General features: G+C 44.1%; 2 protein-coding genes, 1 long non-coding RNA gene and 1 pseudogene across 5 annotated transcripts; 3 read left to right on the top strand and 1 right to left on the bottom strand.

The window, feature by feature from the left end:
• The first annotated feature begins 29,975 nt into the window (after positions 1-29,975).
• On the top strand, positions 29,976-40,346 carry LOC131383200 (sperm acrosome-associated protein 7-like). The gene is made up of 3 exons (XM_058437061.1): positions 29,976-30,106; positions 32,867-32,956; positions 40,126-40,346. Exons 1-3 carry the CDS (start codon positions 30,013-30,015, stop codon positions 40,206-40,208), a joined length of 267 nt encoding a protein of 88 aa, XP_058293044.1. The 5' UTR covers positions 29,976-30,012; the 3' UTR covers positions 40,209-40,346.
• An 11,619-nt stretch (positions 40,347-51,965) lies between these two features.
• ANKRD10 (ankyrin repeat domain 10) lies at positions 51,966-88,585 on the top strand. 2 transcript variants are annotated; one of them, XM_032151333.2, is made up of 6 exons: positions 51,966-52,367; positions 56,343-56,495; positions 60,702-60,793; positions 73,764-73,999; positions 83,237-83,477; positions 86,924-87,079. In XM_032151333.2, exons 1-6 carry the CDS (start codon positions 52,158-52,160, stop codon positions 86,937-86,939), a joined length of 948 nt encoding a protein of 315 aa, XP_032007224.1. In that variant the 5' UTR covers positions 51,966-52,157; the 3' UTR covers positions 86,940-87,079. The 2 variants fall into 2 exon arrangements, with proteins under 2 accessions (XP_032007224.1, XP_032007223.1); XM_032151332.2 differs by having other exon boundaries at positions 51,970-52,367; positions 83,237-83,332; positions 86,924-88,585.
• An 8,387-nt stretch (positions 88,586-96,972) lies between these two features.
• Positions 96,973-97,748, top strand: LOC116467531 (putative uncharacterized protein encoded by LINC00346; annotated as a pseudogene).
• A 9,444-nt stretch (positions 97,749-107,192) lies between these two features.
• On the bottom strand, positions 107,193-138,554 carry LOC131383184 (uncharacterized). Of its 2 annotated transcripts, none has more exons than XR_009213002.1 (3): positions 138,430-138,554; positions 137,826-138,091; positions 107,193-107,225 (listed from the first exon to the last, which is right to left on the bottom strand). It is a non-coding gene; the product is annotated as an uncharacterized LOC131383184 (long non-coding RNA). The 2 variants fall into 2 exon arrangements; XR_009213001.1 differs by lacking the exon at positions 107,193-107,225 and adding an exon at positions 132,759-133,050.
• Positions 138,555-144,179: the final 5,625 nt, after the last annotated feature.

The following is a 144,179-nucleotide window of genomic DNA, read 5'->3' as shown; positions in this document are numbered from 1 at the left end:
CCACTTGACTTTTCTGGAAGTTAGAATCCACAATCAGCTGCCAAGTAAGATGATTGTGGTCTCAGTAGAACTGCTTAACGAATAATGTAGACATACTCTTCCAGGGAGAGGGCTGGACAAGCCCCTTTTTGAGCTCCTTCCCAATTCCGTGACTTCTGATAGAAGAATCAGGCACCGGGCACAGAGTGGCCCGGGCACTGAGTCCAGCCACCTGTTCCTGCTCCCACCGTCTGTGCTGAGCCCGAGCCCGGAGGATCTCACAGTTAAACCAGCTCAGCTTTCCGGGCAGTTGATTTCAGGGAAATCTTTAAATAGCAGCAGCTGTTGCTTTCTGAAGGAAGTTTCTGGGAACGTGTCTATTTAGTTCAAGTAATATTTTGGAATTTTGCTTAAAAATACTCTATTTTCAGAAATATTGGACACTAATGTCATAAATCAGTTTAGTCACATATTAGGAATTATTATTACTACTTTAATACATATGGAGAAACTAAGTGCACACATGGACAGTGGCCAGGGCAGACATAAAAACAGAGCTTGGACACACAGCCTGCAGCTGCTGCCCCGGAAGCCAGCTCCGGGTGGAGACACAAAGCCCAGCCTGGGCAGCCGCCTAATGCAGGTCAAACTTGCAGGAAGTCAGATTGCAAACAATAATTCTGTAACAATCGGACCGATGGTCCAGACTTGATTAATAATTTCCCTAATTTTTGTTCCGACTTCCAACTCAGGAGCAAGAATAGAGAGCCAAACACGCTGCCTCACCTGTCACACGGCATGCCTCATTCAGCCACCGCCTGCAGCGTCCTCAGGCCAACAGCCACCTTCAGGGCGTGCCTGCAGGAGCCTCCCCTTGTCTTCATCATAAATCTCTCCCACTCCCCTGCCTGCCTTCCAGCACCTCTCAAACTCTTGAGACGGCAGCTGATGCCCTCACTACAGCAAGCTCCGAATGATAGGCTCTGCTTTTCTCATCTGAGTGGTCTCCGTTTACTTCCACAATGTTTAAATATATTTTCATGCACATTATCACGCCTGATTCCACACACCCCTGCAAGAAGGGTACAGCAGGCATTCCTTGTGTTTCTGAAGGCTCGAAACTTCCAGTTACTCAGCTAAAGCTACGGTGAAAGAGAAAAATGATCCAATGACACTTGCTGAGGAGGGAAAGCAGAATTTACTCAAGGGGCAGTGGCCGCAGGTTCAGGGACTGCTGCCGTGGGTCTCGCAGTGGAGGGAGATGAGCTCAGCTCTGATGACAGCACAAACACTTGGAATTTGTAGCTAAGGAGTAGGGTGGGGTCAGTGGATGGAAAATGAGTAAGCGGAAATCTCAGGGCCGTGGGGGATCGTGGCCAAACCCACCTAGCAGGATTCCTGGGGAAGGCAGGCGGGATGCTTGGATGTCACCTGGGGACAATGGAGAGTGACTGAGAAGGGAAGATGACCCTGCATATTGTAGGGAAAGGTGGGAAACAAGCACCATGGGACAAGTCCATCAAAATGTAGTGGCCCTCGCTGAGATTTTACACATTTCAAAGCTTTTATTTTCAGATTCAGATATCATAAAATCAGGCAAATACAAAGCTTTTTCCAATTTTTGTCCTTCATGATGATCCTAAATATTCTGAAACAGATCTCAGAGGGTCTACGAGGCCAAAATTGATGTTGCAATAATATTGAGATTTCATTTATGTTAACATGAAACGTGTTTATTATTGCTGCTTTCCAGTGAAACAATACATATTTTTAAAAGTTCTAAACCTCAGTGTTGAATGGAATAAATATGGCTATGACCTACATAAACAGAAGCTGAGGTCTTTGTTAAGTTCTAAGAGTGTTAAAGGTGCCCAGAGATCAAAAAGGTAAAACCACCATTTGAGGACAAAACTACCTTTCTCCTCACCAAAACCACAGGCATGCCTGGATGCGTCTCCCTGCTGTTGCTGCTATGAGTGTGTTCACCTATATTTCAGAATAGAAACCTGGGGGCTAGGGTGGTGCTATCTTGACTGGGCCGCAAGCTACCCCCTATTTAGTCAAATGTTACTCTGGGTATGTCCGTGAAGGTGTTTCCGGTTGAGACTAACATTTGAATCTGTGGACTGGGCAAAGCACGTGGCCCTCCACAATGCAGGTGGCCTCACCCAACCAGTTCAGGCCTGAATGGGACAAAAAAGGCTGCCCCCTGCCCATGCCACGTAAGAGGGAACTCCTTTCCCTCACCACCTTGGGCTGAACATCGGTCTTGTCCTGCCATTGGACTCAAACTGAAACCTCGGCCGTTTCGGGGTCTCAAGCCTGACAGCTTGGCCTGGAACTCATACCGCAGGAGGGGCTCTCCTGGGTCTGCAGGTTGTCGACTGCAGACCTTGGGCTCACCAGCCTCCATGATCATGGGAGCCAATTCCCTATACGAAATCTCTCTCTAGATGTGAATATCCTGGGAGTTCTATTTCACTGCCCGTCATACGTGAACACATTAGCAGCCTAGCAATGTCTTCATACTGCTTTCTACAAGCCAGACACATCCCTTTCCAATGTGGCAAAAATGAACGTGTTTATTAGCATGACCCAAAGATATTGCCTCTATCTAGCATATAAAAATAAGCAAAAGTATAGAAACTTAAAATTATGCTCAGTAATCAGGGTTTCAATATTCTATCTTACTTAGAAATCATCCAGGTATTCACAAATTATACCTTAATTAATTCAGTTTGAAATCACTCTAAGATCTTAGGTTATCTAAAGATCTTGAAAGCTATTTTCAAGCTGACAGTGCGACATAACAGCCATTGAAGAAAACAGCTCATCAGAATAAAGATTCCATTTACTTAAAAACTCACCTTTTTTTATAATCTTATATATTACAAGGGAGCAATATTAGCTTATTTGATCAGTAAACCTGTTTTAGTTTAGGAAGAATAAACCCAAGTAGTTAGATGTTCTACTTAACATTGATAAATCAGGGAGAGCTGTTTTAAAACTAGATTTTAGACCGGATTGAATTAGTCTTATTTACCAAAGGTTTGCCTATTTTTTAAACTTGAATTCTTAGAACATTTCTGAATTAGATTTTGTACACACACACACACACACACACACACACACACCACATTTAAAGCATGCTTTCATTAATGAAGTTCAATTTCCTTATTTTCTTGAAGTTTTAGAAATTTTCACTTTATATAAGTTCTTATTTATTTCTGTAAGCCAATCAGACAGAGCTCCTTAAACTTAAGATATTTTATAATTTAACTTATCAATACTGTGATAGGAAAATAAATCTTTTTTTTTTTTTTTTTTTTTTTTTGTGACTGAGTTTCGCTCTTGTTGCCCAGGCTGGAGTGCAATGGTGTGATCTCGGCTCACCACAAACTCCACCCCCCAGGTTCCAGCGATTCTCCTGCCTCAGCCTCCCAAGTAGCTGGGATTACAAGCATGCACCACCACACCCAGCTAATTTTGTATTTTTAGTAGAGACGGGGTTTCTCCATGTTGGTCAGGCTAGTCTCAAACTCCCAACCTCAGGTGATCCGCCCGCGTCAGCCTCCCAAAGTGCTGGGATTACAGTCATGAGCAACTGTGCCCGGCCAGAAAATAAATCTTGGAACCCCAAAATCACTAAGCCAAAGGGAAAAGACAAGCTGGGAGCTGCAAACTGGCCTCCCATTCTATTCCTGAATAAGATAGGTACCAAGATAAAAAAAAGCTACATACCTCCCTCACAATTTGCCCACAAGGAAATTCCTTGTGGGTGAAGGGCACACAGAAATCAGTCATCCCTCTGCTCACGTGAAACAAATGCATATCTGATTGCTTCCTTTGCCCTCTTGTTTCACTAAGCCAGACTAAGGCATAAATGACTATTCCTATAAATTGTGCATTCAGTTAAATGTTAATCAGAAACTCAAAAGAATGCAATCATTTGTCTCTTAACTACCTATGACCTGGATGCTCCCTCCCCACATTGAGTTGTCCCGCCTTTCCAGACCAAACCAACGTACACCTTACGTATATTAATTGATGTCTTATGTCTCCCTAAAATGTATAAAACCAAGCTGTGCCCCCAACCACCTTGGGCAAATGTCATCAAGACCTCCTGAGGCTGTGTCACGGGCATATCCTTAACCTTGGCAAAATACACTTTCTAAGTTGATTGAGAACTGTCTCAGATACCTCTCGGTTTACAATTTGGCAACCACAAAGGGACTCTGAGTGGAAGTGCCCCTGACCTTTGACAAATCTCCTACTGTGCTTGGTTCATTAGCATGACTCAAAGATATAGCCTCTATCTAGCATATAAAAATAAGCAAAAGTATATAAACTTAAAATTATGCCCAGTAATCAGTGTTTCAATATTCTATCTTACTTAGAAATCATCTAGGTGTCCACAAATTATATCAATTAACTCAATTTGAGCTATCTCATAAAGCTATCTTTATGGCTCAAACTAACAGGACAATTTGCTGAGGCCTGGGAGTTCCCCTCTATCCAGAGAATCCCTGATCTCCCAATATTTGGCTGTGATCTAAAGTTTATTTTGCTGTACAAGCATCCAGAGATAAGAAAACATTTACACACTCCCACAAGAGGTAAAGACTGCTTTGAATTGTGCACAAATAATCATAAGACATATAGTGCTCAGATGTTCAGACACAGAGATGTTACAAAGAAGAATTCAAAGTTTTATAGTCATGTAAGGAATGACTCTAGTCATATTTATACAGTTGTTTGTGACTATAAATGACTACCGCATTTCAGGTCCTACAACGAATACAGAAATGAATTTATAAATAGATGCAAACTGGTCACTATCCACAGGGCAATAATTAATTGCATCCTACTGGACACAATTTGCATTCTAGGCACAAGATCATTTGCATTTCTATTCATTTTCTACAACTTCTGGAGTTCTAAATTTCCCTCTTAACACTGCTTTAGCTGTGTCCCAGAGATTCTGGTGCATTGTCTCTTTGTTCTCATTGGTTTCAAAGAACTTCTTGATTTCTGCCTGAATTTCATTATTTACCCAAGAGCAGGTTGTTCAATTTCCATGTAGTTGTGTGGTTTTGAGAGAGCTTCTTAACCCTGAGTTCTAACTTGATTGCACTGTGGTCCGAGAGACTGTTTGTTATGATCTCAGTTCCTTTGCATTTGTTGAGGAGTGTTTTACTTCCAATTATGTGGTTGATTTTAGAGTAAGTGCCATGTGACACTAGGGGAATGTATATTCTGTTGTTTTGAAGTGGAGAGTTCTGTAGCTATCTATTAGGTCCACTTGATCCAGAGCTGAGTTCAAGTCTTAAATATCCTTGTTAATTTTCTGTCTCATTGATCTGTCTAATATTGACAGTGGGGTGTTAAAATCTACCACTATTATTGAGTGGGAGTCTAAGTCTCTTTGTAGGTCTCTAAGAATTTGTTTTATGAATTTGGGTGCTCCTGTATGGGGTGCATATATATTTAGTTAGCTCTTCTTGTTGAATTGATCCCTTTACCATTATGTAATGCTCTTCTTTGTCTGTTTTGATCTTTGTTTGTTTAAAGTCTGTTTTGTCAGAGACTAGAACTGCAGCCCCTGCTTTTTTTCTGCTTTGCATTTGCTTGGTAAATTTTCTTCTATCCATTTATTTTGAGCCTTTGTGTATCTTTGAATGTGAGATGGGTCCCTTCAATACAACACACTGATGGGTCTTGACTCTTTATGCAATTTGCCAATCTGCATCTTTTAATTGGAGCATTTAGCCTGTTTATATTTAAGGTTAATATTGTTACGTGTGAATTTGATCCTTTCATCATGATGCTAGCTGGTTATTTTGCACACTAGTTGATGCTGTTTCTTCATAGTATCATTGGTCTTTATATTTTTGTGTGTTCTGGAGTGGCTGGTACCAGTTTTTCCCTTCCGTATTTAGTGCTTCCTTCAGGAACTCTTGCGAGGCAGCCCTGCTGGTGGCAAATTTCCTCAGCATTTGCCTGTCTGAAAAGGATTTTCTTTCTCTTTTGCTTATGAAGCTTAGTTTGGCCAGATATGAAATTCTGGGTTGAAAATTCTTTTCTTTAAGAATTCTGAATATTGGCCCCCACTCTCTTCTGCTTGTAGGGTTTCTGCGGAAAGATCCGCTGTTAGTCCAATGGGCTTCCCTTTGTAGGTGACCTGGCCTTTCTCTATGGCTGCCCTTAACATTTTTTCCTTCATTTCGAACTTGGAGAATCTGATGATTGTGTGTCACAGAGTATCTTAGTGGGGTTTTCTGTATTTCCTGAATTTGAATGTTGGCCTGTTTTGCTAGGGTGGAGAAGTTCTCCTGGATAGTATCCTGAAGTGTGTTTTCCAACCTGGTTCCATTCTCCTCATCTCTTTCAGGTACTCCAGTCAGTCATAGGTTCGGTCTTTTTACGTAGTCCCATAGTTCTCAGAAGTTTTGTTTGTTCCTTTTTATTCTTTTTTCCGTCTCTGATATTCTTTCTTCTTCTTGATTGGTTTGGCTATTGATACTAGTGTATGCTCCACAAAGTTCTCAAGCTGCGGTTTTCATCTCCGTCAGGTAATTTATGTTCCTCTCTAAACTGGTTATTCTAGTTAACGGCTCCTCCAACATTTTATCAAGGTTCTTAGCTTTTTTGCACTGGGTTAGAACATGCTTCTTTACCTCAGTGAAGTTTGTTATTACTCACCTTCTGAAGCCTACTTCTGTCAACTTGCCCATCTCATCCTCCATCCAGTTCTGCACCCTTGCTGGAGAGCTGTTGCAATCATTTGGAGGAGAAAAGGCACTCTGGCTTTTTGGGTTTTCAGTATTTTTTTCATTGATTCTTTCTCATCTTCATGAGTTTGTCTCGTTTCAATCTTTAAGGCTGCTGACCCTTGGATAAGGTTTTTTGGGGACTTTTTTTGTTGATGCTATTGTTACTTTGTGTTTGTTTGTTTTTCTTTCAATAGTCAGGACCCTTTTCTGTAGGGATGTTGCAGTTTGCTGAGGGTTCACTTCAGGCCCTATTCATCTGGTTCACTCCTGCACCTGGAGATATCACTCGAAGAGGCTGGAAAACAGCAAAGATGGGTGCCTGCTCCTTCTTCTGGGATCTCTGACCTCGAGGGGCACCGATCTGATGCCAGTAGGAATGCTCCTGTGTATAGCATGTCTGACAACCCCTGTTGGGGGCAGAGGGTCTCACCAAGTTGAGTGGCACAGGAAACAGTACTTGTTTAATGAGCCACTTTGGCTGTCCCTTGGTGGAGGGGGTGTGCTGTGCTGGGGGGAACCCACATGTCTGGGCTGCCCAGATTCCTCAGAGCTAGCAGAAGGAAAGACTAAGTCTGCTGGTTCGCAGAGACTACAACCACCCCTGCCCCTAGGGAATCAGACCCAGGGAGATCAGAGTTCTGTCCCTGAGCCCTTGGCTAGAGTTGGAGTTCCTGCAGGGAGGCCCTGCAGCTGCAGTGTTGGCTGCCACCCTTCCCCCAGGGAGCTCAGACATCTTAGACAGCAGGCAGCCACAGCAGTGGGGATGGCCGCCCCTCCTCCCAGGTGGGAGGGAAGTGAGTTTGTCTGCAAAAGGCACCATGAGAGATCCTGGTGGTAATGGAAATGTCCTTCGTCTTGACTCTATTGATGTCCGTGTCCTGTAATATTGTACTGTAGTTTGGCAAAATGTTGTCATGGATAAAACTGGATAAAGAATACACGGAATCTCTCTGTATTTTTCCTTATAGCTTCATGTGACTCTACGATGGTCTCAAAATTTAAAAATCTAACTAAAAGAAACTCCCAAAAAAGATTAAATCATAGCTCTTACTTTCACTTTTAAGCACATTCCCTAGATTTTAATAAGCTATTGTTAACACAGTTAGATTACACCTCTATTTACAGCAAGAAGGAAAGACTAATATAGAATTGTCAAGAATGTTATTGGCCATTTCATAATGTATACATATTTCAATACATCATGTTGTACACTATAAATATATACAATTTTTATTTATAATTTACAATACATTTTAAAATCTAAAAAATGAAAACAATGTTTTTGTCATAAGACATTCCTACTAATATAGTAAGTTTCCTTTTTACAACAGAGAAGAAAGAGAACCTGTCTTGGTCCATTTTGTGTTGTTATAACAGAATACCACAGACTAGATACTTTATAAAGAACAGAAAATTGTTTCTTAAAGTTCTGGAGGCTCGGATGTCCACGATTAAGGTGCTGGCATCTTGTGAGAACCTTCTTGCTGTGTCATCCCATAGTGGAAGTTGCAAGGGCAAGAGAGTGCTTGAGAGAGCATAAGAGGAGCCAAACTCACTTCTATAACACATTCAGCCTCTCAGTAACTAACCCACTCACTCCATAAGACATTAGAGTCCTCAGATCTAATCACCTCTTATTGGGCCTCACCTCTCAACACTGTTGCATTGGGGATTAATTTTCCAACACATGAACTTTGGGGGATACATTCAAACCACAGCAGAACTTATTTTAAAAGAAAATGTAACTGATTCTAAAAGTCAAATACATGGCCTCTGGTAATTAAAGTGGATGGAGTTTTAGACACTAAGATGGAGGCTTACTAAAATGTATATAAGAATTTTATATATAATTTTCCAATAAAACTTGGCATTTGTAATATATTTAGACTTGAATACTGTAATGATTTTACTCTCCAACTGCTTATATATTTATTGTTATTCTACCTTCAAAATAAGCTCTGCTAATAAAAGAACTACATCTTCACAGAATAAGGCAGGGAGGTAGCCTGTCATTCTAGGGACAAAGGATACATTTTATGTTAAAAAGCAAATTTCTCTGCCCCACGATTGACCAGAGCGTGCCCCTCACTAGGAAGGGGCCGGGGCCTGTCCCTGGGATTGGCTCGCATCTCCCAGACTCAGGTGGCCCAGGGGACTCCCAGGCTTCAGTTTCTGAGATGGAGGCAGGGAGGGGAGGGTGGTGGCCCCAGGGCCCTGCTCCTGGGCCCACAGGAAACCGGACTGAGGACCCTGAGCGGCTCTGGCTGGCACCTCAGAGCAGAGCAGGGATGGGGGAGTGGTGGTGGCCTCAGAGCCAGAAGACCCCAGGACCAGAGCAAGCGCCTGCGGGAGGAGGCTTGCAGGCCCGGGTGTGTGGCCTGTGCCGTTGGGGTTAGGGCCAGAAGCCACCATGGAGAAAGAGAGGTGCCTTAAAAACAGGCCACAGCCTGCACAGGAAAAGAGACGGGGCGGGGGTGGCCCGGCAGCCCTGGAAGCCTCCAGCCAGGCCTGGTCCTCCTCTCCGAGAGCCTGTGCTGCAGGTGCAGGGGGCTGGACTGCGGGCGGCCCCCATCTCCAGCAGGCGGGCTCTGCTGCCTCCCGCTGTGGAAGCCAGAAGGAAGGGCACCTGCACTCCTGCCCCTGGGTCTACTGGAGACCGGCCTGGGGTCCTACAAACCACCCGCACCTCTATCTGTGCAGCAGGGCCCCTGCAGACTCGGCCTCGTTTTCTGGGTGAAGACGCGGCACCTCCTGGCCGGGCGCGCCCACCCCTGAGAGGAGCTCTCCTTTATGCACAACCCCAGTGTGGAGCCCCCAAGTCATCCTTGCTTGACTGATGCTGGGTTTTGGGGCCCTGGCTCCATAAGGGGCCTGACTGTGCATCCACAATGAAGGGGAGTGGGTCTCACGCAGCTCCTCAGAGGCCTCACCCCATCCCAGCTCCAACCCTCCAGACCCACAGGCATGCCCCAGGGCCGCACCTCCCGGAAGCCCTCCATAGCCCACAAATCTGACCTAAGTCCTGGTGACTCCTACACTCCAATGGAGTCGTAATCCCTAAAATTGAGGGGGGCCTTTGCTAGGGTGGTTTCTACCGAGGATTAATCCCTGGAACAACTCTCTGAATAAAATAAAATAAAAGCTGGCTGCATGGTCAATCACCTTGGTAAACCTTTCTTGGAGATACACCATACGCCATAATTTCTAGGAAAACTTGCAGTGGAGAAACCTGCTTCAAATTTCTGATTTTATGAACTTTAAAACTAAAATTAAATTAAGTTTTTATCCTAAGAATTTCTGGCCTTTGCCATGAATTCATTTCTGCATGGCCAGGATTCCTGATGGCCCCTTTAGTTTTAAAGGGAATCCACACCTAAAGGAGTCAGAGGCGGATTCAGATAACTAAAGCACCGCTCCTGAGACCTGAGTGGTGGCATTGCCTTTGCTTCTGCACCAAAAGTCACACAAAATCTAATTTCTTGGTTTCTAATTATGATTAAATAATTCATATGCTGTACTACATTACATCAAATCCTGTCAATCCCCACCCCCCTGGCAAATGAACTGTCACTTAATAGACTATTCAAAAAACAGCCAATGCTCTGAAAGATAATTGCTTTCAATTTTCTAAGTTTTCACTTATACAGCATAATAAAGGCAAACTTATATGACCTGACTTTTTACAGACACCGTTCTCCCTAACATCTGGTCAATAGTATATAAATATTTACAAGGAAAAATTAGTCAAAGAAAAAAGAAATCTTCATTATCCAAATCGATTTCTTTATAATGCTCATCAAAATTTTAAAAATAAAATACTTTGTTAACTTTCTAGTCATTCCTGTTGCCACACTGCTTCAGCTGGTGGCGTCAAGAAATTTAAGTTTAAGGATGTTTTTGTTCCACAACACTCCTACTCCTGCTCTGTACTATTTTAGAAGTTATCTAGAATAGTAAATTAAATATGTGAGTGTAAACCTTGAAAAGAGAGAGAAAAGAATAGATATATGTAAGATACAAAAATTTTCATACTTTACAACCTTGAATACCAAGATAATAAAATGCTCTCTATATTTTCTATGTATTTCAGTTTAATCTAATAATATTGCAAAAAAAAGTTTCTGAAGAGGATGCTAAATAACAGCAATGACATTATCACTTTATAAATATACCCTTGCCATAGTCCAGCCTGAAGCTAAGAAACCGAAGACTCATCAGAGCTGGTCGTCAGTAACACCAAAAACTGCTGCAGGATACCCTAAAAAGAAGCAAAAGGAGTAAAACATTGTTTCAGGAAAGAACGACCCCAAGGCCGGGCGCAGTGGCTCACGCCTGTAATCCCAGCACTTTGGGAGGCCGAGGTGGGCGGATCACGAGGTCAGGAGATCGAGACCATCCTGGCTAACACGGTGAAACGCCGTCTCTACTAAAAATATAAAAAATTAGCCGGGCGTGGTGGCGGGCGCCTGTAGTCTCAGCTACTCCAGAGGCTGAGGCAGGAGAATGCCGTGAATCCAGGAGGCGGAGCTTGCAGTGAGCCGAGATAGCGCCACGGCAGTCGGGCCTGGGCGAAAGAGCTAGACTCTGTCTCAAAACAAACAAACAAACAAACAAAAAAAACAAAGAACGACCCACAAATGTATTCCCTCCACCCTTAATCCCCTTTGGGTTGGGTTTGTCTTTCCAGATCAACAGGTCCTTAGTAAACGCCCACTACGGCGGGAGTCCAGGGAGCGAGAGCTGCTGGGACCACGGAGTGCACACGGCCAGTGCACCGGCATTAGGAATGGGCACCCTTTTACAAGGACAAATTAGCGATGAATACATTTTATTTGAAAGCAACTAACCAATAGGTGTTCTCACTTTGTTCTTAAGTTCCACAAGAATAAGTAAAACAGCAACGTAACAGGTGTTAGAACATTCTATTCTTTTTATTTTGAATGCAAAACTCAGTGCCACACATTTCATTCTTTCACATGACTAATGAAAGAGTATTTAGTCCTAGAGCCCTCACTGGAAAACAAATTGAGAACATTGGACGGGTCTACATTCCCAGCCATGACCTTAAGGTTCAACGCTGTTGGGTGTGAGGCTGCAGCTGCCTTCCTGATGGGTGGTGGCATCACTGCCATCACCTCCTTATGTGGGGTCACAGACCACATGTTCAAATGCCTGATGCAGAAAAATAATATTAAGTGGAATGGAATAATCTTTAATACTTCAATTTTAAAATAATGCAGATTACAAAGGACTCCATATTTACTTTGCACAATGTGATCTTATTAAAAATGTCGTAAGCACAGTAAAAAGAAAGGTTTATGTAAAAATATCAACAGAGGTTATCTGTGACATGCTCAATGCTTTCCTCAATAGATATTCAAAAATTTCTAAAATGCACAAATATCATAAAATTGGGGAGGGAAGTTTTTTTTAGGCGCCAATAACCATCACCCTTAATCATGGCACCATTAAGTCTTTTTTAAAAAAATTAACATCATTTTCCTAGTAGTAAAACGAGCAAGCCAAGATCAGCCAACTAAAAGAGATCCTTTTTTTTTTTTTTTTTTTTCACAGAAGACTACTTCTAATGGTGAATATTTAAGGAAACATTAAGACCAGGCTCAATTATATAGACATTGCAATCAAAACAATGATCACGTGGATTAAAATGTTCATAAAATGGAGTCCAAATCTTAAATTTTCAGGGTACTAACTGTTACACTCAGGAGTCTGTCTACTCAGGTCTCTCCTTAACAATTTCGTTAGCTGCAACTTCATAAAATATTTGAGAATCACTCTTCTAGAATCACTAATATTCACTAGCCTCACTCTTTGCATGATCTTTAACAGCAAATCAGTCTTCCCAAGTTGAGATTATTAACTCAGTGATTTTAGGAATAACAGGGCCTTGTGCTCTGAATGAATCTAGAAGTCTATCTGTTTCCTTCACATTTAACCTTAAAGTTGTATTAAAGCATCACTCAAAAGTAGCCTTTCATTTTCTTGGCCTCATAATCAATTCTCTGTAATTATTTAACATTGCCTTTGTGGTATGAGAGTGGGAAAAGCACACTTAACATAAAATGAATGGCTGGCACCATTATGTTACTCTACACTTAAATTACTACCTGGAAATCTGGAACCATAACATGAGATCACAACAACCACCACCTTTAGCTACACAGTGCATCATCCTACAGAACTTTATTAAAATTACAAAAATGTCCATCTTCCCCATGTGCATCCTAGAAAACAGCACAAGACATAAAATTCTCATCAAATTTATCAAAATTTGGTTTGTCATATAAGCAATTAACACCCTACCTGTCTTTACAGCAGGCCAACAGCTTATGGGGTGAGTTGCAGGGTGCCACAGACTTTGTCTTCCCCATTGTTTCCCCAAGCACAATTCAGAGCATTGCTCTCTTCTCTTGGCTCATGTAAATCTGAAAATTTTTATTCCAGTGCTGTCCCAAAAAAGACAATGCTTAAGAGTCCATCTCCAGGATTAAGATCCATGTATTAGTCTGTTCTCACACAGCTATAAAGAACTACTGAGACTGGGTAATTCATGAAGAAAAGAGGTTTAACTGACCCACAGTTCCACAGGCTTAACAGGAAGCATGGCTGGGAGGCCTCAGGAATCTTACAATCATGGCAAAAGGTGAAGGGGACGTAGTTAGTAAATATTATTTCATTTCACTTAATCGAAAGCACCTCTTTACATGGTGGCAGGAGAGAGAGACAGACAGCAAATGGGGATGTGCCACACACAATCTGATGGTTAAACATCAGATCTGGTGTGAACTCACTCACTATCATGAGAACAGCAGGGGGGAAATTCGCCCCCATGATCCAATCACCTCCCACTATGTCCTTCCCCCAGCATTGGGAATTACAATTCAACATGAGATTTGAGTGGGGACACAGAGCCAAACCATATCAATCCATTAAGACAGAAACCACCAAAAGAGAGAGGCAGTGAATGAGAGGGAGAATGTGTGTCTTCATTATCATTTTCCTTTAGCCTAAAATGATTTAAGCGCCAGGGACACAGAGAACCTGACTCTGGGAAGTGCAAAGTGGGGATGTGGCAAAGGAAACCCTCTCGTGCTTGGACAACAAGACAGGCATTTAGAAAACTGTGGCAGCAAAGATCTTTCTCCAATTGTGCCAAGGACAGACACTGATCGTGTCCAGACTTGGTTTTATGAGAACATGCACTATAAGAACAAATCTTCAATGATAATACTGGCTCCTAGCTATAATCAAGCAAATATCTATACATGTCTATAGATGTACATTTTTACAGAATAGACTTTACTGAAATGTTCTTAGGAAACAGGACTTGAATAGATGAATGCATTTCTTCAATAATATGTTTAAGCACCTTTCAATGTCAAGTTCCTGAGTTGAGTGCCAGAGGGAACACAAATTTACCTACCACAGAACCTGCTCTCAGGGAGCTCACTGGAAGACATGGTAAATGAATGAATGAATGCAGTAAGATGAAGGAGATGATGAATTATGTGTGTCAGCCTGAAATAATAGAAATGATCAGAATCCAGTTTAAAAAGCTTATTCAGGTGAAAAGCTGGGAATGACCATCTGGAAGACAAAGACACCAGAGAAATGGGGTCAGCACTTTGAACTTAAAAATTGTTTTGCTTTTATATATAATGTCATCTGAAGAATCATGAGGTTCATAAATTTGGAAAGGAGAGCTTTATTTCTCATGAAGGGTTGCTGCCTGTAGACTGGGAAGCATAGCCTCTTTCAGAAGCTGAAAGCAGGCACTTCAAGGGAGGGAAGGATATGACAGGAACTTACGTTGAACAGATTGGTTAGGTATACATATTCTACAGGTTATAAGAGGACCTCTGAATATTTTACAAAGGGGAGGCATAGGCATGTGTAGTAGAGTAACATAAAAGTAACATGTATCCCACGTTTACTTTGGGGTGGAGACTTATCATTTAAATGTATTATAATTAGATCCTATACATCAAAAGGTAAAGCAGATGACCTGAAGGCCCTCATTGTGCAGTCTCTTTAAACTGATCAGAACCACTCCATGGTTGGTGGTCTCTTATCAGGAAGAATTTCGATCAGTTGCTGTCCACCAAACCGGGGTAGTGTCAGGTGATTGGTTGAAATCAGCAGTCAAGTAAGTCTTTCAAGAGGGCTGGTTTTTGTTTAAACCTTAGGAAAAGAAAGTCCAATGGCATTTAGCAAAGGAGGGTCTATCATGAGGCCCATCTGACATCCTATACTGTCATGGCTGAGGGCTATTTTTTTTAAAGGTTTCTCAAGGGTCCTCTTGGCTAAGATGGGTTCTGTTTAGTCACATGGGGGGCTTAGGATTTTATTTTTTATTTCTCATTAGGCAGAAAACATAGAAGTTTAGTAGGATTATAACATTTTCTATGCAAGGCTGGTTTATTAGTTGCAAAAATTTAATTAGTGCAGTTTGCTTTTTTCTCCATGTGACACGTTTTCTTTCCTTTACAGCTAGTTTTTGTTTCCAATTTAAAAGTGTATATTTAACATTTTATTTTAGGCAACGTGATAGCCAAAGTCTTTGTGTGAGAAAGGTAAGAAGGATGTTAATCTATAACAAAGATCAGTAGTGAAGAGGGAAGGGGTCTTTCTTGTCACTCTTGAGTCATTTGCAGCATTTTACAAAACACTGTAGGTAAGGAAGAAGGCTAATCTATAATCAGAGAAATAAAGATTACAGCTGCCTACGTTACAGCTGCCTGTTTGCATGACTCAGATCCCATAATCACATTTCCTTAAGGCTCAAAATATTTCAAAGTTTCAGTAGTTTAGATTTTGAATTACTTATTTTCACATGTGAAGCTAAAGTCTTACAGAAATTCAGAGAAGGAAGCTATGATATTATGAAATACATATATTTGGTCTTTGCCAGTTTTCCTGGCATACAACTCCTAAAACCCTTGGAAACTTCAAAGTGCTGTCTTTTTGTTTGCTGATGTTTATTGATAGCTTCAGGGTATGGTTGGCCACCAGAAAGACAACGGCATAATTAGAGGGCTAGGACTTTCAGTCCCACCTCCTAATCTCCAGGGAGGGGAAGAAGCTGGAGATTATGTTGATCATCAATGGCCAATGGTTTAATCAATCATGCCTACATAATGAAGCTGCCATAAAAACTCAAGAGGGCAGGGTTCAGAGAGCTTCCGGATGGTTGAGCCTGGGGAGGCTCCTGGAGCGTGATGCCCACGGAGGGCGTGGAAGCTCTGTGCCCTCCCCGATACCTCACTCTGCATCTCATTATCTGTATCCTTGATGGATGTATCCTTGTAATATCCTTTACAATAAACTGGTAAACACAAGTTGGTATTCCCCTGAGTTCTGTGTGCCACTCCAACAAATTGAACCCAAAGAGGGTCCTGGGATCCCCAATTTATAGCCAGTCAGTCAGAAGTTTCAGAGCCTGGACTTGCCACTGGTGTCTGAGGCAGGCTGTCTTGGGGACTGAGCCTCAACCTGTGGGATCTGAGGTTCACCTCCAAGTAGATAGAGTTAGAACTGAATTAGAGGGCACCCAGCTGGTGTCCACTGCTTGCTATGTGAAGAAACCAACCCCACCACATTAGGTCACAGAAGTCTTCTGCATTGATGGCTGCTGAGGTGTGAGAGGAGAGGAAGAACAGGGTTTGAGAGATTTTCCTAAACAGCTGAACACGTGGAGGTGCCTAGAGGGTGGCACACCCCTCTCCCATGCCCTGTCCTGTGCACCTCTTCATCTGTAGTCTTTGTAACATCCTTTGTAATAAACTAGCAAATATAAGAGATTTCCTGAGTTCTATGAGCGTCTCCGGCAAATTAATTAACCCAAAGAGGAAGCCATGGGATCCCTGATTTATAGCTGGTCAGTCAGAAGACAGGTGAAAAACCTGGGGTTTGCGATTGTTAACGGAAGTGGATGCAGTCTTGTGGGATTGAGCCTTCACTCCGTGGGGTCTGACACTATCTCCGGTAGACTCAGCACTGACTGGGCTGGAGGACTCCCAGCTGGCATCTGCTGCGGAACAGATTGATTGCTTGGTATATGGGGGGAAAACGCACACATTTGGCCATAGAAGTCTTCTGTGTTGATTGTGGGGTGAGAGCAGAGGAAAAGCAGTCTGTTTTTTCCCCTGCACAAGCCTAAGTCCAAATGGGAACAGTCACTTATTCACTGAACAAATTCTTAGCACCTATCATGAGCCAAGCATTGATCTAGGTACTGAGGATACAGCAGTGAACAATTCAGAAACAGCCACTATCCCCCTGGGCACTGTTCCAGTGGGGAGATAGATAAGCCCATAAACAAATGAAGATGAAATTGGATGCATTTGGCACTCCTGGGCAATGAAAAAAAGCAAAGGCAAGCTAGAGATAATACAAACGAAAATGGTGTGTGGAGGGAGGCCATTTTAGATTGGGGGATTCACCTAGAAAGACTGTGAAGAGTATATGTGTGTTTATGTGTCTGTGTGTATATGTATGTATATGTATGTGTGTGTATGGGTATTATACATGTGGGTGTGTATATACGAGTGTGTGTATATATAAGTATGTGCACACATGCACACAGGGCATGTTAATATCAAGGTCTTATGTTTGATTGCTGTAAATAAAGGCTAGATGGTATCAATTATGTGCTGCCAATCTCCTTTATAAGTAGGCATATGAATACATGTCAAAATTTTGATGACCATAGGGAAGAGATTTCTCCATTTATTTTCAATTGCCATGTCTAATCTTTGGAGAACAATTCAAATTATTAAATCATTAATTGACCTTTTCAAAAATGTTTACTTCCTAACTTTATAGTCACTTTCAAATTTTAAAGAAGTAAACTAATAAATGCTTTGAGGAATAAGCAAAACTGTTGTAATGAGGTTATCGCCACTTTAGCATATAATTAAAGGATTTCTGTTAGAAGGCAAAACATTTTTAAACTCAGAATGAATAATCCAAAAGATTATCCTACCACAATCTTTGCTCCGTAATTTGCCACTGAACAGATTAGACGAATTGCATATATGCTTTTTATCTGCTCTTCATTTAAACAGAAGAGCTAGTTTTACAGGCAACACACAAATGTATCTTGACAGTTGGAATGCAGCCATATTTTTATCCGTATGAACGATAAGAAAATGTAAACCATTAGAACCTCAGATTATTCAGGCATCTTCAGAGGTTACGAAAGCATTGCTTCATCTAAGGGCAGGGCAACACACAGTCACTCCAGCAGCAAACACGAAGAGCTTGGTATGCTTTAGAATGTAATTAACCTGTGAGAAATACAGAGGGAAAAGCCAAAGTCAGAATATAATTGCAATATGCTTTTATTATATTGATGCATTTTCCATTCAAGTTTCTTTTTCATCATTATGTCAAACACAGAAAGAATTGAGAAAAAAGTTAAATATAATTATATAATAATTTCTCATTAACTGTTGGACAAATGCCAATGATTCCTTGCAAAAAGCAGAAATGAAGAGGGTACTTTTCTTAGGAAGGGAATTAATTTCTAAGAATCAGATCCATTAATACAGACCATAAAAAATTCCAACTTCAATTTGCCAATCATGCAGGCAGCTACCAGGAGATTTCTCCAAAGAGAAAATAAAATGGCAACTGGACCAGGGGAATGGGTGAGTTGGTCAGATACTCTGTATAACAAAGGATAATTTACAAGATAAACTTACAAATTATAATATTCTAAGATGTATGGTATAAAAATGCCAAGGCAGTAAGATATTTTATATGGTAAACATTTAAATTTTTTAAATTCTTAGCAAAACAATAAAAGAAATAAAATAGCAAGAGTGGCCAGGCTCGGTGGCTCACACCTGTAATCCCGGCACTTTGGGAGGCTGTGGCGGGTGGATCACGAGGTCAGGAGTTCCAGACCAGCCTGGCCAACATGGTGAAACCTCATCTCTACTAAAAATACAAAAATTAGCTGGGCGTGGTGGCACACACCTGTAGTCTCAGCTACTCGGGAGGTTGAGGCAAGAAAATTGCTTGAACATGGGAGGCGGAGGTTGCAGTGAGCCGAGATCGCGCCACTGCACTCCAGCCTGGGTGACAGAGCAAGACTCCATCTCAAAATAGATAAATAAATAATAAACTGGTGAGAGTGCTGAATGAATCCACAGAGATATTCCAAAAAGCAGTAATTGCATTATTTATATTTCACTGACCTTCAAATTCAAGGAGGTCGATTTTTGAGGGTATTAGAGCGTTTAAGTAAACATTAGAAACAAATGTGAACATTTTCTAACTTGAAAACAGGAGTGCTTAATTCTACCTTTCCCCGACTTTTTTTGCACCTGTTTGAAGCACTGATCCTTTCTTGCTCTGATAAGTTTATCTTAAAATCTCACCACCCTCCTATTTACCTAACACTGAATCAACTTGATCTGTTTGCTTCAGTCAGTTCGTAGGGGTCAGAAACAATGTTAGCTACAAAAAGGCATAAAGATGTGACTTCTGTAGTTAGTTTGGTAATGCATGAGAGAAAATGTGGTTTTCTTACATAATACTGCCTTTCCTTCCAAAAGTAATTAGAAACTTTCCTCCAGATTTTGAAAGTACTTTCCAAATTAATAATTTAGAATCCTGCTGAATTCATATAGCCCTCTATTTTTGCCTGTCTTTGCATTTCAACATAAATACAAAGGTAGGGAATAAAAAGATACATATTTTCTCACCCTTTGCTAGGTTTATGCCTGAGGCTCCTGTAAGACAGATTAAGAAGAAGAAGGCATAAAATTGTATTTAATATAATTTGTATGTGACATGGGCGTCTTCAGAAATAAAGACCCAAAGAAAGGGGAAACATGTTTTTATGCTAGGCTTGATGACGAGTGGACAGTCTCGGGGAAGTATGGCTGGACAAAGGGAGCGTGATCTAACGGCAGTAACCTGGGAGGCATGGGGTGGCCTAGTAAGGCCGGTGTGTTCAGATTCTTCTCTGTGTCTCTGTGTCTTCAGAGATAAGCATGTTTCTTTTCTTTGGGTATAGAGTGTGTACTTCTCAAATGAAGGTCTCATGACCTGCTTCAGGGTAGAAGGGCAGAGGAAGATGAGAGAGACCTTCCTGCTTCTGCTGTTTTCTCAAATGTCAAAGTGCCATGCTTTGGGTTATTGTGTCCTGAACTCCTTTATGAGACACAAATAAAATATATACATAAAATAAAAGTCGGATATCATTCTCTGCACTATTGCACTAACAGTTCATATCTTTTTTATATCAAAAAGAAAAATCACAGATGCTAGACTGAGGCAGCTTTTAATGACACCACACCAGAAATAGCAAAGCCCAGATGCCATCTGAAAGTTTCCCTTTCATGTGGAGGTTGAAAATCAGCCAAGCCCAGTGGCAGCTGGGCAGGGAGGCAGCGCAGTGCTCAGCCATGGTTGGTATTCAAAGAGCTTCCAAGAAGGATGACAGGAGAAAGCCTTCACAAGTGGAATGAGCTCTGATGGGCCGTCAACAGAGAGACCGAGAAGTCCTGAGACTGGCAGGAGCCCAATGCAAGGAAGTCCCTGAGGAACAGCTCTGGACAGAGACAGCCAAGAGGGAGACGCACCCCTTCCAATGGATCCAGCGGGCATTCACCAGCTCCCCGGCAGGAGGAAGTAGAGGTCGAGGTGAATTCAGGCTTCAAGTCACTACAGAAAGTGCAGCTCTCACACCAGCGCCATACCCAGCCCATGCATCTCTTGTGTTTGCAAAAACCCAGGTCAAAGAAAAGCCCCGAGTCCTGTTCCAACTTGGGTTTCCTTTAACCAGGGCCCATGGACAGAGAGTGCAGCAGGGGGCAGGAAGGTGGGGTTGGGAGGGGGTCTGTGAATTTGGGATAAAAAATAATCTCATGTTTATGTTCAGTAATTTTTATTTGAAATTTAGCTCTTCCTTTAATTATAAATGCAACTAACAAACCATGGTACCCATATCTTTGTCACCAACAGAAACCATATATTTCACATGTTAAGCTGTTGCAGGTGTTTTGAAATAGCCACTAATCCTTATTTAATGTGTTAATAAAATAAGCCCACATATTACCACAGCACTAATTTGATATTAAGTTTGGAAATGCTGGATAGAGCAAAGTTAAGTGGAGTTCTTTCTAAGGGAATTTCTTGGAGCCTGCACTACTGCACAGAGGAGTGTGAGTGTGGAGGGGAGATGAGTGTGTAGAGCTGGTGTGGAAGGAGGTAGCACTCTGAACTCAGCCCCCTCTCATCACCTCAATTTTAGAACAAACTTTGCAGGTCCCCATGTGACCCTGGGGGTTGCTGCAGAGAATCAGAGGTTGGGTAGGCCATGGTCTTCAAGTTTCACTGCACAGCAAACATACCATGGGACTCTGAGAATCCTCATGCCTACATCAGTCCACATTAAAACTCCTGCAAGGCCCCCAAGAGCATCCAAACAGACATGCAGTGTGAGAGCCGCAGGGCTCTACTTAAACATAGTGACTCCGTGGTGAACAGGAGTGCTTAAATCTAGCAGAGAGAGAGAAGCAAGACTCAGAAAAGGATCCTGGAAGTTGAATCTCATGGTCAGACCAATGACTTGGTCTAAGAGGCCCTCCTGACCTGCAGAAACTTCATGTTTTATTTTTGAGTAAAGGAAGTAGCATTTCTTTAGATAGATGTTCAATAAAATTATCTTAGTCCACTCCTGCTGCTATAACAGAATGCCACAGACTGGGTAATTTAGAAAGAACAGAAATTTATTTTGAACAGTTCTGGAGGCTGGGAAGTTCAAGGTCAAGGTTTTGGCAGATTCAGTGTCTGGTGAGGACTGCTCTCTGCTTCCAACTTGTTTTCCTGTTGCTGCATCCTCACCTGGCAGAAGAGGTGAAAGCAGCAAACAGCTCCCTCACACATCTTTTGTAAGGTCACTAATTCCATTCTTAAGCACTCCATGCTCATGACTTAATCACCTCCTAAAGACCCCACCTCTTAATACTACCTGATATGTTTTTGCTGTGTCCCTACCCAAATCTTGCCTTGGATTTCAGCTCCCATAATCCCCACATGTCACGGGAGGGACCGGGTGGGAGGTAATTCAATCATAGGGGTGAATTTTTCCCATGCTGTTCTTGTGATAGTGAATAAGTCTCATGAGATCTGATGGTTTTATAAAGGGCAGTTCCCCTCCACACACTCGCTTGCCTGCCACCATGTAAGATGTGCCTTTGCTCCTCCTTTACATTCCACAATGATTGTGAGGCCTCCCCAGCAACGTGGAACTGTGAGTCCACTAAACCTCTTTTTCTTTATAAATTACCCAGTCTTGGGTATTTCCTCACAGCAGTATGAAAATGAGTTAATACACTACCCCACTGGAAATTAAGTTCCAACACATGAATTTTGTAGAGACAGATTCAGACCTAACGTTTCTATCAAGTTAATGGTTACCAACCACACAAATTGCTATTTAAAATGGATTGTACACTTGAGGAAATAAGATATTTCAATCCAAGATACCACCCACATTAGCCATATTGAGGAACAACTAACCTACATAGGAACTGAAAGGATAAAATTCTCAAGTTTTAATTATGTAAAGATCAAACATAACAATTATCTTTAACTACTAACTTCCTATGGTAAATACATTATTTTGAGTAAATTGAGGAAAAACTTCACTAAAATTAATCAAGACTAAATAAAAGCTTAGAAATGTAGAGCCTATCAGAAACTCAAACAGCAGAGAATTGCAAATAAATAAGAGAAAGGCTATAGACATTTTAGGCACAGAAGATATTCAAATTTTATCCAATGTTCTTTTTAGATTAATGCAACAATGGACAACATACTGAACACTTCCTATTTGTTTGACTCAATCCTCACACATACACAAAATCCTATGAGATAAGCACTACCATATGCGCATCTGGAAGATGTGGAAGGGAAGGCCCAGGGAGGTGAAGGTATTTGTCCAGGATTCAGGAACTAAAGCCAAGAGTCAGACTCAAATCATCTGACTTCAGAACCCAAGCTCTAAACAGCTACCTCACAGAGATAAAGCAGTCAGATGAGTTATAACAAGATAAACTGGTAGGTGATATAAACCCACTGGCATTGCAATACTAAACATAGCAGGCCCACAGCAGTGAACACAACATGCTTTATGTCAGGAAAGATTAATTTTAACTCTATCAATCATGATGCATTTTTGAAAAATCCCACAATTGAAACTAGCGAGGCAAACAATAGCAGTTGAAGTAAAAGGTGTCACTTGAGCAAAAGACATTACCAAATAAAATGATGAGCGATCTTGAACTTCCCAAAGCTCTACCTAAACTCACATCGTAAGTGTCAGGATCAGTAATTGTAGAACCTTGAGAGAGAGAGAGAGAGGAGAGGAGAGAGAGAGAGGAGAGGAGGAAGAGAGAGAATGCTAATGTAGGAATATTTCGGGAATGTAAGTGAAGAGTATTTAGAAAATCTTTGTACAATTTTCGCAACCTTTGTGAAAGTCTGAAATTATCCAAATAAGCATTTTAACTAATAAAGTTATGACTTTACAGATGAAGCAAGATTAAGATATTTAAATGAGAATTTGAAGTGCTTATCTTAAATATATTGAATAGATATGAACATTTATATCGTGGTTTATCTTTAAATGACTGAAACCTGCAAGTTTGTCTTACGTTTTCACATGTTTAAACAATGCGTTATAAGAGTTCAAATGATCATAATAAGAGTGTGCACAACACCAACACATGACCCAGACATCATCGAAGAAGAAGGCTACATGGGTGTGCTGTTTTCAGGACAAGTGGAAGACTGCACACAGCTGGGTTAAGGTGATCAATACAGCAGAGCACACTGCACAGCATGCAGAAAAGAATGTGGGACTGGGCGTGGTGGAGGGGAAAGGGATGGGAACAGACCTATGGAGACCACACCTCACAAGTCTAGGACGAGACCAGAAGCATTTGGACATCAATCAAGATTTTGACACCGATGCTCAGCCAATAATAGTAGCCTCTGAGCGCTCATGGCATACTCCTCAGAGGAGCATGCAAGGTTGTTTCATTCCCCAATTGCTCCACGGAAGTGAGTAAAGTTCTATTTCCCGATTCAGAGTTGCAGCTCATGTGTCTTGCGGCAAACAACAAGGGAAATTGTCATACAGAGGTGTATGCTACACAGAGATACAGTGTGCATTGTAGGGTTGGAAAACATTTCCTCCACCCTCTTTTGCTCAGTGGCTGGAGTCTGAACAAAACTGACAAAAGTCAATTAACAGGAGAAAAGGCATAAAAATCGTATTAATATTTTTAATTCTGTGTGCACAAGGGCTTCACAAAAAAAAGAAGTAAAAAAAAAAAAAGAAGCAGTTAGACTTAGATTACATACCATTTTAACAAAAGGCAATAAATTTTAAAGAAGTGACTAGACAAAGGAGAGGGGTTTTGGCTTCTAGGGGTGATAACTTGTGGGAAAGTGACTAGCAAATATATCAGGGAACTACTGAAACTAAGGGTTATTTTAGTAAGGTCTTTTTATACTGACTCATCTTGGTGCTGGCTCTCCATCTGTGGTGATAAGGGTAGCTCTCTTCATCCCGGTTCAGGAGAGGGAAAAATTCATGTCATTTTCACAAAGACAAGTTTATGCATTGCTTTTAGGCACAAAAGAAAGGGTAGAGAATTTTTCCTGCATCTGTTGATTCTCAATTGCCTTCAGCTCAAAACAATCTTTATGCCAAAGAGGGTTTTTTTTTGGAGTGGCAGGTTCTGGACCCCTCAGCACCTTCCACTCGTGCCTGAAACTCCAGGTTCTTTATCCCTAAATGATTGCATTGGCCTGTTTTTGGCATGAGTTTGATTTTGGAATAAAATTAGTTCTTAGCTCCTCACTAAAGTGAAATTGTATGGCTCTTCCTCCCCATTTGCTTAATAGTTTCTTCACCACAAAGCTTCAGTTCAATGACCATGTCAGCCACCTTCAAGAGCTGAAATTAGATGTACCTAGTAAAAATCAATAGAAACAAAATCAAAAGTAAAAGGCCAGTGTCTTAGTCTGTTTTTGCTGCTATAATAGAACTATAGACTAGGTAATTTATAAAGAAGAGAGATTTGTTTGTCTCGGGGTCCTGTAGGCTGGAAGGTACAAGACTGTGGGGCTACAGCTGGTGAGGGCCTTCTTGCTACACCCTAACATGGCAGAAGGCATCACACGGAGAGGCAGGGTGCAAGACAGAGAGAGAAACGGGGCTCAATTCCCGAGATAACAAGCTTCCTCCTATGATAATGGCATTAACTTATTCATGAAGGCAGTGCCCTCATGACCTAATTAACTCTTAAAGGTCCCATCTCTTACTACCATCACAATGACAATTAAACTTTAACAAGAGTTTTGGAGAGGACATTCAAACCATAGCAGCCAGATTATTTTTTCAGACCTCTTTGTGTAAGACAAGTTTGCACTGAAATCCTGGACTACCTGGAGACTCCAGAACAGCTCTGCATTTCAGTCTCAGGTATACGAAGGCAATGAAGCAAATTTTATAAGCAGAGATCAATGATGAGACCTATTAAAATGGAGTCATTTGGTCTATTCACTCCAAGAGCTACTGGATTTTCAAAAATAGAAAATTCCGAATTGGTTGTTAAACGTTCAATTTCAAATTGAAAAAAAATTCTGCATTTGCAATTATGTCTCAGTTACCTCTCATTGCCTCCAGTTATCATATTAATTCATTTCAATGTGATTTTAATGCATTACGTTCTCAGTTAGCCAGTAAGATGTGTAAGGAAGAATTGGGTAACATAAGTAATGTTTCTCGAAAGATATTGGATGTCTTGTATCTAGCTCTGATGATTGTTCTTAGTACTTAATTAGTACTTAATTCTCTTGAAGCTGTTCTTTTTTTCTTTTTAAATTTTAAGCTGCATCACAATATGTTTTGTGTATTCGGTTTTGTCAAAACTATTTGTTAACATTTTTATTGAATTTCTTATTTTTATTTAACAAGAAGGGGCCAATACAAAACAAAGCCCAGAAAAATCAAATTGAGTTCAGTTAACACACCAGTACTGATTTGTCTGGGCAAGTCATGGCTTTCTTAAAGAGCTCTGCAACTTCATGTAACTTGTTTTAAAACTGAGTGTATGAGTCCATTTTCATGCTACTGATAAAGACATACCAGAGCTGGGTAATTTATACAGAAAAAGAGGTTTAATGGACTCATAGTTCCACGTGGCTGGGGAGGCCTCACAATCATGGTGGAAGGCAAGGAGCAGCAAGTCCTGTCTTACATGGCTGGTGACAGGCAAAGAGAGAGAGCTCATGCAGGGAAACGCCCCTTTGTAAAACCATTAGATCTCATGAGACTTATTCACTACCACAAGAACAGCATGGGAAAGACCTGCCTCCATGATTCAATTACCTCCCACTGAGTCCCTCCCACAACACGTGAGAATTCAATATGAGATTTTGGTGGGGACACAGCCAAACCGTATCACTGAGCTTCTAAACTTATTAACTGTTGAGAATAAAAGGGAGATGTCAAAGGCTTTTATTTTATTGCATATAGAAATTTAAAATCAATCTGATTTCCTGTAACAGCAACATAGTAACCTGATCTCAGAAAACATATTCTATGAGAAGACAAGGAAAATAAATGAATGAACAAAGGAATGAAGTATGTATGAGTGTATGAATGTTTAGATGGACACAGAAAGCTTTTAGGAGATTTTCTTACTCAGGCAAATCTTCCACTGTTGGCTGGGCGCGGTGGCTCACGCTTGTAATCCCAGCACTTTGGGAGGCCAAAGCGGGCGGATCACGAGGTCAGGAGATTGAGACCACGGTGAAACCCCGTCTCTACTAAAAATACAAAAAATTAGCCAGGCGTGGTGGCGGGCGCCTGTAGTCCCAGCTACTCGGAGAGGCTGAGGCAGGAGAATGGCGTGAACCTGGGAGGCGGAGCTTGCAGTGAGCCGAGATCGCGCCACTGCACTCTAGCCTGGGCGACAGAGCGAGACTCCGTCTCAAAAACAAACAAACAAAAAATCTTCCACTGTTGCTTCCCCAGAATAGAAAGCATTCCCTATTTTGCTCTCTTCATTTTTGTCGCCAACACTTAGAATTACTAGTAGAGAGATCTCTGACCATTGAGGTCAAGGTTGATGAGTCCAAGAAGATGTCATGCACTGAAGTGGCCTTGGTCTAGTCAACAGCAGGTCTTCCTAGACACCATTTGTGGATTCTCCCTAGGCAGGAAGGACCATTGGCCACAACCCAACTGTGGCCCTCCATGATGGATCTAGGTCCTTCTGTCTTTTAAAACAGCAACATAATGTCTCTAGGATTAATCTGAAAAGCACTAGAACTTTGTGATTCTGACACAGTTAATCACTCCCAGTATCTCTATTCAATATTTTCTAAAGATAAAAGTTAAAAAAAGACAATTATACAGATTACAGAGACTAGAGTAAGAAAAGCTTGGAGAAAAAAGAGAAACTTAGAGTGCCAACAACAATGTAACATAAACAGACCAGCAAATAATAATGCAATTTCCCAGCTAATAGGATTGCTTAACAGCTGAATACATTCACATGCCTGATTAAACAGTAACAACATACACTTATAAAGAAAGATTGTAAGTTGTAATATGTCTTTTCAAGAAGCAGCATATTAACCACTGTTTATACTTCTCTAATTACATTCCTTTAAGTTTTTCATTTAGGAAACAGTTTACATTTTAATAGCCAGCATCACTTCTGTTTTTAAAACAATTGGTCACATTTATATTGCCAAATTAAGGATATACAGGATATTTTCATAAGAAAAAAACAAGAGCAAATGTGCTTTGAAAATGATCTGTAACTGAGGAGTCTGGTTACATAAAGATGAACGGTCTAATGATCTCATCTCTTCCCAGTGGTTTGAAACCCTCTATTTTTTCTTATCACATTTTTCAGGAGCAGAAATTTGTTCTATGAACTTAGAAATTCAAAAAATGTGACATTATTACAGCACCTTCTTTGTTCCATCCTCTTTCCCCAACTCCATTTCTTTAGGCCATAGAAAATGAGGCAGCCTACACAACCCAGTCCTCAAACTCTTGCTTAGAATAGGGTACGGGAATGTGAGGAGAAAACAAATATGACTTAAAGACGATTGGAAGGGGACCAAATAGTCATTCACTGTTTATCGTAATAACGTCTGAGAGACATGCCCAAATACAAGCAAAGTGAAAAGAAATACACGGAATAGCACAAACTTATTAAAACAACAGCAATCAAAGAAAAAGAATACCAGGCAAAAGGCCAACCAAAACAACAACACAGAGGAAACACAATGCAAAAGACAGAGGAAAGTCCTCTCAATTCTTCATGGGATGGAAAAACTGACACATTACAAAAAAGCCCAAAGATGAACAAAACACAATAGAATTGATATAGAGGGGCATAATTAAATTGAGGATCTAACAATATTACAATAGAGATAATAGAAACAAGAAATAATATAGGTATTTCTAGAAATTAAATGACTTGCATGGACAAAAACAAGATGAATAGAAGTGAAAAAGACAAAGGAGTAACATTAGTCAGTGAAAAGCTATTAGACATTGAAGACAGACAAAGAAAGTCCAATATAAGAAAAATCAGTGTCCCTGAGTCAAGAACCAGATACCTGAGGGTACACGCAAAGATTAAGATAAGAGAAGTTCTTGAAACTAAAAGTTTAAATTTGCATATCAAACATAACTTTTTTTCTGTGAAACTTAATGGGGAATAAAAACATCAAGATAAATCCTAATTATGCTATTGAACTTCAAGATAAGGAAATAATACTTCACGTGTTCAAACAGCAAAGTAAATCTCACACAGCAGAGAATGGTAATCACATTGGCCTCAGACTTCTCCACAGCAACATTCAGTATTTCTCTAAAATTTATAAGGAGGTATATGGAAACTTCTTGCTCAATTTTTCTGTTAACCTAAAACTACTCCAAAAAATAAAATATTATTTTTAAGAAATTCTGAGGAAAAGACAGCCTGAGCCAAGCGTATCATTCCCAATCATTTCGTTGTTAGAATATAAACTCAACAGACCTGAATCCTCAAGCATCAGTGAAGTCACAGATTATAATATCCATGAGCTCATTTTAAGGTAAATGAAAATGTAATAATAAAACATAAAGCCCAGCTAATTGAAATTGAATCAAACAAGAATTTCAAGGTGAAAAATAATGTTTAAAGTGGGAAAGTCTTTTCATACCCCCATATCAGCAATAAAAAAATAGAGTCAAAGAGCCCTGGTGGTCAAGCCATCCTTAGGGTCCTGATCTGGTCTCAGGAGGCACTGTTGTACGTTCAGGACCACTTCTTTGTCCTTCTCTACCACGGAGCTGAGATTTGAGGGCTGTTCACCCGGGACCCCACTCCTGGCCCAGTCTAAACCAGGTGCCCTGCTCTGAGTCCTGGACATAGGAGTCAGTCCAGGGGTGAGATAGGATCCAGCGGAGTCAACCAGAGTGACTCCTTTGGGCTTTTGTCACTGCGCTGATGGAGAAAGCTCTAGAAAGCCTAGGAAATCGAGCTGGGAGGATGATAACATGGAAATGCAGCCATGTTCTCCTCTTGTGATGAAAGTCTCACTGCCAGGGAGAGATTGGGGCAGATGCTGAGAAAGAAGTTTTGGGGGAAAGGATGCTGAAACCTGGGTCATCTGTCTCCTATTCTTCACCACCCTGGAGCTTTGAGGGTGGGAGAGAGTGGAAGCAGACATGGGGCCACAGGCCTCTGTTCTTCAAGGCTCTGTTCCTCAAGGGGCCTTTAAGAGGTGATTAGACCGTCTGGATCTGTCGGTTCTGGCACTTGCTCTGTAACTCAATGACCTCTCCAGCATCCTTCAAATACGCCTCTTTCCATGGGAGCAGATTTTGTTGGCTTTTGGCTACTGGCACTTAGAGTTCTAATTAGTATCTACCCCTTCAGTCCTCAGAGTCCTCAGGATAGAGGAAGTCACCATAAAAAGCAATGGGAGAGAGGATTTCTGTTACCTCAAGACTCCCACCAAACTCCTCCCTCCTACCCAGTCATAGACTGGATAGAAACTCTGCTCACCCCAGGCAAGATGTCAGCAGCTCCCTTCCTGGTCATGATGTCACAGGTCCTGACATTCCACACTGTCCTGGAGACCAAGGCCGGGAAGCTTAAGACTTTTATAAGGTCTTTCTCCCTCAGCTGGAGGAAGCATGGCAGTGAGCCAAGGAGACGGGACCCTCTGCTTTGTCCTCTTGCTGTGCTGCTGGCAAGAAGTGAAGACCTGGCCAATAAGAATGAATTCAGGTAGAGTCCCAAGTAGATGGTTGGGCAAACAGAAAACCATGGGTCTGAATCAGGCAGGTGATAGTCTCTTCTCCCATGAGTCCTTCTCTGCTGTGGTTTGAATGTGTCCCCTCAAAAATTCAGGTATTGAAACTGATAGTGATAACATTAAGAGGTGGGACCTTTAAGAGGTGATTGGTCAAAAGGGTGCTCCCTCATAAATGGGATTAAGGCCCTTATGAAAGAGGCTTTGTGCAGCATTTGGCTCTCTTGCCTTTCACCATGTGAGGACACAGGGTTCCTCCTCTCCAGAGGACTCAGCAACAAGGCGCCATCATGGATGCTTAGAGCAGCCTTTGCAAGACACCAAACAAGCCACTGGCTTGATCTTGGACTTCCCAGCCTCCAGAAGGATGTGAAATAAATTTACGTCCTTTTTAATTTACCCAGTCTCGGGTATTTTGTTATAGCAGAACAAATAGACGAAGACACCATCCTTCCCTATCTCCCTGAATTTTTTACCATTGGACATTTATTCCTTGGGCAATGGAGGAATCTAAGAAGTTTTTCTGTATTTGAAGCCCTTTATAATTTCAGAAATCCACACATACATTATATATTTTAACTTTTTGTTACTTTATGGAACTGTTCTAACTTGCAGGAAGTCAAGGAAGAATACCATGAACACCCACATATTCATCCTTCAGTTTCAATAATTGTGCACGTTTTTCCATCTTGCTTTTTCTACACACACACACACACACACACGCTTTTGTCATTACCAGGAATAATTCAGCACTGCCCCACGTGTCTTATCACTTCATGTAAAATGTTTTCTTGCTAACCGATTAAAGCACTGTTTTTAATGTATCCACAATGACATAATCACACTAACAAAATTAACAAAAATCCTTATAGCAGCTAATACCCAGTCCATATTTTAATTTCTCCCCCATCTCTGTCCCTTTGCAGACATACAAAGTCCCTACACAACCATAAACTCTGAGAACTGCATCACACATGGCCTGGGGCCCCCAGTGGATCCCCTGATGTAGTTGGGGTGAGATTTCCCTCATAAGAGGTTTATTCAACATTTCTCTCTGGTCTGGCAGTACGCATTTTCCTTCTGAATTCTCTTTAGCGCCTATTTTTATCAGTTTTTCTTTTTCAGTGGAAGAGAAAATGGGGATTACTGTAAGACGAGGGAGACAGGGAGTTAAGTGAAAAATACACATTTCAGAAGACACAGCAGCCTGCTTGGCTACCTGATCTGCTCGGTTATTTCCTTGACTTTCAAAAGAAAGAAAGGCTTTTCTGGTGTCTGGGAACATGGACAATAGCTATTTCTTCTGGCAACTGAAGATTATTCAATACTTGAGTGGTCAGCTCCTCGCGAACAAGGCCTTAACCTTTACTATTAATGAGACCTCGTCCAGTCCAAATTTTCCCAAACATATGGGACACTCCAAAGGCATACCTGGAATCTGTATAGATGGTTCCTTCCTGGTTCTGTTACTTTAAGGCTTGGCTGAGTGCAAACAGCTCACACGTTTGAGCAGACCAACTGTTGGGCAATTTTCCTGATTCCTCAAGCTCGTGCCTCATGATCAAGGATGGTGTCCACAGTGCCAGGCACCTCGTCCACTCCCAGGGCAAGAGGCGGGGGTGCAGGCCTGGACACTGGTTCCCCTTTTATCAGGAGGAGCAAACTCCTCACAGAGCTGGTAGACTCCTCCTACCTTACAGGGCTGTAGCCCACCCGGCCGCAGGGGGCCTCACTGGGGGCGCACATTGCCAAAACCCAGCTCTGTGAGCGAGGAAGAGGGAGAGCACAGCTGCTGGGCGAGACACTGAGAGCCCAGGACGAAGCATTTTTCTCGGGGGTATTGGTGGCATCTTCATTTCCAGTGGCATTTTCAGCCTCTTCCCCTTTACCCTCGAATTCCGCATGAGCTGGTCCTGGGGTGACCAGATGCCCGCTTTGCCTAGGGCTGAGGAGCTCCTCATTGAGGGACTTTCCGGGCTGAACCCAGAGGGCCCCAGCAAACCAGGACCCACTGCCCAGCCCAGCGCTGCAGCCTGGCCTGGTGACTGTGCTGCAGAGACAGCGGTGACTCTCAGTTGCCGCAGCAGCTGGCCATGGCCCAGGATCCATGCCGAGCGCCTTCTGCATACACTGCTTTACTGGACCCTCAGGAAAGCCCACAGGCAAATACACACCCCCGTTTTACAGACAGGAAACCGAAGCTCAGGGCCAGGAGGACGCTTGTCCAAGGTCACATTCTGGTGGGAGCAGAGCTCGTGTGTTTTTTCTGGGTCTGGCAGACACGAAGCTCAGGGCTCTCATGGTAAAAGCTCCCTAGGAGGACCCATAGGGACGTAAAAGAAGAAAATGAGGCTGCGTTGACACAGAGATCAGGAGCGACGCTCACTCACACACGGAGGGCAGCTTTGGGAGAGCCTCAGAGATGGGACAGAGGGACCCAGGGCAGGAAGGAGACTTAGGACCACGTGTGGGCCAAGCATCCAGCCTTGTACCTTTGGGGGACAATGTTCAGTGTCCAAAACGTCCAAATGGTCTCAGTTTTTCTTAAATTATTGAGGGAGGCAGCGGCCTGCCCACCCAGAGAAGGTTCTTTCGAAAGTCAAGTCCCACATCCCCTGGGTTCCTGGAGTTCCTGTTTCCCATTCACTGTGTGTGCAGATGGCCTTAGGGGACAGGAGCACAAGGGCCAGCCCTGCGGGGCGGACTCTAACATGTTCTTGTGTGCTTCTCCCAAGATGAAATTCTAGTCCAGGAGATTTTGGATCTGAATAAAACAACACTGACCAAAATGCCAAGTACAGCATCAACATTATCAACAACAATACGTAAGGAAAAAAGCAAGCACACCCCTTTCTAACCCTCTCATTGCCCTTATTCCTGGAGGTCTGTGGTATGGAATACATGACCCTATTATTTGAGCATTAAGACCAGCTACTTCTGGGGCAAGGGCACATGGAGATGTGAATATGGCGTCTAAAACCATTTCTACAGCTTCCCGAGACAGAGGAAGTCAACCCTAGACTGGCGGGGATGATTCCCTTTACTCTGGGATCTCTGGAGTGCACGTTCAGGCACGTTCTCGCCCTTGGGAGCCACTGCAGGAACGCAGGGCACAAGAACACGAGAACCCTGCACCAACCAGCACTTTACAGTTCCTCCCACACATGCCCACACTCTCCCTTCACGCTCACCTACGGCTTCTGAGAGAGCAGGGCAGTTATCATTACCCCATTTGACAGAAGGTAAAACCAAGGTCTAGCAAATGACTTGCCCAAGGCCACACAGTGAGGCATGAACCAACACAAAGAACGGCCGTCCCCAAGTGCAGCTTCACATGGTCAAAGGCACATGCAAGGAAATAGAACAGCACATTCAGAACCAAGCCAGAGTACTGAATCAACAGTTGCCAAGGAGAGAACTGGGAATCAGAAATCCCCACACAGTGCATGAAAATGTATTCAGCAGCAGGAAAGTTCAGCACTCTCTTGAAATCTTGCATCCAGAATGTAAATTCCAGTTCCTAGGATTGGTTCACCAGCCATCTGCCAAGGTCTACACTGTTGGTTCAAGGGAGTCAGAGGACACCTGACTCTGTTTACACCTTCACTTGCCAACGCACATTTCCAAATAGAGCTTGCAAATCGTATTAGCATCCCATCCCTACATTTTAAAATAAAGCATGGGCCAAAAATGTTTATACATGTGCAATGAAGAAAACTTTTCCCCATTTTTTCCATGTTCTTAATCAAAGAAGTCCATATTAAAGAGGATTATGACAACAGCACTTCTCAGAAACATCAGAAAAAGCTACCCTCTTCTGGGAATACAGGCAGAGTTTCCTTTGATGGTAATTTCAGCCTTGCAATTACCCCTGCCCAAGTCCAGCTGTAACGGAAGAGGCAGGAGGCAGGCAGACGCAGGCAAAAACATCTCCTTTGTGGAGGATAAACCCTTGGTGGGAGAACGTGCCTGCTGCCCCCAGTTGGGCAGATCTCCCGGTCTCTGTCAGGACTGAGGGACCCCCAGCACCCCCCACCCCCTGCTGTGGGGCCAACCCTGGAAAAACCACAGCCCAGAGAAGCACAGCAGAAATGTCTCATGGGCAGAGAGATGTCAAGACAGGGAGGCAGGTGCTGCCACAATGCCTGGCCCCCTCTCCCAAAGCTTCAGCTCTGTCACTTCTCCTCCCTGGGGCAGGCACAGAGAAAGCCAGAGTGCCCCTGGAGGGTTCCCTCAGGAGTAAGGAAAAGCCTCCCTCTGACAGATGAGTGTGCTGTGAAAAATACAAGTGTGCAAAGGCTCAGAGGGTGAGGCACTTAGAATCCACAAGGTGGGAAAGCTCTCCTCTTTACCCTAGAGATTCAAATCCAGAAAGGACACCTGCCCAGAACACATGTGCAGGATGTCTGTGGTATACCCCACCCTCAGGACCAGGTCACAGCTCCCGAGCCTAATCATGCTCCAGGCACTAGGGAGGAGAGCTTATTAAATACACATCCCTGGGTCAAGCATCTCTGTTGGGGCCCAGGAATCTGCATCTGAACCCATTCCCCAAACAGTCCCCCAGTAAGCCAGCCTCTGGAGCCGGGAAGGATTGAACTGGAGATTTTCCGGGCTTACGCAAGAGTAAGATTCTATTTAAACCTAACATTCCTAATATCTCAGAATTTTTCCCACTCATTGGCTTGTGCAAATTGCCTGATGGTTATGGGTTAAATATCACCTGGCATCTTCTTGGCAGTGGGCCCCGTGGCAGGCAAGGTCTACAGGAGGGACCTCAGGATGCAGCTCTGTGCGTCAGACCCATGAACGCACTGAAGGAATGAGAGGAAATAAGAACAGACTGAGGCCCTGAGGCCGAGGCTGAGATGGAGGCAAGGGGGAAGGTCTGAGTCTGGGGAAGCGGTGGGGGAAGAGGGGACAGCATAAGGCACTCCTGGCTGTCAGAGAAGCCACAGAGAAAGAGCCCTCCAGGGCCCCAGGGCCACAGCCACCCTCTGAGGGCATGGCGGGCATGACGGCAGCCCAGGAAGTCAGCCCACACCGTCCTGAGCCTCCACCATGTCGTTGCTGCCTCCTCTGCTCAGCCCTAGAGGCCACTTCAAGGCCTCCAGGTGGAGCCTCCCTCCCTACACAACTCCTGAGCTCGGGAAGCACCAGACTCCTTTGGGCCCCAAAAGCCACACTCTAGTGTAAATGAATCAATTTAATTGAATTGTTTTGCTCCTAACCACCAAGCCAAGACCAGCTGCATTAGGGACTGAGAGAAAAGAAAGGTAAGTGATGAGTTTGGGGTAATGGGGAGGGCCAGTCTAGAAGAGGACGTGAGGACACACAGAGGCTAACATGACAGCCTGGTAGACTGGGGAGAGGGAAGGCATGGTGCCTAGAGATGCCAAGCAAAGGGAGGGCAGGGGAGATTGGAGAGGAGCGTCCCCACGTAGGATCTGCGGTGGGAACAGATACTCGGTGACATGGTGTATCAGTCTGTTCTCACGCTGCTATAAGGACATACCCAAGACTGGGTAATTTATAAAAGAAAGAGGCTCAACTGACTCACAGTTCTACAGGGCTGGGGAGGCCTCAGGAAACTTACAATCATGGCAGAAGGGGAAGCAAACACATCCTTCTTCGCATGATTGCAGGAAGGAGAAGTGCTGAGCAAAAGGGGCAGAAGCCCGTTATAAAACCGTCAGATCTCATGAGAACTCACTCACTCTCACGAGAACAGCAGCATGGGGGTAACCGCCCCTGTGATTCAACTGCCTCCCACTGGGTCCCTCCCATGACATGTGGGGATTATGGGAACTACAATTCAAGATGAGGTTTAGGTGGGGACACAGCCAAACTGTATCACATGGCATCTCAGAAAGCCACCAGTCTGCAATAGCTGCTCAGTGGGCAACTGATAGCACATTTAAGACGTTAAGTGGCTCTATGAATATTCAGACTTTTTGTTTGTCCAAATATTTGGTTGAGGTGGGCTCCCCTACCTTCACAGTCACCAGGGGACAAGCAGCCTGAGGGCCCTGGGCAGGAACAAGGCTGGTGGTGTCACTTACCCCTCTTACATATGGGGACACATGGCAGCGGCCTCACATCCTTAGGCCCAGGCCCACCAAGCTGGGGGCGGCCTTCCCAGGAGCACCCATAATAGCTTCCCATCAGAGCACTTCCCGTGGGGACAGTGCAGCAGGTGGGACCACAGGAGCTGCTGTTTGCATGGTCAGAACGGCCCAGTGCTCACCACTCCCTATGGCCTGTCCAGCCCCTGGAAGCCTCTCTGGGCGGTGTTCCAGGCTCCCTGAAGGGTCAGGCCGCCAGGCCGGTGTCCACTTTGCTTCTCTCCACCCTCGATTCGAGGAATGCCCCAGTTATGCAGGAGTAAATGCAAATCCCAATGCTCCCGGCATCACAGGCAGGGCGTTTCCTTGGCCGGGCCGCCCCTTCCAGAATCCCACTCCTCCTCTTCAAACAGACGCACCTGACAAACACCGGGCATGAGGCCTGGCTCCCAGCAGTGGGTTTTGTATCTATTTATTCCACAGGTAGGGCCATCCCAAGGATCCTGGTCCTCATTGTTTAGGGCCAGCCCGAGCTCCACTGCTGACTGCTCCCAAGAGAGACAGTGCAGGCTCTGCAGAACCGGCCCTGGGCCCCACACCCTGCAGTTATGAGGCAGAGAGGTTTCAAAGTGGGGCTCAAAGGAATGAAAAACTCTTAGTTGTCACAGCAGGGAAAACCCTGTGGACACTGACCCCCTCCACCCCCCCTCTGGGCTAGCTTCCTTACACAACGGAAAACCTGCAGACACTCACCGGCTCTGCTCCTGGGGCTAGGCTAGCTTCCTTACACAACAGAAAATCTGCAGACATGACGACGAGGGAAGACGGAACCTATCATGTGATTTCTCCTTGTTCTGATGCTTGCTCTTTTTTGGCATAATCTTTTATATTTGGCTTCTTAATGATATCAATCATATTCTAATGGACGTTCCAAGAATGCTCTCAGAAGATAAAGGAAAAGCGGCACACAGGAGTGACTTCACTTGCTGGTGAAGAGACAGAGGGTGGTAGGTCTACACTCTCAGATCCAACCAATTCTCTCGGCATCTGTCGGAGCTGATGGGGCGTGGAATGAGGTTTACGGTGGCTCTCTGGGACTGGGCAGGGTCGAAGCTAATGGCCTGGGGTCTAGAGCCCCGTGGCCTGGCTGGGAGGAAAAACGAGCTTAGAGTTAAGTCATCATTTTTTGTCAAATCTTCATCATTGCCCTTAATTTTTCCCACTGAAGAGGAGAGAGAAACAATGTGTGAGATCGACAGCCTTGCAGCTCTGGAAAAGGTCACTGACACTCTTCCAAGAGCTTTAGGTAAACAGAACGTGAGACCCTGCTGATGACAGATAAGTGCCAGAATGGTTGCTGCTGGGGGATTTCTTTTCCCACTCAGCGGACACGTGTGTCTCTGAGCAGCTCCAGGAAGAGCAAGTGAGCCCAGCCCCCAAGTGGACCCGCCTGAGCTCCACAGGAGCCCCGTCCAGACATTCACCTGTCCCAACAAGTCCAAATTCAAGGAGTCGCGGCCCACGTCAATGAGAGCACGCTCTCTCTTCTCAGCCCAGGAATAATCAGGACTCACAAGGCTGCCACCACCCACCTACTCAAGGGTCTCAACCACGCGATGACAGGAGCCTGCTCCCCCATGACAGGCCCAGGAAGGGCCCCCACACCCCTGCCAGGAGGCCCCCCACCCTCTCGTGGGGTGGGGTCCCCCAGTCCAGCCCTTCTTCACTCCCTGTTCACACAGCTCCACCACTGTCTGCCTGCTAAGAGTTGGCCATGCAGATCCTGTGGCTTCTGCCCCTGGCCCCAGGCTTCTCCTCGGAGCTTTCCAGAACACCTGGGAGCCAGTCCTGGGTGAGGCTGACAGCCCTCTTGTCCTCCCGGTATCCCTGAGTCACATGGCAGCCCAATGTGCCCAGACCCTCCCCCCATACCCTGCAGCACTTGCCCGTCCACGCAGCCTGAGACCCCCCATCTGGAGCGCGTCACACCACGAATCCTGAGTTGCTGTCTGTGAACACCAAAGACTTTGGCAAATGAGCCATTGCTGAGCCACATGGCTGGCTTTTCATAGCCTGAGCACAGAGCCAGACGTTGAGACCCTGTCGCCTTCACTCACCTCCACTGGTGCTTCCCAAGCACCCACCACGTGCCAGGCACTGTCCTAGGCCCTGGGGTTTCTCACATAAAACAGACAGCCCTGCCTGGGAGCTCACCCGCTAGAGGATGGTTAGGTGGGCCTCCCTGTCCCCTCTTAAGGCATTGGGGTTCTGACTTTCCCATCCAGCCTGTCTGCTGCTGCTCCCAGCCCCTCACTGTCCACAAGCGTGGGAAGCCGGCCAGCTCGTCCTTTGTTAAAATGCCGATGAGGACGGTCCCGGGAAGCGTCTCTGGAGACCTCCCTGCTGCACGAGTTGTCATCGAGCACAGGCCAGGAGCTTCTCTGAAGGGGGGCCCCCAGCCCGCCATGTTCAGACTTTGCCAGGCCAATGTAAGTCCCAGGACCATGAAACCCCAGGCCACAAGGTCTGCTCATGCCCCCAGCAGCAGGGACCAGGCCAACACACGCAGTGTAGAAAGGGCAGTGAGCGGTCGTTCAAGCTACGGCCAATTTCTCAGACTGTGCCGCTGTCCAGGACAACCTCTGCTGCTTTAGATACAATTTCATGATTGACCTTGTCAAGGTTCCATTTCCCTGGGATCTGACTGTTCTGCAGGGAGAATCACAAATTCTCCTATAACACAGACAGCAAAAGACAGGGGCCTCTGCACTGATGAAGCTCCCGTACGTCATCAGCACCTCTAGTTGTGGCCGTCGGCAACAGAAGCCCCGGAGGTGACAGTGGGGACTTCCAGAGCCCTGGCAATACTGGACAGTGAAGAACCAGGAGTCCCCAACCTCCTGGTACTGACATCCCAGGAATGAGATCCACAGCCGGCCACCGTGAGGGGAAGAGGAGGAGGAGGACCAGCCCAGCTCCACCAAGCTTGGAGTTGTCGATGGGTTTTGAGGGAGAACGCGGGGGAAATGACACTGGACATGGTGGCCCCGCAGGGAGAGCCAAAGGCAGCCTGACGCAGCCAGCGACCCCTCCGTCCTCCTGCCTCGGACACATCCGCGGGGCTCTCCCCTCCCTCCACAACTGAGGGCTCGGTTCCTCCTGTCCCCTGGTGTCTCCCCAATCCTGCCGGTGCCCATCTCCCCTCACACTGCACACTGCCAGGCTCATCTGAGCCCCCACCCCCGTGCCCATGCCAGCCTGGCCCTCTCTGGGCCTCTCGAATCCTAGCACACCCTGAGCACCCCCAGGGGCCATCCCAGCACCTCCCACTCAGACGACCAACTGGCCTTATTCCATTCGAGGTGCCTTTCCCTGTCTCTCCTTCCAGTCACCCAGCATCTTCCTGGGAAACTGAAAGCAAGAATTCTGCTCCCTGAGCCCCATACCCACCCATGGAGCCAGAGGATCAGGCTCTGCTGGGGACTGCTTGGGGCTGGAGCACAGGCTTGGAGCCAGTCTGACCTGGGTTCCAATCCCAACTTGGCCCCTATGAGCTGTGTGACCGTGGGAAGACCTTGGGCAAATGACCACACATCCTAAGCCTCCGTTTCTTCATCTTCAAAGTGGGATAATCACAGCACCTGTCCTGGGTGTTGAGGAGATGGAAGGGCTGAGTGTAGGGCCCGGCACACAGGAGCGCTTGGTACTCACCCCCTGCACCTGGGGAAGGCCACCCTGTGCAGCCCTAAGAAGGCATCTGTGTGGGGCGTGGACACTCAAAGGAGGGGAGTCTAATGCCACCAGCCACACCCGCCGGCCTCACAGCCCGTGCTCGCTGGTGGAGTGAGCCATGGTGCGTCTGAAACATAGGCTCTAAGAACAGTTAATGAAACACCCAGTTTCTCAAGAAACTCTCTTCTTTCCAACAGGAGTTCATCTAAAGCAGAAGAGAAAGCTGCATGAAAGTGTACTGAGAGCCAGTTACCACAGGGGGATGCCACGCCCAGGCTAGGACTAGGGCCGCGGGCAGAGCCTGCACTCACTACTCACTCCCACCCTTGGGAGCGGAAACCAAATTATGGAACATTCTGTATAAAGGAAAATCCTTATTCTAAGGATGACAAATAAAATAAACATATTTAAATATTAAGTTAGAGGCAACATGGTTTTTTTCCTTAATAAAAAGAGATGAAAACCTAATTGACTCTGAAAAATACCAGCATTCAAAGCTTGCTATTGTCTAATAGCATAAGCTTCAAAGAAACATAACCTCAGAGCCTGCGTATTTGTCAGCGTTCTCCAGGGAAACTAATAGGATGTGCGTGTGTGTGTGTACATGTGTGTGGATGTGTGCGTGAGTGTATGTGTGGTGTGTGTGTGCATGTGTATTTATGTGTGTGAATATATGCGTGTGTGTGTGTATATGTGCGTGTGTGAGAGATATTTATAACATGGAATTGGCTCATGTGATTATGGAGGCTGACAAGTCCCAAGACCTGCAGAGTCTACAAGCTGGAGACTCAGGAAGAGCTGATGTTTCAGTCCCAGGCTTAAGGCAGGAAATAGCCCGTGTCCCAGCTGCAGGCAGGCAGGAGGAGCTCCGCGTATTCAGGACATAGCCAGCCTCTGTCCTGTTCAGGCTTTCAGAGTTGGAGGACACCCACCACCCACCTAGGGAGGCCCATCTGCTACACTCAAGCTACACACTCAAATGCTAATCTCTCCCAAAACACCCTTACAGACACACCCAGGAGAATGTTTGACTGAATCTCTCAGGATATCACAGGCACCCTGTGGCCCAGTCAAGTTGACACATAAGATTCACCATCACAGCCCGTGATGGATTATGTCTAAGAACAGAGTCCAGGAAAGTCCGCCCTCTCACCCTTTCCTACTGCAGCCCATTGCAAAACACACAAACACGGGTGCAGAATATGTGTGCACACAGAGAACGCCACTGCCTCCTGGTGCTCAGCAAGGGCTCTTGGCACTTTTGTGGCGTGGAGATGGAACAGCATTACCAAAGTGTCTGGGTTGAGTGTCACAGAAAGTCAGGTTCATATTCTGCCTCTGTGTAGTCAGGCTACTCACGACCAGGGGCCAAACTCGAAGGTTGTTAACAGTATTTTGAATGTCAGCCCTGAAGGAAACCAAAGTCTCTGCAGAGGAAAACGAAACAAAACAAAACAAAACAAAAACAAAATGCTTTCCAATCCCCAGGAAATGACTCACCTTCAAGAAATTTTCAATGCATTGAAATTCCAGTTTATCAAAAGGGAACAAGCTATGGTGAAGAGAGAATGGAAGGTTCTTGGGGAGCTGGCAAAGACTTGCACAGATAAACCCTGTCATCAGTATTTCACCTGCAAAGGACTCGACTCACCAACATTCTCTGGGAAACAAGAACCTTTCTTTCAGCAACTGTCAGTTTGTTGCAAGTTTTTGTATGCAAACTGGTTCTGGCTGTACACAAGCTGTACCTACCTCTGTTCAACACATTGATATGATCAGGCTGGGGGGCGTTATATTCATTAAAGTGTGTGATTTTTCCCATTTCTCCAGAAAGGCAGGAGAAGTTCATGATCATATCTTAGAACATCTCTAGATAGAGAAATTTTGTTCCCTAGGGACAGTCTTAGCAATGGATTGGTGTTCTTTCCAAAACACCATTCCAAAGGCAGTTAGAAATGGAATAAAAGGATGATGCCATTTTGTTTGTAATTGCCGGCTGTGCTCTCTTCTGAAGAGACACAAATGTCCCATCACCTCTTTCCATGATGTCCTGCTACTGACTTACTCAGTAACTAGTGAGTCACTAGTCACTGCTTCGGTTTTCTCATCTGGAAACAAGGGGTTGCATGAAAGGCCTGGAAGGGCTTTTCCAGTAAAAACAGTCTCTGATTCGAATCCCTCAGTCCTTTGTTCGCCCTTCCAGTAAGTTGGTAGCAGGGCAGGATGCAAATATTTCTGATGCCCAACACTATCCTATTTCTACTAAACCATTCCATAATTGTTTATCAATAAATGGATCAACAAATGGATAGTTCACTTTTTAAATTTATTTATTTATTTTTGAGATGGAGTCTCGCTCTGTCACCCAGGCGGGAGTGCAGTGGCGTGATCTCGCCTCACTGCAACCTCTGCCTCCCAGCTTCAAGCGATTCTCCTGCCTCAGCCTCCCAAGTAGCTGGGACTACAGGTGACCGCCACCACGCCCAGCTAATTTTCGTATTTTTAGTAGAGACAGGTTTTTGCCATGTTGGCCAGGCTGGTCTCGAACTCCCGACCTCAGGTGATCCACCCACCTTGGCCTCCCAAAGTGCTGGGATTACAGGCATGAGCCACCGCATCTGGACTTCATTTTTGTTGTTGTTGTTCTACTGTCCTTTACAAGCAATTGAAAGAGATTTGCAAGTGTTACAGGAAAGGGGTCCCCAACTTCAAGAGAGGGTTCTTGGATCTCCTGCAAGAAAGAATTCAGGGCAAGTCCCTAAAGTGAAAGCACAGTTATTAAGAAAGTAGAGAAATAAAAGAACTGCTACCCCATAGACAGAGCAGTCCTGAGGGTGGCTGGTTGCCCATTTTTACGGTTATTTCTTGATTATATGCTAAACAAGGGGTGGATTATACATGCCTCCCATTTTTAGACCATATAGGGTAACTTCCTGACGTTGCCATGGCATCCATAAACTGTCATGGCGCTGGTGGGACTGTAGTAGTGAGGACCACCAGAGGTCACTCTCATCACTGTCTTGGTTTTGGTGGGTTTTAGCTGGCTTCTTTACTGCAACCTGTTTTATCAGCAAGGTTTTCGTGACCTGTATCTTGTGCCAGCCTCCTATCTCATCCTGTGACTTGGAATGATTTAACCATCTGGGAACGCAGCCCAGTAGGTCTCAGCCTCATTTTACCCAGTCCCTATTCAAGATGGAGTTGCCCTGGTTCACACACCTCTGACACAAGGGCAGTTTTGACTGGGAAACAAGCAGCAAATGATTCGAATTTGTCCTCAATCCCTAAAGACACAACTCCACTGTAAATTTAGTTTTACCTAAATTTATTCATTAAATCATTTAGTTAAATTCTGAGCATCTGCTGTGAAGGAGGCCTTGTCTCTCTGGGCCATCCATTCAAGGGGGCCAAGACAGTTAGTAAGAAATTGGATCATTCCAGAGGTACGTGCTGGGAAGAAAGCAAAGCAGGATGGCGCTGCAGAAGACGACTCGGGCTGGGGTTCAGGCCATACCGTTCCTGTGAGATGACATTTGAGGGGAGGCCTGAAAGACAAGGAGTCAGCAGTGTGAGTTTTGCGTGCAGCATTCCCAGAAGACGGAGCTGGGTCCAGGAACAGGAAGCCCGAGGCCTGCATAACCTCAGTGAGGGCAAGAGAGAGCAGCAGAAGGCTGGGCTGGAGGGGCTGGAGATGCCCAACAGGGTACCAAGTCTCTATGCCGTTTGTATTTTGTTCCAAGTTCAATGAAAAGGCATTGGAAGGCTTTAAGCTGGCGCTATTATTAGATTTATATCGTAAAAAGATCCTCTGGCTGCTGGACAGGAAAAGCTGAGAGGCTACTGTGTCAGTTTAAGTGAGAGAGAATGGATCAGGGAGATAGGAGGGGAGAAAGAAAGAGGCGAGTGGACTTGAGATATACTTGGAGGTAGAGCCCCCCTGGGCTTGCAGATGGTTTGCATGTGGGAGTTGGGAAAGTATTGACTGCAGGTGCTGGACTCAAGCCCCTGGATAGGTGGTGGTGTCATTTACAGAGTCAGAGAACACTGTGTATGTGTGGGATGGGCAGCAGGTGTGGGGAGGGTGACTCAAGAATTTCATTTGGGGCATGACTAGAGATGCCCCTCAGAGATCCAAATGGAGATATTTACTAAGCCACGGGATTTGAGCCTGGAGCTCAGAGAAGAGGTCAGGGCTAGACACATAAATTCAGAAATCACCAGTTGTAAGTAGTGTTTGGAGGTGTGGGATTAAATGACATTGCCTAGGAAGAAAATACAGAGAATGGAGGATCTAGAACCCAGCCCTGGGGTCTTTGAACATTTGGAGGTCCAGCAAGAGTTAGTGTGTCATGGAAGCCAGGACAGAGTGTTTCAAAAAGGAGCTAATGGTCAACTTGTTGCACGCTCCAGCAAGATAAGGCCAGATAAGAACAGAGAATTGACCATTTGGTTTGGCAGATTTGAAGGACTATGTTGAATTTCACTGGCTATCCCTGGGAGTGCTGGGGACTGACGTCCGGTTGGAAAGGGTTGAGAAGGGCCTGGGAGACAATGGCTGCAGACAATTCTTTGAAAGGGCAGAGGAAGGATGGGCAGGAGCTAGGAGGGGGTATGATGAGTGCGTGTGCTTATTTTAAGGTAGAGAACCACTGTAAGTGGTCGCAGCAGATTTGCCTGGTGAGTGGACTAATCCATTCAGTAGGGCAGAGAAATTACTGATTTCTGAGCATCTTGCTTATTGGACATTTGTGTCTGTTTCCAGTAAATTGCCTGTCAATATCCTTTACCCCTGTTGTTCATCTCTCTCTTCTTGATTTGCAGAAGTTCTTTTTATATGCTGAATACGAATGCTCTACAGTCACGCCCTTTGTACAACCTCTTGGTCAATGACAGGCTGCATATACAATAGCGGTCCCATGAGATGATAATACTCTTAATATATTTTGACTGTACCTTTCCTATGTTTAGGTATGTTAAATACGCAAATACTTACCGTTATGTCACAATTGCCTACAGTATTCTGTATGGGAACATGCTGTACAGGTTTGTAGCCTAGGAGCAACAAGCTCCACCATCTAGCCTCGGTGTGTGACAGGCGGTACCATCCAAGTTCGTGGGAGCGCACTCCAAGATGCTGAATGAGGAAATCGCCTAATGGCGCATTTCTTAGAACGTATCCCTGCTGTTAAGCGAGGCGTGACTGTATGTGTTAAATGAATTGCAAACAATTTCCCTTGTTCTGTAGCTTGTCTTTTGCTTTGAAAGAAGTTATGTTATTAATTAATAACAATTGAAAGACATTATTATATTATTACTTAGGCAAGTTTGGACATTTCTATGGCTGTGCTTTACGTGTCTTGTTGAGAAATCCTCTACCCCTCTAAGGTCATAAAGATGTTCTGCTATCTTTTCTTCTAAATCTTTTTCCATTTTGCTTTCACATTGAAGTCTAATCCACGTGGAACAGATTTTTGAGTGTGTCTGAACTCTAATTGTTCCTCTGTCCTTGCCCACTGCTCCGTGGAGTCAGGCTGGAGTGCAGCAGGGGAAAGGCACATCCAAGTAAACAGGAGCAACTCTGGGTCTGTGGTCCCGGTTATTCTCTGCGGAGTGACACGTCCTTGCCAGCAACCGAACCTGCAGTAAATGTGGATAAAAGTCACAGGCTGAGTGCTGCTGCACTTTGGAGAATGAAGAGGAAACAGCCATCCTACAGCTGGGATGAACGGCCCCCGGCCAGAGGTCAGAATGCTGGAGCCTCAGCAGCCTGTGTAGAGGACAGTGCCAGGTGAAGCAGTCCCCCAGGGGCACCGGGTCCAAGGAGCAGGGCACAGGAGCCCAACAGGCACCAGGGATGCTCTCAGCACCTGGCCTGCCCTCAGTGGCACCAGTTTCTGACAACAAAGCCCCTAGCAGCCATTACCACTGCAATTTAGCCTTCATGAAAAAGCAAAACAAAAAAAAGTCTAATAGCAATACCTAATATCAGAAAGAATCGGGAACTGGGATTTTGGTGAATTGCTGTTGGCAGTGTAAATTCATAAAGGCACTTGGGAGAGCAATTAGTACCCAGCATCTTCCTAGTCTAGAAGATTCTTCCACACCCAGAAGCTCACCTGACCCTCACAATGACCTTTACCTGGACAGGATAATTATTGTCTTCCTTTAATAAATGAGGAAACTAAGGCAGGGCAGGGAGGAAACCCTTCCTCCAACAGAAGAACCCCCTGTGCAATATTCTTTGCAATATTCTTTTCAACCCAGCCTTCGGAAACAGGGAAAAGAAAAAGAAGGCTGTCACAACGAGAAATTGAACTGTCCCGGTAGTCATCCATGGGTTCTGCACCAGGGCCGGATCTGTGCTGTTTTCTCCAGCTTCCATCCCTGCTTCTGGCTGCTCCGTAAAGCACTTAGTTAGCTAAGCTTATAGTCAGTGCTCAAGTCTGGAAGAGCCTGGAGGGTTGTGGAAGGTTTTAGGCGCTATAGGATAAAGGGAGACAATCAAGCGTCTTTCTGCTAGGCAGAGCCCACACTGTGATTTGATCTCTTTGGCTCCCCACGCCCTGGTGCTTCTGCATGGCTGGGACTGTCCTGCATTCACTCAGTCTTGTGCTGTGAGGTATGAGCGGTTTTAAGGTGACATCCACCTCCTCTTATAACATGAGATGGGTGGATTATTTTATCCTAGGTCATGAAGATTCCTATCAGGGTAAATGCTTTTGTTTTTAGAATGTTCTTAAGGAATAAATACAATAGTGACAATTTCAGGAAGGGTGAGGAAGATGTAAATCCCTGGAGTCACACAAGGTACCAGGGCCTGGTCCAGCCAGAAGCAGGTCAGTGCCTGGGCACTCGGCCGGAGGAGGAGAGCATGGCAGGGCCACCAGCACCCCTCCCAGGAAGATCAGCAGAAGCCATTTTAATAACTCGCTAGGGACTCACTAGGGACTTTCGTCTATGGTACCCACATGGGGAAATTAAGAAATCAGTTGAAAACATTTTCAAGACTAGACACCTGGATCCTCCTGGGCCTGCCTGCAGGGGACGGAAGCTCCTGTCCTAACATGGGAAACAGCTTTGGAAAGGGAAGTGAACAGCACCGGAGAAGCCAGTGCACAGAGGCATCCGGGGGTGGCTGGTGCCTACCCACCTCGGGCGAGAGAGGTGGAACCCGGCAAGGACCAGTGTGTTATTTCCTGGAGCTGGACGGCTTCACAACAGAAATGTGTTGTCCTGCAGTACCGCAGGCTGGAAGGCCCAGATGGAGGTGTCAGGGCTGTGAGAGAAGGATCTGCTCCAGGCCTCTCCATGGCTTCTTGTGATTTGCCGTCGTCTTTGGGGTTCCTTGGCTTGTAGAAGCATCACCCCCATCTCTGCCTCCATCTTCACGTGGTCTTCCCCTGTGTCTGTGTTCAAATGTCCCCTTTATTTTTCTTATTTTTTATTTTTTTTGAGGCAGTTTTGTTCTTGTGGCCCAGGCTGGAGTGCAATGGCGCGATCTCGGCTCACCACAACCTCTGCCTCCCGGGTTCATGCAATTCTCCTGCCTCAGCCTTCCGAGTAGCTGGGATTACAGGCATGTGCCAGCATACCAGGCTAATTTTTTTTTTTAGTAGAGACGGGGTTTCTCCATGCTGGTCAGGCTGGTCTCAAACTCACGACCTCAGGTGATCCGCCCACCTCGGCCTCCCAAAGTGCTGGGATTACAGGCATGACAAATATCCCCCTTTCATAAGGACACCAGTTATATGGGATTGGGGGCCCACCCTACTTCAGTGTGACCTCATGTCAACTAGTTATATCTGCAATGACCCTATTTCCAAATAAGGCCACATTCTTAGTTCTGGGGGCTAGGACTTCACATGAATTTGCGGGGGACACAATTCAACCCAGATCAGAAGGAGTGGACTCTGGGACAGGGAAGGGAGCCGCCTTCCAGGCAGAGGTAGCCCCAGTATCCAGGACATGCTCTGGACAGCCCTGGGCAGTGACGTAACAAGAAGTCCAAAGACAGGCAGTCGGCCCTGGCTGTAAGGACATCACCCAGCCAAGGGTCTGATCTGGGACTTTGCTTGCTGGGAGCATTTTCCCAGGTGTGGTCTGAAAACCTCAAATGACAGGAGCCAACTTGGAAGGTTCATAGAACAAACTCTATTTTGATATCTATTTGTTTAAATGGGTAGGGAGAAAATGTAACTAGCACCACAAACTCACTAATGGTTTATTAATGAGAGGATGTGAATGAAGTGGCTAAGTTTAAAAAAGTGTTAAGTTTTTAAGAAAAAAATATCAATTCTATGTAGATTGATAGAAGTCCACATATGGCCAGGAGCCATGGCTCACACCTGTAATCCCAGTGCTTTGGGCTTTGGGAGGCCAAGGCAGGAGGATCCCTTGAGCCCAGGAGGTCAAGGTGCAGTGAGCCATGACTGTACCACTGTACTCCAGCCTGGGTGACAGAGTGAGATCTGTCAAAAAAAAAAAAAAATTCCACATGCAGGTGGTAGCTGAATGACAAGTTTTGGAAACTGTTCCTACATCAATTTTTAAGCAGATTTGCCCTCTCAAAAGATGGATTTGCCAGCGTAGTGGATGTGGATAGGAATGGAGAAGGGGCCAAGGAGAAAACAGCAAGGCTTGCAGGCCCACGTCGAGTCCTGAAGGTGTTGTCACAGTGGGCTCCCTATCTCCATCCTCACAGCCAAGCTGCAAGTCTGACCCGGGTCCCCCACCCCTCCATCCAAAGTCATCACTCCCTCCCTTAAATGGCACAACAAAACCCCTCATTGGTTCCCAAACTTTTTGAAATTAAAAAGCCACTCCTTAGCATGGCATGCTTAGTATGGAACATCAACTGGGGTCTGCCTTGCTCTCCAACCCCACGTCCCTCAGGGCGCACTGCTCCTGGTGTAATAACAACACTCAAGATATGCCCATCAATGTCTGTCACACGTATGGACACTGAATCACTGTGCCATCCACACAACCGAGCCCTACCCCACTTCCACAATTTCTCACACAATGCAATCCTTTTTTGAAAAAAAAAAAAAAAAAAAAAAATTCCAATCTAAAGGCAATCTTAATATGTTAAGTTTTGAGTTTTCCTGTTTTCTTTCATGGATTTGGATCATATCTTCAAATGCCTAAGTTGGCTTGTGTATGGTTGCTTCATCAGATGAAAAAGATGTTATGAATCTACTCTTCTTCTCTTTGGAGCTTTTAAAAAGTGAGAGTCTCAAAGGAAATCTGAGATTGGTAATGGTTATGTTACAGGAAAGGGGTCCCAATCCAGACCCCAGGAGAGGGAGGGTTCTTGGATCTCACTCAAGAAAGAATTGAGGGTGAGGCCACAGAGTAAAGTGAAAGTAAGTTTATTAGGAAAGTAAAGGAATAAAACAATGGCTACTCCTTAGGCAGAGCAGCCCCGAGGGCTGCTGGTTGCCCATTTTTATGGTTATTTCTTGATTATATGCTAAACAAGGGGTGGATTATTCATGCCTGCCATTTTTAGACCACATAGGGTAACTTCCTGATGTTGCCATGGCATTTATAAACTGTCATGGTGCTGGTGGGAGTGTAGCAGTGAGGATGACCAGAGGTCACTCTTGTCGCCATCTTGGTTTTGGTGGGTTTTAGCCTGCTTCTTTACTGCAACCTGTTTTATCAGCAAGGTCTTCATGACCTGTATCTTGTGCTGACCTCCTATCTCATCCTGTGACTTAGAATGCCTTAACCATCTGGGAATGCAGCCCAATAGGTCTCAGCCTCATTTTACCCAGTCGCATTTAAGATGGAGTAGTTCTAGTTGGAACGCATCTGACAATTATGAGAGTTGAGCAAATCTGGGTGACCGACCAATTAGATCACTGGCATTGGGAATAGTCAGTAGACACCATCCTATCCACAATCCTCCTGCCACCGTTACAAGATCTGTCTTGGGGATCCATCACCACGTATATATGTCAGTCTACTCCTGTACAGCTACATAAATATGTATATAGTCTAAATAATCCTGAAAAAAACCCAGTCATCTGAAGTGAGGAAAGATGTACACGAAGTACCCTATCACCATAACCTATTTTATCTTCCTAGCCCTTAATACTCTATGCAAAATAAATTCCAAAGTTAAAAAAAATCTAACAGTGGGTTGGAACCTAAGTCTGGATATTATTCTAAGCTCTGCCACAGGCATGCAGTTTGCCCTTGTGCAAATTCCTTGACTTACCACTGTCTCTGTTTCACCATTCCCAGAATGTAGCCTAGCGAGTAATCCCTCCCTTTCATTATATGGAGGACAAGATACACTCACGTCCTTTCGCAAAATGGGACGCCTCTTTCCTAAGAAAGATGGAAATCAGGGGGATATATTTTAAAGAGATTAGATTAAAATCAACATGGCATGTGAAAAATGATTACGTTCTAAAGTAAACAAAACCTGAGATGAGTTTATAGTCTATTCTCACCCTTTTGGTCCAAACAAAAAAGTATTGCTTGATTATTCTCTCCTGCTTCACTAACAGATTACAAACTCCCTGAGAGAAGATAGATTCTATGTGTCATATTTTCCATTCATTAGCAATTGCTCACGGAATTGAAATATTTGCTACTTCCTCACTATAGAGTGCTTCTCAATGTGTTTCATTCAGCATTGTACTCAACAAATGTTTGCTGTATGAAGACATGTCTGTGTTGAGGGTTTACACCACTAGTTAACAATTTCCCTTTGTTAAATCTTAGGTTTCTATTTTTTGTTTTATTAACCAATGCTGCAATATGCTTTCTCGTGCATCAGTATTTCCCTAGACATCTAATTGCCTTGTTAAAGTTCAATTTCTGTGACGTAGAATTTTGCAAAAAGTAAGGAAATTTACACAGCGCAAAACTATATATACAAATGAAACAAAATACATGATTTAAAAAGACCGCATATTTACAAGGAAAGGAAATATTCATAAACATTGTGGTTCTTCCTCAGTAGTGAAATTACTGATGCTTTCATAATCAGAATACAGTTACATACGTAACAAAGCCCATGATACTGTCATTCAAAATAGGGAATTTAGTATTCCCTTACATTTATACAGTTCTCAACAAAAAGCCTTTTATTTTTTGCTCTGTCTGGTCTTCTGGCTCATCTCTCAAAGTTGCAAACGTATAGTCCTAGCCCACTGCACTCGGTTCCGAAGAAGGCGTCCCTCGGACAAAACCGAGGAATCTGTCCTGCTCTGTAAGGAACTACGGCTTGCTGATTCTCAGATTTTAACGAGAAGCCCTGCTCCCCGTAGGCGCTCCATAAATTTTAACTGGACAACTTCACCGCGCGCTACGGGGCCTCGGGGAGACCCGTGGCTCCCAACGCTCTGGGTGCGGGCCCGCAGAGCCTCAACCTGCGCCCCCGGCAGCCGGGATTCCGCGCCCGGACCGGCTCCCGGGCTGGACACATCACGGTCCACACACGGGGCGTAGCCGAGACCCACCGTGCGGGCGGCCCGGGGCCCGCTCAAACCGCTGCCTGGCCGCTCTACGCCCCTGAGCCCCCACACAGCCAGCCCCGTGACCTCCGAGCCCCGTGACCTCCAAGCCCCGGAAGCCGCTGTAGGCAGCGGCCCAGCCAAGCCCCGCCCCCTGTACCGGAGCTCCCGGCGTCGATTCCAGCCAGGCCCCGCCCCCGGCCGCCCCAGGCGTGGACCCAAGCCAGGCCCCGCCCTCTACCTGGCTACTCCAAGCGCCCGCCGCCCCAGGCGTCCTCTAGCCCAAGCCCAGAGCCCTGCTGTTCCAGACGTCGACAGCCCCAGGCCCCGCCTCCTAACCGGCTGTTGCTGGCGTCCTCTGGTCCAGGCTCCGCCCCCTACCCTGCTGCTCCAGGCGTCCTCTGGGCTAGACCCCGCCCCCTACCGGCCCCTCCAGGCGTCCGCAGCCCCAAGCCCCGCCCTCCGCCCGGCTGCTCCAGGCGGCCTCCGGCCCAAGCCCCGCCCCCTGCCCGGCCGCTCCAGAGGTCCGCGGCTCCAGGCCCCGCCCCCTGCCCGGCTGCACAAGGCGTCCTCTGGGCCAGGCCCCGCCCCCAGCCCGGCCGCTCCAGGCCCCGCCCCGCCCCCTCTGTGCGCGCTCCGCTCGGCATCCTGTGGGACGCGACCGCGGTGCTAGTCTCGTTCCTTTGTGCAGCGGCTTCTCGAGTCCTCCCCGACGCGTCCTCTAGGCCAGCCAGCCCCGCGCTCTCCGGTGACGGACCATGTCGGCGGCGGGAGCGGGCGCGGGCGTGGAGGCGGGCTTCTCCAGCGAGGAGCTGCTCTCGCTCCGTTTCCCGCTGCACCGCGCCTGCCGCGACGGGGACCTGGCCACGCTCTGCTCGCTGCTGCAACAGACACCCCACGCCCACCTGGCCTCTGAGGACTCCTTCTATGGCTGGACGCCCGTGCACTGGGCCGCGCACTTCGGCAAGGTGGGTGCGAACGCTTTAAGGCGCCATTTTCCGCAGCTGTCCAGTGGGAGTCGGGGAAAGGGGGTCTGAGGTGCGGGAGGCGCGGGGCGTGCCGGGATCGCGGGGCGGAAGCGGGATCGGCGGCGCCTGTGCCCCGAGGGGCCTAGGGCGCCTGTGCGGCAGCGCTCGCGGTCCGGGGCCGCGGCGGGGCAGCCGGGGGGCGCGGGGCGGAAGCGGGGTCGGCGGCGCCTGCGCCCCGAGGGGCCTGGGGCGCATGTGCGACGGCGCGCGTGGCAAGTTTCTAACAAGGCGGGCTCCAGGGGTCCCGGCGCCTGTTGGCCGGATTCTGTGCGCGCGCGCGCGGATGGCGCTGGGCCTTCCAAGCCGGGCCGCAGGCGCGAGCGATTTCGCAGAGCCGGGTATTAGGCCGCGAAGTCGCCCAGGCGGCTTCCGGGGAGCCGATCTGGGGTCGGAGGCGTCTTTCGCCCTCGCGCTGCCGGAAAGAGGCGCGCGGGGAATGCCCGGGCGCGGTCGATCTTCTGGTTCCGCACGGCCTCGTCGGTAGCCGAGGGCCGCGCTGCGGACGTGCTCAGCTGAGGAGCAAGCGCCCCGGCGGGACTGGAAGGCCCGGGCAGCTGTGTGGGATGGAGGCCGGCTCTCCAGCTTCTGGGTTTGCTTTAAGGCTCGTAGCTGGCCTCGCTTCAGGAAAATTAGTGACGGCTGTGTTTATCTTGGATCTAAATTACTGCAGAAGTGGTTAAATTAAGCAGAATTCTCTTCCCGTGGAGCCTTTACGTTTCTCTCTTTTGTCTTAAACTGAAAATTCTGGGGGAACACAGTGCTGCTTTAAGGTTTTAAAAGGTTGGATAGCTACAGTTTCCTCATCTGTGAAGTCGTTGGGGTACTTCATCTCAGAAATCTTAAAATGAGATGTCACCGTGCGTTTCAGAAGTGACTGGTTTTAATTAATATTTTTTAATTCACTAAAATTCAGGTATATTCATAGTGTTTTTCTCGTAAATGATGAGATGGGGTTAAATGGTTTTGCAGAAATATGTGAGAGATAATGTGAAATAAGTTACTTTAAGAAGGCCTGGCCCTGGTAATGTTACCAGCTGATGAAGTGGCGGTTTACCTTGCTGACCCTGGTGCTACATTCACAACGCAGCTGTATCTTTTGGAAAGCAGTTTCTGATTCTTTTAAAATGGAAAAGTCACTTTTCTTTCAATAAAAGAAATGCAGAAGTTTTGACGATCGGGGTGGGACAAGCAAGTTAATCCTCAAGGGCTGTTAGGTTCCTGTGGCACTGTCTCTAAAGTTGTGCAACCGTAGTACCAGCTGGAGAAAACAGGTGCCCAGGGGAAATGAGTTTCTTAACAAACAAAAGTAATAAAGCCTCCTCCCTGCGCTTCTGCCTGCAGCCTTAAATAGATTTCCCGAGGCAGTCAGTAATCTGAGGATTTCCTCCCTCCAGAGTGTCTCTTGCTGTGGTTTATTTTTACACTAAACTTTAGGATTCCGTTCCTTGTACCCTGGTTGAGAACGACACAATACTGGGTGACAGTCAGTGAACAACGATCTGTAGAATGCTTAAAGCCTCATTAGAGATGGTCAGTTAGAAAAGTTAATCCAGTGGTGCCTCCACTTGTCTCTGGGGATTAAAATAGCCATAACTGCTTTAAAATGGTAACTTTTAATGTGTATTTTGTCACAGTTTTTTTAAAAAACACCAACCGAAATCACTTTTCAAAAGTCTACTTCCATGGGACTTTGAGTAGTAGCTTTACCTTGGTCATCAAATGTTGTAACAAGAAGCAGTTACTTCATTGTTTCCAGCTGTCTGAATCATAGGGCTCTTTGGTCTTAGATACGGAAGGGGCCTTAGAAAGCCCCTGTCCAGTGTCCAAACATTCCCTTTTGAGAAGAAGCTGTTAGGACAGAAATCAGGCCAGGACTCAGGGCTGCCGCTTGCGAAGTCCAGGCTTTCTCCCCAGCCCTGCTAACGGCTGCCCTCTTACATAGGTTTCGGGCTCGTGTTCTTAGAAATGTGCCAGTGGTGCACAAGATCCCTAACCGTTGGTAAGACTCGTTTGTTGCCAGAGGACTAAACGGGTTGTTTAAAATCTCTATTGTAGCTTTTATGATACCATATTGAACAGGATCTTTCCAGAATTCCAAATCCAAGTTTCTAAACTGAACCCAAGGGTAACAGGTTTAAGCCCAGCGAGCTCTCAATAGCTGATTTTTGGTACGCCACGTGATTTTCATCCTTTTTATTTTTATTGGATTTGCAACCTGTTCATTTTATCGCTAATTAATACTTTCATTTTCACCCAGTAAATTAATAAAGGCAATAAATAAAAATAGACATCAGCCTTTACTCCCAGGTCCAAGTTGGTTGAAGAGGGTGTTTTGAATCTGTGTACTCTTCATCTCACAGGAGTGTTTAAGTGCTAAGAGAGATGGAAAAGGAAACCTTGAGGTGAGATGGGACGAGTGTCAGGTGTTTTGTCTTCAGGTGAGGTCTCTCCTCTTGAAGAGAATTGCTTGCGGTCAGGCATAGCTTGTTCCCTAACTGCATTGTGATTGGAGTGAGAGAAAACGGGCAGTCTAGGATCAGAGAACGTGGGTTGAACAGTTGCTTGGCACGTGGTAGGCACTTGCTCAATTTGTTGAATGTGCTGAATTATTTTAGCCAGAGGCTACCATAGTATTGGTGCTTGGCCACAAAGTCTTAACTTGCCGTGTTAGTCACCCACTAGGGGCATTGCTCAGTTATGCTGTAGGCTTTTTTTCCCCCCACAGGGTTTTTAAATACAAATCATTTGAAAAAGAGTAAAAAACAGGAGAATGGGGCCTCAATTGAGTATTCAATGAGTATTCAGTGCTGGCTTGTGTAAAAGTGCACAGTTGTGCACACTATAGAAAATAGTCTTTGACTATGAGGAGTTTACTATGGCTACACAAAGTTTGTAGGGTTTTTTGTTGTTGTTTTGTTTTGTTTTTTTGAGACAGGGTCTTGCTCTGTTGCCCACGCTGGAGTGCAGCAGCGTGATCTCTGCTCACTGCAACCTCCACCTCCCGGGTTCAAGCGATTCTCCTGCCTCAGCCTTCTGAGTAGCTGGGATTATAGGCGTGCACCACCACACCGAGCTAAGTTTTGTAATTTTGTATTTTTAAAACCCCAGTATGGGGTTTCACCATGTTGGCCAGGCTGGTCTTGACCCCCTGACCTCAGGTGATCCACCCGCCTTGGCCTCCCAAAGTGCTGGGATTACAGGCATGAGTCACTGCGCCCGGCATTACACAAAGTGGTGGTGGTGGTGTTGGTGTTTGAGATGGAGACTTGCTCTGTCGCCCAGGTTGGAGTGCAGTGGCATGATCTCAGCTCTCTGCAACCTCTGCCTTCTGGGTTCAAGCAGTTCTCCTGCCTCAGCCTCCCAAGTAGCCCGCCACCACGCCAGGCTAATTTTTTTATATTTTTAGTAGAGACGGGGTTTCACCATGTTGGCCAGGCTGGTTTCGAATTCCTGACCTCAAGTGATCCACCGGCCTTGGCCTCCCAAAGTGCCAGGATTACAGGCATGAGCCACTGCGCCTGCCTACACAAAGTTTTTTAACCCACCAATCCCTTTAACGTTCTTGTTTAGAAAAGTCTGTGCAACAAACACTTCTGAAAGAAGTCTTGGAACAGCGCAGTCCAATATTTTCTGATTTTGGCTTACTCAGTTGTAGGGAAACCGAAATATTTAAATCTGTATAGTGTTAGTCGTCTTTTTGCATTTTTCTATTTCTATCTACCATCTTTTTCATAAGGACAAGGGAGAATGTTATCTTAAATGTCCTTTAAAATTTGCATGGCATTGGGAAAGAGTTAATCTGTTAAACTGGTAACAGTGCCATTTGTCGCCATTATAGAATTTAGATTATTTGTGTAATATTGAATAGTGTACTGACATGTCTGCATGTTCTCATTACCTCTCTTGTTTTCTAAGTTGGAGTGCTTAGTGCAGTTGGTGAGAGCGGGAGCCGCACTCAATGTCTCCACCACGCGGTACGCGCAGACGCCAGCCCACATTGCGGCCTTTGGGGGACATCCTCACTGCCTGGTCTGGCTGATTCAAGCAGGAGCCAACATTAACAAACCGGTAAGAGTGCTGGGGATGGACTTTGTTTGCTTTTGCTTTTTCTTTTTGCAGTTATAATTATACAGGGTAGTGCTTTAAATCGAGGCTTTAATTAGAGTTTGATATCTTTACCTGAGGGCAGACTGGAATTTATGTTTCTTCAATTGTTTATGGAGGATAATATGCCCTTTCCATAGGAATGCTTTCCGTTCATAGAGTGCTTTCACCTCTTGTGTGATAAACTGATCCAGGGTGATGTGCCCAAGGTTATAGCTGGTAATTAAAGGAGCCTGGCCTTGAGCCCAGGTTTCCTGGCTTTCTACTCGTAGCTGCCTTAGCCTCATGTCCACAGATAATTATAAAAACACTTTCATCCTAGGAAAAGCATGGCTGTTAAGTCAGCTCCAAAGTGAGCTTCAGTTGATGCCTTGATGCAGATAAGTGCTAAGTGTCATTTACTAAGTGGGAAGAGTAAGTGACTTGAGGACTTGGTATTTAAGATTAAGCATACTAACAGGAACATAATCGTGCCAGATTTTTTTTCATGGTGTTTTCAGTATCATTTCACCTAAACCAAACACACGAGCGTTCAGATTGTTAGGTACTTGGTTGTATGAGACAAGCAGCATCTGATAACCATTAGGTTGTCTGACTGGGAGCAGTCCCTAGACTCAGCATCCTTTGCTGCAGATGGATTAGTCCTTAGACTAATTTATAATTTTCATGTCGTAAGACCTGGGCATGGGCTGTGGGAGCTGTTTTTTATGCCTTTTTTACTCCTATCTGTCAATGCTTTATAGTCATAACGTCTTGTATGCAAAGTCTTCTTTCTACTTTTCTGTCTTTCCCAAGATTCAATCCTTGATTATAACCAGGTATAAGGTTGTTGCTAGTCCCTCTTCTAAAAACCCAGCCACCCACCTGAGCAGTAAGTAATTGAGAAAGAAGGTGTTTTTAGCCATGATTTAAAACAAGGATCAATGAGAAAGTGGGGTAAGTGATAAGGCAGTTTGTCCCCTTAAGAGAGGTGAAGTAGAAAAGACAACGTAAGGGAAGGTGGCCAAGAGTTGAGGGCTGTTTGTTACTAAACTGAAACGTGGGATATGGGACAAGTTTTAAGGTTGTGCTGCCACTTCTTCCATCTCTGCACGTATGCCTTTACATAATGTATGTTTCTCTGCTGCTCTGTTGCTTGTCTTCATAAATTCTAGAGTTAGGAATTACCTACTCAATACCCTTAACGTGCTGGGCAGCGCCTTGTGTTTTTCCTTCTTCCCTACCCCTGTCCCCTGGTAGAAAGCGCAGTGTGGGCTTGATTCCTTGGGCAAGTCATTAACTTTGTAGCTCAATCTCCTTATCAGTAAAATACAGTTAATAATTCCATGAATGGCAGTAATTAATACTTAGTATGGAATTTAAGTATATACTTTTTATATGTTAATTTTCATCAATTTGTTACATAGCATCTTATTTAGAGAGGACTAGAGAAATTGTCTAACACTGCCTTCCAGACCTTTTTAAATCGAGAAGTCCCCTTTTCAAAGTGTCTTCGGCAGTTCAGTATTTTCAGTAGATAAAGGGAGTGAGGCAGAAAGTGTGCTGCTGCGTCCCCCACCGTCCTCTCAGATGCCTCTAGAGAACACCTCCTGGAAACCCCTACCGCGCTCTGCTTCTTCCCAGGCAGGACCCGCAGATCTTTTTCTTTGCAGCCCTCCCTGTATTTGAAGTATCCGGGTAGACATTTCCAAGTCCTCACATGTGCCTAGGGCGTACCGTTTGGCATCGTTAAGCATCCTGGAATTTCTCCTTGGTGTATCTTAGGTAGTTGTGGTCTGCTGGCGTGTGGAGTTTACATCAGAATCCGAGGCATCATCTCGCTCTATTACGTAGTGGGTGAATTTCGACACCTCTTGTGATGGGCACCCAGTGACTCTAGAGAACACAATAGCCCTTTTGTTAGCTTCCCACCCCGCCTACCTGCTGACTCATCTCCAGGTAGACGGTTTCTCTCATTTCTCATATAAACTCAGGATGCCAGATCCAGGTTTTTCTCCTTTGTTGTTTGTGTCCATTTAATTTTTTGAACCTGTTGATGCAGTGTTTTAAGCCAATTTCTAGTCTGTTAATCTTTTGGCATGTTAGCTACTAACTGTTCTAAGTTCATTTTCCTCAAGGTTAATACCACAGACTTTTTTGGCAGTCTCTGAGGTGAGCCTGTGAGATTACCAAAGCTCATATGCTGCCTGGAGGCCTGTGTTCTCGATTTCCCCAAGAGGAAATGAAGTCAGCTTTCCTGTGATTTGTTTTTAGTGAATCTATATTGACTAGCCTTGGTGTGTAATTAGCAAACCTTCTCTTTCATATACCTCTTTTAGAATTTTGCTGGCATTTGATGTTGTCTTTAATTTTTCATATCTAGATGAGAAATGAAATTTTTCTTTATGAAAACCCAGGGTGCCCAGCCTGTCTTTAGCATTCAGGCACTGCTCCCATTTCCCTATAGATCACTCAATTTGCCGTGGCTGTGATGTGACTGGGCTGAGCTGGAGGCCCGGGCACCTTCACCTGGCTCTTTGCTCTAAGTATCTTTTCTCTTGGCTACCTTCTCTCAGGATGTCCCGGCCTTTCTCTAGTATTTGCTCTGCCTTTAAAGATTGTCCCTGCAGAGCTTGGTAGTTTTGCTTTTTCATTGTCATCTGTTAGTATCCCACCATGACAGACCCTTACTTTTTTGTCTTGTTCCAAGGATAGCTTTAAAGACCTTTTTTCCTTTTTGGCAATACTTTATGTAAATCTCAGCTCCAGTTTTCCTGGGAATGTTTTTATGTAATTTTTATTTGTCTTTACTTTGTACTGCTTCCCTCCCCTCCCCACCTCTCTTGGGGAGGATAGGGCTAGGTTTTCGCTTTTTAAAAAATCCGAGTTGACTGGATAGTTTATAGCCGCACGGTTTTCTGTGTTTCTGTCTTCAAAAATGGATTTTTCTGTTTCAAACTTTACATTGCTTTATATTCTCTTTAGACCTTTGTTTAAATAAATGTGCACGCTTTTACCTCTACCAAGCACTCGAGCCTTTCATACTCTTATTTTTCTGTAAATTAATCTACCGCTTTTTTTTTTAACTGTGGGGGGGCCTCACCTCATATTTTTTCCTGTGAGTATGCGTTGGTGAAGGAGCTTAGCTATTTACTGAGTTTAGGAATGAACTGTTTTCTAAGTGACCCATAATTGCTGCACTCCTTTTTATCTTGGTCTCTTAATTGTGTGGTAGTCTGCCCAGTTCAGCTTCCAGTGAGGTTGCAGTGTGAGTATTCAAGAAGTGTTGCTGTGGAGCCCCCAGGATTTCCCAGTCTTCATTTTCCACCAGAAATCACTTTCTCGATTGCTGTGTCTGATTGCCTTTCCTCTCTTGCTCAGCTGATAGCCTATGAAGATGGTCTTTCAGGTTGTTTCATTCATGCAGTGTAGACCTGGGTTGACTGCTGATGTTCACAGTGGCTTTCCTGGGTCTGCTCGCTTTTCTCTGCCTGTGTGTGTGCTTCACCTCCCCCCACCACCCCCTCTGCACTTTCTGAAGCAGGAATTTCATTCTCATGAAGCTTGGTTTGCTTTACCTTTGTGTTCTTCTCCCTTTCCTCTAATAAATACTGAAAATAGATTGGGAATATTTAGTAAACATTCCCTCTAGTAAATGTTGAAAATAGATCAACTATTGAACCTCAAGCTATCTTGTCTAAGTTGTGGTCTCACTTCAAGTTCAAAGCAGAAGATTCAAGATCGGCATTGATGATGTTGACTCGGGTTAGCATTGGGGTAGGCACAGAGGAAAGTGGGTAGCTGAGACCATATGTCAGCTACTATTTTAATGTGTGTGTGTGTAGTTGGTTGGTTGGCTTGTTTGATTACTTATTCTGGGTTTATATAAAACACAAATGTGCTAAGATCCAGTGTAAAGTGATCTATAAATCACTGTTGAGAGCAATCACGCTGTCACTACTGGAGAGGCCCCAAGATATTTGGTCATTGACCAAATATCTTGGCCCCTCCTGGTTCACTCTCATCCTCCGTTCATGTATAGATTTCTTTGTGTTCTGCTTCAGATCTTGCTCAACACGTTTTACTTCAAAGAAGGATGAGAAGGTCTCTGATCTGTGCTAATGACATTACCTCCAAAATGTCAGAAGTTTTGTTCTAAGTATGTGTATGTTTTGCTTTTTGTTGTTTCAGGATTGTGAGGGTGAAACTCCCATTCACAAGGCAGCTCGCTCTGGGAGCCTAGAATGCATCAGTGCCCTTGTGGCGAATGGGGCTCACGTCGAGTAAGTGTCTTTCATTTATTCTTTCCAGCTAAAGATGTAGTCGAGGATGTTTTGTTTAAAGGCAGTACATAAGCAGGCAAAAGTCCTAAAACTTTGTTTTCAAAATTAGTAATGTAATTTTGCCTTTTAGAACAGTTGGTGTTAGTGAGGAAAATTGTGTGGATTAAATTGATCTCTAGAGGAGGGGGTTTAATTTCACAGCAGCCTCAATATTCTTGTCGAGAGAGTGTATTTGAACTGAAAGAACAGTTAACTAATTAGATTTGGAACTTGGCATCATTACTTTGCCACCATTACTTTGCCACCAACTAGTTGTGTCACTGTGGTCTTTAAACTTTTCTTTGCCTAGTTTTGATTTCAGAACAAGAAGCTTGGATTGGATTAAAATATCTTTTCAGGCCTCTCTGGCTCAAAAGGTTTCTGAAGAAAATTAACTTTTCTAGGTTTTGATTTCCACGTCTTAGCAGATGTGAGAAAGTTATGTTTTAAAGCCTGTTGTAACTTAATGGTTGATAGTTCCTTGTAAAATAGGACTATTTACAGTAAAGACCTCAAGCTTGCTGTAAGCTTCTGGTACTGGTGGCATTATTTTAAAACATCTTTTGTTTTGGCCCAGCTTACATCAGTTAGCTTATTTATGCTTTGATAGGACAATCTTAATGTTTATGTGTATTCTTTTAGAAATGAGATCTTATATGCAAATCATTAGCTAGCCATGACATTATACATTTATTTTAGCTATTAAATTTATTTGTATTAACTTTCTCTTAAAGATTTATATTATAAAAATTTTTCTTCTGCAGTTCACAGCATTAACAAAATGGATGCGGTTTTCACCCTTAAATGTTGAGTGTAAGCTATAGAGCTGTGATAACCAAAATAACGGATATCAGCTTTTTTGTTTTACCTTAAGTGTTACGAATAATTCATAAAGATTAATTATAAACCACATTATTCTAATCAGAAATGTGAACATTTAGACTTTGGAGGAAATAAAACCCACAAAACTAGTTTAACCCTTTGGTTTCCATTTCATTGCTTTGACTCTGTATTATATTGAAAATAGATCCTAGACAGCAAAACCATACAGGTTAATGCACGACATGTGTAGGTACCAGAGGCTGTCAATCATCTCTGAATAACTTAGCTTCTGTTTTGTTAAGTTTATTGGCAAGATTTGCCATTAGTTTGGGCTGTGATCCTTATATAGTGATTTAGTATTATAAACATGGCCTCTATTTACTGTTACATTGCAGGGACTCTCGTGACTTCATGTATAGTTGTGACTAAAGGTAATGTAGAAACAATTGATAGTATGTTTTACACACTAGTAGAACATTGAGATGATTCTCAGTGGATTGCTTTAAAGCAAAGTTATTTGTACACTTTTCTTAGCTGTAGTTAGATTTAAAACTCATCTTTAATTTTTATAACAAGCTTTCATTATAAAATACGGAGTCATAACATAATTGATTAAATTGCTTGTCATTTATTGAAACTGGATAATTAGTTGATATTTTTAATGACTTACTTTCTAAATAATACTCTAATTGGTCCTGAACATTTTATTACAAAGATGTTTTATTCATTTTATGGATAGCTTAATCTTTTCAGCCAATAAGTATCACAATGTCCTTTTTTTTAGTAGGTGTCTTTTAAAAAAAAATGAGAATCTTTTATTTACAATTCTGTCCTTGGTTACAGGGCCCTCAAGTGTCTCTTTTCCACCAGGTGTGGCTGAGATGGGCTCAGGTGCCAGTCTGTTTTTCCTTCTCAGTATAAGAGCCACCACTCAAGACCCTGCATTATGGTGACTTCCCTGGACTGAGCTTTCGTATTTTTTTTTTAGAAGAAATATTTAGCCTGAGCTACCTGGCCAAAAACAATTCTTAAAGTTAAAAGCCTTTGGCCTGGAGATAGAGCACAAGTAATCATTATTCATTGCTATTGTATATGTGGTTATTTAGTTTTAACATCAAGATAAAATGTCAGTTTTGTCAGTAAGTTAATTCGTAAGTTGCTTCTTGATTTCTGCACATTTTAATAATTGACCCCATTTAGTCCACCAACGTGTGACAGTTTGAATCTTCAAAATAATGGTACTAGGTCTATTTTATTCCCTGTAACGCTGCTCATATGATAAAGTGTAGTCCTAGCAAATCATAATCGTTTCTTTTTTTTTAAGACGTTCAAGGAGCATAGAATTAACTTATTTAAAGTTACTTTTTTTTCATTCAGAATGGACCAGATTATTAACTCTTCATATTACATGCTACAATATTTAGGAGATAATATAAATTTTTCCTTTTCCTGTGGATAGATTAAAAGCTGCCTTATATCAATATTATTAAATTCATTTGCTCTTAATTCCTGCTTTGTTTTTTATATATCTGCTACATAAAGTGCCCAAAGTCTTAAATTGTTGTGCTTTTTTGGACATCAGGTACATAATAATAAGGGCAAGTACACTAAAGTGTCTGTGGCTAGAATGGTTTGTTATATAACTTACTTGTTAATGTAGGTTGCATCTGTAAGATAACGCATTTCAGCTGCTGTGCATCGTATTAAATTTTCTAGCACCACACGTGAGTATGTTAATGGACTTTCTTTTTCTTTTCTTATTTTAAATCTTGAGTTTTGGTGCCAAGTTTTCTGTGTGTGAGGCTCTATTTCTGGCTTATATGTCGGTCATTATTATTTGCATCTAAATATTGTTTACATCTAAAAATTAAAATGCACAGGATTAAATCTAACTTGTGACCAAACTAAATGTTTGTGTACTTAAAAGGACCTAAATCTCTGTGTATGGAGTTTTCAGCAAGTATGTGAAGTTGTCACCATTCTTAATCTTGCTTATATGGTAGTTCCATTTTTCCACTGCCCCCAATATTTGAGTGCTGCTTGCTTGGTACTCAGGTTTTGACTGGAAGAAGAGGATATACTATTACAAAAAGATGGTCATCTCATTTTTCTTTTGGACCGTGGAACAAATAACAGCATAACATTAAGTCTTAATCTGATTTTGGAAAAAGACTTGAAAACTTGTTGTCTGCTGATAATTAAGACCTTTTCACTACTAGCATTGTAAATAGAATTCGAGCCTTGGAATAGCTGTACTTTCAGTAATTTGGTACCAATTACTTTTGGCTGATTTGTCTTTATTTTCTTGAGAGATAAAGTGGAGGATGTTTCCATATCAACCATCTAGTAAAATAGCTTTATGCCACTGAGTAGAAACAAAGAGATTTAGAATGAAACCAGCATTACTTGCATCTCAGGCAGATTTGTAGGTCCATTTTAATACTGTATTATGCGGATGCCAGTGTTTAATGGCAAAGTCTCAGAACTTTTCTATAGAAGGGCATTTCTTTAGAAGCCATTTATTCTGTGGTAACCAGATCTTCAGCTGAGCTACATGTATTTTGACTTAATTATTTTTATCTTAACTGGGATCATTGGATAGCTTGAGAAGCATCGATAGCCTTACATAAGCAAATTCAGTGACTCACTCTAGAAAAGTCTGTCTTGCCTAGTTTAGAAAGTAGGCACAGTTGGCTATAATAACAAAGCCTAGAATGTGATGTTAGTAGACTATGCTAATGCCACAAAAAAATACTGCTTCGCTTTAATTAAAATAAATTTTAATTAAAATGGAATTGTCTTAGTTTGGATCATAATTGACCATTTATGACCCACCTTTGTTTACCATAGAGCCCTGTCTAGAAACCAGATTTTCATTAGGGCAGATACAGGTGATGAGCGTATTTAATATTAGTGTTAAATTCATTTGCGACTTTTGCCCTTGGCAAAATGTAACCTAGATTTACTTTTAGCTATTCATTTTGAAATTTGTGGTTTATTTATATGTGTTCATTTTTTTGCCCGTCAGAATAATATTTCAGTTACAAAATCTACCAGAATTATGATTCTGAATTCGTATTTTCTGATTTAGGTCCTCTGAATTCTAGGCATCTTCACATCCTACTTTTTGCCGCCTCTTTTTTTTTTTTTTTAAAGAGACAGTCTCACTCTGTCATCCAGGCTAAAGTACAGTGGCATGATTATAGTTCTCTGCAACTTCAAACTCCTGGGCTCTAGTGATCCTCCTGCCTCAGATTCTTGAGTAGCCAGGACTACAGGCACATACCACCATACCCAACTAATTTTTAAAAATGTTTTGTAGTGATGGGGTCTTGCTGTGTTACCCAGGCTATGTTACCCAGGCTGGTCTCAAACTCCTGGGCTAAAGCAATCCTTCCACCTTGGCCTCCCAGAGCACTGGGTTTACAGGTGTGAGCCACTGTGCAGCCTCCTTTTATCTAATTGTCACCACAGCAGACTTGTCTGGTCTTGGCTATTTTCTGGTTGTTAAGGTGTTTCAGGATGGAGGAATCACTTCCTGAGATAGCTGTTCTGCCTGCTAGACAGGGACAGTAAGTGGGTTGATACCATTCCAGACTTGTTAAGAAATTGTTTAGAATTTTGATTGTTTTTCATAGCAGCTTGATTAAAATACAGATTTTAATAATTTCTTCACTGCTTTTATAGATAGTGCTTTCAAATAAAACCAGTGATTTCTAAATCCAAATGTCTTTTTCCCTTGCTAAATTATAGCAGGAGCATGCTAAATATTTCATCAAACTACTGGAATGATGGTTTTACATTTTAATGTTTGCAAGCATAATTGTGGTTCAACTGCAGTGTAAAACTATCCTCAGTAACTTTGAACTTGAAAACTTGGCACCAAATTTATTTAGGTAGAAACTCTTTAAAAATAGTTTCTTCCTATTATTAACTGAAGAATATATTTAAGAAAGCCTTCATAATTAAATAAGAGTTTGGACACCAAAGGGTTAAAAATACACATGTATTTCTTTTGCTGAAGATATCTTAGATGTTTGCTAATGTTTTGTCTTTACAAATGGACAATTTAGTAATGTTTTTTATCTTTTTTTAATGATTCCATGTATTTGCTTATTTCCATCTAGGAATAGTTACTAATGTATTTGAGATACAGCATACCAAATTTTAAAGTAACCAGAATCGTGAGTTGATGGTTTTTAGTCCATACTGTTAAACTTATGTTGAAATATTGACATATTTAAATTGGCTTCATGCTAAAAAATTACCAAAGGTAATTTAAAAGGCAGTGTTTTAGAGCAGTAGCTCATGGTCAAGGTGGTCACATGACAATGGCTTAAGCTCAGTGTGCTTCTGCCCCTTACGTTGTCTATGTATTTTTAATCCAAATGTTGCCTGCAAATATGTGATCCCTTATTATTTAAGTTTCCTGTATTATGAACCATTGCCCGTTTTAAATCACACAGAAGATTCTGAATCTGTAAAAACTACACATGTCAATGTTTTACAGCTACGTAATTCGAATTGACTTGATTTTTTCAAGTAATCCTAGAAAGGGGGAGCATTCCATATAGAAACTGCTGAAACTGCCACAGGTGCTTCTCCGAAAACCTTACAGTTGTGGCATTGAATGTTCAGTATCGCTTCCTTTCTGCACACGAGGCATACTGTTGAGGTATTTGTTGCGGTGATTGGTTTTAACGCTAATCTAGGAATTCAGATAGAGATGCTTTAGATTTGCATGCTTTGCTTACCTAATTTATGATATCTACCTTTCTATTTGTAAACTAACAATAGCTAAGTTGAGATCAGAATTTTAACAGAAATATTATTTATATAAAAATTGTTATCTTTTATTGTCACATGGCATTAACAATAAGAAAACATCCTGAAGGTGATGTGACAACTCGGATTCTAAAAATTATACTTCAGGTATTTCCTGATCCGTGGTTTTTCAAAATTAAAACAAAGTCGTTCTCATCAGAGTGGCTTCTCCTTTGTTCTGGAATTGTGGCACTATAAGTGGAAACTGGTGGGACCCTGGCTGGCTTCAGAGTGGAGCCTGATTTTTAAAGTTCTTTCGGGGAGAATTCTTAGATATGAATTTTAATGAAAGTTCTTTGGGGGAGAATTCTTAGATATAAATTTTAGTGAAAGTTCTTTGGGGGAGAATTCTTAGATATAAGTTTGAGTGTTTGAAGAGACGGGGTCTTCCTGTGTTGCCTAGGCTGGTCTCAAACTTCTGGCCTCAAGTGATCCTCCTGCTTCTGCCTCCCAAAGTGCCAGGATTATAGGGTTGAGCCACTGTGCTTGGCCTAGAGGTAATAAATTTTAATATTCTATTCCGAGTAAGAAAATACAGCATATAAGCATTTGTGTCTTTAGTAAAGTTAATGCCAGTTTGATTTTTTTTTTTTTTGCCAGTTACTTAGCAGAACATTTAATTCACAGTAAAGATGATTCTGTGTTGTACCACATTTTAATATTCCTGTTTTGAAAGAACACTAGAGAGAAAATGGGTGGCCTGCTCAGTGATTGCTTTTCGTAGTCTTGGTGAATGTTACAGGAGATTGAATTTATAGATAAAAGCACAGTCATCATAGTTTCCACAATAAATTGCAGCACATTTAGCTTGCTAGCCTAAAAATCTGATCATGCTGAGTTTCTTTTAAAGAAAGTTAATTTTAGAACTTCAAACTAGAACCAGTTTGAACCTCAAGTTGACCGTTGTCTGAGTTTTAAAAGTCTCTTCTCATTTTCAAAGATTTTTCAGATGGATGTAGGAGAGGACCAAGGAGGGTAGGCTATAGCTGTAGAACGACACACTCCTATTTTCAGAAACGAACAGACACACGTTTTAGGTCAGGCACAGCCCATGTATCCAGGTGCATCAAACTGGGGATGCTAAGTTCAAAAGTGCATCTGTTTTGAAGATTTCATCTGAAAATAATGTGTACACCTTCATTACCACCAGCTTGCATTCAAAATAGTTTTTGAGACTCTTTTTAAACTCTTCTGGATACTTTAATTTTCCCTTTGGAATAGTGTGCATAAACACACTCCAGATACACTTTGTCTTTACTACTGATACCTCACTTGAGGTTGACAGGAGTGGCCAGCAGTTAGTGCCTATGGTCACGTAATACACTAAGTCAATACCTGTGGAGTGAAATCTGGTCTCTATAAAAAATACAAAAAAAATGGCTGGGCACAGTGGCTCTCGCCTGTAATCTCAGCACTTTGGGAGGCTGAGGTGGGTGGGTCACCTGAGGTCAGGAGTTCAAGACCAGCCTGGCCAACATGGTGAAACCCCGTCTCTACTAAAAATACAAAAAATTAGCTGGGTGTGGTGCTGGGCGCTTGTAATCCCAGCTACTCGGGAGGCTGAGGCAGGAGAATCTCTTGAACCTGGGAGGCAGAGGTTGCGGTGAGCCAAGATCACGCCATTGCACTCCAGCCTAGGCAACGAGTGAAACTCCATCTCAAAAAAAAAAAAAAAGAAAAATTAGTTGGGTATGGTGTTGCGTACCTGTGGTCCCAGCTACTCAGAAGGCTGAAGGAGGAGCACCTGAGCCCAGGAGGTAGAGGAGGCTACAGTGAGCTGTGATTGCACCACTGCACTCCAGCCTGGATGACGGGAGTGAGACCCTGTTTAAAACAGACCAAAAAACCTGTGGAGTGAAGGGTAAAGGATGGAGTATTTAAAAAGTACTATGACAGAACAAAGTACCAGAAGTACTAGAGTTGAGTGTGGATGCAAGTGTTTCATGTACGTGCTCAACTCTTACTGAATTTTAGCAATTAAAACATGAAAATTGAAATATTGCTTAACAAATAGGAAAGCACATATGAAAATAGAATTTAAAGACCTGAACCTCTTATGATCTTTAATGATTATTTGTTCTAATCTTTGACTTGGAAACCCAAATTATTTTCAGTCTAACATATTTGAAATTTAACTATTAAAAAAGTTCGAGGAACTTAAACTTTGAAGTTAGGGCTCCTTTCGTCCAGATAAAGCACATTGTCTGGTTTATTGTAAGGCACTTAGAACATGTAACCAAAAACACTAAATTTAGGAATAGAAATGATTGTTTTACAGCTAAGTGCTCTCTCAGGGTCTTTTGTTTTACACACCTCTCAAGTTTACCTTTAGATATTTTTCTTGTTATTTAATATTTTGTGACAGATTTGGCAACTTTTAAAAAGTTATTTTATTTGAATTGAATAGTGCATAAATTAATAGGTTTTTTTCAGAAAATCCATTATTAAGAGTAGAGGAATATTATGAGGAGAAATATTCGTTGTAAAAAGAATCAAAACCACAATGAGAGACCGTGTTACCCCTGTTAGAATGACAGTTATCAAAAAGACAGTAACAAATGCTGATGAGAATGCAGAGGCAAAGGAACGTTTAAACACTGTTAGTGGGAATGTAGACTTGTACAACCATTATGGAGAACAGTATGGAGGTTCCTGAACAAACTAAAAATAGAACTACCATAGGATTCAGCAGTCCCACTACTGGGTATATATCCAAAAGAAAATCCATATACAGAGACATCTGCACCTGCCATGCTCATTCCAGCACTATTCACAATACCCAAGATTCGGAATCAACCTGTGTCTATCAGCAGATGAACAGATAAAATGTGGTATATATACCCCGTGGAATACTATTTGGCCATTAAACAAAATTCTGTAATTCTCAGCAACATGTACGATCTTAGAAGACATTATGTTAAGTAAGCCAGGCACAGAAAGATAAATACTGCATGTACTGTACTTAGTGGAAGGTAAAAAAGATCTCATAGAAGTAGAGAGTGGCTCATGCCTCTAATCTCGGTGCTTTAGGAGTCTGAGGTGGGAGGATTGCTTGAGGCCTGGAGTTTGAGACCAGCCTGAGCAACATCTCTCTCAAAATTAAAAAAAAAAAAAAAAAAAAAGTAGCCAGGCGTGGTTGGCACATGCCTGTATACCTAGCTACTCGGGAGGCTGAGGCTAAGGAGGATCCCTTAGCCCAGGAGTTCCAGGGTGCGGTGAACTATGATTGTGCCACTGCACTCCAGCTGGGGCAACAGGGAGATACTCTGTCTCTTTAAAAAACAGTGGTTACTAGATGGAAAGATAAATTCTAGTGTTACCTTGCACTGTAGGGTGACTAGTTAATAGTAATTTTTAATTTTTTTATATAGCTAATTCAGTACAAATGGAAAGTGTTTGAGGTGATGCATCTGCAATTAATGCTTTTTTTATCCCTATACATTGTATTGGAATTTACAATGCACCCCATAATAAAGGATAGAGGAATATTTACAGTATCATCTATTTGGTTAAATGTTGTTCAGCAGTTCTGGCCTGCTGCCTTTTTTTGTATGACCTATGGCCCAAGAATGGTTTCTACATAATTAAATAGTTGAGCAAAAATCAATAGAATAATATTTTCTAATACATAAAATGAGATGAAATTTCAATTTCAGTGTTCATAAATAACGCTTTATGAGAGTGTGGCCGTGCTCAATTGCCTTGAGGCTGCTCTCAGCCTGCAACAAAAGAATTGAGTAGTTAGGACTGAGAATGTATGGTCTCCAAAGTCTAAAATAATTACTACATAGTCCTTTTTAGAAAAGTGCCTTCTGGATTAGATGATCCTTAATGATCATTTCAGGCCAGTTTCTATAATGTGCACTACACAGTTGAGTGACACCACTTGGAAGGTTTTTAATGTGAGCAGGGATAGAGGAGGTGATGAATGTAGGTAAGGAGAGGAAATGAGAATGAGGACTTTCAGGGGCAAGAGATGGTGATGTCATTTTGTGTTGTGTTCCTCAGTCAGGTACCAACAGATTTCCTCTGAGTAGAATATAAATGCTAACAAGTTAAACCATATGTTGTATACATTCAGCCCTTGGTAACAAGGGAAATGATAGAGTTGAAATGTTCTTGTACCTCACTAGAAGCAGAGAAAGGGTGCTGGATATTTCTGTTTCCGATAATGCTGCATAGATAGTGCCACTTAAATGTAGAGCAAAATTACAGTCTCCTCTAAGTAATTCCTCCAGTTACCATGTGTCCTAGATTCTGATACCTGTCCAATACAATTTCTAGAACTTTTTCATCTCCCTATCATGTCTGCCTTCTAGTGCCCCAAAATTATGTGAGATGCTAGTTGTTTGACCCGTGATTGTTCTTGCTTCCTTGGTCCTTACATACGAGTACATAGCATGATTGGGCCAGAATCCATCTTTTGAGCTCTTTTAGTAAAGTAAGTTTTGAGATAATACCTAAGACCACATGGAAATTTGGTTGGTCTGAGTAGAGGACAAGCACATGTTTAACTGCTTTTGGTAGGGGAAAAAGTGAAGTGGGAGAGCTTCCCAGTGCTACCTATGTGTAGGCTAACACTCTCAAACTTCACAGTCTCCAAGAATTTCCATATGTTGGCACTATTTTGTTGATTATTTTGCTATAAGGTTATATTTCTTTGGAAGATCAGTAAACTTGCTGTTCTAACCCAAACTCAGTGTAGTCTTCAGCTTCTGAATAAGGAATAAAGGAATTGAATATGCTTTGGATGTTCTTTTAACAACTTTAGAATGTTGGTGTGCCCCTTGAGCATCTAAACTTCCCTCAGCGAATTGGTTTTATTTATTTATTTATTTAATTTTTTTTATTATTATTATACTTTAGGTTTTAGGGTACATGTGCACAATGTGCAGGTTTGTTACATATATATCCATGTGCCATGTTGTTTTGCTGCACCCGGTTTTATTTATTTATCTATCTATTTATTTAGAGATGGAGTCTCCCTCTGTCGCCCAGGCTGGAGTGCAGTGGTGTGATCTTGGCTTACTGCAGCCTCTGCCTTCCAGGTTCAAGCAATTCTCCTGCCTCAGCCTCCCAAGTAGCAGGGACTATAGGCATGTGCCACGACCACACTCAGCTAATTTTTTGTATTTTTAGTAGAGACAGGGTTTCACCATGTAAGCCAAGCTGGTCTCAAAGCTCCTGACCTCAGGTGATCCACCCTCTTTGGCCTTCCAAAGTGCTGGGATTACAGGCGTGAGCCACCATGCCCAGCATGGTATTTATGATTCTAAGTGCCGTTTCAAAAATCCGTTTGCTCTTTTTTATTCTCTGGTCCACTATAAAGAGTAATCTTTACTGTGGGCTTTATTTCATGTTTTTATTTTTCCTAATTCTAAGCGGTAGCTTCTCATTTCTCTGTTTCTTGATTTTGGAGAGCAACTCTATGCTTATCTATAGAAATAATCAGTTTGTAAACTTATGTTCTCCTTGAAGAGTTTTTGAATTTTCATGTGGCAACTTATTTTTCTGTTCACATTCTTGACAGAGTAGACTCTCCCAGGTCATCTGCACTTCTGGTATCTTTTGAAAGTGAAATATACTATTAAAAAAGTCCAGCTACATGATTAAGCTGTCACTTAATATTAGTATATTTGCTATTTCAATAACAAGGTGATCTGATTTTGTACAAAGTGTAATTAATGTAATTAAATCTGCCCAAACTTTGGTGCTTCCTTTTCATTTAATTAATATATCAAAAAAAATTATGCAATACTAGAAAATACTCATGGCCATTCATAGCCATGCAGTCTTATTGGCTAACAAAAATAGCGACTTTTGTCTCTAATAGTCCTGCACATAGCTGCCTTATATTTTTAAGAATTTTGTTGGTTTCTGAGATTCTCAGTTCTCTTTTATATCTGATGAAATAGGATTTGGGTCTTTTTTCAAAAGGTATAATACATTTATCTTATGCTTTAAAAAGTAGAGACACATTTAGTGAGTGTCCATGCACACTTTTCATTTCTGAGGTCAGAGCTTTATGATGTCTGGAAATAACGAATACAAAGCTATTGTTAGTCCTTATAAATAGGAAAATATTATTTATCCCTAATTCTGTAGTTTTCACTCTCAAATGCAGGTTTTTTTTTTTTTTTTTTTTGCATTAACAGTAACCCCAAGAAAAGCATCAGGGTTCTGGATTGGTTGGTTGAGTGACACAGCACAAGGCCTTTATTTCATCATGCTTTTGCTGTGGAGGTAGTGTAGCTTGCTGAACAGGTATGGAAGCTGTCTTTGCTGTTAAGTACTTCTCCAGTTTGTGTATCAACCTGCAGCTAACAGGATGTCTGCTTTTTTACAGGTTTATTTCACAGAGCAGTGTACATTCTTGTCTTCCAGGGGAACTTCAACATGGAGTTACTTTTGATCCCTCAGTTTAATTCAGTGTCTAAAGGTTTACAAGTTCAACTTACTCTATTTTATTCAGCTGTTTTGCTTATTCTGCCATCATTTCCTACTTTAATCTGAGTTTTAGCTACTGTAGAAGTCCCAGACCTTTCCTTTTTAGTACTATTAGCCAGGTAAAACTTTGGTTCTTGTGAGTGGTAGGGATGAGTTTTTAGGACAGTATTCAAAGCCTTTTTAAAGGAACCAACTACTCAAATGCTCTAGAATACCAAAGATACAATACTCCTGCAGGTTTTTCCAAGCAAGGCCAAAACAATCAAAATCTGACAGAAAAACACAGCTTTTCAGCTCTGGAGTCTGATGATAGGTTACTTTAATGTCAGGACATCCTTCTAAACTTCCACTTACAGTGTCACATGTAAGCATAAAGGCTGGCTTGTTGGTAAGCCATTACTTTTGTTTTTAGGAAGACAGTTATGAATGCCATGGACAATTTCAGTACATGTTTGTTTGTTATGATTTTATTCACGCTAAAGGAATGGGTTATTAAAATTAAGTGCATATAATGTAGAATTCAGTTTCAAGTCTGAAGTTAGTATAAATTTAGATTCTTCAGACTAACATAAAACATGATTTTGAGAAGTTAAATAGGAAGATGCCTTTTTTAAAAGTTTAGCATATTTATTTTATCTCCCAAATCTTGCTTAGAAATCAAATGTATATAAGAGAAGTTAGTTACAGAGCTAGATTGATTAACTACTTCTTTAATGAGGATTTGCTATGAATTTGTTTACTCTTTCATACCACCTTCAGATAGCTAGTCAGTTCAGCAGGAGCAGAGACCAGGTTAGCACGCGGACGGGGTGTAATTCAGTGTTTTTGTGTTGTACAGCCTGAGAAATGCCAGTGGCCTGACAGCAGCAGACATTGCACAAACCCAGGGTTTCCAAGAGTGTGCCCAGTTTCTCTTGAACCTCCAGAATTGTCATCTGAACCATTTCTATAACAATGGCATCTTAAATGGGGGTCATCAGAATGTATTTCCTAATCATATTAGTGTGGGAACAAATCGAAAGAGATGCTTGGAAGACTCGGAAGCCTTTGGAGTAAAGAAAGCTAGAACTGAAGGTGAGACCACTTTGCGGGTGGGAAGAGCACACTTATTTTTCCTTTCTTTAATACGTTTTTTTTTTATGGCTGAACGCACCTTCGAGATGAGACCTTCACTTCAGGTGGTAATGCGCCTGGTGGATTGTGCGGTGACGGTGGAGATTTCTCCTGTACTGCCACTGCGAAGATGGGACACTTAACAAGAGGGAATGTGAGGGAGATACGGATGGCCCAAGTGTAAATGTCTGTGGAACTTTTTGAGCACCCATGTTTACCTGCCATGAATTAGATTTTTTAATTTGTTGTATCTGTTTGAAATATATCTATTAAAGAAAATCTGCCACTGTGCCTGATTTTTTTTTTTTTTTTTTTTTTTTAATTTGCTTCTTGTAAATGTTCCTGGGCTTACAAAAATTGCTGATGGTCTGGCAGTAAAACATTTTCACATTCGGGAAGGTGAATGTTTTCTGTACTATTTCTGTACTATGATTTGACCTCAGCTGGTCTCTGTACCTCACATGTGTGTTGATTTATCACAGCAAGATCTGGTGTATAATTTGATCTTGAGGATTTAAGTCCCTAAGGTAAGTTGTTTTCGTTGTAAGTATTCTCCCATCCTTTTTTTTTTTTTTTTAAAAAAAGACAGTCTTGTTCTGTCACCGAGGCTGGAGCGCAATGGTGTGATCTCGGCTCACTGCAACCTCCGGCTCCCAGGTTAAAGCAATTCTCCTGTCTCAGCCTCCCAAGTAGCTGGGATTACAGGTGTATGCTATCATGCCGGGCTAATTTGTATTTTTAGTAGAGAAGGGGCTTCACCATGTTGGCCAGGCTGGTCTTGAACTCCTGACCTCCAGTAAGCCACCCACCTCAGCCATCCAAAGCGCTGGGATTACAGGCATGAGCCACTGTGCCTAGGCGGTTTTTTGGATTTTTTGTTTTTTGGTTTTCTGTTTTTTTTGTTTGTTTGTTTAGGTAGGTTTGAGTTTGCAAATAAGCAGAGTCAGCCAATCACTCTTGAAGTTGAAAACATCTCCCTTTCCTATAGGAAAATCATCTGTATCTATCTATAAGATGTCTTAGGCCAGTTGTCATGGCTCATACCTGTAATCCCAGCACTTTGGGAGGCTGAGACAAGAGGATTACTTGAGCTCAGGAGTTCAAGACCAGCCTGGGCAACCTAGTGAGACCTTGTCTCTATTTAAAAAAAAAAAAAAAGTCTTAATAAGAAGGTAAATGTGATAGCTTGGCAGGCATATTTAGTGAACATAGTGGGAGAGGTGGGAGTGTAAAGTAATGAAGCAGATTATGAGCTCAGATTTGGTGAGGATAAGCACAAAGTTTTGCCCGTTGGTTTAAAAAAAAACTACAAGTTATAGCATAAGGAAAACTGAGTGACTATCAGTTAATCACTTAAAAATCTAGAGATTTTGGTTAACTTTAAATTTCATGAACCAGCATCATCATTTCTACCTTATTTAATGAGTGTGTCCAAGTGAAACATTTTTTCCCTATGAAGTTGATAAAATGTTAGTATTATGTACTTCACAACTACTTAAATCTTGTCACTATAAAAATTCCTGTGATAAGACTTTTTGTAGTAATGTATGAATTTAACAGTTTTATCAAATTCAAGATTTTTATGAGTTAAGCATTTCTGGAAAGATGCTAAAATCATAAGCATGACATGAAGATGTGCATAAAATTCAAAATGGTCTTTTTTAATGGTGATGTATTCAGCATTGTCATTTATTTGTACCATGTTTTAATATATTTTTTCTAATGTATTTTCAACGCCTTTTTAAGAGCACTTTTTAAAAAAATCCTTTGTCATTTCCTTTAATTAAAGCCTGGTTAATATTGTAGAGTGGCCTCATGCCCTCATGCAGGAATTGTACATGTCTGTCCCTGTATGTCACTGTATAGTCTAAATGTCCTTGAAAAATGATTTATGCTTCATTTTCTCTTACTGCTGATAAGTCTTAAATTCTGTTTAGTATTTTTAAAAAGAGATCACTTAACATGCTAATTGGACTCAGTGCACCTAGAAGAGTTTGTAAAACTAGTCTCAGAGTTTCTAAGGTCGGTTGAATTGGCCAATACCACGTTGCTTAATTACCCTGAAAAGCATTTCTGAGGATGCCTTGTTTCCTAATCCTCGTTAACTACATAAATTTGATTTAAAGAGTCACGCTGACTTTCGGGGATTTTATTTTCTTCCTTTAGGAGGAGGATTTGTTTTGGTTGACCAGTGATCAGAAGTTCACATTTTGCACATTAAACTAGCCATGCAGCCTTCCCAAACTATACATTCCTGGTCCTAAGCCCGAGGGTGCTAATTTAGACAAAAATATGGTTGAAGCTGGCACTTCTGCTTAAGTGTTGCAGGTAATACGTAGACCTAACAGGTTGAGCCACTGTTGCAGGTACACAGTACATGACTGATGTTTCTGTGATTATCACAGTAGAAATATTTCAGCCAAGATGTACATCAAAGCTGCTCATCCCTGGTTTTCCTAATTTGTATACTGACCATGACTTTACTAATTTCCTGCAACTTCTAATGGTTCCGTCTTTTACGTAGTTGACAGTCCTTAGATTTGCCACACTCGTCACAAGAGTGTGTTGTATATTTTTTGTGTGTTTGTGTGAGCATAGACTTTAGTTCACCTACACTCCCACCACTCTTTTCCCTATGGGAAAAGGTGATTTTTTCCCCCCTTTTACCATTACATACTGAATGTGATGATTTTGGGTATTGGGAGTCATTCTTGGTCATTAAAACAGGATTTTTTTCTCCCAGTTACCTGAATGTTTGTTCTACATGAAATTGTTCTTGGTTTCAATAGATACATAATTATCTCCATATTAACTGACCAGTTTTTTAGTTTTGAATTAAAGATATGTTGCTTTAGTTTTCATTGTAATTTCTGGCATCTTGTTTTGATTTTGTTTAAATGTGTGTTTTAAGTTTTGCCTAATCTGAGTTACTAGGTTTTTGGTTCTCATGTCAAAGTAAAAGAAATGATAAATTCTTTTTCCCTCATTTAACACGTATATAAAATACTTTGAGTAACTTCACATATAAAAATATTTAGGAGAGTTTAAGCTGGGTTTTTTGTTTTGTTTTGTTTGGCTTTAAAAACAAAAAAGTTACAGGTGCCAGGGATAATATCTTGGCTGCATAACTTGTATCTTACCAATAAAACTTAGTTCGTTCTGTTTTCCTAGAATTTAAGAGTTACAAATATTGATGCTTTTAGTGTGGAATTTATATTTACAAAAGTAATTACTTCCAGAAAGTTTTCTGGCTAAGTCAGCTCTTAAGGAGATCCCTGTAAAATTCACTCTTTTTAAAAAAAAAAAAAAAAAAAAGTCAAAACACTTTGGAATCCTGAGTCTGAATGTTAACCACTCTTCCCCACAAAAAGTAGTGTGTCTGCTCTTAGTAAACTACTTTCAAGTATTTTAAATTGGAGGAATTTTCTTTTGGAAACTTGATGTAAAAGATCTTAAGTGAAGAAGAAAGACTTGGCCTTTTGTACTGCTTGAATATTAACTGTCTTGGAAGGAAGTTACGCTACAAGAAGTCATACTTTCATAAAGTTATTTGCATCCGTATCAAATGCAGTTTAGTCAGAACATAGACATAATAGGTGTGGACATGAACTCTGGAGGGTGAAATAAAATCCACAGTTACTTAAGCAGTTTGTTTTGATGGAAAGTATCTTGGGATAATACTTTCCCCAGTGTGGAATTTTGTTCATTTTAGATGGTGCAAGGAAGTATCAGTCTTTAAATTTTTTTGTTGTTGTTTTCTGTCAGTCATTTGCTCTGATGGTACGACGCATGGGCTTCAGGACTCCAGCTGCACCACTGTGTATAAAACTCAGTTCAGGTTTGCTAGCATTCTTGGTTAATCTTCAGGAATAACCCAATGCAATTATTTTTGTATGTACTCCTTGGAAACTGTTGTCAAGTTTTTCAATGATCCTGGTTAGAAAAGAATGCCAGTCCCTTCCATGAGTGAAAACTTGATTTTGCTGATAATTGTTTTGGATGGAGCTGGAGAGTCGTGGGGAAGAAGCAGGGGAACACAGTGAGTTTAAAAACGGACCCAATAACTTCAATTTCACAATTGGGACATTTGCCCCAGAAGTAGGCTGTGGTGACAGCAGATCTCAAGCATTAAACTGACTTCACAGCTTGGTTTTAATCACATAGGCATATTATTTATCTTAGAATCTCATTCATACTGTGAAGGTATTGGATATAAAAACACCTTACAGAAAAAAGTATCTACATCATGATGATTTAAAGGTAAAATTACTGGTGGAAAGTTTTAACACTCTCCCAGAGTAGATTTAACCCGGATAAAGGATCTCGGCCTTTTGTCCTTAAAGACTTGGTAAAGGAGGGCAGATGTGACCAGCTGGTTTGTTAAATGATAGATGTTAATTGCCTGAAACTTGAGAGGAAATAAAATGCCTCCCAGGAGTAAATTTGTAATTTAGTTCCTCCTAGTTTAGTTGCATATTGTAGGCACTTTAACTCCTGAGACGTCCTTACTGTTTTCGAATTTGCAGTATTTGTTTATAAAAATTTGGCCAGGATGATAGAACACACCTACCTAATTGTGTTCAAATAAGGAGTGATTGTTTTTTCTTGATCCCTGAAGATGTGACGTCTTGAAATAGTCTGAATTACACTTCCAGTCCAGACAGTGTCTACGTTTTCCACTGTTAAAAGTCTCCATTTCAGCAAACCTCATGGGCCTGAGTTGTCCTCAGCACAGTTGCGGACACTCCAGTGGGAAACAAAACCAAGACTGGCACACTTGATCACAAGCTGCTTTTGTATTTTTTGAGCCAAACCCCCAGTCCCCCCTGGTCTTTCCAGAGCGCTCAGTGCCCTTCTCTGTCCTTTGTTGCTGCTGCTTCCTGCTTCCTGGAGTCATCCCAGCCCTCTGCACTGCTGGAATCTTGGCCCTGGCGGGTCCCACGAAAAGGTCACCTTGGCAATAGGAAAACAATTTGGTTTTAACAGGACCTTAAAAAGTTGAGTAAAATGTGCTCTACAGCAGAACAAAGAATAGTTCCAGGTAATGGCTGGTGGGAAACCAGGAAGGCAGAGCTCTTTCCTTGCTGCCTTAATGAGAGGCCATGGAGGCTTCCCCAGTGGATGCAACAGCAGGATGCACTCAGTTCAGTGGAAAGGCCACAGGCGGGAGGGGTCCTGGGCCATTTGGCCACCTCTCAAGGGTTATGGGTCAACACCTGGGACCCTTCCACCCAGCACCTGGAAGCACAGTAAAAAGTAGATTACTAATCTAGGTCAGCATCTCAAGCTTCGCCTAAGTTCATTGGGTGAAACTACTTGGCAGTTTTTGACTTGTAAATTGTCTCCTGGTTTAGTCTTGGGGAATGTAACCAGTATGGCTTGGGCCTTGGGAGTCATGTCCTGTTGGCTGATGGGAGCAGTTTATGTCCCACAATATGACTGTTTATAGAGTGCTTTTTGTTTTGTTTTTATGTAAAGATTAAAGTTGTGATCAGGCATTTTTCCTAAGCCTTACATGTATCTGCAGGCATGCCTGGCAATTACAGTCCTGTTTTCCTGTGTGTCAGTATGAGTGGTGCACCGGAGTGTCTTCACTCCACCTGGTCAGCACTCCCATAAGCCTCTGTAGTGGCATGACCTTGGTGTCCAATTGCATTACTTCTGTAATGCACCAGACCTTCCTGGACTTGAAACTAAGACTTTTTTCATGGTTTCAAGCTGCTTGATCCTGAATAGCTCATATAGTTACAGAGTTACTGGAAACTGGCTTTAGGGGTTTTGTGCAACCCCCAAATTTCAGATGAAAATACAAATGCAGACCATTTAGTTGCTCTGGGCATCAGCCCCAAGTGGAGCATCTCTACGTGTCCCCTAAGGTCAGGAATGTGGGTTTCTCAGACAGAGGCATCCTCTACTGGCTCTAGTTCTCACTTAGAAGGGCAGGCAGTGACCACACCTGGGCGTGGCTATATCTGAGCAGGGAGGCTGGAGGTTTTCAGCTAGTCCTAGGTAGGTTTCCATCCTGAACGTTGTCTCAGGTGTACTAGAAGCCTGTCTTCCCAACAGACACCTGCTTTTACAGTCAGCAGGTAAAGACCCTTTGTAAAAAGTGGTCATACTAACATTTTCAGAAGCATTCAATCATTGTGTAACTGGAAGAGTCAATAGGAAGATAGGAAAGGATTGTGCTTACTTTCCCAAACTGAGTAAACTGATGAGCTTGGAAGACATGTTTTTCTGAAATGTCTGTACAGGCCACCCTTCTCAAATGCAAGGCGTAATTAAATGATTCCTTCAGCAGTGGCAACAGGTGCTTGGGAGAAAATGCCACAGATGCAGGGTCTTACAGGTCCAAATCCAATGTTCTTAAAATTTTGAGAGGCCAGTTTTAATTTCATGGCTTACAACATAATTAAAAGAAAGAAAGAACTGCAGGCTTAATATCTCTACCAGCCAATTGAGAACTTATATATAGCTACTAGGAATGAAGAAGGCAGCACTCATGTGAAACAGCATTACCCAAGGCTCTGTGACAGCTGGTTGTGGGAACTACACCGTATAGAGAGGCCGTATCTATGGAGATGGAATGAAATTCTAAGGTGTCTGTTGGAATGATTCCCACAATAGAATCTTGATTGGTAAAATATGGAAGGCTTTCATTCTTACCCTGCTTTATTAGAGAAACCATCTGCATTAACAAAAGATGCATCTACTCAATGGAGCTGTTTCTGAGGGGTCCCTGGTCACTGTGAGCCTTCTAGTTACAGGATTAATTGTTGCTGGGAGATTAGTATGTTGCCCGCTTCATCTTCCCTGGGCTGCCCTTGACGCGGCTCTTCCGGCCCCCTAGTGGCGCTTCTGCCTTCGGGGTGCATGTCCCTGCACCTCGCATGGCCAGGCCTGCCTGGATGGTTGTGATTCCTCAGGTTGTATTACAGGCTACGCCAGCTACTGATCATTTGTTTTTGTTTACCTTGTGTTTTTGTTTACCTTGTGTTTTTGTTTCTCCTGGCTAGTGGGTGGGATTCATCTGTTGATGTGAGTACTAGTCCAGGTACTGGGCCTAGTGAAGGAGAAGACAGACACCCCAGCTTTCTTGAAGCTCTTCTCTGTTGCGGTTTTCTAATCTGCTTTTCAGAGGTGTGAAATTGCAGGTAACCCCTAGTTGCCACTGTATCCGGGGAACATTGGCATCTGAACGCCAATTGAGTGTGTAGGTATTTTAAGCTGTCTGCATTGTATTGCCATCAAAGTCCACCCTTTTGTACAAACCGTGTTCGTGGTTGGCTTTGCAGGATTGCAGCCTGTGGGAGGAGCAAATGCTGACCTGCTGTTGGCTGCAGGTTCTCTGTGTCTGCATGCCATGAAAGCTCCTGGAGGTTGAGATGACTTTGGCACACTTGGGGGATCTGTTCTTCCACCACCCCCCTCTCCCATTCTTTTTTCTTTTTTTTTCTTTTTTTTTAGACGGAGTTTCGCTCTGTCACCAGGCTGGAGTGCAGTGGCGCAATCTCAGTTCACTGCAACCTCTGCCTGCTGGGTTCTAATGATTCTCCTGCCTCAGCCTCCTGAGTAGCTGGGACTACAGGCACTTGCCACCACTCCTGGCTGATGTTTGTATTTTTAGTAGTAGTCAGCATGTTGGCCAGGACGGTCTCGATCTCTTGACCTCGTGAGCCACCCGCCTCGGCCTCCCAAAGTGCTGGGATTACAGGCATGAGCCACCACACCTAGCCCTTTTTTTTTTTTTTTTTTTTTTTTTTCAAAAGATGCCCTGCTTACACACTGATCTCTTAAAAGTATGTACCTGAGTCACAGTGAAAGTGGAGCCTGGCCTGTGGAAGATTTTTTAAAGCTTTGAATAAGACTAAAATCCACCGTTTAATGCCTCTGATCTTAAAGTACCTGTATTTGAAGAATGCTTTTGGCCTCCTACCTATTCAGACTTCTGACTAACCCCCATCCCCCCAACTACACAAATCACACTGTTCTGTTTCTCTCCCACATACTAATTTCAGAAGTCAGGTTTCTCATTCTGTACGTTAGCATCTTTGTAGAATAATCCAGACCTCATATCGACCGTATAATCAAAAATGACTCGTGTGCCTCTAAAACTAGAGCTAATTCAAGCTGCAAAGTTCCTTTCTCCCTATTTTTAAATGTTTACATGAAAGAGGTATTTAGCACTGAAAGTTGCTTTTTGTGGTGTGTATTCTTTGGCCCAGAAATAATTCTAAGTATCTGAGTTAACCAGAAATACACACACAAATGCATTTATGATTATGTTAATTGTGGTATTCATGATAGGAAGGAAAAGAGAAGCAGCCCAGACAGCTGCAGGGAATTTGGTTAGGTGAATCATAATACAGTCATAGGGCAGAGGAAAGATTATTTTGAAATTAACTGATACAACATTTATGCCATGGTAAATGAATAAAGCAAGATGTAACAGTGATTTGTTAGAATCCTTTTTGGTAAAAACACATTCTTAAACACGAGAAGCCGTTCAGACACGTGGAGCTGCTTGTAAGAAGTGAGTCTTGCTAGGATTCGGAGGCAGAGGTGCTTGTGTAGCGTGTGTATATGACATGGGGCATTCGCATCTCCACAGTACAGAGAATGGTAATCTTGGAAGTGAAGTGCCCGTGTAGCTTTAGCTTCACATTTCTAACGCTCTCTGTATTTTGGTGTAATTATTTTACTGTATTTTGGTGCTCAGATCAAATGCCACTCTGGGACAGTGCTGACAGACTAGTCTTGAGGCTCTCAGCCTTTACATTATTTTTTTGTTAATGGAAATAGTGTATTTTTTTTTAAAAAATCAGGATTGTTTTAATTGTATGTTAATTTAAGAATTCGTGTTTTTTTTAAAATCTGAATTTGAAAATGGAGTTTAGAATTGTTTCCAGGTTATATAACCACTTTATGTCCTCTAAATGTCCAGAAAATTAGAATTTTTGCCATCAAGTAAATCTATAATAGGTATCTGAAATTCCATGACCTTAAAATCTGCACGTCAAGAAATTGTTTTGATTGTAGAAAAGTTTTTCAGTTGTGTGCTAAGCTCATTAGTGACCTGCCGATTTTTTTTATGTGATTGTTGAAAGTGTTCAGTGCTCACACAAAATAATGTAAACTGTGTGTCTGAACACTTGTTACAGACAAAGGAATCTGAAATAGTCTTTGTTTTCTGTGCAGCTCAAAGCTTGGATTCTGCCATGCCACTCATGAATGGCGACACAGAAGACGATGCTGACAAAATGCACGTTGATAGGGAGTTTGCTGTTGTAACAGGTGGGAGTGGACAGTTTCCTGTTAGCTGCAACAACAATCCAATGGTCGAAGACACCAAACAGCAGGAGAGTGGTTCTGTTGGACCAAAAGAAATAGAAATATATACTGTGTCAGCAATGCAGACCCCCTGTCGTTGCAGGAATCAGTATGCATATTATTTCTAACATAAGTTTTTCTCAGATGTTTTGCACTTTGTTGTCCAGTGTCTTTTTAAAAATGTTATACTATAATTTGCATATCTTGGGCAAGTTTGTAGATACAAGGATAAGTGTTTTGGGTATATTCTATGGACATGAAAAATGTAAGTGCAATCTTTATTCTGATTTGAAGCTGTTGCTTAATGTGCCTTGCTTATTTTTAATGAGGTTTGCATTTTTAATTTTCTGACATATGGCCTTTGGGTGAATATACCGAACATGCTACGGTTAATATTTTCAAACCAATATACCGCAAAGAGGACGACTAGCAGTACACACTGAGAACTAGTAAATGTGGTTCTGACTCAGCCCGGTCACTCCAGCATGGAATCTTTTACCCAGGACTTGGTTGCTCTGGTTTCTGTGGTCTTCATTCTGAGTCTGTTAAAATGGTAAACACTGTGTTTCACAACACACATTTTATACATTAATGTTTTTAGTATATTAAAACAGTATTCCCGTTTCCAATTTTTAAAAAGCAGAAGCAGCTCAGTTCTTATAGCATTTAGAATATCTAAAATGATTTGTCCATTTAGCTATTGCTTTTTTATTCAGGTGACTACAAAAACATTTTTAGCCATTCTCTTAACATGTATTAATATTAGAAGTAGATTTTTTTAAGTTTATTATGTCTTTATGCAAATTCTTCACTAGGGATTAAAAAAAAAAGAGTATGTATATTGTTTCCCAAACCCACATAAAAAAAATCATTTGTGTTCACTAAAGTTAAAAGAAAATCTGTTCATCTTTCTGGAAGCTACAGAATTGCTGGGGTCACCTTCTTCCCAGTAGAGAAATTCAGATCAGTTAGTATATTTAAAATAATAGGTTTTCTGTAGTCAGGGGCTATTTGACCTTAGCTCAAGATCCATAACAAAACTCAAATCCTGCGTTTTTTAAAAATGACCTTGCTACCTGCTTTTGAATAGGCAGAAGTGGCCACCCTTTATTCTTCAGACATTAGTTATTTGTTAAACTTTATCCAAACTGGAACATACTTTTGAAAAACCCAGCCCATCCCGTATACCAGATGCCAAGTCCGTACACCCTGTGTTTCCCGTCATTTGATTTATGACACTCTGAGTAAACAATGCTTTAAATCACTAGAGATTACTCGAGGCTTTCCTTGTGGGACATGGCGCTCCACGTCCACTGGAAGCTTGAGGGAGCTGCCTCCACAGTCCTTTGAGAATCAGACCAAAAGTCAGGCTGCTCTCCTTTAAACACTTGAGTAACTTCGAATTTTTGTTCTGCCAAAATCATTTCCAAGAATTCTACATTTTTGAACAACTGTGTACACCATCTTTGCATTTTAAATGCCCCTAGTTGGAGACTCGGGAGGGTCAAGTGTCCCCACCCCTGCAAAGGGCTCGGATAGGAGGGTGCTTGCTTCTAAATCTCGATCTCTATGGGGCTGGCTGGAAGAGAAGTAGGATCTTGTCTGAAACCTCATCCCCAGCATTGTGTTTGGATGTTCGTGGGATCCGAGGGCTGGCCGGGCAAACAGAAGGCAAGTGCGCGTCTTGGCTGGCAGCTGGGAGCAGAGGAAGGGAGAGCGTTGGAGGCCGTGATGTGCGTGCTCTGCCTCAGTAGGTCTGAGGCGCCCGCTGTTGTTATGCTCAGTTTTATTAGATTCTCTGTAACAACATGAGCTTACCAACCAGCCTTGATTTTGAGAGTAAATAATTGAACAGATTTACTTTAACTGGGCACTGAAGTAAAATTCTACCTACTTTATTCTCTTAGTAAAAACTATACACACAATAAACAACTGTCAAGGTTGCCATCATATTTGAGTTTTGTCACCTAGGAAAACATTGTTTATACTTTGTTTTTGAAAAAATTCTTATGAATTTCCCGTGGGAATAACTTGTTTTATTTCGGTTTTTATTTCCTATTTAGTCCTTGAAACACTTGTTTTCTAGTCTAGGATTTTAGCCAAATAGAAAAGCTATCATTTAATTTGGGGGAAAAAAATCTGTTGTCCTATGAAGAATTTATAGCAATTATTAAACTATGTTGCTTAAATATAAAAAAAATGGATGATTAACGGAATATTTAGATAATGTTTCCATTCACTGAACAAGCCGTGATCCTTGATTGGCAGGAAGACTTGCAGGACATATCAGAAACCTCTGTCAGAGGTTTACAGGAGGTGAGATGGAGGAGAAGCCCTCTATGGGAAGAGTCACACGGTGTGTGACATGTTAGGGTAATCGGATGTATTTAAGCTGCGTCCTTATTCTAAAAGTTATTAGAACTGAGCTCTTCTAGATTTAATAACATGCTTTGCTTTGGTAGTGAAGAACATTGAGATAAAATCTAGTATTACCAAGTTAGAGATAATTTTAGATCATCCCTTATACTGTTATGTGAATTCCTGTGAACATGAATATTACTAATTCTCAAGTTCCAGTATACAGAGGAATAACTTGTCGTTGCCTGTCCTGGTGTGCCCAGATGTTCCATGATGGACTTTTTATCCCATAAGACGTCTCCCTCCTAATAGATGTCTGTATATGCAGATTAAACTACCAACATTTTTTCCAGCAAAGGTGGTTTTTGAAAGTAACCTAATGAAACCCTGGCTGCCATGGTCATTTTAATTGCTGGACTGAGAAGAAGCGACTCTGCATTATGCTGGTGGCCCAGGCCTGCATGCCTGAGGACTGTTGGCTGTTACAGTTCCTTGCTGTGGTCGCCGGTCTCTCTGTATTTTGCCAGTGCTCTCATGTGGCATTTGGCAGAAGTACTACGTAGATTTCTGTGCTACTGAAAAAAATAAAAACAAAGTGGTTCCTTTTAATAGCCCTGATTTGAGACTCAGGAGAGGGTCAAGAGTCCCTACCTGATTTATGAGGAGAGAAGGTTTTTTAAAAACCTCATGTGATGCTGTTGTACATAGTTCAAAGAGCTTCCTTAATTCACTTCATTTACCTTTTTTTCCATTTTCGCTTGAGAGCTAGAGAAGTTTGTGTTCTGTTGGAACCCTCTGTAGAACACTTTACACTCAGTTCTGATGGACCTTTTCAGGGGCGATTTTTTAAAAAACCGCTCTCGAAAGTAGTCTTAAAATGAGAGCACTTTATTGATGGCTTTTCAGGACTGTGTTGGTATTTTTCATGCAGTGTGTTTGTCAGCTTACACTTTTCAGTTAAGCTACCTGATGCTACTGACACACATATGATTTTCCTATCTTACCAGGCAAATACTACTGTTAACATTTTAATAGTAAGTCTACTTATGCACATTGATTTTACTTTGGAAAAAGAACTGGTTTAAAAGGAAAAAAAAAACTAAAATTCTTTAAAATTGTAACGGCAATGAAGCATTTTATAGTTTCTCCTCCCTCATTGGTTCTGAATTTTGGTGACAGGTGTATTTCTTAATGCAGATATGAAAAACAGTAGCTCCGTATCGAATACATTGACAAATGGATGTGTCATCAATGGACATTTGGACTTCCCCTCCACGACCCCGCTCAGTGGGATGGAAAGCAGGAATGGCCAGTGCTTGACAGGATCTAACGGAATTAGCAGTGGATTAGCCCCAGGACAGCCGTTTCCGAGTAGCCAGGGTTCTCTCTGCATTAGTGGGACTGAGGAGCCAGAGAAGACCCTGAGAGCTAACCCTGAGTTGTGCGGTTCTCTGCACCTGAACGGGAGTCCAAGTAGCTGCATAGCCAGTAGGCCTTCCTGGGTGGAAGACATTGGGGATAACCTGTACTATGGACACTACCACGGGTTTGGGGACACTGCTGAAAGCATCCCAGAACTGAACAGTGTGGTCGAGCATTCCAAGTCCGTGAAGGTGCAGGAGCGGTATGACAGTGCCGTGCTGGGCACCATGCACCTGCACCACGGCTCCTAGAGACACTGGCCTGGCTCTCGGAAACGCAGGAGTCCTTCCTGGCAGCCAGCTCAGAATACCCATGTAGCAGCAACTTGAACGAATGTCACAACCTGTACTGTTTTTTTAATACTTCAACTTTCTGAAAAAGTAAACTTCGACAAGTTCCTAGCGACTGCTTGTTTGTGCATGAGTAGGGCATACTAAGTGCATAGATGTTTCTACAGTGAGGTGTCCTTTTTATAAGGTGCACTTTTGGAGTTTTTCTGATGCCAATCTCAACATTGTCTTTTTAATACTGTCACCAGATATTGCCATTTTTCTTTTTGTTAAAAGACTATATGATCAAGATAAATTGGGGTGGTAAATGAGGTGCCTGGTAATTTATCTCTTTGCACATGGGCGTCATTTTAAAAAGCTTGCTTCCACTGTTTTCTGTAGAATTTGACAGAACACAGCTTTTCCCTATGCAAGGTACAGCCTTACAAAGATTTCTGCAGTGATTTGTGTGAAGAAGAGAACGTTTGTCTTTTTCAGTGAAGCTTTGCAGATCACCACGTGGTTGAAGGTTTTAGCTGTAGACACGGTGGTCCCTCCTTAATGATGAAGATCACTGCCTTGGGCTTCATGGAAAACAGGCCCAGCCTGGGGCTGCGTTCTGATTTATTGTTTTTATTCCACATTTCCTACTTGGTCTCTGGAAATTTTACCACATGTAACAGATTCCTTTATACGTAGTGGAAGTTACTATTTGTAGGAACTGTCAGGTCAAAATATTTAACTGACTTTTGACATGTATTTTCTTTTTCCTTGTTTTTGTTTTTTGGGGTTTTCTGCTTTAAGATATATATACCACTATGTATATCCAGTTAACTGAGAGAATTTTGACTCTCTTAATAAAGCTGCATTAAGTTTTTGATTTTGTAGAAATTAGCTTTTGTCTAGGCAACTAGTGGTTATACTGTGCAAATATTGTAATGAATTTTTACTTTCTTGATTTTTGTAATAAAAATTGGTGCAGATAAAATGTCAAATGAACAAACCAGTGTTCTAAGAGTGTTACTAACATTTTGTTTTAAAACTGTCCTTCACAAATTGAATAAAAAACTCACACTCAGTTTGTCCCTGGGGTTTCTCTCTGGGCTTGGGGGCCAGCGGGGTGTGGATATCTGTGGAAGGAATGGGAAGGGAGGAGAAGTTTACTATTGTTTCATTTTGCTTATAAGATTTTACTTGACTCTTCTGACACTCTTCATACGGTGTTTTTTCCATTTTTGAGTTTCTACTTTAGTTTTATGGGCACTGTTGGTACTGAACCTCTGTGGAGGAAGGATGAATTGCATGTCAGTTCAGTATTGTGCTTGGGTGCTTATTTTCATAAAAGACAGCAACTATAATGTTCTAAACTTCTTTGGTTTTAGCAAATGTTAATGTAAGCCTTTTAGGAATATGAATTACAGTTATAAATAGCATCAAAATAGCCATTCTGGCATGCCTACGTATGTTATTTAAAACATTCACTACATCATGCATATTCTTGCAAAAACTTAAAAGACCACAATGAGGGAGCATTACGCTTTGGAAGTTTTGCAAAAATTACAGTGAGAACAGGAAGAGAATGCATAGTGCTGTCCAGGCCACCGCCCCCCATCTTATGGCAGACACTAGTAATCAAGCTTAGAACTGAGATTTGGCCTCAGACTGATCCAGGAAGCCACCCACACTACTGAGTTTTTAAGAGATGAAACTTGATGCCTTCCCGTTTGGACTGTTTTCTAAGGTATTCCAGATGTTCTATAGTGAGTTAATTATTTGCTGAAAAACGTTAAGTGAATCCTGAAAACACAGTAAACATACTTTTGATTGGTCTTGAATTTTTGGACAGAAGATGACTGCTTAGGAACAAAAATGTTGCATGGAACCTAGAGTAGGGCAACATCCACGCTTGAGTGGATGATTGAAGTAGTTTGTCATATTCTAGTTTAGAGTCATTTACACCAGTATATTCAGTTCTTATTTAGCGATACATAAGGAAATTGTGATGGTGGAATTGATATCATGCCTGGAATTTGCTTCAAACTATAAAAGTATGAGTGGAGCCCATGCTCCCTGGTGAGTGGAGACAAGGATCAAACACAACTGGTGCGAGCTGATGTTAAATCTGGGTGGTGGGTATGTGAAGGTGCATTAGTCTGTCTATTTTGTATTTATTTGAGAAGTTTTTTTGGGTTTTTTTCTTTAGGACTTGAAGAAAAAATGCTCTATTAAAAAATATGGTGGTCATTTTAACATTGAGAATAAGCTTAGGTTTTTCTGTGTCCACCAGAATTGACGTTTATACTGACTGCAAGAATAGCTCACTGAGTCTTAGCCTTTTTGGCCTGAAGATACTTTCCCATGCATGCATTCTTTTGTACTAGTAGAAACAATTGGAAAATGAAATAAAGCCCATTTACAGTGACACCCAAACCATGCATACCTAGGAAAATAACAAAGGATGTTCAAGACCTCTACACTGAAAACTATAAAACATTACTCAGAGATAGAATACCCAAATAAATTTTTGGTTGAAGTATGTGGAGAAAATCTGGCCTTACACAAATAGGTAATTGGAAAAAGGGATATTTGAACCGTATTTGCAGTTAATTGTGAGTACTTCATACCACGCCCAAACTCTGTAGTGGTCACGGGGCAGGAGAATAGGAAGTTAGGGTAACCAAGGGCTAAGGCATAAGCAAAAGAACAGCAGGTACAGCCAGTTCTAGGCAAGATTAGGCAGCACTCAGGCCACAGCCTCCTACCTGTGATAACCAGAGAGTCCCCACTTCAGCCTCTGATTGGTTGCAGGCTAATCTTTCATAGAGTGCAGCCAATTGGAGGCCTCTAAAGGTCACCTAGGGGTGTTACCAAATTCTTTTAGCTTAGTAAAAACCTTAAAGGGGGGACTCTGGAGCCTGGCTCAAGTTGGCTCCCACTCTGGAGTGTACTTTTGCTACGATAAATCTGCGCTTTTTTTTGCTTCTTTCGTTGTTTACTTCTTTTGTTGCTTTGTGTGTTTTGTTCCACTCTTTATTCAGCTGCACCAGGAACCCGGACAACTCGCGGTCGAGACCTTCCATCCAGTAACAGTAGTTTCTTAAAGGCTAGTTGCAATGTGGAATCAGGATCCACATCAGTGAGCTGCTTGTATTCAGTTACTGTAGAGTCCATCTTTCACTTAGAATGGACCTTTAACCCATGCATAATTTTGTAACTTTATGCATTACTTACTTGGGAAATATTTTTTAACTGAGTTCTGCAAGTCTTTCAAATGTTGAAACTTTTCATTAATATTAAAACATTGATAACCAGCCAGGCACGGTGGCTCACACCTGTAATCCCAGCACTTTGGGAGGCTGAGGTGGGCGGATCATGAGGTCAGGAGATAGAGACCATCCTGGCTAACAAGGTGAAACCCCATCTCTACTAAAAATACAAAACAAAACAAAAAAAATAGCTGGGTGTGGTGGCACGCACCTGTAATCCCAGCTACTTGGGGGCTGAGGCAGGAGAATCGCTTGAACCTGGGAGGCAGAGGTTGCAGTGAGCCGAGATCACACCACTGCACTCCAACCTAGGCGACAGAGCAAAACTCCGTCTCAAAAAAATAAAACATTGATCACCAATAATCTCATGAAAGTCAAAAGTTGGAAGTTGTCAAGCTCATGGTACTGGATACAAGTTTTACAACATCCTGATTTTTGCTGAAAAACTCAGATTTTATCATTGGACACAAATACTGTCAGTTTTCCTTGAAGTAGAAAGCTCACTTGATTAATTTTTTGTTTTTTTAAATTGAGACGGGGTCTCACTCTGTCGCACAAGCTGGAGTGCAGTGATGCGATTTCGGCTCCTTGCAGCCTTGACCTCCTGGGCTCAAGGGATCCTCCTGACTCAGCCTTGAAGGTAGCTGGGACTACAGTCGTGCACCACCATGCCCGGCAATTTTTTTTTTTTTTTTGAGATGGGGTCTCACTATTTTACCCAGGCTGTCTCAAACTCCCGACCTCAAGCAATCCGCCCACCTTGGCCTCCTAAAGTGCGGGGATTACAGGCTTCAGCCACTGCATTACAACCTGGTTATTTTTTTTTAAATCACATAGCTTGTCAATCATTATTTCAAATGAAAATGACGTTTCTGAAAAAGTGACTGGATACACTTATCGCACAATCAGCCAGAGACGTGCTTTTCCTGGAGACAGCCGTACACAACAAGTCCTTTACACACACTTCCCTTTACATCACACAGAACGTGTGCCATCCAAATTTACTCGTTTTTACAGCATTGCGGGCGTTCTTAAGTGAAATTGGCTTTTTTCTTTTTTTTTTTGACTGCACAGCAGTGAAGAATATAAAGGTGATCAGGCCGGGCCGGGTTTTGCTAAGGTGCTAGTAGCTTTACCCACCGTTTCTTTTGAACCCTCAGTGCAGAAGTCAACACTGAAAAAGGCAAATCACATCTTGGTAATGAGACCGTTTTGATTTTGGGGACCCCCTGAAATGGGGTCCTGGGGACCCTGGGGTTCTGCAGGCCACAGTGAGAACTGCTGGAATGTTTCGAATGATGAGATCTAAGCAACTAGTGATAAATACTGGAAAATGTAGACTGGGTATTCATTGAATTACCCTTTTTGACTTTTCCATAGGTTGGGTTTTTGGGGTTTTGTTAAGGAAGAGAAAACGGGAGAATAATTTGGAGACAGAACATGGGAAACATTGAAGAGTTTCCCGGAAGGGGGGAGCCATCGGGAGGGCGGGAACCGGGGGTGGGGCGCGGGCGCGGGTGGAGGGGGACGAACCATCAGGAGGGCGGGAACAGGGAGAGAGGCGCAGGTGCGGGTGGAGGGGGCTGAGCCGGGCGGTTCCGGCGCGGCTCTGCTTGGGGAACCGCAGCCAGGGTTGGGGGGAGGCCGTGGGTGGGATGGGCCGGGGCGGGTGAGGGGTTCCGGGGCGGTGGGAGGGTAGTGGGGGCTGCGGCAGGGCAGGGCTGGAGCTGGGGGCTGGAGGTGGACACCACCCCAAGAGTCTGCACTGAGCAACGGTAAAAGTGACCCCGGACACAGCTGCAGCCAGGGAGACCCTGAGTGTGCGAGTGTGTGTGTGAGGATGTGTATCAGTGTGTGCAAATGCATGTGAGTGAGCGAGCATGAGGATGTGTGTCCATGTATGGATGTGAGTGTGCAAATGTGTGCAAGGACTGTGGGACCATGTGAGAGTGTGTCAGTGTGGGAATGTGGGGGGAATGTGGAGGGAAGTGTGTAGTTGGGAATGTGAGTGTGCAAATGTGTGTATGAGACTGTGAAGGGAAGCGTGAGTGTTGTGAGTGGGAATCTGGTGTGTGTGAATGTATGAATGTTTATGTGTGAATGTACGTGATGTGTGTGGATGTGTATGTGTGCGCACGTGTGAATGTTGATTTGTGTGACTTGTGTGTGCAGATGTGTATAAATGTGTGATGCATGTGGATGTGTGTAAATGTGTGTGGCTGCTGTGCATGTGTGCATGCTGTATGTGTGTGACGTTTGTGAATGTGTGCGTGCAGGTGTGAATGTTTTATATGTGTGGCTAATGTGCATGAGTGGTAGTGTGAGACGGGTTATATGTGTGTATGTGTGAACGTGTGTGGCTATTGTGCATGTGTGGATGTGTGTGAATGTTGCATGTGGGTGTTGTGTCGAGGTGTGGGCATGTGTGTGAATGTGACTTGTGGATGTGTGGATGCAGGTGTGTGAATGTGTGTGTGACTTGTACATGTGTGGATGAATGTGTGTGCGTGTGTGAATGTTACGTGTGAGTGACTTGTGTGGGTGTGGATGTGTGTGAATGTATGCATGTGTGTGAATGTGTGACGTGTGAGTGTGAATATGTGTGTGACTTGTGTGGGTGTGAATATATGCATGTGTGTGAATGTCATGTGTGTGATGTGCAGATATGGAGAATGGATGGAAGAGCAGGCGCTTGGCGAGAGGGGAGGGAGCAGGATCAGAGGCCATGGGGAAGGGCGGAGGGAGCCTAGGAGAGGCCATGGGGGAGGGGAGGGGCGGAGAGGCCATTGGGGAGGAGAGGCCGGGGTGGAGGCCCCTGCACACCGTGAAGAGGTGCCTGAGGGCAGCTCGGCCTCCTGTTGGGGGGCAGGAGGGAAGCGTCAGGGTCGGCTCTGGCGGGAAGGCCCAGGCAGTGCAGAATCATGGAGCTCAGGGGCCCTGCTGGGGTCCGCTCAGGAGCCTAGGGGCCTTGGAGAGGTCTCAGGAGATGGGCAGGGGGAGATGGGGCTGGAAAGGGGACATGTGGACAGAATGGGGTCGGAATCGGAGTCTGCCGGGCAGGAGTCTCCGGGAAGGTGAGCATCTCAAGCCCTGGAGAAGCTTCCAGTCCGCGGAAAGGGGAGAGGACTGGAGCTCCTGGGTGTCTGGGGCGGGACGTGGATGGGGTCACATTTTTCTCTGTTGAGAATAGCACGCGCGAGGCGTGGGCTCGGGCTCTGAAGGTTTGCAGGGTGGGGAAGGGAGGCCGGTGAAGCTCTGAAACCATCCCCGAGGGGACTCTGAGTGACCACTTCGTGGTCAATCCGCAGGGAGAGCTGAGGACGAGGCGGAGGCCCCACAGGTGAGGGCCAGGTGAAAAGCCCTACAGCTGCTGCGTCGCCGAACCTCGTGGCCAGGCAGGGAAGGGGTAGGCAGAGGGGGGGCGCCATGGGTCCCCCAATTCTCTGGGCATTCAGCAGAAAAACCGTCAGGGCTCAGCCAGGGAAGCTGAACTAGAAGTTTCTAACCTGTGCAAGCAGAGCCACACAGATCAAGAGGACTCTGGGAGGTCCCAGGGCTCAGGGAGGAGCTTCGGGAAGTGCAGGCTTGGGAAACGGGTCTCCGCCTGGAGTTCAGGCCTCATCCCAGTAATGGTCACAGCCCTCATCCCAGTAATGGTCACAGCTCCCAGTTGACAAAGTGCCCCTGTACCCAGGCAGGCAGGTCCACAGTGCAGCAAAGAGGGATGTGCCTCTTGGGCAAAGTCTGGCAGAGGCTGGGGGGTGGGTACCCGCCCAGTACCTGTGCTGGAAGGTCACCTCGAAGGGGTCCCCAGGCCATGGCCAGGGCTGCAGTGTCCCCAAGGTTAGAGCTGGTCAGTGCAGCACCGGGCATCCCCCTCAAAACACAGCACTGACAGCAGCAGCAGAGCGTTGAGCTGTGAGGCAGGACATCCTACCTGGGGAGGAGCCTCTTCCTCGGGCTCACGTTCTCAGGAGATCACAGTGCAGTGTCAGCCAGGGCTGCAGTCTCATCTGAAAGCTTCCCTGTAGCCTCTGCATCCAAGCTCACGTACATGGCTGGCGACTGGACCCAGTTCCCCCCGGGTCGCTGAACTAAGGGCCTGAGTTCTTTGATGGTTGTTGGCCTAAGGCCACCCCAGCTCCGTGCAGGGGAGGGCAGGGGCCTCTCCACCAGGCACCCTGAGGAGTGCTCACGCCCCGCAGGGAGAGGCGGGAGGGCTGGGGAAGGGCAGAGGACACATCAGGTTTTTCATTTTATTGCCTTTTTTTTTTTAACAGGAAGATCTGAAGCCAACTACATTCAGCAAGTTTTCTTAAGAACAAAGTAAGAAAGATAAACTAGAACAGCCCTGCTTGGCTTATCCCGACCTCGCCTTAACCCTCCCTTCCCTGCCGTCTTTCTGTGGCTCCCCTCTGCCAGGTGCCCCCTGAACTTTAAGATTCCAGGATGGTTTGAGAACAACTTCGATTTTTCTGTTTCCCCATTTATGAAGGCTACTGTGCTCTCACCAGTGAATTTAATTACAAGGTTTTTAGAAACAGCTACAAAAATTGCAACTCAGATGCATCAGTGAATCAGTCCTATTCCCTGTCTGCTAAAGGATGTCTTTTCATTACCATCATCTGCTGTACGGCTTTTCTGACAGTTCATATAATTCAAGATAATTGAAGCCAATTTTGCAAGCAAAATGACAGGAACCACTACATGAAATAGCACATTAAGTCTCTGATTCATAACAATGGCACTATTTCCTTAGTGGTTTTAAAATTCTCTTGGCTGGGCGTAGTGGCTCACACCTGTAATCCCAGCACTTTGGGAGGCCGGGGTGGGCAGATTGTTTGAGCTCAGGGGTTCAAGACCAGCCTGGGCAACAACGTGAGACCCTGTGTCTACAAAAAAATACGAAAATTAGCTGGGCTTGGTGGCGCATGCCTGTAGTCCCAGCTACTTGGGAGACTGAGGTGTGTCAATTGAGAAAAATGACAAGGCAAGTCTCAATCATTTTAGGAGGTTTATTTGCCAAAGTTAAGGACGACCACCTGGGAGACAGTCTGTACCTTTCTCTGAAGATGATTTTGAGGGCTCCAAATTTAAAGGGGAAAGGGTGAGATAATGACAAGTACACAATTTTCATGTAAGAGGCGGGTAGAGAAAAATAGTCATGCCTTTGGCTCATTGAATCTGCATTATTTTTATACAAGGTGACTTAGACAAATGGGGCAGGGGAACAATCAGGCATGCATTTGTGTCTGGTGGGCAGGGGTTGACTGCACCTGTAAAGATGAGCTATCAATTTGCATTGCCATGGTGAAATCTTAACAGAAACACCTTAAAGATCTCAGAGCTCACTAGGAATTTCCTTGTGGGCAAAATATAGGGGAGGTGTGTAGCTTTTCATCTTGCAGCATCTTATTTAGGGGCAGAAAGGGGAGGCAGGTTTGCACGACCCAGTTCCCAGCTTGACTTTTCACTTTGGCTTGAGTTTGGGGGCCCAAGATTTATTCTCCCTTCACAGGTGGGAGCATGGTGTAAGCCTGCGAGGCAGGGTTGCAGGGAGCCGAGATCATGCCACTGCACTTCAGCCTGGGTGATAAAGTAAGATCCTGTCTCAAATAAAAGAAAACAAAACAAAAAAACCTCTCTCTGGAAGAGAAAGGAGGGACTGTGAAAGCAACCGAGGGAACAGGCAGCTTTCATTACCAGCAGCATGGGATTCTCGCCCAAGGCGGGGAAAACACAGGAGTGAAACGACAGCTATAGAAGTACACTCCACAGGCTGCATAAAAAGGACAAAAACAGTAATATACACACCAGTAAGGAACGGCATTGGCATGCTCCGCCTCCTGTGGGCAGCCTGGGGATGAGGTCATTTTCCAAAACAGGGAGCTGGTCAGCATTTTCCATGCCCAGGGCAAGTTCCCCTTGAGGGACAGCGCCTAAAGGCTGGCGCCGAGTCAGTCTAGGAGCAGAAAGACCAGCAATCCTGGAGGAGGAGCCACGTCAGCGTGACTCACTCAAGCAACGGCAAATTCTCACAGCAACAACATGAAACGCCCACCAGGGTGATGACTGTGGGAGCAAAACTGACCGGAACCTGCACGGTGCGTGCACTGCGCACCCTCCTGGTTAACAGCCCCACGGCCCGAGAGCTGTTCTTTGCATGAATTTCTTCTGTTAAAGCAGCTCGTGTGGCTTCTGCACCCTGGTGGAGCCAACACACGTGCCTGTCTTGGAGGTGAGGAGTGAGTGAGTTCTCAGCAGCATTTGACGCTGACCTTCCGGAAACATGGTGTCCCTTAGAGCCTGCAGCCTGCCGGGACAGAGCCACCCTCTGGTCCTCCTGTTGGAATTTCGGTGTTCTTGTCTTTCAGGCGACATCTGCCAAGCACAGGTTGTGTAAGGAAACCCGTTCTGTCGTGTCTGCCGGGGCCCAGGGCGGCCGCTGTGCAGGAACCAGCTTTTGGGGCCCGCGGAGCGATGACTCAGTCTGGGGTCTCGGCTACTCTCCGGCCCGGGGCGCTGGCATTTCCCTGGGGCCCATGGGGCGAGTGCCTCTCTTTTCCCCACGAGGCCTCAGCCAGGAGGAGGTTCGGGAAGAAAGGAAAACACCGGTGGGGAGAGAGAAGGGCGGCCCGAGAGGTACCGCGCCATTAGTGCTGATGGGGAGAGGCGGCTCCAGCCCGGCACTGCTGTCCTTCCGAGGCGTGTTTCCTTTTGATTCGGAGGAAGAGAAGCAGAGGAACACGTCATGGAGGCGGACCGAGTGGAAGGAGCCAGGGATGGCGACAAGCAGAAGGAAGTGTGTTTTGTCCCCATCCAGGGAAGCTTTTCTTTCCCGAGACTTCCTTGCGCACGTCTGGTGGCTGCCCTGGACGTTCGTGGACTTTTGTTTTCACTCAGATTTTGTGGTTCACGTGACACAAAGCATGAGGACGTCTCTGGGCGAGAGGGCCAGGTCACCCCACTGCCGAGGGGCACGCCCCAGCTGTGTGCACCGCTAGAGCGGGCTTGTCCAGTCCTCAAACACAGGGACAGGATGTGCCCATCTCATGTAAGACGTGAATAATAGTAGAAATTTCTGCATTATCCTCACCATTTTCCCGTAGAAATGCAGAGTAGAACTCTGCATTATCCTCACCATTTTCCTGTAAGCATAAAACTTCTAGAAATTTTTTATGAGCACACTAATTCCTCACTTAAGGTCGTCATTAGGTTCTTGGAAACGGCAACTTTAAGCAAAAGGACAGACAGCAAGTCCTCAAATAACATTCTTTCCTTCAACATCATTTCATCCTAAGGAGAAAAAATGGATTTTGTTACATGTCCTGGTTCATTTCCAAGAACCAGGCGGGCATGGAATTGACCAAAGGTGGACGGGAGCAGGTGTGCGGCTCCGTCCCGGCTGTGCGGCTCCGCCTGTGGACTGATGCGGATGGACAGTCAGGAACTCTTTCAGGAGAATGTGGGTGGCCTGCCAATGGGACCTATTCCAGAGGTCGGAGAAGAAACTGTTGTTTAACCTAGAATCCTGCTAGGAATCAAACTAGCTTTGACATGAAAAGGAAAAAGAATGAGGACTCTGAACAGGGAGAGACTCAGAACAGTTCTTACCCACTCATAGTTTAGGAAATAATCTTACAGCATGTGCTCCACCAGGGTCACCAACTGTCCCAATTTGCTTCGGACTGAGAGTTTGTTTGTGTTTGTTTGTTTGTTTGTTTGTTTGTTTTGAGACAGAGCCTCTCTCTGTTACCCAGGCTAGAGCGCAATGGTGTGATTTTGGCTCACTACAACCTCCACCTTCCGGGTTCAAGCGATTCTCCTGTCTCAGCCTCCCTGAGTAGCAGGGATTACAGGCACCCACCACCATGCTGGCTAATTTTTCAATATTTAGTTGAGATGGGGTTTCACCATGTTGGCCAGGCTGGTCTCGAACTCCTGACCTCAGGTAATCCACCTGCCTCAGCCTCCCAAAGTGCTGGGATTACAGGCATGAGCCACCGTGCCCAGCCTACTGAGGGGGTTTTATGGACATGGAACTTTTAACGCTAACACTAGGACAGTCTCTGTCAGACTGAGATGATGGTCACTCTGGCCAAATACCTCCACCACTGCCCCGCAACATCCATAATAGCAACAGTTTGAGTAAAGACACAAGTACCACTTGCAGTCCAAATACTTGAGTGTGTAAACGGTGCGTTGGGTGTGCACGGCGGTACCCAGAATCTTCAACTAGCTCCTCGTGAGCTGTGTGGGGCATGCAGGGAAGGAGGCAAAGCTTCCTGCCTGCCTGGGGAGGCTGTGGGCTCCACCTCTGCAGCATTTGGTAGGAGACCAGTGTTCACGCAGTTGTAGTAATGCACGTGTAGTTTAGGGTTTCTTTGGGACTCAACTATGGACAAAGCACGGAACTCAGTTGTCTCTGTAGAAAAGGGTGGCCTGTCACCCGGTACCAGGTGAGGGGAGTGTGGCAGTGGCAAGAGCACCTGGTGGTGGCCGAGAGGAGGCACGGAGGAGAGTCAGGGTACGATGCCCTCATGGAGTGAGTGCGAAAGACAAAACAACAGACGCGGTTGTAATGACATTACTTTATTTGGGGTTAAATTAGGGTGCACATCACAGAAAATCCTCAAACCACAGGGAATGAAATGGAAGTTGTTTCTCTCTCTTGTAAAACAAGTGTGAAAGCTGCAGTGTCATCAGATCCACAGCCCTGCATCTCTGCCACACCCCACCATGCACCTCCAGTCCTCCCGGCCTGTGGCAGAAGACACTGGGATCTTCTGCCATGGAAGCAGAGAGGGATGCTGGGGAAACACATGGGCACTCGCTGCCACAAGTGCCTCCTGGAAGAGCAAAACCCAGTGCCATGACTGCCTCCCTCCGGCAGCACCAGCACGAGTGAGCCAGATCCCCACCTTTGATCTTCAAGCCTGAGAGGTAATATCTGAGGTCGACAGATCAAGAACTAGAGATAAAAGCAAACCAGGCTGGTGGTAAAGAGGAGGAATGACCACAAGATGCCTCTGAAAAGTGGGACTGTGGGGAGTCTCCTCTTGGTTTCTGGTTGCACATATGAATTTGTTGAAAACTGAATATATTAAGATGTGAGCTTAGCAGTTGGCAGCCTGTGGCATGGGGAGGTGTGGGAAGTAGACAGTCTCAGGCCAGGGTGGGCTGGAAAGTGGTGCCAGCTCGAGAACAGTAGGTTAACATCTACCCCCAGTGACGACATTCAAACCTTCATCCAGCATCCACTTCCAGGGGACATTTTCACAGAAATATTTATGAGAGCACACAAAATATACAAAGGATGACAAGGGTTGAACATTGTTATGACAAAACATGGGAAGCAACTTAAATGCCATCCGTGGGAAATGGTCTAGTGGTGGAGCTGCGGGGCTGTGGGATACTGTGGGCAGGTGAGAAATGGAGAGGCGTCTCCAAGCATCAGCGTGATAAGACAGCTCTATCTGCATTTTCAAAGGAGAAAAAGAACAAGCCCCAAGCTGTGCATTTACACAGGGACATGAGTGCATCCATCTGTAATGCGTCTGTCACCCCACACCAGGAGGGGTTAGCTGTGCATGGGGAGAGGGTGAAGAAGGGCTTTCGCCTGGTGCTAGACTGCCTGGGTTCAAATCCTGCTCCTACTTAGTGCTGTGCAATTTGGGCAAAATACCTAAACCTCTCTGTGCTTTCCTTTCCACCTCTCTAAAGCGGGGTCTGTGACAATGCCCACTCCTCATTCATAAGATGGTGGTGAGGATTAAATGAGCTGATGCCCTCACAAGGTGTTTGTCCACCAGTGATAGGGTTTGGCTGTGTCCCCATCCAAATTCCATCTTGAATTGTAATCCTCATAATCCCCACGTGTCGAGGGAGGGACTCTGTGGGAGGTGATCAGATCAGGGGGATGGTTTCCCTCATGCTGTCCTCATGATAATGAGTGAGTTCTCATGAGATCTGACGGTTTTATAAGGCAGTTCCCTGCTCTTACACACTCTCTCTTGCCTGCCGCCATATAAGACATGCCTTTTCCCTTTTCACCATGATTGTAAGTTTCCTGAGGCCTCCCCAGTCATACAGAACTGTGAATCAATTAAACCTCTTTCCTTTATAAATTGCTCAGTCTGAGGTAGTTCTTTATAGCAGTATGAGAATGAACTAACACAGTGAATTGGTACTGCGGAGAGCAGAGTACTGCTATAAAAATACCTGAAATGTGGAAGCAACTTTGGAACTGGGTAACAGACAGAGATTGGAACAGTTTGGAGGGCTCAGAAAAAAGACAGGAAGATGTGGGGAAGTCTGGAACATCCTAAAGACTTGTTGAATGGTTTTGACCAAAATGCTGATAGTGATGTGGACAATAAAGTCCAGGCTGCGGTGGTCTCCGATGGAGATGAGGAACTTCTTGGGAACTGGAGTAAAGGTCACTCTTGCTATGCTTTAGCGGAGACTGGTGGCATTTTAGCCCCTGCCCTGAGATCTGTGGAACTTTGAACGTGAGAGAGATGACCTGAAATTGGAACACATGTTTACAAAAAAGCAGGGCATTAACATTTGGAAAATTTGCAGCCTGACAATATGATAGAAAAGAAAAACCCATTTTCTGAGGAGAAATTCAAGCTGGCTGCAGAAGTTTGCATAAGTAATGAGGAGCCAAATGTTAATCACCAAAACAATGGGGAAAATATCTCCAGGGCATGTCAGAGGACTTTGCAGCAGCCCCTCTTATCACAGGCCTAGGAGGGAAAAATAGTTTCATGGGCCGAGTCTAGGGCCCCACTGCTCTGTGCAGCCTCTGGACTGGATGCCTTCTGTCCTAGCTGCTGCCACTCCGACTCCAGTCGTGGCTAAAAGGGGCCACATACAGTTCAGGCTGTTGCTTCAGCGGGTGCAAGCCCCAAGCCTGCACAGAATTCAAGAATGGCGGTTTGGGAACCTCTGCCTAGATTTCAGAAGAAGTATGGAAACAGCTGGATGTCTAGGCAAAAGTTTGCTGCAGGGGTGGAGCCCTCATGGAGAACCTGTTAGGGCAGTGAGGAAGGGAAATGTGGGGCTGGATCCCCCATAACAGAGTCCCCACTGGGTCACTGCCTGGTGGAGCTGTGAGAAGAGGGCCACCATCCTCCAGATCCCAGAAAGGTAGTCCCACTGACAGCTTGCACTGTGGCCTGGAAAAGCTGCAGACACTCAATGCCAGCGCAAAACAGCAGCCAGGAGGGGGGCTGTACCTTACAAAGCCACAGGGGTGGAGCTGCCCAAGACCATGGGAACCCACCTCTTTCATAAGCGTGACCTGGATGTGAGACATGGAGTCAAAGGAGATCATTTGGGAGCTTTAAGATTTAATGATTGCTTCACTGGATTTTGGACTTACATGGGGCCTGTAACCCCTTTGTTTTGGCCAATTTCTCCCATTTGAAATGGAATCATTTACCCAATGCCTGTACCCCCATTGTGTCTTGGAAGTAACTAACTTGGTTTTGATTTTACAGTCTCATAGGTGGAAGGGACTTGCCTTGACTCAGATGAGACTTTGGACTTGGACTTTTGAGTTAAGACTTTGGGGGACAGTTGGAAGGGCATTGTTGTGTTTTGAAATTGGAGGACATGAGATTGGGGAGGGGCCAGGGGCAGAATGATAATGGTTTGGCTGTTTTTCCACCCAAATCTCATCTTGAATTGTAATCCCTATAATCCCCATATGTCGAGGGAGGGACATGTTGGGAGGTGATTGGATCATGGGGATGCTTCCCCCATGTTGCTCTCATAGTAATGAGTTCTGACAAGATCTGATGGTTTTACAAGGCAGTTTTCCCTGCTCTTGCTTGCCCTTTCTTGCCTGCCGCCCTGTAAGACGTGCCTCTTCCCTTTCTGCCATAATGGTAAGTTCCTTGAGGCCTCCCCAGCCATGCGGAACCATGAGTCAATTAAACCTCTTTTCTTTATAAATTACCCAGTCTCGGGTAGTATCTTTACAGCAGTGTGAGAACAGACTCATACAATCAGCTTCTATGTTGTTGGCAGTTTTACCATGAGCATGGATTCCTATATTCCTTCTGAAATTTTCTTTAAAAGTGTAAGCTTGCATAGAAAGTATATTTGACACTCACAATCCTTCCCAGCCATAAAAGACAGTGGGGTGTGAGTGTGTGGGGTGGGATGTAGCAATGGCAGGCCAGTAACAACAGCAGTGTGTGCCAGGAACAGCTCAGCAGCAGGGCAGGTCAGGGCTAACCCAGTTAACTCAATGCAGGCTCCCTACACCGAGTGATTTGGATTGCAAATAAATATTATTTGTTTCTGTTTTAATGTGTAAATAGAGCACCTGAATTACCCAGTAATGTAACTCTGAAAATTTTTAAATTTCTACCTGACTTTACGCCTGGGAGAAACAGTCTGGGAGCTGAGGACCACTCACACCACAGGGGTTGCAGCAGAAGGAAGGGCAGGCACGGACCTCCTAGGGCCCCACTGAACAATGGGGCTCTGGCCACAGCACTGCCCAGTGACGAAAGCAGGAGAGAAGTTTTGACAAGCATTGCTCAGAGCATTATTGGATCCCAATGCTTTCTAACAAAGATGAACTTCGTCAAAAGTATTTTATCTTCCTATCATTATATGGAGTACTCCACATTAAAGAAAAAGGCCAGTTATGTGATATTCCCGCTGCTATGGCCACCTGGAGTGGAGAGGCTGCCCACCAGGCCTTCGTGTGTGAAGGGTGACCTCAGGTCACAGCAGGAAACGGGAGTGGGCCTGCGGGGTTAGACTGGATCTGGAAGCACGGGCATGAGCTCAGGGTTTCCAATACGTAAAAGTAGGCATAATAATGAATGTAAATGTGCAGACACAAACATTCACACACACGGTGGGGCACATGGAGATGTGCCTTCCAGAACATTCCTTCTGGAGGTGCAGACCTTGACCCTGACTCAGAGAAAACACCAGAGAAACCCAAGCTGCTACCTTTACCGAGGAACTGGTGGCCTGTGCCAGGGTCGGAAAGGTTAAAAGTGCCTGGGGAGCGTCCCAGCGGCAGGAGACCGAAGAGACCTGACCATGGTGCTCCCTGCCTTCTGAACCAGGTTCTTTCTTTGATTTTGATTTTTATTAACTTTTATTTTAGGTTCAGGGGTGCATGTGCAGGTTTGTTATGTAGGTAAACTCATGCCACAGGGGTTTGTTGTATATGTTATTTCATCACCCAGGTATTAAGCATAGTACCCAATAGTTCTCTTTTCTGCTTCTCTCCCTCCTCCCACCCTCCTTCCTCAACTAGACCGCAGTGCCTGTTCTTCCCTTCTTTGTGTTCATGAGTTCTCATCATTTAGCTCCCACTTATAAGTGAGAACTTGTGGTATTTGGTTTTCTGTTCCTGCGTTCGTTTGCCAAGGATAATGGCCTCCAGCTCCATCCGTGTCCCCACAAAGACATAATCTCGTTCTTTTTTATGGCTGCAATAATGTCCTTTACAGTGAACCAGATTCTTCACTGTAGGGGACATTATTGTGACACCTGGAGACATGTGACTAAAGCCTGAGGGTGGGTGGGGTGGTGGTCAGCACAGCTGTCATGCATGGTGGCCGGGGGTGACCGTGGAGGAGTGTGTCCTTGTTTCTCAGAATCACACACCAAAGTTTTGTGGCATGATAGGGCAGGAACTTCAGATAGTTTGGAATAGAAAAATGTATAAAGCCAGATCAAAGTAAATAAACCAGAAGCTGACCAATGAAAAGGGGAAATTTATATATAGTGTTATCAGAAATCAGTAGAGAATGGATTAAATATCATGACTTAGCATTGGGGGAAATAAGTTTTAAATCACCACCTCACACCATGCTCCAAGGTATATTCCACATGGAATAAACAAATGATTGTCACAAGCTAGACCAAGGGCTAATGTTCTTCCACATATAAAGAATACTTTAAAAGTGAATCAGAAAGCCTATCAAATCCCAATGGCATTTTTGCAGAAATAGAAAAATCCATCCTAAAATTCATATGAAATCTCAAGAGGCATTGAATTGCCAAAACAATCTTGAAGAGGAACCAAGTTGGAGGCCTCACACTTTCGGACTTCAAAACATATTACAAAGCTAAAGTAATTTTTAAAATATGGTATTGGCATAAAGATATGCCTATAGATTAATGGAATAAAATACACAGCCCAGAAATAAACTCTTGCATATATGGACAAACGATTTTCAACAAGGGTGCCAAGATCATTCAGTGAGGGAAAAGACAGTCTTGCCATCAAGTGATGCTGAGAAAATTGGACATTCACGTGCAAAAGAATGAAGGTGGACCCTTACCTTCCACCACATATAAATATTACTTAATATTAATTACCATATATAGATACACTTAATTATAGTTTTAGCTCTTATTAAATATTATTTTGTAAGATTAGCTCTTACTAAATGTAAGACTAAAACTATAAAACTCTTAGAAGCAAACACACGGCAACTTCATGACACTGCAGTTGTCAGTAATTTATTGAATATGACACTGAAAGCACAGGCAACAGAGGAAATAAGACATAAATTTGACCACATCAAAATTTAAGCCTGTGCAACAAGGGACACAGCCATCAAAGGCAACCCATGGGATGCAAGAAAATATGTGCAAATCAGATACCTGATAAAGGGTTGATATCCAGAATATGTAAAGAACTCCCACAACTCAACAACAACAACAAAACATTTAAAAATGGGCAAAGGAATTAAATAGACATTTCTTCAAGGAAGATCTACAAATGGCCAATGAGCACATGAAAAGATACTCAACATCACTAATCATCAGGGGAATGCAAATCAAAACCACTGTGAGACACCATCTCACACCCACCAGGATGCCCACTGCAAAAGATGATTCGAGTTGAAGGACACGGATATTTTCTCTCACCACAATGAATTAAACTAGAAATAAGTAATAAAAAGACACTCGGACAATCCTCATGTATGGCAAGTGAGATATACAGATCTAAATAACCCCTGAGCCGCAGAAGATAACATGGTGGAAACTTAAAAGTATTTTGGACTAAATGATAATAAAAGTACTACATTTCAGTAGCTTTTAGGTTATAGCTAAAGCCTTGCAGGAAGAGAAGTATGAATTTAGAAACATATATTATGGGGGAAAAAAGCCAAAATAAGTTGAGTATGCATTTTAAGAAGTTAGAAAAACAGCAGCATTTTAAACCCAAAGAAACTATAAAAATAAAAGAAGAAATTAATGAAATAGGAAATAAGTGTATAATAGAGAAGATCAATAAAACCATTACTTGGTTCTTTGAAATGACTAAAAAAATTAAACATCCATTGGTGAGACTGATCAAAGGAAAGAGGGAAGATATAAAAATTTCAAGACTGTAAAAGGTCATATAGAATCTTTCTTATTAAAATGATAAGAGGATATTATAAGCAACTTTTGAATCAATAAACTTGAAATTTTAGATAAAATAGACAAATTCCTTTAAGAAGTGCAAATTTTCAAAATATACACAAGAAATAAATCTGTATAGTCCTAATTCTAAATTTATTGTCTGAAGGTGCAATTTAAAATCTTCCCACAAAGAACTCTTTAATCTCAAATGAATTCACCTGTAAATTCTTATAAACATCTAACAATGAAATGGCAGTCAAACACAAATTCTTACAGAGAATAAGTAAAGAAGGAGCACTCCATATTTATTTTATGACACCAAAACAGCATTGATGCCAAAACCTGACATTTCAGGAGAGGAAAACTGCAAGTCAACTGTGTTAGGCCAGTTTTGCATGACTATAAAGAAATACCTAAGACTGGGTAATTTATAGAGAAAAGAGGTTTAACTGGCTCCTGGTTCTGTGGGCTGTAAGGAAGCTTGGCTCCAGCATCCGCTCAGCTTCTGGGAGGCCTCAAGGAGCTTTCACTCATGGAGGAAGGTGAAGCGGGAGCAGGCACATCACCCATTGAGAGCAGGAGCGAGAAAGAGAGGGAGATGGAAGGTGCCACACACTTTTAAACAACCAGATCTCGGGAGAAGTGATTCACTATCTTAAGGATGCACCAAGGGGATGATGCTAAACTACTCATGAGAAATCCACTCCGTGATCCAGCCACCTCCCACCGAGCCCCACCTCCAACACTGGGGATTACATCTCAACATGAGATTTGGCAGGACGAATATCCAAACCACATCACTAACCACTCATGAGCCTAGATGGAAACCACGAGCACGTCAGGTTTATTCCAGGAATACAAGATGGGTTAATGTTTGGAAATTAACCAGTATAATTCATCACATTAACAAGAAAGAAAAAAGAAAATCATCTGGTTATCTTAATCTGTGCAGAAAAGTGTTTAATAAATACACATTTGTAATGTAAGAATATGAAACTATCTTATCCAAATTAAGGGAAACTACAAAAACCTTACAGCAAGCGTCACACGGAACATAGTAAAATGTTGATAGTGTTCTGAGATTAGGAAAAAACAAGAATGCTCACTTACCCACGTATGTTCACCTTTTACTGGAGGTTTTTCCTGATGCAATAAGGTGAGGAAATAAAAAAGATTGGGTAGGAAAAAAAACAATTCTATTAGTGGATGATACGATTTTGCATGTAGAAATCTTAAAAGACTTCAACTATAATTAGAATTAATAAGTGAGTTTAAATCGTTTATGGGTGCAGGGTCAACATTTTTTTTTTAGATAGGGCCTCACTCTGTCACCCAGGCTGGAGTGCAATGGTGTGATCAGAGCTCACTGCAGCCTTGACCTCCAGGGCTCAAGCAATTCTCCTACCTCAGTCTCTGGAGTAGCTGGGACTACAGACGCACACCACAACGCCCAGCTATAGGGTCAACTTTTTTTTTTTTTTAGTTGTATTTCTATACACCAGTAACAAACAGAAACCTCAGTTTAATCAGGAACGCCAGTTTTAAAAACATCGATTATCAAATATATTTAACATAAGGTATGCAACAGTTCTGTGCAGAAACAGCATTACTGTGAGAAATAAATACTAAACAAATGGAGGAGATACTGAATTGAAAAGATGATGTCATGAAGAAGTTAATTCTCCCTAAATGATGCTCAGGTAGCTGAAATTGCAATGGAAATAAATATCAAAGGATTTTTACAGGCGGTTGTGTGGGGAATGATCTTGATGCAAGCATGGTCTCAAGGTCACTCTCAGATAGGTGATCCCAGAGGCCACAGAACACAGAGCCCCAGAGCAAATGAAGACAAATGAGCCCTCGCTTTATTACACCCATTTAAAGCATGTAGTGAGAAGAAGGGGAAGCAGCATGCGGGCAGGGGATACAGAGGCCCCACCACCTGGAGTCTCTGCTGCCTCAACCAGACAGTCCCCTGACCGCCTGGGTGTGAGTCCAGGGCTTGAGGTTGGTCCTGGGTCGATGAAAACACTTGCTCTTGGACAGCACAGATCCAACCTGGAGTAACTTACGGAACAAGCGACCTAGTTCCTTCAGCAAATAAATTGCTGAGGAAAATAAGTGAAACATAGGGGTGAACTGATATTAAAAAAGCCTTAGGAGATGTGTCAGCCAACGGCAATGCATGTGGTGACAGAAAAAAGCAGGTTTTTGTACTGCTGATAACAACCTACCTGAGACTGGGCAATTTACAAAAGGAAGAGTTTTAATTGGACTTACAGTTCCATGTGGCTGGGGAAGCCTTACAATCACGGTGGAAGGCAAGGAGGAGCAAGTCACATCTTACATGGATGGCAGCAGGCAAAGAGTCAGAACTTCTGCAAGGAAACTCCACCTTATAAAGCCATCATATCTCATGAGGCTCATTGACTATCATGAGAACAGCACAGGAAAGACCTGCACCCATGATTCAATTACTTCCCACCAGGTCCCTCCCACAACATGTGGGAATTCAAGATGAGATTTGGGTGGGGACACAGCCAAACCATATCATGGTGGCTTTAAAAGGTGGAGTTTAAGTCTCCTTCCCTTGGGTGGTGGATGGACTTAATGACTCATGTCTAATGAATAGATAGGGACAGAAGAGATACTGTGTGGCTTCCACTAGGAAGGCTAGGTTATTCAAAATCTCTTTTAAAAAATAAAGCCTCCACCTAGTTTCCTCTCTTTCCTGCATTGCACACTCTGGAGAACCCAGCCACCATGTTGTAAGGACACTCAAGCAGCCCTGGGAGAGGTCTACATGGAAAGTAATGGAGGCTTCCCACCAGCAGCCAATACCAGCCCATCAGCCATGGAATATTCTCCAGCCTCCATCAAGCCCTCACATGACTGCTCCTGGCTCTCATCTTGACTGCAATCTCATAAGACCCCCAAGCCAGAACCACTTAGGCAAGCTGCTACCAAATTCCCGAGTCACAGGAATCAGGAGAGAAAGTGTGCGCTTGTTGTTTGTATCTACTAAGTTTTGGGGTAATTTGTTATCCAGCAGACTAATGCGGGTTTGGTCTGACCCAAGGGGGCAGAATGACACCACACTGTACTGTGCTCTAAACATTGAACATTGAATGGCTGTTTTAGAGTCTATTTTACTGCCTCTCTTGTCTCCAGTCAAGGTCCCTGTCACCCAAAAGCCAATGTCAGCACAAACGCATCTTGTTTTATGAAGATGAGCTTGATGGACCCACCACAGTACTTTAAAATCATCCCCTTCAAATTGCGTGTGGTCCACTTTAGTCCATTATTCTTCTGTCAGCATAACTTCTGACCAGGACCTAGTTATTGGTAGCCCTCACCAGGAAGTAGTGCTACAGAGTGTAGATGGGCACCGTCCTACTCTGGAAGGTGGGCTGTGCAGGCATTCTGAAGTCCATCATCTTTCCCTGAGCACTGCTGCACGAGATCGGTAGGCTCAAAGTCAACTTTGTTCTTGTTATCATTTCTAAAGTGCATTCATCACAACGGGCAATCTATTCCCTGTGAAGCCTCCCAAAATTCACACTTCACCATTCATTCCACAGCCAAGTGGAACAACTCTTGGAACAAAGAGGGTAGGGAGAGCCAGAGATGCCCAGTGCCTTTCATCCCATCTCTCCCCACAGCGTGCTGGGCACACACACCAGACCGAGCATTTGTGGGTGATGAACACCAAACAAAAACCTGAGCTCTCCACATAAAAGGCAGTGGGCAGTGCCCCAATACCTGGCACACACATTTACTGGAGAGAAAGGAAACAGGAAATGAGGTTCCTGCTGAAAGAAAAGAGTTGACGTGAATGCAAGTTGTAAAATGGAAGGGCTTGCGGGGGAATTTATTTACTATCAGGGAAGACCTATAATTGAAAAGAAAAATTTTAAATCTCCTGTAAGTAGGGCTTTAAGTAGATGAGAGGATGCAGAGAGAGAAGAGCGAATGACAGAAAAAGAAATTCCCAGGTGGACACATTCGGGAAGACAGGACGGGTGTGGTTCCTCAGAGGCTCACCATTCCTGGGGAGAGAGAACCCACAGCGAGGTGTGACAAGAGGCCTCAAATGGCCCAGCTGTGAGCCTGGGGGACCTTCTCTGCAGAGCCAGCAAGGAGGATGTGAAACCCCCAGCTGTCTCTCTGTTCCTGGCAGTCATGACTCCAGCTGCCCAGCCAGCAGGCTCTGTCAGTTGCAAGGCCAGTGGTTGGGTTGTTGGTCAGTGGTGCTGTGTCCTTAGGCCCAGAGGAACCAGACTTTCTGGGTAGAACTTACCTCGCTGCTCATCCCGTGGAGCTCCCAAGGACACACTGATAAATCTCACAAGGCACACAGAGTTTTGGAGAAGGTGAGTTGGACTTTCTTTTTTCTTTCAGAAACAGTGTCTCGCTCTGTCACCCAAGCTGGAGTGCAGTGGTGTGGTCACAGCTCACTGCAGCCTCAACCCCCTGGGCTCAAGCGATCCTCCCACTTCAGCCTCTTGAGTAGCTGGGACCACAGGTACTCTTTCCCCGGCTCAAGGTGGCCTGCTCAGGGCTTTCCTGCCCCCAAGGCACTGTGGCAAGACAACCAAGCTTTGGTGTTCAGCAGTCTAAGCTCACTGAGGGAACCAGGGGCGGGAGGGCATGCCCCTGTGGAAAGTGCAGGGAGTGAGGCTGTGCGCCAACGCGGTGGTGCCCCAGGGAGCGGGATTCTGGACTGGAGTTTCCGGCCTCTTGCAAGGTTGCTGGGCCCCGGCTGGAAGCAGAGGGGATACCTGAGGGACCGCAGTGCCAGTGCATGGTGGGCATCTCAGCAGCCCCTGGTGTGGAACCAAGAAAGACCCAGACCCAGCATGGGGTGGAGGCCCAAGAACAGCAGCGGCTGCATTTCCTGCCTCCCCGGTGAGATTGATGTGCAGAGTCAGAGTAAAGTGGATTTCCAGAAAATCTCCAAAAATACTTCTGATGCCCGGGAAATAATAGACTGAGAGTCATACTAAAAATACACAGAGATTATGCCATGTGAAAGAAGCCAAATTCAAAAGGCTACACATGACATGATTTCCTTTATATGACATTCCAGAAAAGACAAAGTGTGGCGGCCCCATAAACAGAGCAGGTGTAGCCAGGTCAGGGAGGAATTGTCTACCAAGAGGCACAAGGGAATTGGGGGGTGGAACTTTTCTGTCTTGAGTGTAAAGGTGGTTTCATGACCCTATGCGTTTGTCAGCACTGAACTCAGACCTACACATTAAAGGGGTGAATTTTAATGTATGCAAATTATGCCTCAGGAAACCTGTCTTTAAAAAACTCGATTGAACAAAAGGATTATATGGAAAAATGTATTTATTGTGCAGGCATTTTACAAACCTTCCCATCTCATTTGAACAGCAACCATGTGAAAATCGCGCGGTGGCTCAAGCCTGTAATCCCAGCACTTTGGGAGGCCGAGGCAGGCGGATCACAAGGTCAGGAGATCAAGACCATCCTGGCTAACACGGTGAAACCCCGTCTCTACTAAAAATACAAAAAATTAGCCGGGCGTGTTGGCGGGCTCCTGTGGTCCCAGCTACTCGGGAGGCTGAGGCAGGAGAATGGCGTGAACCCGGGAGGCGGAGCTTGCAGTGAGCTGAGATCGTGCCACTGCACTCCAGCCTGGGGGACAGAGCAAGGCTCCGTCTCAAAAAAAAAAAAAAAAGAAAAAAGAAAAAAGAAAATGTGTGGCAAAATATAGAAATTATTTGTAATTGTGTGGAAAACAGTTTAACTTGCATTATTACCTCTGATGAGAGGCAGGTGTGTGGGGAGGGACTTGCCATTTTTATTAAGTGTCTTTCTACATTTGACTTTGGAAAAGAGCTGAGGTTGCTTTCAACAATGAAAACAAATAAAACAAGACCCGGCACGGTGGCTCACGCCTGTAATCCCAACACTTTCGGAGGCCGAGGCACACGGATCACTTGAGGCCAGGAGTTTGAGACCAGCCTGGGCAACATGGCAAAACCTCCTCTCTACTAAAAAATACAAAAATTAGCCGGGTGTGGTGGCGCAGGCCTGTAATACCCCAGCTACTCTGGAGGATGAGGCAGGAGAATCGCTTGAATCCGGGAGGCAGAGGTTGCAGTGAGCCGAGATCGCGCCACTGCACTCCAGCCTGGGCGACAGAACGAGATTCTGTCTCAACAAAAAAAAAAAAAAAAAAAGTATCTTCCCCTTGCCTGTGGGCTCCGCAGTTCCCAGGCGCCCTCCTTATCCCCTGGTTCCTTTCCCGAGCCTCCCTAGTTTCTCCTGTAGCCAGAATAACGCCCCCCACCCATGTCCACATCCTAATCCCCAAAACCTCGCCTGGCAGCAGGGACTTGGTAGACTGAGGGAGCTGGGGACCTGGGGGTGGGAGATTCTCCTGAGTGACGGGGCGGGCTTCCTGGAATCACACGGGTGGGAGGCGGGAGGGTCGGAGGTCAGAGTGACTGAGGCCGGATCCCGGGGTGCGGCACCCGCTTAGTAGCTGGAAGAGGCAGGGACAAGGATTCTCTCCAGGAGCCCTGCTGACAAGGCTCTGACCTCTGACCCCCAGAGCCGTAAGATGATAAATCTGTGCTGCTTTAAGTCTGCACAGCTGTGTCATAGCGACCCAGGAAACCAGCGCAGCCTGGAGCCTCCCTGGGGCTTCGCTCCGTAGCTGCCAGGCACTGAGCCCCACTGGAATGCAGCCTGGTTTGGACGCGGTTTCTGGGCCGACCTTAGCGCCCTCTCTAGAAGTCAACTGTATTTGCATTGCCTCTGAGTCCCCAGCGTTCCTCCCCAGCACTGGTGCCTCACTCCTGTGTGTGGGCGACAGGACGGCAGATCCGACCTATGTTTTTAAACTATTTTCTCCCATCCCCCATGCAAATCTGGCCTCATGGACCCTTTCTCTGAGGTACACCATGGCAATCCTTAAATGAGGCCTGGTTGCTGGTTTCAACGCTCTACGGTAAGACATTCTTTTTGAATGGAGCTGTTTTCTTACTTTCATATTCAGATTGTTCATTGCCTGTTTGTGGAAAGACAACCGAGTTTTGTACACCGACCTCGTATCCCGCAATCCAGGTACACTCACGCATTCTAGGCGCTTTTTGTGGATTTCTTAGGGTTTTCTACATATGGGTTCAAATCATCGGAAAATAAAGGACATTTTATTTATTCTTCTTTTGAAATTTGGTTACATTTATTTCTTTATTTAGCCTTATTGCACCGGCTAGACCCTCCAGTACAGTGTTAATTAGGAGTGTCGAGAGAACATCCGACTCGTGTTGCTGATCTAAGGGAGCACGTACTCAGTCTCTAATCATTAAGGATGAAGTCAGCTGCAAGCTTTTCATAGTTGTCCTTTACCGTTTATTTTTATTTGGTTAAGGATGTTCTTTTTCACTCTGAGTTTTTGAGAGGTTTTTTTATCTTTTATCATGAATAGTTCTTTAGTTTGTCCAAAAATGCTCTTTCTCTACCTATTGAGATGAATGTAAATAGAATATGTTTTTTTTCCTTTATTCTGTAAATATGGTATACAAGGAGAATTGAAGTTTGCATGTTAATTCAGTCTTGTAGTCCTGGAATGAATAACATTAGATCATGTTAATCTTTTTTGTTTTCTGGATTTGGTTTCTAACATTTTGTTAAGAATTTCTGTATCTATGTTCAAGAGGGATACTAGTCTATAGTTTTCCTTCCTTGTATATTCTTTGTCTGGTTTGAGATCAGGATAATACTAGCTTCATAGAATAAGTTGGGATATATTCCCTCCTCTTCTGTTTTCTGGAAGATGCTGTGTAGAATTTGTGTTGATTTTTCTTTAAATATTTGGTAGAATTGTCCAGAGAAGCCATCTGGACCTGGAGACTTCTTTAAGTTTGATTGTAGCGGTGTGGGGATAAAATTAAAATTTAATTTTCTTAATATTTATAGGGCTATTCAAAACATACATTTTATATGGTGTGAGTTTTGGCAGTTTGCATCTTTTTAGGAAAATTTTTGACCCATTTCTTCTAAGTTGTCACACTTATGTATGTAGAGTTGATCACATACTTCCCTAATGTCCCTTTGATGTCCACATGGCCTGTGGTAATGTCTATTTTATTCCTGATCCTGGTCATTTGTGTCTTCTCTCTTTTTTTTCTGCGTCATTCTTGCTAGAAGTTTGTCAGTTACATTGATCTTTTCAAAGAACAAGCTCTTTCTTTCATTGCTTGTATTTATTGTTTTTATGTTTTCAATTTCACAGATTTCTCTTTTCTTCACATTTTCGTTTTTCTCTTTGCTTTGAGTTTATTTTCTTCTTTGTCTAGGCTCTCAAGGTGGTAGCTTAGATTACTGATTTCAGATCTTCTTTTCTAATGTGCACATTTAGTGACTTCAATTTACCTCTCACCATGCTGTGTCCCATAAATTTGCTATATTTTCATTTTTATAAGGTTTATTATATGACTTTTGATGAGTTCCAGAGCATTAAAATGGTTGTTTTTCACAATTTTGTCCAATTTTTAGTAGCTTTTTGGAGGAGCAATCTGTTAACCCTCACTCTGTCATTTCAGAAGTGAATCTCCCAACTTTTATTTGGCTTTAACATAACTGTAATCATAGCATACCAGTAACCTGGAATACTGATGAATTTTTAAAATTTATTTTATAAACGTTTTCTTGTGTTATAGGGTTATCTTCATTAAATTATGTTAATGGCTGATTAATGTTTTATCCACTAGGTAGATGGTTGGCTTACCATTTGGCCGTATAGCTAATTTCACATTTTTGCTTTTATCACTGTACTCATTTCCTTCTCCACTTGCAGCACTGCCTGGCTTCCCTCTGCACTGCCGGCCTCCCGGCTGCTCCTCCAGCTCCAGAGCCACGGTCCCTGCACAGGGTGCTGGGCCTGCTCCCGGCCCCACGTGGCTGAGTGTCTAGTTGCTGCTGCTTCTTCTTCCCATCCTGCTGAGCGTGCACCTGAGTTCCAAGCAGCCTCAAGGGACAGAAAGGCAGGTGGCGCAGCCAGGAGAGGCAAGCACTGAGCAATGGGAAACAGAGATCAGAGGGCAGCCAGCAGCTGGCCCCCTCTATTTTCGGGGCCTGTGGTGCTCTGGGGCATGGCTTCTTGCAGCCCTCACACCAAGTGGATGCACGCGTGGTGTGAGCTGCAGGGTGCACAGGGCTGCGTCACTCCACATGGTCTCCACCTCTCCCTGCCTCCAGCCCCGCACCCTCACCCTTGCTGCCCCCCGGTCTGTACCTCCCAAATAAGGCACAACCACTTTCATCCTTGCCTCTGTCTCTGTTTTCAAGGGAACCCAAGCAAGGAGGTCCAGTACCAAAAGAAAATATTTCTACTGAACGAATAGGCACATACAGAGTTGAAAGAACTCAGAAAATCCTTTGCTACTTTCCCCTTTGAGGCACCAGCCCACTGGGGCATCTGGTCTACCTTCCTCTTCTCCCATGCTTTTCAATCCCTGTGGTTCCCCATCCCGCAACCTTTTCTTTTTGTCCTGTCCCAGAGTCTTTTGTGCTCTTCTCATACTTGGTTCGTGACAGAGACTCTCAGCCAACAGTTTTCTTTCTTGAAGAAGGAGGGCTTCAAGTTCTCCAGTACATGGCAGAGGAGGGGAAGAAGAACAGCTCCCCCAGGAATGAGATAGTCGGGAAAGCAGTGAATCTTATTGTCATCTGCCGTGTGTTGTTTTGCTAGTAGAGTCTCTGTTGTTTTCTCTCTTTTACAAAAGACCCCATTGTATTATACTCTTTGGAGTGGCCCAGATCCCTTGTAGAGGGGGGGGATACGTGTTCTGCCTCAAAGGCAAGAGAGGGCAGATGATCCTATCTTAGTGTATGAACAATGAAACAATTTATATCTTTGAACGTGTGGCTTTTTCCATATTTGGTATTAGCTCCTTAAGACAGAACCTCAGAAATAAAATGATTGCACTATAACATAGGAATATTTCCAAGCCCTTTGACACACAAACTGATTTAATCTCCAGAAGGAAAATGGGATTTAAATTCTGAGACACTCATTTTTTTTTTAAATGTTTGTGTCAGGAGGAGGGATTGGGAACAAAGGAGTGGGGGAGGCAATCTGGGTGGATATTGTAGAAGGCTGTGATCAGCTAAGTCTACTTTTGTTCTCACAGGCTCTCTAAAAAGGTGACAACAAATTCTTCCTTTCTCAGAGACCTGTGGCATGAATATCCTGCCATGCACCTGGTTGGTGTTTGTTGTTGGAAATTAAGTGATCCAGGTAATGTGCATATTGCAAATATTTAAGTCTTAAAAAGAGACTGAGAGCTCCACATGCCTCCCCAAACACATAAGGGTTCACCTGTCATATATATATATCTCCAAGTCATCAAATAAATCTCTTTTAAAAGACTCTAAAAACTGGCAGAGATGGGGGGAAACAAGAGGACAGAAAAATTAGTACATCATAGGAAGTCCAGGACCAGATGGGAGCCAAGAGTAATTTTGTTCCAGGAGGACTGAGTCAAGGATAAGAACCATGAGCAGAGGTGTCACTTTCATGATCAAGGATGCTGCCCAGAAAGCCTCAGGGAAACTGCGGTTTCTCTGATTTACCCAAAATGCCCACGATGATCTGGTCCATCCTTAATTTAATCATTTTATTCAAATAGCCTCAGATCTCAATCCTAGAAACCAACATTAATTAAATTGGCCCATGGAATGTGTGAGGATTTTTAAGGCTTGAATGGTGATCTCTAAAGTATTAGTGGCTATTTTTGAAACTGCCAAGGGAACAACTCATTTAACCTTGAAAGAGGCAGCTCATGGAAAAGAAATTAGAAACACACTAAAAGTGAAATTAAAATGCAATTGATGTCCAACCAGCAGCTTTCCTGATGTGACACATGCTGTCCTACGGTAAGTCGCATGCTCTGCTCCCTCTGTCCAGCTTTTAATTTCTGTGCTTAAAGAATAGGAACATTTTTAAAACCTTATTTAACTTATGAAATGTGAAAAGAATGCGTTTCTGCCAAAATCAGGAGAGTGCCCTTAACATGATGAGACAACTTGATTGATCACTCTATATAATGAATAAAAATTTGCAAATTAAGAAAAAAAAAGAATTGTCATTTGTAGCTGTCAGACTTGATCAAAATTAAAAGATCAGGTAACAGATCAGGTAACTGCCTCAAATACAGACTTTCCAGAATCAGTTTCTTAAAACTTTAATACTTCTTATGGAGCAAAATACTTTCAACAGAACTGAAACAAGGGCTTGAACAGAATTTTAAGCCAGCCTCAGAACAAGGAAGCTTCACTGGCAGTATTTTTATATGCTTATTGGCCATCCGAATTATTTTTCTGTGACTTGCTTGTATGGTCTGTCTAGCTTTATGCCAGACTGTCTCTATTGATCTATGGTTGCTTTCCTAAGCTACTGATATGGTTAGGCTTTGTGTCCCCATCCAAATCTCATCTTAAATTGTAATCCTCATAATCCCCTCTTGTCAAGGGAGAGACCAGGTGGAGGTGACTGAATCATGGGGGCGGTTCCCCATGCTGTTCTTGTGATAGTGAGTTAGCGCTCATCGAGATCCGATGGTTTTATAAGGAGCTCTTTCCCCTTTGCTCGGCACTTCTCCTTCCTGCCGCCCTGTGAAGAAGGGGCCTTGCCTCCCCTTCCCCTTCTGCCATGATTGCAAGTTTCCTGAGGCCTCCCCAGCCGTGCTTAACTGTGAGTCAATTAAACCTCTTTCCTTTATAAATCACCCAGTCCCAGGCAGTTCTTTGTAGACTGATACAACTCCAATCATGGCTTGTACGTGGCATGTATTCTCACCTTTCTGTGCCTTGCTTTTAACTTTGTTCTAGTGTCCTTAACCTGTACATTTTTGTCTTCAAGTAGTCAAATCTGTCCCCATCTTCTTTATGGTTTCCGAATTTAATTTCCTATATAAAATTGCTTTCCTGACCACAAAATTTCAAAAATATGCTGCTACATATTCTTTATTCATTTGTGACTTTGTTTTATGTCAAGTTCTTTTTTTTTTTTTTTTTTTTTTTTTTTTGAGACAGAGTTTCTGTCTTTCACCCAAGCTGCAGTGCATTGGCATAATCTCGGCTCACTGCAACCTCCGCCTTCTGGTTTCAAGTGATTCTCCTGCCTCATCCTCCTGAGTAGCTGGGATTACAGGCGTGCACCACCACACCCAACTAATTTTTGTATTTTTAGTAGAGATGGGGTTTCACCATATTGGCCAGGCTTGTCTCAAACTCCTGACCTCGTGATCCACCCGCCTCAGCCTCCCAAAGGGCTGGGATTACAGGCATGAGCCACAGCACCCGGCCATATCAAGTTCTTAATGCATTTAGAATTTATTTTTGCATGTGGTATGAAGGAAGCATTAACTTTTATTTTCTTCTACATATATAGGCACTGCCCCCAAAATATTTATTGAATGGCTTCTTCACACTCTTGAAACACCACCTTTAACCACGTACTGAATTCTGTGTGTGCTTTGGCAGGCCACTGGCTTCCGCTTTGTTCTTCTGGGCATTTGACTATGTTGGTGCCAGCTTCCTACTCTTTTTTTGTCTACAACACTCTTGGTATTCTTATACATTTATTTTTCCTGCTAAACATTGGAACTAAGTGATCATGCTACCCAAAAGCTCTCCTTGGAGCTTCTAACTAGAACTGATCCCAGCACTTTGGGAGGCCGAGGCAGGAGGATCGCTTGAGCCCAGGAGTTTGAGACCAGCCTGGGCAACACAGGGAGATCCCCATCTCTACAAATCATTTTTAAAAAGTAGCCAGGCATTGTGATGTGTACTTGTAGTCCCAGCTACTTGGGAGGCTGAGGCTGGAGGATGGTTTGAGCCTGGGAGGTCAAGGCTGCAGTGAGCTGTGATTGTGCCACTGCACTCCAGTCTGGGCAACAGAGCAAGACCCTGCCTCAAAAAAAACCTGCATCATGTCTCCATATTAATTTAAGAAGAACTGTTAATTTTTATGAAAAACATCTTTGATATTAAGAACTTGAAATTTTGGGAAATGTCTATTATAAGAAAAGAATGTACCCCTCCCCACATGCGTGAATGTGCGCGCGCGTGCACACAAACACACAGACACACACACACCATCCGATTTAAACCCTGAGTGTTTGTGCATTTCTTTCCTGATTAGTCAGATTCTGAGGGAGGGATGTTAAAGCTTCCCACTGGGATTGTATTTTAACAAGTTCTCTTTGCATTTTCGGTGTTTTTGTGTATGTGGTTTGGTGCATAAAGGTTCTTGGTGGTTTACCTTTTTAGTTGATTATTCTTTTTACCTTTGCAAAACATCTCTTCCCTAGTGATGCCTGTGGATGTCACATTGGTCCCTCCGGATCCCTGCCCCTGCTGTCTGTCTGAAGAGGCTGACCTGCACCCTGGGGGGCTTTGCGCCTTGGCCCACAGATTGCAGAGAGGCCGTTCCTTTCCCAAGGGCTCAGCTCAGGTTGGGGCCAGTGTTTCCCCAATGGCTTCAGGGTCCTTCCCACCGACTCTTCCCTCCGGTCCTGGTAGCCACTCCCTTCCCCACCCTGTCGAGCCTTGGCAGAAGACAGTCCCACATTTGCCACTACAGAGTGTCACCTGCGGGAGCCTCAACACTGCCCCACCCTTGAAAACCCTCCCCAGAGCATCCGAATTTGAGGATGCTGTCTGCTTCCTGGGAACTTTCCCTTTGGCCTTAAATTCCACTTTGCCTGCTGTTCTGTTATTTCACTTGTGCATGTTCCTCTTTTTAGTTCTATAATATTTTTAGGCTGCCTCATAAAAATAATATAGCTCAGTGTTTTGTTTTCAATAATCTGAGTTTTTGACTTCTTATAAAGGAATTTACTCACTTCAGATGTACTGTTACCAACTCATTATATACTTCAATTTTAGTCTTTTTTTCTCTTTCCTGATATTTATCAAATTATTCAAAAGAATTTTAATTTAGGTTTTGATATTGGTAGTTGATGTTTTATTAATATAATGTCTCTGGACCAAGAGTGATTACCTATTTCTGAGAGTCATATCATACCTCTACCTCAATGTCAATGCACCAAAATAAATAATACTTCTGCCTCCTGCCTGCTGCCTTCTGCTGGAGATAAGCTCCATAGCCAGCTTTGACTTGTCATTCCTTCAGGACCAAACTCCCAGGTTTGTTTGAAATAATTTTGAATTTTAATTTCACTTTCCTTATTATTTTTCTTATCGTACAATTCTTCTTTTTTAGGAATCCTTTGTTAACTTCTGTTGTAGTTCATGATCACACAGTAAATATCCATCAGGTTCAGGCTCATGTTTAACTGGATTTGTTATTCCTCACTCCCTCCTACACATTGCATCATCCTCGGTCTTTGATTTTCCTGAAGTACTTTATTGAATAATTTCTTTGAGTGTTCAGAAATGCCTTTCTTTGTCTCTCACATATAAATAATACTGGACTGATTCTAGGATTACAGTGCTTTTCATCTAAAAAATCTGTCAGTATTATCCACTGCCTTCTGCAGATAAGAAAGTCAGTGCCAACCTGATTCTTACTCCACTGTTAATAACGTAAATTGATCTGGGAGCCTGTGATGTTTTCTCCTGGAGTTCAAACATTCATCAGGATGTGTCTTGACGAGTGACTTTTAGGGCCTTCCTACCAGTCAGTAAGACTGTTCTGAAACTCACCTTTGTTCTGTTTCAGGAAGATTTTTTCTCTCCACTTCCGTGCCTCTTTCTCTCCTGCGTCTATTCTGTTCCATCCTTCTAGAATCCCTGTTATTCGGGCACTAGGTCTCTTGTTCTAGTCTTATTTATAATTCCCATTCACCTATATTTTTAATCTGTATTGTGAGATGATTCCTCCATTTAATTTTCTAGATCACGTATTTCTTTACCATAACTTTTAAATGAATAACTTCTAAAATGAATAGCTTTTAAATAACTTTTAAAATGAATAACTTTTAAAATGAATAAAGGTGAGGGATGACATCAGCAAACATGGCGGAGTAAGAACATCTGAAAATTCTCTTTCATAAAAATAAATAACTGGCAAAAATGGTTAGAATCAACTTTTTCAGAACTCCGGAAGTTAACTAAATGATTGCAGCAATTGAGGGGGGTATCAAGAAAAACTGCTGAGTTTCAGGAAGAGCAGTGATCTTGGTGTGTTCTAATATTTCCTGTTCCCATCTCCCGCTCCCCAGTTCTGCCGCAGCACTGGAACCCAGTGGCCCCCATCAGCCTGGCCATCAGCAAAGGGACAGGATGGGATCGGTACTCATACAAAGCTTCGTTCCCACAAAATTGTCATTATCTGACCTGTTGAGTGGCTGCCTGGAAGTCTTCACTTGCAGTGTGGTCTTTATTTGACCAGTCTCAGAGTTTGTTGAAAGAATTAGAGATAATTGTTTAACTTTGCAGCTGTCAGCCAGCTAGGCAGACAGTAAGCTCACCAAAAGTGTAAGAGGAGAAACTGAGAAATTAGATGTCCAAAGGGGCTTTGCAAAGCTCAGACAGAGCATCAAGCCACAGAGAATTATTGAAATCAAATACAATTTTCCTGCTAGATTTTGGACTTGCTTGGGACCTATGATCCTTCTTTTCCTTCCAGTTTCTCCCTTTTGGAATGGGACTGTCAATCATATGCCAGTCACGCTATTGTCATCTGGAAGCAGATAGCTTATGTGGTTTCACAGATTCACAGATGGAGAGGAATTTTGCCCCAGGATAAACCATGCCCCAAGTCTCTGATTATGTAATTTAGATGATGGGACTTGAGACTTTGAGTTGTGCTACTTAGATGAGATTTTGGCCTTAGAGTTGCTGTGGGAATGGTTAAAACTTTGGTCAATGTTGAGATGGGGAATGTATTTTGCTTGTGGGAAAGACATGAATACGGGGGAGGTAGAGGGTGACACGTTACAGGTAGAATTGTGTCCCCCAAAAAGACATGCTGGAGTCCTAACTCTTAATACTTCAGAATGTGACTTAACTTGAAGTAGGGTCATTGCAGACGTAATTAGTTAAGGTGGGGTCATACTAGTATAGGGTGGGCCCCTAGCCCAATAGGACTGATGTCCTTGAAAAAGAGGAGAATGCCATGTGAACACAGAGACACATAGGGAAGATGGTCACGAGAAGACAGAGGCAGAGACTGTGGGGATGCTGCCACAAGCCAAGGGGCGCCTGGGGCTACCAGAAGCTGGAAGAGGCAGGAAGGATCCTCCCCTAGAAGCTGCAGAGGGAAAATGGCCCTGCAGACACCTTGATTGTGAACTTCGAGCCTCCAGAACTATGAGAGAATGAGGATCAGTTGTTTTAAGTTACCCATTTAGTGACACATTGTTATGGCAATCCTAGAAGACTGATTCAGAAGGGAAATTCCTCAACCTGAAAGGGATCAGAAAAAAAAAAAAAAAAAAACCCACAGCTAACATTGTATTTAATGGTGAAAGACTGAAAAGTTTTCCCCCAAGATAAGGAACAAGAAAAGGATGCTCACTTTTGCCACTTCTAATCAGCAATTTGCTGAAGTTTCTAGCTAAGCAATTAGGCAAGAAAAAGAAATAAGCAGTATTCAAATTGGAAGGAAAGAGAAAAGCTATCTCTATATGCAGATGACAAGATTTTGTATATAAAAAACCCTAATGAATCCTCGAATATCTTATGAGAAGTAATAAACAAGTTTGGAGAGATTGCAGAATACAAGATCAGGAAAAAAATCAATTTTATTTTATACACTAGAAAATGAAATTAAGAAAACAATTCCATTCACAGTATTATCAAAAAGCATAAATTATTTAGGAATAAATTTAACCAGAATAGTCAAAATTATTTGAACTAGAAGAACTAATTTGAACACACACTTTCTGATTTCAAAACCTACCACAAAGCTACCTTTTCCAAGACTGCGTTGTGCTGGCATAGGGATTGAAATACAGATCAATGGAAAAGGATGGAGAGTCCAGAAATAAACCAATACATTTCTGGGGAACTGATTTTTGACCAGGATTACAAGATAATTCGATGGAGGAAAGAATCGTCCTTTCAGCAAATGGTGCTGAGACAACTGGATATTTATATGCAAAATAAGGAACATGACCCCTACTCACCCCACATGCAAACATTAACTCAAAATAGATTAAAAGGGCTAATCTGTAAATTCTTAGAAAAAAGACATAGGTGTAGATCTTTGCAACCTTGAGTTAGCCAATGGTTTCTTCATTATAACACCACAAGCACTCACAACCAACAGCAACAAAAAAATAGACATGTTGGACTTCATCAAAATTAAAAATTTTTGTGCTTCAAAGTATAGTGGCAGGAAAGTGAAAACATAAGCCACAGAAGGGGAGAAAATATTCAAAAAACAGATCTCTGACAATGGTCTAGTGTGCAGAATTTATAATGAATCCTTACACCTCAACAATAAAATGATAAATAGCACAATTAAAAATTGGGCAAAGGATTTCAAACCAAAATTTTTGTTTGTGCAAGCAATATATACAAATTGTCAGCAAACACAAGAAAGATGAGCTACGTCATTAGCCATGAGGGAAGTGCAAATCAAAACCCCCATGAGAGACAACGTCACACCCACTGAGATGACTATAATCAAGAAGATGGACAAAATCATGTGCTGGGAAGAGAAGGTGGAAGAGATAGAATATGGTACAATCTCAACTTAGGTGGAGTCTGGGTGAAGAGTAGGGGAAGAAATACATAGCTGCAATTATTCTTTAAGTCTGAAATTATACCAAAAGTAAAAAGTAAAGAAGAAATGATATTCATTCATTATCCTTCTTCAACCTGTGGGCCAGCCATTTTGCTCATGTATCTCTGAAATAATTTTGAAAAATAGTTCTCCGTACATAATTTTAAGTTGTATATATATTTACATAATCCAATGAATTTATTTTTTGGGTTATTATGCATTCTATACATGCTTTAAATTGTATTTTTTTCAAAATATTGGAATTCAGATTTGACTCACTTAGTTCATGCAAAATATCTGCCATATGACCTAATTGGCAAGGCCAGCCAACACTGTCAAGTGAGGATGCCAAAACCCAGACACTAATTAGAAAAAGTCTAACCTTGTTTTTCTAATTCAAATAAACACATTACTATTATATATTTCTGTGGCAACCTTTTTACTTCTGAATTCTAATTTCAAGATGAAAGAGGGGAGGGGAGGGGAGGAAAGGGGAGGGGTGGGGAGGGGAGAAGAGAGGAGAGGAGGGGAGGGGAGGGGAGGGGAGGGGAGGTAGAAGTAGATAGTTAGCCAGGGTGAACACAGAACCCATCATGGTTTGTGAACTGAATGAGATACGGTTCCTGCACATTCAGCTTTTCTTATGGGAGTTCAAGGTGCTCCCTCACAGGAGTGATGAACTTGGTCTATATGCTTCGTGTCCAGGAGTTTCTTATGTCATATTTTCTATCTATCCATCCATCTACTGACCTATCTACCATCTGTCTATCATCTGTTCATCTATCCGTACTATCTTCTGAATCATTGGAGAGTGAGTGGCAGGCATAATTTATCCCTAAATTTGGGCCTTCTTTTACATTTCCTGGTATAAATATCAATGTTGGAAAATTTAACTTTGACATAAAATGAATACCTAGTATATAGTCCATGTTCACATTTCACCACTTATTCCAATAGTGTTATTTACAGCAATTTTGAGAAGGCTCCAATCCAAGGTTGTGCATTGTAGTTAGTTGCTGGCTGTTTTTTGTTTGTTTTTGTCACTTTCAACCTGTAGGACATCCTCAGCCTTTCATGGTCCCTCATGACATTGATTCTTTGTTATGAGTACAGACCAGTTATTTTGTAGAATGTCCTTCAGTTTGGGTTTGTCTGACGTTCCCTCATGATTGGACCAGGTTATCTATTTTTGGCTGGAATCGCCAATGGATAAACATTTGTTTATGATGTAAATGATGTTGGGCTCCCATCAGCGCGTCGTTGTCAGAAGACACGTGGTGTTGATTTGCTTCTTACTATTGACGTTAACTTTGATTATGTGGCTAAAATGATGTCTGCCAGCTTTTTCCACTGTAAAGTTATTGTTGTTCTATTTATAACTAGTGAACAATTTGTGTCTGCGGAAGGGGTTACTTTGAATCTCTTGTAAACTGTGGGGGAAAGAAAGAGACATCAGGCTGTTACTATGTCCATGTAGAAAAAGGAAAGCATAAGAAACTCCGTTTTGATCTGTACTAAGAGAAATTCTTCTGCATTGAGATGCTGTTAGTCTGTAACCCTAGCCCCAACTCTGTGCTTGCAGAAACATGCTGTATTGACTCAAGGTTTAACGGATTTAGGGCTGTGCAGGATGTGCGTTGGTAAAAATGTGTTTGCAGGCAGTATGCTTGGGAAAAGTCATCGCCATTCTCCAGTGTCGAGTACCCAGGGACAGAATGCACTGTGGAAGGCCGCAGGGACCTCTGCCCAAGAAAGCCTGGGTATTATCCAGGTTTCCCCCCACTGAGACAGCCTGAGATATGGCCTCGTCGGAAGGGAAAGACCTTACATCCCACAGCCCGACACCCGTAAAGGGTCTCTGCGGAGGAGGATTAGTGAAAGAGGAAGGCCTCTTTGCAGTTGAGATAAGAGGAAGGCAACTGTCTCCTGGGAATGGAATGTCTCAGTGTAAAACCCAGTCATACATTCTATTTACTGAGATAGGAGAAAACCGCCTTATGGCTGGAGGTGAGACATGCTGGCGGCAATGCTGCTCTTTACTGCACTGAGATGTTTGTGTAAAGTCAGACATAAATCTGGCCTATGTGCACATCCAGACACAGCACCTTTCCTTAAACTTATTTACGACACAGACTCCTTTGCTCACATGTTTTCCTGCTGACCCTCTCCCCACCATTACCCTATAGTCCTGCCACATCCCCTCATTGAGATAGTAGAGATAGTGATCAATAAATACTGAGGGAACTCAGAGACCAGTGCCAGTGCAGGTCCTCACTTGCTGAGCGCCAGTCCCCTGGGCCCACTTTTCTTCCTCTATACTTCATCTCTGTGTCTTATTTCTTTTCTCAGTCCCTCGTCTCCACCTTGCAAGAAATACCCACAGGTGTGGAGGGGCAGGCCCCCTTCAGTAAACTAAAAATAACATCCTAAACCCCTCAACTGACTGAACAGACCCCTTTTTGGCCAGTGGAACCCCAGAGAAGCCTCAAAAACTGAGTTCCCAGCCACGATCAGGCGGGAGATTGGACACACCTAATTACACCCCCTCCTTTTTTCAGTTCAGACACAACAACTGACCAGCATTAATGTTAAAATAGAGATCGTAAGACTGATCGAATGAACTCTTTGTAACAATAAGATATCGAATTATAAACTAGACCTCAGGCCATGCCTGGCAAAGGTTAAGTCACCCACCCCTACACTTAAAGAATAAGTCTATGTTCTACTCGCCACAGGTTTTTTTTAAATTCCTTTTTCTCTAGCAGCTAATCAAGAACCGGCCTTGAGTTAAGCCATGTTGAAGCAGCTGCAGCCCACCCACCACCAGACTGACTGACTCTGACCAACTCCACCAGCTATAGCTACAGCTTTGATTGGACAAGAGACTGATTTCAGTAACTTTCTCCTGATCAGAGACCACTGACCATGGCCTGATTCTGGCTGGTTTACAGAGGCTGCACACTCAGTGCCGTTAAGTCCCTGCCTCAACTTTTGACATACAGGTGAACATGTGATACATGGAACATACACGTTTGCTCATCATGCACACACAGAACTCCCCTTCATGAATATTCATAACCCCCTCTATATCTTGTTGAATATGTATACTCGGCCAGCCTACCTCACCCCTCCCTCCCTAGAAGTGCTTGCTTTCATTCTTTTAGCCTGAGACTGCGCTTCCTGCTTGCAGGTTGTAATTCCCTTCTTAAGAAATATAGCTCTCCTTTCTAAATTTATAAAGTGTGTGATTTTAAGTTAACACCATGTAAATATGTTGCTTCTCATTACTCTTTGCAGAATAGTTTTAGTATGTATTGATGATTCTTGCTCAAGTTAAATATTAACGTGGTGTTTGCAAAATGTTGATTTTCTAACTCCGTCAGTCCTTCCAAATTTATTAATTGGCATTCTACTTTAAGTAATGTTCCCTCTTCCCCTCCTCCTTTGCCTTCCTTCTTCTCTCCCTCCCTTCCTTCTTTCCTTCTTTCCTCTCTTTCTTTCTTTTTAAGGTGGATCATTAATTCTTATTTTGTTTAATGGTTTATACTCTATTACTGTTAGCATTAATTTTTATGTGCTTAATTGCCCCAGCTTTGGCCAGTAGAAAACGTCTCCAAGCTGACTTCTATGCCATTCTGACACATCCCTTTCATTTTTTGAGCATTTCCTACTTTATAGACCAAGACATTCCAGGCTTATCTTGTACTTGGCCCATCTTTTCTCTAGAATCAGCCATTTCTCCAGAATGCCACAGCTCCTTTCACTATAGAATGGTGTTTAGAAATCAAGATCTGTGTGCAAAATGTGCTCATTGCTGCCGGGCTGCCAGTGGTTCTAGGCCCTTCCATTGGAAAATGCCACTTCTGACTCTTTTTCCAAAAGTTCATAATGATACCCATGGATCCTTCCTTGCCTTTTCCCATCCTGTGGTTCTCTCTCTCTTCAACACTGAGAATGCTGGCTTCCAGTACCATCAATATTGTTGCTCATTTTTCTCAATTCTACAACATACCCAAAAGAGTTTCAGAATCACTACACTGTATGGCAAAACATAAACCTGCTGAGATTTCAAGGTTTGCTTGCAGTTTTCTCTTTTTTCCCCATCAAACTGAAGATATATAGTAAACTACTGTGTTCAGAAGTTGCTTAGATTAATTTTTTTCCATCACTGTGGTTATGTTATTCACCTGAAATACAGTAATTTTTGTTTCTGGCTGTATTCAATTTAGAGTATTTCTCCCTATCTTTAATTATTTCATTTTATTTTCGTAAGCATATGAATCATTAACCACAATTCCAAAATTCAAAACTACAAACAAGATACATTCCCCATCCCTTTCACCCCATTCCCATCCACCTTTACACAAAAGTCCTTTCATTCATTTTGGGTTATCCTCCCTGTGTTGCTTTTTGCAAAAATGGCAGGTATTTCAAACTCCAGAGCAAAGCACCATAGAGAGAAGTGGGATGGGTGTGAGTGGGGGCTGCCTTGTGAATGGTGGCAGGGGCTCAAAAGTGAAAGGAGAGGAGATGTGGCAGAAGACAGATGTTCTCAGGTAGACCAATTTTAAGAAAGAATACATATGTGTGCAGGGTTCCCCTAAAGCTCTCCATGCCTGTGAGGCCCAAGAAAACATGTTTCCCCAGGGGTATGTGGGTGCTCAGCCTAAGGACCCACAAATTAGCAAGAGAGTTGTCAGCAACCAGGGCCCGCGATGCAGAGGCTTTCTTCCCCTCTGTTTGAGACTGTCCTGGCCATAGGGAATTGATGCCACACATTTGGCCTCCCAAGTGCCACATAGGGGCAGAGCAATGCCTCCATGCCTAAGCTTCTCAACCTTTAATGTGCACAGCAGTCCCAAGGAATCCTGTTAAAATGCAGGCTGGAATTCAGCAGGTTTGGAGTGTCCCTGAGAGTCTGCGGTGCTAACAAGCTCCCAGGTGGCACTGGTAACACTCATCCAAGAACCACAGTTCACGTAGCAAAGTAGAGCCCTGGGTCTCAGGTTTGTCTGCACATTAGAAACATCTGGAAGCTTAAAAAAAATACACTGGTCGTATTTTTTTAATGTCAGCCCGTGATTCTGACATAGGTGGTATAGGGTGCAGCCTGAACATCAGAATGTTGTAATGATTCCCCAGGTGAGACCAAGGGGCAGCCAGGTGAAGAATCCTGCTCTGGAAACCAAATTTGGGAATTATTTTATTATGTGTAACTTTCCATCAAATGTTTACCTTTGGTGAAGGGAGATGACATGTCAACAATTTCTGCTGAACTGCATTGCTCCCTGAAATTCCTCCTTCCACCCAAATGAGGCTGTAATAGGAGCTTCAGGATGGAGAACATCAATTCTAATAAAGGAACATGTTTGGCCTCAAATTGACACATTTTGCAGCATATTGCTGTTAGGGTGTGTTTACTGACTCATTTGTCATAGATAACACTTCTTTTATGATGATGAAAAATCTTAAGCATCTGCCTTTTTGCCTAACAAGGAGTAAATTAAACGACATTTTCATAAGGAGGAAGGGCAAGTGTTCAGTGAAAATTCTGACACGGTTTATGGAAATAATTCTTGGCCCAACTTCCTAAAGGTGCTCTACCAGGTGTGCCGTGTGCCTGGGTAACCTACCTGCATTGAGATTGTGCACACACACACACACCACAGCACAGCACAGAAACATACATAAGACACACACACACAACACACAGAAGCAATTGTGTTCTGGCCTGGTGGAACAACCCATGTCCACCAGCCTGGTGGCCTCCCGCAACCCACATTTATGGCAATGATTTGTTGAAATGGCACCACCAGTATCTTGAATTCCCTTGCCCTTAAAGGAAAAGGTCCCGTTAAGCTTTTGATCCACCGTGGAGCATCTGTAATTTGGAACCATTAAATGTATCTGTCTTTTTCTCCAAACTATTTCATGTTCTTCATCATGAGACTAACAACATGACTGAGCCATCATGGTTCTAACTCCGGTTATAGATATTTCTGGAAAAATGCTTACAACTTGAAATGGAAGGTAACCTTGAGCACAGTTACCATACTGTGCTCAGCACTGGAACGTGGTGTTGCGGGGGCTATTTGTGCTTGGACTTTAGATGAAAATTCCTGTTTAAATAAATATTCTTAACTTTTTTACATTATTTCAGTCCTTGACTCTTCATCAAAAGCAAACAAGACTCTTAACCAAAAGTGGAGCAAAACTGTGCATTTGTTAAATAGCAATATCTTTGCATCCGTTATTTCTCATTTTGGCCAAAAGACCCGATTTATGCTACATCCATTCTCCAGACACGTAGAATTACCTTGCTTGTATGTAACATTACCATGTGGGATGTTTTTCAATGCTTTTGAAGTCTGTGCCAATAAAATGCCCTCAGCTTACAGGCAGGTGTGGGCACAGGGCAGAGACAGCCTGTGCTCAGCCTCCTGTCTGGAGCCTCAGTTTGCTGTGCCCGTTGGGGCCAGAGAGGAGAGAGGGCTGCCTGGCCTGGTGAGCCATGGTCTCCTTTCCTGGCAAGGTGCTGTTCACCGCCCTCAGCCCAAGCTGGACCACGCAGTTCCTCGCATTCTCCTGAAGGACTGTGCTTGCAACGCAACTTATAGCGCTGAATTAGCTTCCTGGGGCTGCCGTAACAACGAACCACAGACTGGGGGGCTTAAAACAACAGGGATTGTCATTCCCCGGTTCTGGAGGCTGGCAAGTCTGAAGTCAGGATGTCAGCAGGGCCGCCTCCCTGAGACTTGGAGAGTCCTCCACGGCCCCTCCCCAGCTCCTGGGGGTGCTGTGAGTCTCAGGTTTCCTTGGCTTTAGATGCACCGCATCTATCTCTGCCTCCATCTCAGGCCTTCTCCCGTGGGAGTCTTCACACAGGGTTCTCGCCTCCCCATAAGGCCAGTACCATATTGGACTCGGGCCCACCCTCATGACCCCCATGACTTCATCATGTTTGCAAGACCCAATTTCCAAATAAGGTCGCATTCACAGGTACCAGGGTTTCGGGCTTCAGAACCCTGGTTTTCAGGGGACACAACTCAACCCCTAACAAATAGCAAGTCTGTGAAAACCCCGCTGCCTTGGCTCCAGGTTCATGCAGCGCCCTTCGCATGTCAATCAAAAGGGACCCTCTTCATAGCAACCAACAGACCAGCGCCTCTGAGAGGGTCTCTCCAGGGAATGCCAGGGTGGCACTGCCTCTCCTGTGCCCTTTCTCCCCTGCCTTCCCACAGCCCTGGGAGGACACTCTTCTTCCCCACACTCCTCCCCAAGCCCAGCAGCATCCTTGATCCTCGTCACCCTTCCTCTCCCAAGGCACCTTTACCTCCTCCCACAAAGCCCCTTGGGTGATATGAATCTCTCCTCTCCCAGCTCCGAGGCCCCCACCTCTGGCTGCTGTGAGGTGGGGAAGGAGCCTGATCTCCCACTTGGGCAGCGAGGGAGGAAGGAAGCCGTGATTCCTGGGCACTGATTTTTGTCCCTGCCACCCATGCCACAGAGACAAACCCTGGTTATTTAATAATGAGGCTGAGGACTCCTCAGTGGGATGAGAGCCCCTCAGGGAGGCTGAAGCCCATCACTGCCCACTCGGCCTCCCGGCTCCCTCCCTGGATGGCCCAGCCTGCCTGCTGCATCCTGCCGCCTCGCCTGGGGCCTGCTGGTGTCTACCGAGGTCATCGCCATGGACAGGAGGCGCAGAGGCACGGGGAGCCCCTTGTGGCCTGGTTTCCCTCTTGGTGTTCCTCTGCCCTCATCCCCTGGGTGAGAAGAGCCTCCTGGCTGCCACCCACCCACTCCACATGCACCTCTGGGTGGTTCCCTCGCTGTGTCTGCACGGACGAGGCACCATGGCCTGGGTGGTTCACACAGCAGGAAGCTCCCTCGCAGTCTAGAGGCGGGGAGGTGAGAAAAGGGTGTGAGTAGGGCTGCGCTCCCTCTGGCTAGGCCTGGGAGGTGAGCTCACCCCAGAGCTGAGAGCTGGGCAGAGGCCTCCATGGGGGGCGGGGGGTGGGGGCGGCAACTGCATGGCACGGACAGGGGCTGGGCCGCAGGATGGGGAGAACCTGTGTGGGGCTGCAGTGGGGTAGATGGGGGTACACAAGGGGGCCCGGCTTGACCGAGGAGAGGAGGGAGGCTGCCCACAGGGGTGTGCCATGCAGAATATCTCTTGGTGCTTTATTCAGTGCTCGACCTGGCGTGCAGTAAGGGCCTGGGTTAGGGAGAGGAACAGGAAACACTCTTGTTCCATTACAGCCCCTGCCCGGGACCTCTCCTTGACTGCGGGCAGGGCCTGAGTATTTCGTGCTCGCTCTCATCCCTTCACTTCTCATTCCCTTGTTCTGGCAGGAGATACTCAATGACTAACCCTAGATTGATGGATTTTGCCGACAGTGAGATGGATTCTCCTTAAGCAATTTGTCCTGTCAATGGATCAGCTTTAGTCTGTGAAAACTTGATTTGCTTAACCTTTGTTTGAGAGATAGGAAACTGTGTGGCATCTAAGGGTTTGATGCATGACGGAGCTGCACAGTCACAGAGGAGAGGGAAACCGTTCTGAAGCCTAACCACCTCTGTATCCATCCACTCTCCCGCCAGGTGACAGCCCACACAGGACAGGAGTGAGCCGCACATTTGGGACAGCAGAGCCTGGCAGCAAAGCCTGAGGCTCACGGGATGGGAGTGTTGCTGGGGGCGGAGAACAAGGGCCCCGCCCGGAAAGGGCAGAGGTGACATGAGGGGGAAGGCAGCTCCGCCAGGGCAAAAAAGATCCAGTCAGGATGGGCAGACAGGCGGCAAAAGGAGCCACGCAGGAGCCACCCCCGGGAAGGCAAAAAGAAGACCCCACTGGCGAACTGGGCTTCTGAACCCACCTCCTCGTTTCCCTGTGGCCTCATCCCACCCCAGTGAGAAGTGATTCCGGTGCTGCCCACTTCGCATTTATTCTTGGGTGGACCCAATTGCTGCATCTGCAGGGACGAAGCACCATAGACCACGTGTTTGCACAACGGAATCTCTTCTCTCCCAGCTCTGGAGGCTGGAAGTCCGAGATCAAGGTGTGGGCCAGCAGCACTTCCTCCGGGGGCTCCTTCCTTGTCCCTTCAGCTTCCGGTGGCCGGCTATCCCGGCTGCGCCTCGGCTTGCAGACGTCCATGCCTCACTGCAGCCTTTGCTTCCACTGTCACGCCACCCTCTTCCCCGGTGTCCCGCTGCGTGTCCTCTCCTCTGCTTATGGAGACACCAGTCATTTGATTTAGGGCCCACCCTACTCCAGGAAGACCTCATCTTCACTCATGACGTCTACAAAAACCCTATTTTCCTTTCTTTTTTTTTTTTCGAGATGAAGTCTTACTCTACCGCCCAGGCTGGAGTGCAATGGCATGATCTTGGCTCACTGCAACCTTCGCTTCCCGGGTTCAAGCGATTCTCCTGCCTCAGCCTCCCAAGTAGCTGGGATTACAGGCACCCGCCATCATGCCCGTCTAATTTTTGTATTTTTAGTAGAGACGGGGTTTCACCATGTTGGCCAGGTTGGTCCTGAACTCCTGACCTCAGGTGATCCGCTCACCTCAGCCTCCCAAAGTGCCTGGGATTACAGGCATGAGCCACCACACCTGGCCAAAAAACCCTATTTTCAAATAAGTGCAGATTCTGAGGCTCTGGGTAGACATGGATTTGGCAGAGACACTATTGAAACACACTACAATAAGTGATGTCATCAAGGTGGAGAAACAGAAAAATAGAAAGAGAAAACCTCTGTCTGTTCTGTGTCCCTGTGATCTTAAGAGAACATCCCAGAACAACGTATTCATCCTTAAATGATGTTAGGTCCAGGCAATTCACCCCAATTCCATGTCTAAGCATCAGACGACCCAGCTGGACCAATCGCCTTGTGAGCTAAAGACTCCAGTGAAAGCAACTGCCCTACCCTGCTGCCACTGGCCCCACCACCGCCGCTGGCTCGATACACACCAGGCCTGGGGCTGGTGGCATCAGAGCCACATCAGTGGAGATGTGCACTGGGGAGTGTGCGGGAGACCTTGGGGTCTGACCAAGCCTGTGATCAATAAATAGGTGAAGAGAGAGTTGGCTCTAAGTCCTCTCTCTGCCGCGCACTAGCACTGCAGCCTTGGGCAAATCTCTGAACCTCTCAGAGCCTCAGTTTCCTCCTCTGGGAAACGGAGGCATCAATGGCTGCTATTTACTGGGCACTGTGATGTGCAGCAATGCTCTAAGGCTTTCCTACATTAACTGTCTCAGTCCCTGTAGTGACTGTAGGAAGAGCTTTCCATTATTACAGTCATTTCAGAGACAAGAAAGAGCTTAAGTGACCTGCCCAAGCTCACACTGCCTTAAGAAGTGGGTCTGCGTTTTGGACCAGAAGCCTGAGTCCTGACACTGAGCAACTACTTCTGTGGCTTCCCAGGCATGGCCATCAAAAGGGGACAACTGAACCATCATGGCACCAGGCAGGCCGAAGGAGGCACTGCCATCAAATCGACATGGATGGCAGGCAGCAGATGGCCCTGTGGGTGTGCTCACAGCAAGATCTGGTGAAATCACGAAGGCAAAGGTCTGATCGAGTTTGGATGTGTGTCCCCACCCAAATCTCATGTTAAAATGTGGTCCTTAGTGTTGGAGGTGGGGCCTGAAGGGAGGTGATTGGATCATGGAGGCAGATCCCTCATGAATGGCTTAGCACCGTCCCCTTGGTCATGAGTGAGATCTGGTTGTTTAAAAGTGCGTGGCACCTCCTGCTCTCTGTCTCTTTTTCCCAATCTCACCATGAGACGTGCCTGCTTCCGCTTTACCTTCCACCATGAGTGACAACTCCCTGAGTCCTCCCCAGAAGCTGAGCGGATGCCAGTGCCATGCCACCTGTACAGCCTGCACAACCACAAGCCAATTAAACCTCTTTTCTTATCAATTACCCAGTCTCAGGTATTTCTTTATAGCAGTGCAAGAATGGCTGAACACAAGGTCCCATACAAAGCTGCTAATCTTTTTTCTTTCTTTCCCTAGAAGCTCTACCTTCCTCACCAGGAGTTTTTGTCTCCGGCGAAGGCTTCCAGGTCTAAGTGGTGAGCAGTTTGGACTTTTTGGGAGGTGTGAATGGAATCCTCCTTCTAACTTGTGATAAATATATGAAGAAAAGTTGAACCATTCATGCACCCAGCAACCATCCATCGATTAACACTGCTAAGGACCAGTGCTAGGAGATCCATAGGGGCTTCTGTGGGCCCAGCCCATGAGCAGCCTGAAATTTATCAGGGAGGCCAAAAGACAAACACCTATGGTAGCAGGTGGAATGTGGTGAGGAGAAAAGTATTCTCTGATTGGAGGAGCAGTCACGGTATGGAAAGAAGGATGAGGGGACTCCACAGGCTGGGGAGCTTGTCCCCAACATGGCCGAGGTATTCCTGGCTCTTCACAGACCCATGGGCAAATGTCCCACCATCAGAGGACATTGGGTAGGGTGCCCATACACCCTCAGCAGACACTGGTCATGGTACTTGTCCACTGTGTTAGACCTTTCTTGTGTTGCTATTAATAAGTACATGAGGCCGGGCACCAGTGGCTCACGCCTGTAATCCCAGCACTTTGGGAGGCCGAGGTGGTCAGATCACGAGGTCAAGAGATGGAGACCATCCTGGCCAACATTGTGAAACCTCGTCTCTATTAAAAATAAAAAAATTGGCTGGGCGTGGTGGCGTGCACCTGTAGTCCCAGCTACTCAGGAGGCTGAGGCACGAGAATCGCTTGAACACAGGAGGTGGAAGTTGCAGTGAGCCAAGATTGCACCACCACACTCCAGCCTGGGCAACAGTGTGAGACTCTGTCTCAAAAAAAAAAAAAAAAAAGTACCCGAGACTGTGTAATTTATAAGAAAAGAGTTTCAATTGGCTCAGAGTTCCACAGGCTCTACAGGAAGCATTGTAGCTTCTGCTTCTGGGGAGGCCTCAGAAAGCTTCCAATCATGGCTGAAGGCAAATGGGAACCAGGCACATCACATGGTAAAAGCAGAAGTAAGAGAGGTGGGGGGCAGGTGCCACACATTTTTAAATGACCAGATTTTGCAAGAACTCACTTACTGTCTTGAAGAGAACACCAAGCCATGAGGGATCCACTGCCATGATCCAATCCCCTCCCACCAGGCCACACCTCTGGTATTGGGGATTACGATTCAACGTGAGATTTGGGTGGGGACAACATCCAAACTCTATTATTCCCCGTCATTAGACTCTGGGCATGGTGCCTGTCCATAACCATGGGACACAGGGCATGCTGCCTGTCCATAATCACTGGACACTGGGCATGGTGCCTGTCCATAATCATTGGACACAGGGCATGGTGCCTGTCCATAACCACTGGACACAGGGCATGGTGCTTGTCCATAATCATTGGATGCAGGGCATGGTGCCCGTCTATAATCATTGGACACTGGGCATGGTGCCCATCTACCATCACTGAACACTGGGCATGGTGCCTGTCCATAATCATTGGACAGTGGGCATGGTGCCCGTCTACCATCACTGAACACTGGGCATGGTGCCTGTCCATAATCATTGGACACTGGGCATGGGGCCCATCTACCATCACTGAACACTGGGCATGGTGCCTGTCCATAATCACCGGACACTGGGCATGGGGCCCATCCATTATCACTGGACAATGCACTGGACACTGGGCATGGTGCCCATACACCCTCATTAGACAATGGGCGTTGTACCCATCCACCACCAATGGACACTGAACATGGTGCCCATCCACCATCATTGGACACTGGGCATTGCACCATCGACCACCACTGGACACTTGGCGTAGCACCTGTTCATAATCACTGAACAATGGCTATGATGCCTGTCCACCATTATTGGGCATGGCACCCATACACCCTCATCAGACACTGGGCATGGTCCACCATCATTGGACACTTGGCATGTCCAATGACCATAATCACTGAACAATGGGCACGGGTGCCTGTCCACCATCACTGGACACTGGGCAAGGCACTTATACACTCTCATCAGACATTGAGCATGGTACACCATTATTAGACACTGGACATGGCACCCATCCACCATCAATTGACCCTGAACATACCTGTCCATCATCATTAGACATTGGACAAGGCACCCATCCATCATCATAGCACACTTGGCACGGTGCCTGTCCATAATCACTGGACACTGGGCATGGCCCATCCAGCATCACTGGACACAGGGCATGGCACAGTCCCCACCATCGGACATGGGACACAGTGTCCATCCACCATCAGGAGACTCATAGCACTGGACATGGCACTCATCCATTCAGGCCTTTGAGAACGCCCAGAGGAACAGTTTCCTTGGGCAGCAGAGCAGCCACGGGACTCTGAGGGAGCCATGCTTGGCGGGAGTGAAGGGCAGGCAGTGGGCAATGTGGCCAGAGAATTGCCTCACTGGGCTGACCCATGTTCCCCAGCAGCTGACGGCTTAGTGGGTCAGTTTCCACCCTCTCCATGGGCTCAGCTGGCCTCAAGTGTTGGGAACCACCCCACTTTAAAAGGATTAATCAATAAGTCACATTAGCAAATTCACCAACAGCAAATTGAACCCTCACTGTCTATAAGGGACATACTATGAGGAGGAATCAGTTAATTTATGCAGATAGCTAATTACTCCTACAAGTAACCAATTACAAAGCTGCTATTTCTTCGGATGAATGCTGAGCCTGCCCACTGACATCTGACCCAAAACACTGGACCTGCACTTGACCGTGGTCTGACGGAGGAAGCACCCGGGGACAATTCCAGCTGGTACCAGAGTTCCCGCAGGAAATCAGGGCTTGGAACAGGGGCCAGCGCCTGCTGCTCAGGGTCAGTTCCCCCGCTACCAGTGTGGCTAACGTGAGCCTGGGCATGTGGACGAGAAGGAGCTTGAGGGGTGGGTAGGAACAGGAGCCCTGCCCCGGAGGCTGTGGCCACGGGTGGAGTTGGGAGACTCTGAAGGAGCACTCACCTCGAGTGTTGTAAAAGAGTGTGAGCTCCCTTGAAAGATAAGCCGCGCTCGGCGAGCTCCATTCCTCACCCCGAAGCTGTGGGCTCAGCCTCTCAGCACCCCGGGCTCAGCCTCTGAGTCCTGGCGTCGGGAAGACGATGCCTGTGTGCCACGATTGTTGGTGGATTAAATCATTCACCAGGTGTCCATCTCCATCCGCAGCAGTCACAACTGGCTTGGTGGAAGAGGTTGTTCTGTACTAGCCACAATATTTGTGATTCTCCTCCCTTTAATTGAATTAATCAATAACATCATTGTCGAATTCACCATCAGCAAATTGAACCCCAAAATTAAACATCCAAAACACAGACTGACTCAGTGGTGGTGCCAAGGGGGGGCTTAGGTGGAGATGTTCACATTTGTCGAGCACCTTCACCAAGGCGTGGCCATGCCTGGTGCAAGGCTTCCAGCCCACCTGACCTTCTCTGCAGGCGCTGAACACTCCCAGCCTCCCGCATTTGGGTGGGGCCGTGTGATTCCTTTCAGGCCAATGGAGTGCAGCCAGAAGTGACTAACCCACTTCCAGGATTGGCCTAAAAACTCTCACAAAATCATCTCCACTCACCGCACCCATCAGTCCGCTGGGAGATGGTAAACTGAGGTCCCCAAATCATCTTGTAGAGAGTAATTTGCAGAAAATCAGACTGGACTGTGACGTAAGCCAGAAATCAGCCTGCACGGGAGTCACCCTTTTCCTGTTTAGGAAAAAACAAAAAGTGCAGCTCACTGCCAGCGCTCATTTAATTTTACATAAACACGCTCTTTGAGGCTGAAGCAAATCAGATTTTCAATGTGAAAATAAAATATAAAAACTGTTCTTGGAGTTATTTCTAAACAGAACTAGCATCAGAATTGTCTGAATCATCAGAATTGTCTATTTTTGAAAAATCATATTCATCAAATGAATCTTCAGCCAAAAACTGTTTGAGAATGATGTTAACATCACGCGGAGGAATGCTACGTTTTCTAGGATTTGACATTTTCAGCGATTGAGAATAACTATATTTTGTAAGTGGAAACACCTCTACTAAAAACAGAATGCTATAAATACAATGATGTCTTTTGTTTCCAAAGTCGATATACTCGAGCACTGTGAAAATAATAAAAACAAGATATTGTGTGGCAAAGTTATCTCGGGGTAAACGCTGCAGCCACAAGCACCACCAGTGAGTATTCTTGGGGCAAATAGGAAAGGGTTAAACTGCTGGGATGGGGGGTTATCTGTTACCAGGCTAACGTTTGCTCAATTCGAATACAGAGCATGTATTTCCAAGAAGTTGCTGCCTGCATGGAACAAGCGACAAGTCACCTGCGGCCAGAAGCCACCCCCATTAGAGTCCACAAAGCCTTGGTGCGAAGGATTGGTCAGCAGGGGAAGCTTAGAAATTGGACCAGCCTGGCCAACATGGCGAAACCTCATCTCTACTAAAAATACAAAAATAAGTGCAATCTCGGCTCACGGCAACCTCCACCTCCTAGGTTCAAGCGATTCTCCTGCCTCAGCCTCCCGAGTAGCTGGGATCACAGACACCCACCACCATGCCTGGCTACTTTTTCTATTTTTAGTAGAGATTGGGTTTCGCCATGTTGGCCAGGCTGGTCTCAAACTCCTGACCTCAGGTGATCCACCCACCTTGGCCTCTGAAAGTGCTGGGATTACAGGTGTGAGCCACCACACCCAGCCTAAATCTCCAATTTCTAAGCTTCCCTGCTGACCAATCCTTCTTCGGAATGAAACCATACTCCTTCGGCTATTTTAATGTCAGTTCTCTGGTGTCAAAATAAATACAAACACTCCAAGTGACACGACTCCATTAATACTGGATTCAGTTCACTGTAGCTTGGATGTTTAACTTTTCAAATTATGAGAAATGAGCCAGGCACAGTAGAGCACGCCTCTAGTCTCAGCTACTCAGGAGGCTGAGGCAGGAGGATCACTTGAGGCCAGGAGTTCAAGGCTGCAATGAGCTCAGATCGTACCACTGCACTCCAGCCTGGGCAACAAACCAAGAAATAAAATTATAAGAGATGATCATTCATTATGAAATTAACCTGATATCCAATATTAAGAGTTAGGCCAGGTGTGGTGGCTCACCCCTTTAATCCCAGCACTCTGGGAGGCTGAGGTGGGCAAATCACTTGAGGTCAGGAGTTCAAGACCAGCCTGGCCAAGAGGGTGAAATCCCGTCTCTACTAAAAATACAAAAATTAGCATGACGTAGTGGTGGTGCGCCTGTAATCCCAGCTACTCGGGAGGCTGAGGCAGGAGAGTCTTTGAACCCGGGAGGCAGAGGTTGCAGTGAGCTGAGATTGTGCCACTGCACTCCAGCCTGGGTGACAGAGGGAGACTCTGTCACAAAAAAAAAAAATTAAGAATTAAAGAGGGCAGCCGTGGTGGCTCACGTCTGTAATCCCAGCACTTTGGGAGGCTGAGGCGGGCAGATCACGAGGTCAGGAGATCAAGACCATCCTGGCAACACGGTGAAACCCTGTCTCTAGTAAAAATACAAAAAATTAGCCGGGCGTGGCGGCGGGCGCCTGTAGTCCCAGCTACTCGGGAGGCTGAGGCAGGAGAATGGCGTGAACCCGGGAGGCGGAGCTTGCAGTGAGCCGAGATTGCGCCACTGCACTCCAGACTCCGTCTCAAGAAAAAAAGAAGAAGAAGAAGAAGAATTAAAGACGTTTGCACTTACTGACTTCTTACACAGGCCTAGCTCTTACAACATCAAACAGACGAGCACCACCTGCGGTGTTCATTCACATGCTTGGGCTGAAAAAGACAGACGCAAGCTCAGGCTGGAGCGAGGAAAGGACACAGGTCTCGTATGAGGGCTGTCTCAGGACCCCGAGCTCAGAAAGTGGCTGCAACCCAAACTGCAAAGACCCCAGCACTCTTTTTCTCAGCGTCCAGCCTCCACCTCTGTGTATTCGCTTTGCTCCCCCGTCTCTAGACGGCTTTCACTGCTTGCCTGGGCTCCAGGCTACATGAAACAGTTCCACCCAGGCAGAAGGCAAACCTTATTCCAGATTTGCAGAGGGTCTAGCCTGAACCAGTCTACTATGGATGGGAAGCGGGCCCCAGAGAGCACACGGGGCATGGGGCTGGGCCTTCCCACATCAGGGACCCTGAACCTGGAAGCCATTCCCTGCAGGAGCCACCACCCTCGGAGGACACTCAGCTCCCCACGAAGCCCTCGCTGTCCAGTTCCGCTGCTGCTTGTGTTCCCTGGACGCCACGTGCCCATTTCACTACTAAACAGTTAAATCCTCGAGGGACTCACCCCTTATTTCTAAGGGTTTTCTTAGGTGGGCAGGATGGATAGGCGGGAAGCAGAGTCCTCGGTGGAAACATTAACTGCAGAGATAACCGCTTCAGAGCGAGGCAGTCCTTAAGCTCCCTGTGTCCACAGAGTCTGCTTGACAACGCCATCAGACACCTGGAGGTCATCCCCACGGTAACAATCAGCCGGCAGCAGCTGGATTAGCGGCCCATCACCAACAGCCAACACGCCTGCTGGCACTGGGGACACATCAGTGCCTCCCAACCCACAGGACACTTTTTGAAAAAAAAAAAACCTTAAGCATTTGTGTACTGAAAGCTATTTTCAAGAGATAATATAGGAAAACACGGGCATAAATAAAGTTATATTGTATATTGGAATCTGGTTGAGATAATAGGTTTTAGATATGTGGTAATTTTCTACTAAACCCAAAAAAGAAAAATGGAAAGCCACGTAGCTAAGAAGAAATATGTTGTATTTGTAAATACAAGTATATAGGCTGCAAGTAAACACAATAAATTTACTTGTAAATTTACAAGTACTTCACATATCATATAAAAGCAAATATGGACATTGTATTTCAGGAAATGCCAGTAAATAGAAAGCAAGCTACAATATGAAATGAATTAGAATAAATTTATATAAGATTCATACTGACAAGGCAAATGCATTACTAAAAATTCGTACAAAATATGGAGCAAAAAAATAAATTTGAATGAGTCTTTACAAAGGTATCTACAGTACATGTAAAGAAAAACACAGTCCAATAACAACGAAACAATATAGAACACAAGAATTCATTTGAAATAATTACAATGCCAGGTAACATAAATGTCACTAAATATTTAATACCTGGTGAGCAGTAGGGAAAAAGTAAGTTCTGCTTGAACCTAGCAGCAATGTCGCCATTGCTTTAGGATCACACCTCTGGATGGTATTCAGTTCAAATCTTAAACCTTGTAGGAAAATCTCAGGTTCTGTGTCCAACTGGCTGTGACCTACGGCCGAGGCTGAGGCTGGAGCCTTTGCCCGGGTGCCTGATGATGCTGCCCAGCACCAGCAGGGGGCAGTGTTGCCACCCACATCCCAGGGAACTCATGTCCCCAAAGAAAGCCATCGGAGGCAGGGACGTTCCGGGACATATTTTTGAGAAAATAACACGTATGGTACCTAAAACAACATCAAACCTCAGTTCATCTGGGAACGATGCTTGGGGGAGCCACCAAAAACTCCACAGCAGCATTCAAGTCAAACCACAGCGCCTCCCAAGCATTGGGGAACATGGGGGTCTCTGGAACCTGCACCTGCCTCCAACTGGTCAATCCACAGAGCAGCCCTCTCCTCCCTGCGGCAGCGGCGGCATCAGTGCCACTGGTGAAGGCTTGCAGTGGACTGTGCCAACCCACCCACCAGCAATGCGTCTGGCCCTTCACAGAATCAAAGAGTCCTATTCAGCTAAGAGAGATCAAGATTGTCCCCCAAACTAGAAAGCTGCTATCAACACTGAGAGTTTTCATTTCATACCTGTCAAAAGAGCAGTTTTTACTTATTTAGACATAGGTTTTTATTAATATCACTCCTTTGTATACTTAACTAGGAAAATGAGGCAAAAACAATTGGTCTGGATTCCTCCGTGCTTCTTCAGGGTTCGTCTGTCTTCCCAGTCACCGCTCCGAGCAGGACCGCATGGTTGGCCTCCCTGTGCCACATCCTTTCCTGTGGCCTCAGGAGCCTGAACTGGGGGCGTTGGGAGGGTCCCCACCGACATCTGCCAGCGGCTTTTGTCCCACAAGTTTCTATGCAGACAAGGAGACAATGCAGCCAGGCGTGTCCTGAATCCAGAGGTGGTAAAATGGGGACAAACAGGCCTCTTAGAGCTGGGAACACGTGGTGTGTGGCATCTACAAATACATGTGTATGCAAATGTACACTATGTACGCATATATTTATTAGATATTTTATATATAATAAAATATATATTAAAGATAAAAGACATTAAAACGCTAGCAGTGTTGTCGTCTGGTGGGGGCAGTCGAGGTGCTGTAGTAACTGCTTCTTTTCTCCTTTGTTTCACCATGTTTCACTGCTTTCTACGCGGAGCTGACACTTCTTTTTGAGTAAGATTACTTTAAGGAAACGGCAATAACAAAGTAGAAACACCTCCTGTAGAGTCAATACAATTTCATCTAAATCACAGTGAGGTTTCTTTTCTTATGGACCTTGAAAAGCTGATTCTCAAATGTATATGGAAATAAATGAAGGACCAGGTACAGCCAGGACCCTTGTTCTTCAGGAAGGACATGGTTGGGGATGTGCCCTCTCAAAGCTCAAGACAACTCCAAAAGCTAAGTCTTTAGAACAAGCAGCTGGGCAAGACCATGAACACACGGGCGGTGCCACAGAGCAGGCCAAGCCCACGCTCACCCAGGAAACAGATCTCCTTTAAAGCAGGCCTGCCCTGTTTAATAATAGCATATGCATAAGTATGTAAACAGCAAATAAACACTACTCAATAAGCAGTACTGGGGCAATGCACTAAACAGAGGAAAATGAGATTCGATCCCTACTTCACATTATATTTTTAAAAATCAATTCCACATGGATTAAAGACTACAATGTCAAAAAAAAAAAACCATTATGAAACTCTCTTACACGATGAAGTAAAGGTCATCTCCTAAACCTCAGAGCAGGGAGGGCTCTTAATACACTCATACACACACACAACCAATGAAAATAACTAATAAGCTGAACTATGTTAAAACTGAGAACTTCTACTCATTTTGGTGGGACACCATCCCACCAAGAGATTAAAAAGATGAGCCAGGAAGTAGAAAAGAATGCCTGGGCATGTACCTGACAAAACATTCATATCCAGCAGATGTAGAGAATTCATATCAGTCAACAAGGCAAAATACAAACAACCTAATAGAAAAGTGCTCAAAAATCCCCACCAGACAATTCACAGAAGAGGCAACAATAAGCTACCATTTTGTACTTAAAAATCAGGCGACAGCGAATGCTGGCAGAAATTTGA

The sequence above is a fragment of the Hylobates moloch genome, unplaced genomic scaffold, assembly GCF_009828535.3.
Source record: "Hylobates moloch isolate HMO894 unplaced genomic scaffold, HMol_V3 SCAFFOLD_4, whole genome shotgun sequence".
Classification (NCBI taxonomy): domain Eukaryota; kingdom Metazoa; phylum Chordata; class Mammalia; order Primates; family Hylobatidae; genus Hylobates; species Hylobates moloch.
This window is presented reverse-complemented; position numbering and strand designations above follow the sequence as displayed.

Coding starts and splice junctions, on each gene's coding strand:
- LOC131383200 (XM_058437061.1), top strand. CDS start 30,013: ATGGCAGTGAGCCAAGGAGACGGGACCCTCTGCTTTGTCCTCTTGCTG. Junction 30,107..32,866: donor GCCAATAAGAATGAATTCAG/GTAGAGTCCCAA, acceptor GCTTCTCCCAAG/ATGAAATTCTAGTCCAGGAG. Junction 32,957..40,125: donor AACATTATCAACAACAATAC/GTAAGGAAAAAA, acceptor TCTTTCCAACAG/GAGTTCATCTAAAGCAGAAG.
- ANKRD10 (XM_032151332.2), top strand. CDS start 52,158: ATGTCGGCGGCGGGAGCGGGCGCGGGCGTGGAGGCGGGCTTCTCCAGC. Junction 56,496..60,701: donor GAGCCAACATTAACAAACCG/GTAAGAGTGCTG, acceptor TTGTTGTTTCAG/GATTGTGAGGGTGAAACTCC. Junction 74,000..83,236: donor AAAGAAAGCTAGAACTGAAG/GTGAGACCACTT, acceptor TTTTCTGTGCAG/CTCAAAGCTTGGATTCTGCC.